The sequence below is a fragment of the Pleurodeles waltl genome, chromosome 8, assembly GCF_031143425.1.
Source record: "Pleurodeles waltl isolate 20211129_DDA chromosome 8, aPleWal1.hap1.20221129, whole genome shotgun sequence".
Lineage (NCBI taxonomy): Eukaryota > Metazoa > Chordata > Amphibia > Caudata > Salamandridae > Pleurodeles > Pleurodeles waltl.
Genome location: NC_090447.1, coordinates 98,186,296 through 98,330,474, shown reverse-complemented (window position 1 = coordinate 98,330,474; position 144,179 = coordinate 98,186,296).

Below are 144,179 nucleotides of genomic sequence, written 5' to 3'. Positions count from 1 at the left end.
ACAATGTATAGCCTATGCAAAACGTTTGCTATGCTCCACCATTGAGACCCAAAATTACAGGCTGTGACATCACTGCACAACGCTGCCAAAGCGATTGACTCTCTTGAGTGGGTATATTTGTTTAAAATTCTGGAAAGGGTGGAACTGGTTAATAGCTATCACACTTGGCAGAGATTGGGGCTAGCTTGCTGGTGAATTTCACACTGTCACAACCATTGGAAATACAACTAGACACCGGGCAGGGATCCCGGGTGTTTCCACTTATATTTGCTGTGAGAACGGAGCCACTGGTTGCTACTAGTAACTTCACTACTAGTAATTTTTCTTATGTCTAAATGTACTACTTTTTGGTGTTCCCAAAGGTAAGTCACTATTACTAACTTTACTACTATTAATTTTACTAGTAGTAACTTTACTGCTAGTAACTGCACTAGTGGCAACTTTGCTAGTTTTAAAGTTATTCAGAGTAGCTTACCCTTGCGAATCCCTAAACGTAGTATACTTTGACTTACTTCTAAGTTTGCTACTTTTTAGTATTCACAAAGGTAAGTTACTAATGGTAACTTTATTATTAGTAATTTTACTAGTAGTAACTTTATGACTGCTAATAACTTTACTAGTAGTAAAGTTATAAATTGTAACGTACCTTTGTGAATCCCTAAAAGTAGCATACTTAGACTAACATCTGTGTTTGCTACTTTTTGGTATTCACAAAGGTAAGTTACTAATAGTAACTATACTATTTGTAATTTTACTAGTAGTAACTTTATGACTACTAATAACTTTACTAGAAGTAAAGTTATAAGTAGTAACTTACCTTTGTGAATACCACAAGTAGCAAACTCAGCCTTATGTCTAAGCTTACGTTTGTAAATCAAGCCCTGAGATCGTCCTCAAGACATTGTATAAAGTTAAGAATTATCTTGGTTTAAAGTATATGTTATCTTTCCTCTGCCATGATGTGCTATACTGCATTTCACCAAGTGCTATATGATAAACATCCCTAGTTGATACTAAATGCTGCTTCACCTCCTTTGAAGAGACTACAATAGGGCCCCAGTTCTACATTTATGGCTGTTTCTCCCCTTGCCCCATGACCCTCTAAGGTCACTTTGCATGGGATTGCAGCATCTCACAAAATAAATAAATAAACTATTCTAGTATGATCTTTACCATGACTCCATGTTGCTAACATGCAGTTATATGTATTTTAATTCACTCTTTCTCATTTCATATTCTCCGTAGACTCTGCTCAGACCCGTGGCAGTCGTAATTTGAGTGGAGCGAGGGGAGGTTGTTGGGGCTCCACTCGGGAACACCTCAGAGTCGCTGTCACGAAGGTAAGAGCAGCAGACTAAGATGTAACAGACGTGGATTTTTCCCCATTGTCAGCCTGGGTGGGCAGTAACATACCCAGCAAGCGGGTAGAGAGCTCACAATGTGATGTGTGACTTTTCACAAAGGAAGCAAAGGCCACAGCCTTCAATGGGCTGTAGGGGCACTGACCAAGGTGAAAATGTGTTCTTTAATGAATAGAGGGCCAACTGTGTGTCATACTCTTACACTCTGATATACTGCTCTGTATTTCACTAGGGGCTTTATGATTGGCATCTGTCATTGTTGCTAAACGCAGCTCACGCTGCACTTTAGAGACTTCAGCAGTGCACATGTTCCGCATAGATGGATTGAATGCTTCTCTGCTTACCCCATTGTGCGCAGACATGAGTTGGCAGAGGGCGCAGCACCTTAAAAAACATTAAAAAAAATTAACTTAACTCAGACTTGCAACATGCAGATGTTTCAACCATGAATTTATATTTGTTTCCATTCGCTCATTCTCATTGTGTTTCCTCTGCAGGATCTAAACATCACTATTGTCAACTACAACACAAGTGGAGCGAGGGGAGGTTGATGGGGCTCCATTCGGGAACACCTCTGAGTCGCTGGCATACAAGTAATTTTCTATTTACCTTTTCTTGATAGTTTGCCTGAGCCATCATTGGTTGTATAATTTTCAATCTATTTTCTCTCAGTTGTTTGCTTCAGCCATCTCTCAATAATGTTCACTAGCATTGTGGATTTTGATCCTAAAATGTCTCCGTTCTACCTACAGCCATATCTGATAATTGTAGGTTATTTACCAAGTTTAACATGCCACCCCAAGGTATAATTGGTAAGTTGCTTCATGAATGCAAATCTGGGTCCCCGTTAGACCCCTGCCCTCTGGCTATTCTGCAACTAGTTCCGGAGTTGGTGGCATCTGCGCTGGTCTCCATATTCCAGGAAGTTCTTACTTCCAGCATCTATCCCTCTGGTTGGAAAGAAACTACTATTATTCCCCTAAAAAAAAGGAAACTGGGAAACATGATGATTTAACCAATCTTCGCCCCATAGCCTTGCTCCATTTTCTGGCCAAAATGTTTGAAAAATACATCAACAGAGAATTCGTCCATTTCTTGTCAGATTCAGAGGGTTTCAACATCTCTCAATATGGATTGCGGAAGTCCCATAGTTTGGAATCTGCTCTCATTTCCGCATCAGACACTATTCGGAGGCTGGTCGATGAGGGACAGGGTGTTTTCCTGGTCCTGTTGGACCTATCTGCAGCATTCGACACCATTGCCCCCCATATCTTGCTAGAACGTCTTCATCAAGTAGGTATCAGGGACCAGGCTTTGAAGCTCTTTGAGTCCTTTGTCACTAACAGGTGGTCTACGGTAAGCAGTGGAGATTTTAGATCCCCCTCTTACCTTCTGCCCTGTGGTGTTCCTCAGGGTTCATCACTTAGCCCTACTTTATTCAATGTCTATGTGGCCCCTCTGGCAGAATTAATACGCTTGTTTGGCTTCATCCCTACCTCATACGCAGATGATACTCAAATTATCATTCCTATTAATAAAGATGTGGAGGTAGTTGCGGCCCATTTTAACGCTTGCATGTTGGCGGTAAGCAGCTGGATGAAGGCCAACTGGCTAAAATTGAACTGTGACAAGACCGAGGTTTTCTACTTTGGAATAAGTAGGGCTCAGTGGTCTCCTATCTGGTGGCCCAAAGAGTGTGGCACCCTGCCTTTACCTGGTTCCATCTCAAGAAATCTAGGATTTCTTTTCGACGACCACTTTTCTTTTCAACCTCAGGTCAATCAGACCATTAAATCCTGTATGAGGATACTGAGGAAATTGAAGAAAATGTTCCCTTTTATTTTAAAAGAATGGAGAATTACTGCTATCTTGGCCCTGGACCTGTCCATATTGGATTATGGCAACTCCATCTTGCTTAACTTGGAAAAAGGATCACTCAAAAAACTACAGCTGATGCAGAACACAGCTGCTAAACTAATACTGAACTTACCACGATCCGCTTCAGCTAAGGAGAGCCTTAGGAATCTACAATGGCTTCCAATAGCCCAACGGATTTCTTTTAAGTCTCTCTGCATTTCTCATAAAGTCACGCACAGGATTGGTCCCAAGTATTTGACTAACAAACTACAGTGGCAGCGACCTATAAGACTGCTGCGTTCTGACAGCACTTTTCAAATTCAAGTTCCACCACCAAGAGGGTGAAGTGGGGAGATAAAGCTTTCACTATCGCTGCTGCTAGGATTTGGAATTCTCTCCCATTAGATCTCAGTTAGGAGCACAATTACCTTATCTTTAGGAAACGGGTTAAGACCTGGCTGTTCCCTTTATAGTCTGCATTTTTCTTTCCACAGACATTGATGCCTCACCCTAGTTAGCGCTTCGATGCCCCCGGGCCGGAATGCGCTTTATAAATACTCTATATATACATACATACATACTTACAGACTTAGAGCAATTGTGGATTAATGCTGTATCCTGAAATGTCATATGGCTGAACAATGCTCACAAACATAGACCAGTGCTTGAACATCTGGCCAGGCATCATATCTACATTGCCTTTACCCAAGAAAGTCACCTCACTGGCCAATTTGGAGCAACATTTTGCACAAACATGGGAAGCACTGTGTTATTTTGCATCATATATAATGGGAGTGGCTATTCTGATTAAGAGAGGGATACGCTTCACGGAATCCATATTTGATGCGAAGGAGGCCCACTATATAATGATAAAGGGCAAACTACTGAGAAGTCACATCATGCTATTGAATATTTACGGGCCAAATGTAGATTCACCAGCACTCCCTGATTTCCTTACAGTTAAACTGCCAACCAGGATAAAGGTGGAATGCTCTCGGGAGGGGATTTCAACCTGACATTAAACTGACTAGCAGACGGACTGGTAGTGAGATCTGCTGCAAGCAATATACTGAAGGAAGTGATGCAGGAACATACCTTAATAAACGCATGGTGACATAGATTCCCTGAAAGTTGAAAATATACATCACTCTACCAGACGGGATGCATATTCCAGATTGGATTTCTTGCTCACTTCACAGAGTACTAGCAAATGGGTGTCTAAAATGATACATTTAGCCCATACTGTCTCGCACCATACTCGTGTATAAATTGAATTGACGGTGCCAGACAGCAGTATACAGCATAAACTATGGTACTTTCCATCTTGCCATCACAAAATTGGTATCCAAGGATTGCCCATGTACTGAGTGTGATCCTTCTTGACAGATAGAACACAAGCTGTCGGCCTGGCTCCTTACTCCTCAGAATCCCTCAAGCACATCTGTGGAGCACCTCAAGGTTCGTCCCTCAGCTCAGCTCTCGAGCCTTCATAGTCCCTTTGCTCAGTGTCATCGACACACATGACATCAACATCCTCTCCCATACTGATGATATCCAACTCATACACTACCTCGTGGACAAGATCCCCCAATACGAGGATCAAGCTCACAGCCTGAATGTCTGAAGTACCCAACTGGAGGAAGTTCGACTAACTCACGCTCAACACCGACAAGACAGAAGTAGTGATCTTCAGCAAGAACAACTCACTGTGGAAATCCTCCTAGTGGCTAGCTAACCTGGGGCCGCCTCCCTCCCCTAGGATTCATGCCAGGCACCACAGGATAGTACACTGCACATGACCACACAAGTCAACACTGTCACCACATCCTATATTCACACACTGAAGATGCTGAGGAAAATCTTCAAATGGCTTGCTACCAATGCCAGAAAGACTTTCACACAAGACCTCGTCACCAGCAAGCTGGACTACAAGAACACCTTCTATGCTACAATCATCAAGCTACTCACTGAAAGACATCAAACAATTCAGAATGCAACAACCAGACTAACCGTCAACCTCCCTTGCCCATCGCAGGTCACACCATACCTCAGCGAGCTCCAGTGGTTCCTAATACACAAACATGCACAGTTCCGAGTCCTTATCCACACCTTCAAGGCACTGCACAAAACAGGCTTCGTCCACATGAACAGTCACATCTTTTTCCAACAATCAACCAGGGACCACAGCTCTGCTGCATTCCTACTCGCACTCATCTCATGCATACAAAGAAAAAGATCTGGAGGCTAGGCCTCTCACATCACTCCCAAAGTTTGGAATGACTGTATACTACACATCAAAGATTTTGCCTCTCTTCTTGATTCCAGCAAGAAGACCTGGCTTTTTGTATAATCTCCACTGGCCTTGGTGAGGCTAGACACATACCTGCTCAGCACCAGGATACCCTCCTGGGTGACAGCACACTTTACAACACTTAAAATAACGTAACATGCTAGGTAGGGTATTAAGGGAAGAGGTAGTTAAGGGTAATGTATAATATTTTTAACATAATGAAACACACAGTTACAAACATGGTATGGTGTGGGTGGCCTTTAAATCATATAAAAGAGGCATTTGCATTGCCAAGCGGGCTGGCATACTAAAATCACTTAGGTGCACTCTAGTACACCCATATAGATTCACTTGATTCAGAGAATGCTAGTGCATCAATGCAGGCACAAATACTTGAAATAAGTGGGGATATGTCGAAGTGGCAGAAAGAGAAATCCAGTATCTGGGTAAGTAAAGCACAGCTCACAAATATGGAGGGGATGGGAGACGTGGCAAGATTCTGGCATGAATGATTTGGGGTACTAGGTTGTTGGAGTTAGTTACTGGTGAAGGAGAGCAAATATACAATACAGAAAATATAGTGAGTCCGTTTACCGACTTTTATGTTGAACATTACTCCGGCACTCAAGATGTGAAAAAGAGCAGACTGATGATTATCTGAGACATATAGTGCTAGCCTGTTTGGGTAATGCCCACAGACACTACCTAGCAAAACCTATATGAGTTGGAGATTTCAAGCAGCTGCTCCGTAGACTCCCAAGAGGAAAAGCTTCTGATAATGATGGCTTCACAGGCAAATTATGTAAGGAGTACACCAATATACTTGCACCCGCCTATTGCAGACATGTGACAGAGCAGGAGAGGAGAAATACTACCACTTACAATGTGTGAGGCCTTCCAAACACACTCATATAGCCAAGTAAAGACCCTACACACTGGTCCTCATATTGGCATTTGTCCCTGATCAATCTGGATAATAAAATACTGGCAAATTTGTTTGGTGGGCGTCTGATACCTTTGATGCCACAGCTGGTGTTGCCAGAGCAAAATTGATTCCTACCTGGGGATCTACAATGTATAGCCTATGCAAAACGTTTGCTATGCTCCACCATTGAGACCCAAAATTACAGGCTGTGACATCACTGCACAACGCTGCCAAAGCGATTGACTCTCTTGAGTGGGTATATTTGTTTAAAATTCTGGAAAGGGTGGAACTGGTTAATAGCTATCACACTTGGCAGAGATTGGGGCTAGCTTGCTGGTGAATTTCACACTGTCACAACCATTGGAAATACAACTAGACACCGGGCAGGGATCCCGGGTGTTTCCACTTATATTTGCTGTGAGAACGGAGCCACTGGTTGCTACTAGTAACTTCACTACTAGTAATTTTTCTTATGTCTAAATTTACTACTTTTTGGTGTTCCCAAAGGTAAGTCACTATTACTAACTTTACTACTATTAATTTTACTAGTAGTAACTTTACTGCTAGTAACTGCACTATTGGCAACTTTGCTAGTTTTAAAGTTATTCAGAGTAGCTTACCCTTGCGAATCCCTAAACGTAGTATACTTTGACTTACTTCTAAGTTTGCTACTTTTTAGTATTCACAAAGGTAAGTTACTAATGGTAACTTTATTATTAGTAATTTTACTAGTAGTAACTTTATGACTGCTAATAACTTTACTAGTAGTAAAGTTATAAATTGTAACGTACCTTTGTGAATCCCTAAAAGTAGCATACTTACACTAACATCTGTGTTTGCTACTTTTTGGTATTCACAAAGGTAAGTTACTAATAGTAACTATACTATTTGTAATTTTACTAGTAGTAACTTTATGACTACTAATAACTTTACTAGAAGTAAAGTTATAAGTAGTAACTTACCTTTGTGAATACCACAAGTAGCAAACTCAGCCTTATGTCTAAGCTTACGTTTGTAAATCAATCCCTGAGATCGTCCTCAAGACATTGTATAAAGTTAAGAATTATCTTGGTTTAAAGTATATGTTATCTTTCCTCTGCCATGATGTGCTATACTGCATTTCACCAAGTGCTATATGATAAACATCCCTAGTTGATACTAAATGCTGCTCCACCTCCTTTGAAGAGACTACAATAGGGCCCAAGTTCTACATTTATGGCTGTTTCTCCCCTTGCCCCATGACCCTCTAAGGTCACTTTGCATGGGATTGCAGCATCTCACAAAATAAATAAATAAACTATTCTAGTATGATCTTTACCATGACTCCATGTTGCTAACATGCAGTTATATGTATTTTAATTCACTCTTTCTCATTTCATATTCTCCGGAGACTCTGCTCAGACTGGTGGCAGTCGCAATTTGAGTGGAGCGAGGGGAGGTTGTTGGGGCTCCACTCGGGAACACCTCAGAGTCGCTGTCACGAAGGTAAGAGCAGCAGACTAAGATGTAACAGACGTGGATTTTTTCCCATTGTCAGGCTGGGTGGGCAGTAACATACCCAGCAAGCGGGTAGAGAGCTCACAATGTGATGTGTGACTTTTCACAAAGGAAGCAAAGGCCACAGCCTTCAATGGGCTGTAGGGGCACTGACCAAGGTGAAAATGTGTTCTTTAATGAATAGAGGGCCAACTGTGTGTCATACTCTTACACTCTGATATACTGCTCTGTATTTCACTAGGGGCTTTATGATTGGCATCTGTCATTGTTGCTAAACGCAGCTCACGCTGCACTTTAGAGACTTCAGCAGTGCACATGTTCCGCATAGATGGATTGAATGCTTCTCCGCTTACCCCATTGTGCGCAGACATGAGTTGGCACAGGGCGCAGCACCTTAAAAAACATTAAAAAAAATAACTTAACTCAGACTTGCAACATGCAGATGTTTCAACCATGAATTTATATTTGTTTCCATTCGCTCATTCTCATTGTGCTTCCTCTGCAGGAACTAAACATCACTATTGTCAACTACAACACAAGTGGAGCGAGGGGAGGTTGATGGGGCTCCATTCGGGAACACCTCTGAGTCGCTGGCATACAAGTAATTTTCTATTGACCTTTTCTTGATAGTTTGCCTGAGCCATCATTGGTTGTATAATTTTCAATCTATTTTCTCTCAGTTGTTTGCTTCAGCCATCTCTCAATAATGTTCACTAGCATTGTGGATTTTGATCCTAAAATGTCTCCGTTCTACCTACAGCCATATCTGATAATTGTAGGTTATTTACCAAGTTTAACATGCCACCCCAAGGTATAATTGGTAAGTTGCTTCATGAATGCAAATCTGGGTCCCCGTTAGACCCCTGCCCTCCGGCTATTCTGCAACTAGTTCCGGAGTTGGTGGCATCTGCGCTGGTCTCCATATTCCAGGAAGTTCTTACTTCCAGCATCTATCCCTCTGGTTGGAAAGAAACTACTATTATTCCCCTAAAAAAAAGGAAACTGGGAAACATGATGATTTAACCAATCTTCGCCCCATAGCCTTGCTCCATTTTCTGGCCAAAATGTTTGAAAAATACATCAACAGAGAATTGGTCCATTTCTTGTCAGATTCAGAGGGTTTCAACATCTCTCAATATGGATTGCGGAAGTCCCATAGTTTGGAATCTGCTCTCATTTCCACATCAGACACTATTCGGAGGCTGGTCGATGAGGGACAGGGTGTTTTCCTGGTCCTGTTGGACCTATCTGCAGCATTCGACACCATTGCCCCCCATATCTTGCTAGAACGTCTTCATCAAGTAGGTATCAGGGACCAGGCTTTGAAGCTCTTTGAGTCCTTTGTCACTAACAGGTGGTCTACGGTAAGCAGTGGAGATTTTAGATCCCCCTCTTACCTTCTGCCCTGTGGTGTTCCTCAGGGTTCATCACTTAGCCCTACTTTATTCAATGTCTATGTGGCCCCTCTGGCAGAATTAATACGCTTGTTTGGCTTCATCCCTACCTCATACGCAGATGATACTCAAATTATCATTCCTATTAATAAAGATGTGGAGGTAGTTGCGGCCCATTTTAACGCTTGCATGTTGGCGGTAAGCAGCTGGATGAAGGCCAACTGGCTAAAATTGAACTGTGACAAGACCGAGGTTCTCTGCTTTAGAATAAGTAGGGCTCAGTGGTCTCCTATCTGGTGGCCCAAAGAGTGTGGCACCCTGCCTTTACCTGGTTCCATCTCAAGAAATCTAGGATTTCTTTTCGACGACCACTTATCTTTTCAACCTCAGGTCAATCAGACCATTAAATCCTGTATGAGGATACTGAGGAAATTGAAGAAAATGTTCCCTTTTATTTTAAAAGAATGGAGAATTACTGCTATCTTGGCCCTGGTCCTGTCCATATTGGATTATGGCAACGCCATCTTGCTTAACTTTGAAAAAGGATCACTCAAAAAACTACAGCTGATGCAGAACACAGCTGCTAAACTAATACTGAACTTACCACGATCAGCTTCAGCTAAGGAGAGCCTTAGGAATCTACAATGGCTTCCAATAGCCCAACGGATTTCTTTTAAGTCTCTCTGCATTTCTCATAAAGTCACGCACGGGATTGGTCCCAAGTATTTGACTACCAAACTACAGTGGCAGCGACCTATAAGACTGCTGCGTTCTGACAGCACTTTTCAAATTCAAGTTCCACCACCAAGAGGGTGAAGTGGGGAGATAAAGCTTTCACTATCGCTGCTGCTAGGATTTGGAATTCTCTCCCATTAGATCTCAGTTAGGAGCACAATTACCTTATCTTTAGGAAACGGGTTAAGACCTGGCTGTTCCCTTTATAGTCTGCATTTTTCTTTCCACAGACATTGATGCCTCACACTAGTTAGATCTTCGATGCCCCCGGGCCGGAATGCACTTTATAAATACTCTATATATACATACATACATACTTACAGACTTAGAGCAACTGTGGATTAATGCTGTATCCTGAAATGTCATATGGCTGAACAATGCTCACAAACATAGACCAGTGCTTGAACATCTGGCCAGGCATCATATCTACATTGCCTTTACCCAAGAAAGTCACCTCACTGGCCAATTTGGAGCAACATTTTCCACAAACATGGGAAGCACTGTGTTATTTTGCATCATATATAATGGGAGTGGCTATTCTGATTAAGAGAGGGATACGCTTCACGGAATCCATATTTGATGCGAAGGAGGCCCACTATATAATGATAAAGGGCAAACTACTGAGAAGTCACATCATGCTATTGAATATTTACGGGCCAAATGTAGATTCACCAGCACTCCCTGATTTCCTTACAGTTAAACTGCCAACCAGGATAAAGGTGGAATGCTCTCGGGAGGGGATTTCAACCTGACATTAAACTGACTAGCAGACGGACTGGTAGTGAGATCTGCTGCAAGCAATATACTGAAGGAAGTGATGCAGGAACATACCTTAATAAACGCATGATGACATAGATTCCCTGAAAGTTGAAAATATACATCACTCTACCAGACGGGATGCATATTCCAGATTGGATTTCTTGCTCACTTCACAGAGTACTAGCAAATGGGTGTCTAAAATGATACATTTAGCCCATACTGTCTCGCACCATACTCGTGTATAAATTGAATTGACGGTGCCAGACAGCAGTATACAGCATAAACTATGGTACTTTCCATCTTGCCATCACAAAATTGGTATCCAAGGATTCCCCATGTACTGAGTGTGATCCTTCTTGACAGATAGAACACAAGCTGTCGGCCTGGCTCCTTACTCCTCAGAATCCCTCAAGCACATCTGTGGAGCACCTCAAGGTTCGTCCCTCAGCTCAGCTCTCGAGCCTTCATAGTCCCTTTGCTCAGTGTCATCGACACACATGACATCAACATCCTCTCCCATACTGATGATATCCAACTCATACACTACCTCGTGGACAAGATCCCCCAATACAAGGATCAAGCTCACTGCCTGCATGTCTGAAGTACCCAACTGGAGGAAGTTCGACTAACTCACGCTCAACACCGACAAGACAGAAGTAGTGATCTTCAGCAAGAACAACTCACTGTGGAAATCCTCCTGGTGGCTAGCTAACCTGGGGCCGCCTCCCTCCCCTAGGATTCATGCCAGGCACCACAGGATAGTACACTGCACATGACCACACAAGTCAACACTGTCACCACATCCTATATTCACACACTGAAGATGCTGAGGAAAATCTTCAAATGGCTTGCTACCAATGCCAGAAAGACTTTCACACAAGACCTCGTCACCAGCAAGCTGGACTACAAGAACACCTTCTATGCTACAATCATCAAGCTACTCACTGAAAGACATCAAACAATTCAGAATGCAACAACCAGACTAACCGTCAACCTCCCTGGCCCATCGCAGGTCACACCATACCTCAGCGAGCTCCAGTGGTTCCTAATACACAAACATGCACAGTTCCGAGTCCTTATCCACACCTTCAAGGCACTGCACAAAACAGGCTTCGTCCACATGAAGAGTCACATCTTTTTCCAACAATCAACCAGGGACCACACCTCTGCTGCATTCCTACTCACACTCATCTCATGCATACAAAGAAAAAGATCTGGAGGCTACGCCTCTCACATCACTCCCAAAGTTTGGAATGACTGTATACTACACATCAAAGATTTTGCCTCTCTTCTTGATTCCAGCAAGAAGACCTGGCTTTTTGTATAATCTCCACTGGCCTTGGTGAGGCTAGACACATACCTGCTCAGCACCAGGATACCCTCCTGGGTGACAGCACACTTTACAACACTTAAAATAACGTAACATGCTAGGTAGGGTATTAAGGGAAGAGGTAGTTAAGGGTAATGTATAATATTTTTAACATAATGAAACACACAGTTACAAACATGGTATGGTGTGGGTGGCCTTTAAATCATATAAAGGAGGCATTTGCATTGCCAAGCGGGCTGGCATACTAAAATCAATTAGGTGCACTCTAGTACACCCATATAGATTCACTTGATTCAGAGAATCCTAGTGCATCAATGCAGGCACAAATACTTGAAATAAGTGGGGATATGTCGAAGTGGCAGAAAGAGAAATCCAGTATCTGGGTAAGTAAAGCACAGCTCACAAATATGGAGGGGATGGGAGACGTGGCAAGATTCTGGCATGAATGATTTGGGGTACTAAGTTGTTGGAGTTAGTTACTGGTGAAGGAGAGCAAATATACAATACAGAAAATATAGTGAGTCCGTTTACCGACTTTTATGTTGAACATTACTCCGGCACTCAAGATGTGAAAAAGAGCAGACTGATGATTATCTGAGACATATAGTGCTAGCCTGTTTGGGTAATACCCACAGACACTACCTAGCAAAACCTATATGAGTTGGAGATTTCAAGCAGCTGCTCTGTAGACTCCCAAGAGGAAAAGCTTCTGATAATGATGGCTTCACAGGCAAATTATGTAAGGAGTACACCAATATACTTGCACCCGCCTATTGCAGACATGTGACAGAGCAGGAGAGGAGAAATACTACCACTTACAATGTGTGAGGCCTTCCAAACACACTCATATAGCCAAGTAAAGACCCTACACACTGGTCCTCATATTGGCATTTGTCCCTGATCAATCTGGATAATAAAATACTGGCAAATTTGTTTGGTGGGTGTCTGATACCTTTGATGCCACAGCTGGTGTTGCCAGAGCAAAATTGATTCCTACCTGGGGATCTAGAATGTATAGCCTATGCAAAACGTTTGCTATGCTCCACCATTGAGACCCAAAATTACAGGCTGTGACATCACTGCACAACGCTGCCAAAGCGATTGACTCTCTTGAGTGGGTATATTTGTTTAAAATTCTGGAAAGGGTGGAACTGGTTAATAGCTATGTCACTTGGCAGAGATTGTGGCTAGCTTGCTGGTGAATTTCACACTGTCACAACCATTGGAAATACAACTAGACACCGGGCAGGGATCCCGGGTGTTTCCACTTATATTTGCTGTGAGAACGGAGCCACTGGTTGCTACTAGTAGCTTCACTACTAGTAATTTTTCTTATGTCTAAATTTACTACTTTTTGGTGTTCCCAAAGGTAAGTCACTATTACTAACTTTACTACTATTAATTTTACTAGTAGTAACTTTTCTGCTAGTAACTGCACTACTGGCAACTTTGCTAGTTTTAAAGTTATTCAGAGTAGCTTACCCTTGTGAATCCCTAAACGTAGTATACTTTGACTTACTTCTAAGTTTGCTACTTTTTAGTATTCACAAAGGTAAGTTACTAATGGTAACTTTATTATTAGTAATTTTACTAGTAGTAACTTTATGACTGCTAATAACTTTACTAGTTGTAAAGTTATAAATTGTAACGTACCTTTGTGAATCCCTAAAAGTAGCATACTTACACTAACATCTGTGTTTGCTACTTTTTGGTATTCACAAAGGTAAGTTACTAATAGTAACTATACTATTTGTAATTTTACTAGTAGTAACTTTATGACTACTAATAACTTTACTAGAAGTAAAGTTATAAGTAGTAACTTACCTTTGTGAATACCACAAGTAGCAAACTCAGCCTTATGTCTAAGCTTACGTTTGTAAATCAAGCCCTGAGATCGTCCTCAAGACATTGTATAAAGTTAAGAATTATCTTGGTTTAAAGTATATGTTATCTTTCCTCTGCCATGATGTGCTATACTGCATTTCACCAAGTGCTATATGATAAACATCCCTAGTTGATACTAAATGCTGCTCCACCTCCTTTGAAGAGACTACAATAGGGCCCCAGTTCTACATTTAAGGCTGTTTCTCCCTTTGCCCCATGACCCTCTAAGGTCACTTTGCATGGGATTTCAGCATCTCACAAAATAAATAAATAAACTATTCTAGTATGATCTTTACCATGACTCCATGTTGCTAACATGCAGTTATATGTATTTTAATTCACTCTTTCTCATTTCATATTCTCCGGAGACTCTGCTCAGACTGGTGGCAGTCGCAATTTGAGTGGAGCGAGGGGAGGTTGTTGGGGCTCCACTCGGGAACACCTCAGACTCGCTGTCACGAAGGTAAGAGCAGCAGACTAAGATGTAACAGACGTGGATTTTTCCCCATTGTCAGGCTGGGTGGGCAGTAACATACCCAGCAAGCGGGTAGAGAGCTCACAATGTGATGTGTGACTTTTCACAAAGGAAGCAAAGGCCACAGCCTTCATTGGGCTGTAGGGGCACTGACCAAGGTGAAAATGTGTTCTTTAATGAATAGAGGGCCAACTGTGTGTCATACTCTTACACTCTGATATACTGCTCTGTATTTCACTAGGGGCTTTATGATTGGCATCTGTCATTGTTGCTAAACGCAGCTCCCGCTGCACTTTAGAGACTTCAGCAGTGCACATGTTCCGCATAGATGGATTGAATGCTTCTCCGCTTACCCCATTGTGCGCAGACATGAGTTGGCACAGGGCGCAGCACCTTAAAAAACATTTAAAAAAATGAACTTAACTCAGACTTGCAACATGCAGATGTTTCAACCATGAATTTATATTTGTTTCCATTCGCTCATTCTCATTGTGCTTCCTCTGCAGGATCTAAACATCACTATTGTCAACTACAACACAAGTGGAGCGAGGGGAGGTTGATGGGGCTCCATTCGGGAACACCTCTGAGTCGCTGGCATACAAGTAATTTTCTATTTACCTTTTCTTGATAGTTTGCCTGAGCCATCATTGGTTGTATGATTTTCAATCTATTTTCTCTCAGTTGTTTGCTTCAGCCATCTCTCAATAATGTTCACTAGCATTGTGGATTTTGATCCTAAAATGTCTCCGTTCTACCTACAGCCATATCTGATAATTGTAGGTTATTTACCAAGTTTAACATGCCACCCCAAGGTATAATTGGTAAGTTGCTTCATGAATGCAAATCTGGGTCCACGTTAGACCCCTGCCCTCCGGCTATTCTGCAACTAGTTCCGGAGTTGGTGGCATCTGCGCTGGTCTCCATATTCCAGGAAGTTCTTACTTCCAGCATCTATCCCTCTGGTTGGAAAGAAACTACTATTATTCCCCTAAAAAAAAAGGAAACTGGGAAACATGATGATTTAACCAAGCTTCGCCCCATAGCCTTGCTCCATTTTCTGGCCAAAATGTTTGAAAAATACATCAACAGAGAATTGGTCCATTTCTTGTCAGATTCAGAGGGTTTCGACATCTCTCAATATGGATTGCGGAAGTCCCATAGTTCGGAATCTGCTCTCATTTCCGCATCAGACACTATTCGGAGGTTGGTTGATGAGGGACAGGGTGTTTTCCTGGTCCTGTTGGACCTATCTGCAGCATTCGACACCATTGCCCCCCATATCGTTCTAGAACGTCTTCATCAAGTAGGTACAGGGACCAGGCTTTGAAGCTCTTTGAGTCCTTTGTCACTAACAGGTGGTCTACGGTAAGCAGTGGAGATTTTAGATCCCCCTCTTGCCTTCTGCCCTGTGGTGTTTCTCAGGGTTCATCACTTAGCCCTACTTTATTCAATGTCTATGTGGCCCCTCTGGCAGAATTAATACGCTTGTTTGGCTTCATCCCTACCTCATACGCAGATGATACTCAAATTATCATTCCTATTAATAAAGACGTGGAGGTAGTTGCGGCCCATTTTAACGCTTGCATGTTGGCGGTAAGCAGCTGGATGAAGGCCAACTGGCTAAAATTGAACTGTGACTAGACCGAGGTTCTCTGCTTTGGAATAAGTAGGGCTCAGTGGTCTCCTATCTGGTGGCCCAAAGAGTGTGGCACCCTGCCTTTACCTGGTTCCACCTCAAGAAATCTAGGATTTCTTTTCGACGACCACTTATCTTTTCAACCTCAGGTCAATCAGACCATTAAATCCTGTATGAGGATACTGAGGAAATTGAAGAAAATGTTCCCTTTTATTTTAAAAGAATGGAGAATTACTGCTATCTTGGCCCTGGTCCTGTCCATATTGGATTATGGCAACGCCATCTTGCTTAACTTGGAAAAAGGATCACTCAAAAAACTACAGCTGATGCAGAACACAGCTGCTAAACTAATACTGAACTTACCACGATCAGCTTCAGCTAAGGAGAGCCTTAGGAATCTACAATGGCTTCCAATAGCCCAACGGATTTCTTTTAAGTCTCTCTGCATTTCTCATAAAGTCACGCACGGGATTGGTCCCAAGTATTTGACTACCAAACTACAGTGGCAGCGACCTATAAGACTGCTGCGTTCTGACAGCACTTTTCAAATTCAAGTTCCACCACCAAGAGGGTGAAGTGGGGAGATAAAGCTTTCACTATCGCTGCTGCTAGGATTTGGAATTCTCTCCCATTAGATCTCAGGAAGGAGCACAATTACCTTATCTTTAGGAAACGGGTTAAGACCTGGCTGTTCCCTTTATAGTCTGCATTTTTCTTTCCACAGACATTGATGCCTCACCCTAGTTAGCGCTTCGATGCCCCCGGGCCGGAATGCGCTTTATAAATACTCTATATATACATACATACATACTTACAGACTTAGAGCAATTGTGGATTAATGCTGTATCCTGAAATGTCATATGGCTGAACAATGCTCACAAACATAGACCAGTGCTTGAACATCTGGCCAGGCATCATATCTACATTGCCTTTACCCAAGAAAGTCACCTCACTGGCCAATTTGGAGCAACATTTTGCACAAACATGGGAAGCACTGTGTTATTTTGCATCATATATAATGGGAGTGGCTATTCTGATTAAGAGAGGGATACGCTTCACGGAATCCATATTTGATGCGAAGGAGGCCCACTATATAATGATAAAGGGCAAACTACTGAGAAGTCACATCATGCTATTGAATATTTACGGGCCAAATGTAGATTCACCAGCACTCCCTGATTTCCTTACATTTAAACTGCCAACCAGGATAAAGGTGGAATGCTCTCGGGAGGGGATTTTATCCTGACATTAAACTGACTAGCAGACGGACTGGTAGTGAGATCTGCTGCAACCAATATACTGAAGGAAGTGATGCAGGAACATACCTTAATAAACGCATGGTGACATAGATTCCCTGAAAGTTGAAAATATACATCACTCTACCAGACGGGATGCATATTCCAGATTGGATTTCTTGCTCACTTCACAGAGTACTAGCAAATGGCTGTCTAAAATGATACATTTAGCCCATACTGTCTCGCACCATACTCGTGTATAAATTGAATTAACGGTGCCAGACAGCAGTATACAGCATAAACTATGGTACTTTCCATCTTGCCATCACAAAATTGGTATCCAAGGATTCCCCATGTACTGAGTGTGATCCTTCTTGACAGATAGAACACAAGCTGTCGGCCTGGCTCCTTACTCCTCAGAATCCCTCAAGCACATCTGTGGAGCACCTCAAGGTTCGTCCCTCAGCTCTCGAGCCTTCATAATCCTTTTGCTCAGTGTCATCGACACACATGACATCAACATCCTCTCCCATACTGATGATATCCAACTCATACACTACCTCGTGGACAAGATCCCGCAATACAAGGATCAAGCTCACTGCCTGCATGTCTGAAGTACCCAACTGGAGGAAGTTTGACTATCTCACGCTCAACACTGGCAAGACAGAAGTAGTGATCTTCAGCAAGAACAACTCACTGTGGAAATCCTCCTGGTGGCTAGCTAACCTGGGGCCGCCTCTCTCCCCTAGGATTCATGCCAGGCACCACAGGATAGTACACTGCACATGACCACACAAGTCAACACTGTCACCACATCCTACAGTCACACACTGAAGATGCTGAGGAAAATCTTCAAATGGCTTGCTACCAATGCCAGAAAGACTTTCACACAAGACCTCGTCACCAGCAAGCTGGACTAGAAGAACACCTTCTATGCTACAATCATCAAGCTACTCACTGAAAGACATAAAAAATTCAGAATGCAACAACCAGACTAACCGTCAACCTCCCTTGCCTATCGCAGGTCACACCATACCTCAGCGAGCTCCAGTGGTTCCTAATACACAAACATGCACAGTTCTGATTCCTTATCCACACCTTCAAGGCACTGCACAAAACAGGCCTCGCCCACATGAACAGTCACATCTTTTTCCAACAATCAACTAGGGACCACAGCTCTGCTGCATTCCTACTCGCACTCATCTCATGCATACCTCATTTCCTTCCCTTTGAAGCCTCTCCGGGCCTCCTCCACATGATCGGAAGATAAATGCTTTGCATTTCTCTTTCGATCGCGCTGGAAGCTCAGCTTCCAGCGCAATGGAGGAGGCCTCTGTGAGAATCAGCGTGCGCTCGCGCGCTGACGTCACGGAGGGTGGGGGGGGGGGTCGGGGTGAAAGGGGAAGGTCTTCCCCTTCCATCCCTGCCTTGGAGGGGGTGGGGGGGAACCCCACAGAGGGAGCGCTAGCGCTCCCTCTGGGCTCTGTGCCCAGGACGTAATGGTTACGTCCTGGGCACATGAGCACTGTGCCTCAGGACGTAACCATTACGTCCTGGGCACAGAAGGGGTTAAATCCCAACTGGAAACAAGCATAAATAACTATAAAGTTTGGAAACTTTTGAAAAGTTTCAAAGAGGTCTGTTTGGCTACTCCAGCCTGACCAGGCAACCTAATCCAGCAGTGAAAAGTTCATCACCAAAGCATTCTCCAGTCCAGTTTTGAAATTTGTACCACAACCACCATATACTTTAACGGAGTGGGCCTGATGCGGGGTTACAGAAGTTGAAGGATGCTCAGGGCTGCTCTGGGTCCTGTGCAGTTAACAGCTGTGTCTTTGCATTTTCATGATCGGTCCACAGGTCAGGTGGGGTGAATTTGGCCACAGAAGATGAGGTCCCTTGAAGTCTTCTGTGAGCCAGTAGAAAGCCAGCTGCTGCTGGACTACCAGTCTCCGTCCACAGCAGGTCCAGCAGTATCCTGAGGAGTCTGGACTCAGATGACACTCCTGGGTCCGGTAGGCACGGGTGCAACTTTTGGCCATCGAGGATCGGTCTCTTGGGGCACCCAGCAGCAGTCAGAGGAAATTCTCCGGAAGGGGCTATTGACTTGCTGAGTTGGGCTACGTCAGCTCTGATGCAACTGGCGTGAGTTCAAGAAGGGTCAGCTGACTGACCCTTGGAGTCACTTCTTTGGTCTTGGATTTGGGAGTGACTTTCCTTCAAGGCAGAAGCCACAGGCACCATCCTTTCTTTGCTAGTCCAAGATGAGACAGGTGCAGTCCAGCAGAGGTGCTGCCTCTCTTTTCCAATTCCAGTGGTTAGCAAGTCCTTTTTGGTCCTTTCTCCAGTTCCCTCGTGATCTGAGTTTCAGGGTGACAGGGGTTCCATAGGCCACAGAAAGTGCCCTATGTGGATGATGCAGACAATTGCCAATGGGGTACCAGGGTCCGTCTCACCCTGCGATGACTTCCAGCTATGTGTGGCATCTTGCAATCCCAAAGTGCACGATTCTGCCCACTCCCAAGTTGTCTGATCTTTTCCTTGGATGTCAGGAGCTTGGTAGGCCACCCTAGAGGTGTGGCACCTGTGGGCTACATGCCCCTTGGAATACCGGTTTGGGCACTGATCTACCTTCTCTGCTTCGAAAGCCAGCCTGTGTACTTGAACAAAGGGGCAACCCTTCAGGAGTTTGATAACCATTTGCCCAACACCCTGAGTGGCTTCCTGCACGGGGGAGGTAACACCTCTTCCTCTAGCAGTCTTTTATTAGTCCTGAGTGTGGGTATTGTTCACACAACTCGAAATTAGGGCAGAAGGCTGTCTGGTGTTTAATAGCTGTGTGAGGCCACTGGACAAACTGGGTAACAAAGTGGCAAATTTCTAAAAGTAGCCTTTACTTGAAAGTGACAGTAAATTCGACCTGGACATCAAGTTGGGTTTAACGCCAAGATTCATTTAATACCTTAAAGTACCCATTTTAGTAGTCCCATTATGAAGTTAGCTGGGTTGAAGGGTCAGCCGGTAACTCTGTGTTGGCCATTGAGATGACTAACTTTTCCACAGCAAAAATGACAATTTAGGAGTTTTGTTGTTAGGGAATTTTAAAATATATGTCCTTCTTACTAATGTATCGCTCCCTGCCTTAACCTTGGTAGGCCTTTCCTAGGGGAGACATATATATTGTTAAGGGCAGTGGGGCTTTGCCATTGGTTTAAATGACAAGGTCAAACTAGAAGTCTTACATCTGCTCTTCCAGGCTACAGTGGCAGGCCGGAATCCATTTTGTACTCCGTCCCACACGGAGTGGCACAATTCAGTGCTGCAACACTGGGTGGGCACTTTGCCTTATGTGCCATGGGTATCATAAACTAGAGACTTATAAACAGGGACACTGGAATTATGCAGTGGTAGAGGGTCATATGATGCAGCAGGGCCGAGTAAGTTATGCGGGAAGGCAAGGCAAAATATGCATCATAATCCGGCACATTTTTTAACAGTATTACTTCATTAATTAAATCATTTTATAACTTGCGAACACTGTCTGGATATCAGCTGCACCTCAATAGTACCTGTTTAACGCCCAAATATAGCACTAAGCAGCAGAAAATTGACCAGTCCAGATTTGCTAAAGGGCCTTCCATCGCACAGCAGCACATGCAAATCAGTAATTATGCGAAAATCGCTGCACCATCGCATAATTAGAGTGGCCTTGCTTATAAGTAAGTCAGTCTGTGCCAACCGGGGTATCTAATTCAACATACCTTTTGTAACAGGTTAGAACACTGGCACTGAGGTCTGGTTAACAGGCCTCAGTGCCCTCTCAGAATTTAAAAAAAGCAGCATCATTGCAAAATTGTGGGGGTGATCATGCAAAAAGAGGCTTTTTCCTTTTACTATGTAATTCAATATAATGAAAATGCCAAAACATACTGGAGTGGAGGACTAAGCAAACACCGCCGTTGAACCATGTCCTACTCTAACCCTTCAAATGTTGGAAAATAGCAATACTCAGCGTCTCCTAACACTTTTTGTTTACGTAGTTTGGGTGTAAATGTAGATAGACCTGTGATACAAATATCATTTTGAACAAATGCAGTTTTAAAGCATCACAAAGGTGCCGTAAAGAGTCCTACATTGTTGTGTTATTGCTAAACAAGGAGTAGATGTTGGTATAATGTTTTTAATAGTTATGTGTCAGAATATGGTATGCAGAAACATCTTCTGACAAATAGCATGTCCTAATATCTTTTACACATTTATCATCCCACTTGGTGTAGATTTTCTGTCGTGAAGTCCAAAGCGGCTACTTTTTTAAAGTTACATTTAGGAGACAACATTTAGGTCAGATGCTATTCTGCCAGTGATCCACTGCTTAATTTGTGTCTGTAGTTTGCGGTGCTCAGCGTTGAAACGTATTTCACGAGGTGGGACTATACATTTATTATCCTGCAGTCAGAGTTTCTGATAAGATTTCAAAATAAGTATCCCTGGCTAGGTGACTGACTGATGTGACTTCCCACGCTGGCCCACCGTGGTCCAGTCCTGAAGAATGTATATTGCTCATCACGTTAGTGACGTCACCTGAACCGTGTATCACTGCGCATGCCTGATGCAGCCTGTCTGAACCTCCCATTGGATAACTGCAGCTCTTGGCTGAACTGAGGCGCATGTACAGGATAGACTTAGTAGGGAGGGTGTGCGAGATATAAATGAAAGCTCTTGTCTTTGCTGCCTATGACATAGCGCTGGACATAAAATGGCTGATAGCCCACTGGACCCGCCACTCCTCCTATGAGCAGTGTGCAAGGGCATGAGCTGCACGATTGTTGCGGCACCGAGGGGGCACCACGAGCCAGCAAGCAGGGCAAGCTAGTGGACTGATTACACAAGCAGCACCCAAGTGACCTGCTTTGACCGGCCATCGCTAGGAGTTTCCTAGATTCATTCTGAAGTCATCCCAAGCCGTCCTTAATTATGTGTGGAGGGCGAAATATTTACATGAGATGACTCGAGCCATCAGAGAAACTACTCCAGGATGGTAGTGTGATGACTTCCTTTGAAAATGTGTGATCATCTTTAACTCCTACAGGGTGACTCCATTGCAACAAAAGGATTGGAGAAAATGACTTCATGATGGCATGTGAAAACACCCCCTCTGTGTGACACACACACACACACACACACTACAATACTGCCCAAGACTCAAACACTGAGAGCGCCGAGGCCAGGAGATGCTTGTGCAGTTACCAAGAGTGACTGACAGTATCAGATGGTCTGGGACACGCCACCCAGTCATCGGGCCTTTTCTTTGTGTGACTGTGGCCATCGCTGCGGGTCCTTCTTCACAGGTCCCACGCACTCTCACTCTGGGGTCTGTGGAAACATCTACAGTAAAGGGTTGTGAAAAATGTGAAGGTCTCACCCAAAGCATGTTTTGTGGGACGCACTTAACCAGCAGTTCACGGTTAGTCATCTCTGGTTGATAAAGACTGGTTGCTCTAAAGATGTGTCCTCAGCTCGTGTAGGCGCCTGCCATCCTGCAGGACGTACACAGCCACCAACCAAGCAGGGCGCTCACCTTACTATCACAAGTCAAAGTGAAGTGTGGAAGGTGACCAACCCCGATGTCCCAAGCAGAACAGGCCCCGCTGCCCCTTTATTGTGCTTCCTACACTGTTTAAGCATTGCAGATCAAGGCGCGGGTTCCAAGGTATCAGTGCACAGTGTTATACCCACCCACCTGCTCACAGAGTGTGTAGATGCCTCTGGCAGTTCCGTCTGTGGTGATTGGCAGTACCTTCATTAGTTTGATGGACATGACGTGTCCACTTGGTAGTTGGGCCTCTGGGATGAAGGTAGTTTTGTATGGCACCTTTGTGAAGTCGAGAGAGCACCAGACTTTAGCTCATAGTAAAGGTGTTGGGTTACCGTTCAGCCCTTGTCAGTTTGGTAGAAATCTTACCTTTACCTCGTTCAAACATCATTTGTTTTAAGGTATGCTGTTGTCAAATAAGTGGACAGCTATATTGTATGCTATAATAGTCAAACAATAAAACTTGCTTGATTTTGGCCCCGTTCGCTGGGTGGGGAACTGAAAGCAGTTGTGCGGCCACCTGGGAAAAATTATGGGCACCGAGGCGTAGTTTTATACTTTGTTTTATGTATTATTATTTTTTTGTTGCACGTTAAGCAGTGTCTGGTGAATACATTTCAGTCGCCTTCTCCTTGCCCAGTCAACAAGGCAGGTGCATCAGAGGGACCAATACTTGGGGACACTGTGATACTGACAGCATAAATACAATGTACCACAAGAGTCTTGCTTTGGCATTTTGAACCCTCTTTATTAAAACTGCTGCTACCTACTTTGCCCTCTGGAGAGGCCATGAAAAGACAAGTTGGTTTGTCTTCCCTTGATGGTGGTACAAGCCAGTGTCATGTCAGTTTAGATGATGGTAACACCACACCTGCTAGAACACCTATCAATCCCTTGTCCTGAATACAAACTGATCACCTGTATCCTAAATTACAAAGCCAGGGACAGTCCCCCAGGTGACAAGGAAGAGGGTACTAAGCCAATGCTGCTAGAGCTAAATACAAGCTGCTCTTTCCCTTAAACAACAGAGGCAATGCTGTTTTTCACTACCTGTGACTGAGCACAAGACGGGGGTAAACCAGTGAATGTCGCGGATAGTGTGTTAATCAATCTAAGGGTCAGGTGTATAAAAAACTAAGTTTGCAGTTTTCAAATTGCAAATTTTGATGCTTTGCAAATAGGAAATCGTACACAGTAATGTATTAATGTGTCTTAAATGCATTTAGCAATTCTTAGTGGGTTGCAAATAAACCTACCTCATTGATATTCATGAGGTAGGTCGCAATTTGCGATCCATTGGGAATGGCCAAATATCACAGGGATGGTGGCCTGTTAAGGTGTGCAGACCACCATGTCTGTGATTGCTTTTTCAATAAAGCATTCTTTTTTTTTTTAAATGCAGCCCATTTTCCTTAAAGGAAAAGTGCAAATGTTTTGCAACTGCATTTTAGTCGCAAAACATTCTTACATCCCAATGCGAGTCACTATTAGGAAGGGATGACCTTAACATGCCCCTTCCTAATACTGAATCGCAGACCCTATTTGCAATTTGGTAATAGGTTACCAAATTGAGAATAGGGCTTTGTACATTTCAAATTGCTTTTTAGCGCTCGCAAACAGCCTGATTCTGTGAATTGGACTGTTTGTGACCGCTAAAACATTTCCTACATCTGTCCCAAAATTTGTCACTCAAGAGACAGGAGCACTCCTGCTCCTGTAAAAACAATGGACTCTGCAGGAACCTCTGTGTTTTTGGGGGGCTGGGAGGGGGCAGGGCAGGGGTGTGGGATGTGCCAGCATGGAGTTGGTACCTGACACAAAGACTGTGGGATATTGGTTGGATGTTTCCTGCGGACTGTGATCCAACTATGAAAATGGACAAGCGATTTTCCTGATTTTGTGGGGGTGAGACAGATTAAATTATAAGACAGGAACAGCTTTGTGAGGTGGAAAAGGCTTGCCGGTGATCCTCATGCTTGTACTATAGAGCTCAAAATCTAATGGGCAGATTTACGAAGATACCAGGCAACACACCAAAAGCTACTTCGTTGCATGACAAGGGGAGGGCATGACAGCGCCATATCTACAGAGACATGACACTCTCCTCCCCTCTCGCTAGCGCCGGCACACAATCCGGCAGCCGTGCGCCACCCACCCACCTTTGTGCCATAGTGTAAGGGTGTGTGCAACAGTCTAGCACAGGTTTTGTACTGGAAGGGTTCCCGTCCACTACAATATACAATGCCTACACTAACTTTAATACTTTTCTCAATTTTTGTATGTGCACTGTACAATGCAACAGACATTGAAAATCACAAAAGAAAAGAGAAATAAAAGTATTTTTGTTTTTAACGTCTGCTTTGAATTGGCTTTGTTTTCTGGTGCAAAACCCTGTCTAATATGGTTAGTATACAAAGAACCAGATTTTATAAAACTTTCATGCATTACAGCACAGCCCGCAAAGTTGCTGTGCTGCATTGGAAGAGAAGAAGACAGCACCATATCTACAGAGGTATGGAACTATCCTCCTCTCCCTCTAGCATTAGTGCAGAATTTTGTTGCCAAGAGCCACGCACACCTTTGTCCCATAATGCACAGGAGTCTGTGTGAGTCTTTGTACCGGAAGTGTAGCTATGCTTAGACTGACTTCACAACTTTTCCTGCTTTACTTGTGAGCTGTACAGTACAGCACACATGGAAAGTTGTAAAAGAAAGGAGAAATTATAACATTTCTCCTTCTAACACCTGATTTCAAATAGTGTTAACATTTGGTGCAAAACCCCGTCCATTACTCTTAGTAGATCAGGTTTTGCATCAGCTTCTGCATGAGGCCTGGCAAAACTAGGCCACAACACTCACTAAGTTAAGGCCTACAATTAATAAAGCTAGAGCATACCTCATAACCCTTAATATGACATATAACTACATTAATCCAATACATTTTAAATACTTCATAAGTATTAATCATTAATTAGTACATTTCGTGAAAACTGATGGCCATTCTTCGAGGCCACATTTTCAAATGTGTGTATTTTTCTACGTTATTCTTTTTCTACATAAACTCATTATTTAAAATACATAAACATTCATTAATGAATTCTAGTTATAACACCTGCTCTAGCAAGTGATGCTACTGGAGTCTTGGAAAATGTCTATTTTTTAGAGGGTGAGCAAGATTTGTAAGATGGGTGACCCCATTGAAGTCAATGGGAAGCATTTGGAATGTTGAAATGATGAACATGTTTCCAAGATTTGTGGCTCCCAATAAATGTGGGTCTGTGACACAAGGTGTGGAGCTGTGGCTCTAAGACGCCTCTCTGTATTAATGGGGTGGTGTCAATACCTCCCAGTGTGAGAAGAATCATCAGCACAAGCCCTGTGCATGGCTGGAGTATCCTGGGATCACTGGTGTTAGATTTATAGTCAACACAGGCCCTGTGCATGACCGTACTATCTTGGGATCACTGGTGTTAGGAGTACAATCAGCACAGGCCCTGTGTATGGCTGGACCACCCACATGATCACTGGTGTTAGGAATACAATCAGCACAGACTCTGTGCATGGCTGGACTTTCCTGGGATAACTTGTGTTAGGAGTGCAATCAGCACAAGCTGTGTGCAAGACCGGACTATCCTGGTATCACTGGTGTTAGGTACAATCAGCAGAAGCCCTGTGCATGGCCATACTATCCTGGGATCACTGGTGTTAGCAGTACGATCAGCACAAGCTGTGTGCATAGCTGAACTATGCTGGGATCTCTGGTGTTAGGAGTACAATCAGTTGAAGCCCTGTTCATGGCTAGACTATCCTGGAATCACTGGTGTTAGTACAATCAGCACAAGCCTTGTGCATGGCTGGACAACCCACAGGATCACTGGTGTTAGGTGTACAATCATCACAGACTCTGTGCATGACCGGACTATCCTGGGATAACTTGTGTTAGGAGTGCAATCACACAAGCTGTGTGCAAGACCGGACTATCCTGGTATCACTGGTGTTAGGTACAATCAGCAGAAGCCCTGTGCATGGCCATACTATCCTGGGATCACTGGTGTTAGCAGTACGATCAGCACAAGCCGTGTGCATAGCTGAACTATGCTGGGATCTCTGGTGTTAGGAGTACAATCAGTTGAAGCCCTGTTCATGGCTGGACTATCCTGGAATCACTGGTGTTAGTACAATCAGCACAAGCCTTGTGCATGGCTGGACAACCCACAGGATCACTGGTGTTAGGTGTACAATCAGCACAGACCCTGTGCATGGCTGGACAACCCACAGGATTGCTGGTGTTAGGAGTACAATCAGCACAGGCCCTGTGCATGGCTGAACAAATCCAAGAGATCACTGGTGTTAGGAGTACAATCAGCACACGCCCTGTGCATGATTGAATTATCCTGGAATCACTGGAGTTAGGTGTACAATCAGCACAGGCCCTGTGCATGGCTGGCCCACCCACAGGATCACTGGAGTTAGGAATACAGTCAGCACATGACCTGTGCATGGTCGGACTATGCTGAGATCACTGGTGTTAGGTGTACAATCAGCAAAAGCCCTGTGCAAGGCCATACTATCCAAGGGATCACTGGTGTTAGGAGTACAATCAGAATAAGCCCTGTGCATGACTGGACTATCTTGGGATCACTGGTGTTAGGAGTACAATCAGCACAGGCCCTATGCATGGCTGGACTATCCTGTGATCACTGGTGTTAGGAGTACAATCAGCACAGGCCCTGTGCATGAACAGACTATCCTGGAATCACTGGTGTTAGGAGTACAATCAGCACAAGCCCTGTGCATGTGTGGCCCACCCACAGGATCACTGGTGTTAGGAGTACAATCATCACAGGCCCTGTGCATGACCGGACTATCCTGGAATCACTGGTGTTAGGAGTACAATCAGCACAAGCCCTGTGCATGGCTGGCCCACCCACAGGATCACTGGTGTTATGTGTACAATCAGCACAGGCCCTGTGCATGACCGGACTATCCTAGTATCACTGGTGTTAGGAGTACAATCAGCACAGGCCCTATGCATGGATGGACCACCCACAGGACCACTGGTGTTAGGAGTACTATCAGCACAGGCCCTGTGCATGGCTGGACCACCCACAGGACCACTGGTGTTAGGAGTACAATCAGCACAGGCCCTGTATCACTTGTATGACTGGTGTTAGGAGTACAATCACCACAGGCCCTGTAACACTTGTATCACTGAGGTTAGGAGTACAATCAGCACAGGCCCTGTATCACTTGTATGACTGGTGTTAGGAGTACAATCATCACAGGCCCTGTAACACTTGTATCACTGAGGTTAGGAGTACAATCAGCACAGGCCCTGTATCACTTGTATGACTGGTGTTAGGAGTACAATCAGCACAGGCCCTGAATCACTTGTATCACTGGGGTTAGGAGTACAATCAGCACAGGCCCTGTATCACTGGCATCACTGGTGTTCGGAGTACAATCAGCACAAGCCATGTGCTGGGCTGCACTCTCCATAAATACAACTGACCTAAGGGCTCATAGTTTTTTAGACCTGCATTAAATTACTGGGGGCTGATCCCTGACTGGTTTTGGATGACTTCAATGCAGGTTTCTATAATCCTTCCTATTAGCATCTCTAAAGGTCTCACACATTCAGAAACTGGTCACTCAAGGCCCTTCTACAAACAGATACCTATGGATAGTCAAGAGCGTAGGGCCACATGAAGCCACCCCTGACCCTGCAGGATACTCTTGGTCTTATTTATATAATGAGCTGATATCTTCTAGAGCTTAGATAAGATGTGCCAGAGAGACAGCAACTGTGTGTTTATGAAAGAGAGAGAGACAGAGAAAGAGTCTTAAGTCCAGGTATACACATGGAGTGCATGACACTCAGGCCCTCATTCTAACCCCGGCGGTCTCAGACCGCCGGGGCCAGGGTCGGCGGGAGTACCGCCGACAGACCGGCAGTGCCCCGCAGGGCATTCTGACCGCGGCGGTTTGGCCGCGGTCAGAAAGGGTAAACCGGCGGTCTCCCGCCGGTTTACCGCTGCCCTTAGAATCCCCCATGGCGGCGCAGCTTGCTGCGCCGCCATGGGGGATTCTGACACCCCCTACCGCCATCCTGTTCCTGGCGGTTCGCCCGCCAGGAACAGGATGGCGGTAGGGGGTGCCGCGGGGCCCCTGGGGGCCCCACAAAGTATTTCAGTGTCTGCCTAGCAGACACTGAAATACGCGACGGGTGCAACTGCACCCGTCGCACCTTCCCACTCCGCCGGCTCAATTCTGAGCCGGCATCTTAGTGGGAAGGTTGATTTGCCCTGGGCTGGCGGGCGGCCTTTTGGCGGCCGCCCGCCAGCCCAGGGCAAATCCCAAAATACCCTCAGCGGTCTTTCGACCGCGGAGCGGTATTTTGGTGGGGGAACTTCGGCGGGCGGCCTCCGCCGCCCGCCGAAGTTAGAATCACCCCCTCAGTAAGAACGAGTTACTGTGAGGCAAGGTGAATGTAAGAGAGTAGGGAACAGCTTCTGCAGATGAATGTGTATGAGGAGATCATGTGTGAAGCTTTGTTCAATAAAGATATTGAGTGAAATTGAGAGTCCCAAGATATTTGCATGTGTAGGTTGTACTCACATGCACAGCTACCCCTTCAACAATGATAAAGCCCTATGCCCATTCATAGAACTTGCCTTAGGCCTCTAAACGATTTGCTGTTACTTGGTTTTTCATGTGAGTAAATACCCTGTTGGGGAGTAGAGTGCTTGTTTTAAGGCAACAATTTCATTATAATTTGGGATCCTTCAGAAGCCTACTTCCATATTACTTAACTTACCTGGATATTCACTAACTGCTGCTCAGCAATTTAAGCCTGTCAATGCCATTAGTAAATCTGTGAATGGGTTAGGAATGGGCTAGGCACACCACCAAAATTGGTGGGGATCAAGGGAAAAGCCTTTCTCCATTAGAAAAAATATTTTTCTTGAGGAGGAAACAAAATGGAATTGCACTCATGACACACATTTTTCACATGGGTGTATGGATATTTGCTCGGGTTTTCAAAGAGCTTTTCAAAGAGCACTGCTGGAAATTTTCAGCTGTCACAGCTTTCCTCGAGAACCTCTGGAAACCTTTGTGAATCCTTAAACTTTACAAGTCTACACCTAGAGATATGGGAGACAAGTCATATTCCTATAATAGACAAATAATACAGTGTGAAAATTGCATTCTGCAAAGTGCTTGAAATAATGCGTGATGCTACTCGCACCATGAGTGCATATCTGTTGTGAACACTAAAAGTGGCACTATTGCATTGAGTTATGACATTGTTATGATTTTACAGCAAACAAAGTGAAAACACTTAAAAGTAACTGCAGTGTAGGCACTGTTTGGTGCAAATGACCTAAAAAAGTTATTCACACCATACCTGGGAGAATGTTGTTAGACCTCAATCAAGGCAGACCTATTCTTTCCAATACTAAGCATGCACTTAGAAACAGCTTCAAGTCAGTCCCTTATATGAAAGGATAACTTTTTTGTCTATCTACGTTGCCTACTCTTGATTCAGTGGTGTTCCTCCCTATTCTTTTGTTTGTGTATTTTGTTCTCACAGTATTCTGATTGGGTGAGTTGTATCTTTCCACTGCTAAGTTCAAGGGGCTCTTTTTGTTTGTTACCATTTAGAAAAATATGTTTCCTTGCCCTCTTCCCTGCTTGTTTATTCTCTGCTCTCTTTATTTTCCCCTACCCATTCACCACTTCCTGATGCTCCCATCTCTCTTCCGGTCCCGTTCATCACCCAGCTCATCATTTATAGTTTTAAAAAAAAGGTTGTATTGATTTCTTAACAAGAGCCTGGTAGCTGCGAACTGCCACCCGGCTGCTCACTTCTGTTTTTTACTTATTTTTTAGCTTTGGTTAACAGATCTGACATGGCTGTCGGCCATGTTAGAACAATCTCAAAATGGCTGCCGTGAGTTGCAATACATAAGCACTCATGTATCATTAGGCAAGTGACCATGTTCCACAATACGCTTGTCATTTGTTTTAATTCAAATGTGCCTGGGTTTTGTGACACATGCAAGTGCATCATGGTAATGCAGCACTTAGCACTGTGCAAATGTTGATGCAAATTGAAGTTCAGACTACACTCACGTAGATGGATCTTCAGTTTCTACTGAGGCTTACATGACCATCAATGCATTTAAATAACAGGAAGCACATTAGGCTCTACGAAATGGACAGAAAGTATTAGAGTTCCAATCCATGAAGGTTTATTAAAAGATTAGAAAAGTTACAAGTCAAATCATCGAATAACTTGAAAATCTGTATCGAGCACATTAATCCATAACAGCAAAGTTACAAGTCAACTCACCAGCTAACTTTAAAGTATCAATTACATGAATCCATTTGTCATATATATACTTCAAAGCAATTCAAAATCATGCATCAAAGATAAACTATTATGAAGTTGTCTCAGAATAACACAAAGCAGACTCAACTTCCTAAGAAGGGAAAATCCTTCAAAGCAAAGCTACGGGAAAGTTGAGGAAAACTGAGGATAAGTCAAGATAAAGGTGGGGCATAAAAGACCTCTGAAAGACAGCAAGTATTAATTAAGCAAGGAATAAGGGTTATCTTTAAGAGTAAAGCAAAGCTCTTTTATGCAAGGAAGATAGGCATTTTTTTACTAACTGCAATAGTTTAAATCATTCCTTTTCTACATTTCACCACACCTTCACAGGGCTCCGACTAACCGGGAACTATCTTGTTACAGCACATGTCAATTATGCATGTCCATTAATTTCACAAGCTATAGACCAATGAAATCTCTCTCAGCATGTTTCAAGCTTCAGTTATTTGCAACATAAGAAGATGCGTTTGTTTCAAGATGTTTTTTCGCAGGTGCTTGCATCTGTATGGTCTGAGGATTGGGTAAAGTTTAACATTCACATGAGAAAAAATGACCAATGATACATCATTCGAAGTTGCTGGTACATCTTCTCTCCTGAAAATAAAAAAAATGATAAAAGACAAGAAAAAATATGGTAGACAAATATATGCCATTTTAATATGTGACCTATGTTAACTGCATTCAACTAAAATGTGAAAAGTACACAGTACATACATTTGCATGCTGTTAATATCCTTATGTACACATAACGTTTAATTGCAAAAAATGTCATTCAATTGCCATCAATTGCCATCTTGGAATGGGTTTTCTTTAATAGAATCTCTTTGGAAGATTGCAGGACGTACATGCACGGGTCATGATCCATGTGCTTGTCTGCTAACACCACCGGTAAAAGCATTGGCAGAGCCAATAACTCACCCTTTTGGAGCCCAGTCCTATTGACTTTACTGGGTTGTAGCTGACTTATGCATTTTTGTTGGAAGTATTGCAAAAGTAGTTGTAACAAGGGATAATGGTGTTTGAGGGGTCAGTACTCTGTTGCGAGATATGCCAGCAAGGGTATGACCAGATGCCTAAGTCTACTCATCTGTATAAATATAATTCTTAATATCATAAATCAAACACTTGTTTTGTCACAGCTGATAACCAGAATTGATATCACATTCTTGTTTCCCATTTGTTTTGGAAGACCAAGTGAAACTGAACGTATACCTTCTGTATCTAGGGTAAAAGAGAGACTCCACTGTCTTGTCTCACTGTTAAGGAATACCAAAGGACTCTTTCCATGAGCTTTGAATATGGACCTTTTTGTTCCTTTCCTGCTTCTCCTGATTTCTGATGTTGGGGGGTCCCTTCGATGTATGTGTAAACTCCCGTCCTGGAAGCAAGAGGTGTACACCAGGGAAGAAAATGTTATAATTGGAGGAGTGTTTGTGGTGCACTCAGGGTTCACAGTGCCCAAACTTACATTTGCAGAAGAACTCATTCCTGTATCCTGTGAGGAGTAAGATGCTGTAGCATGTACACCATCTGTAGAAGTGTCTCTCCCGTATCCTGTGAGGGGTGATATGCTGTAGCGCGTACACCACGTGTAGAAGTGTGTCTTCTGTAACCTTTGAAGGGTAAGATGCTGTAGCATGTACACCATGTGTAGAAGTGTCTGTCCTGTATCCTATGAAGGGTGAGAAAGGTTTGTAATATGATACATAGATGTGTTGTCTGTGAATGGTAGGAACAGTGTATATATACATTTATAAAAAGCTATTACACCATGCATAGAACTAACATTATTTCATGTGCTTTGTTTTTACTGTCGTCCATGGTATTATCTATACATTTTGAAATAAAACATGTCTACAAAGTATTTACATTGCACCCAGAGTTAGCAAGTACCAGTCAGCCTGTTTTTCAATACCATTAGAACAGACATGAACAAAACTTTCATATGACTATAGAATATTTTTCAAATACAATTTTGACATTCTTCTGGAACATCAGATGGTTATACTTGCTGCACTCATAGTATGCATATGTGTACACATACGCATTGCACACTGCATGAATAGTGTACTGTAAGATACTAAGGGCCTTATTTAGAGTTTGTTGGAGAGAGCAGTCCACCCAAAAAACAGACAAGTAGCTTGTCTGCCAACTTTCGATTTTTCTGTTCTATTTAGAGTCATGCAAACCTTCATTTTTGTACCATCAGGGTCTCCACTGTCTTTGCCATTGAAATCCGTAAACAATATCTCCACTTCCTTCAAGCCATCAGCCTAAGCACCACAGACCATCTACCCTATTGAGGGTAAATGTTGTGATGTAATTGTTTTCTGTTGGGTACTTCAAGAGGAAGCCTACATGTCCAGGAAAACCCAGAACTTACTCCCACCTGCTTGGAGAAAGGTTCCAGCATGTCAGGGTTAATTATCTTTTGTTTTACAAATATAAACTACTTTGTATCTTTAAAACTTTAAAAGTTTGTATCTTTAAAATAAAAAAAAGTTGTGTGGTGCGTTGCGCATAGTACATAGACAGCAAAGCTACAGTGCCCTCAGCAGAGCTGGCAGCGGATGTGGCTCCTTTGAAGGCGATGATATATCTTCCAGGCAAGTGGAGATCTCTAAATATGGTAGGCTCTAGTATGCCGGCTCATTGAAGTTCAACACTTTGATGGCCTGGCAGAACAAAGTACGGCCCACCAGCATTTAGACACCCACCCTCTGATTTGGTTTTGTGTAGGTCAGCGTTGGTCTGTTTGTGGTCCTGTTGAAGAATATTACATAATGAATCCCATGGTAAGGAACAGTTATGATTGTATATTACGACTGTGTAGTGGGTTACACAGTTCATTTTTTATTGTGCTATGTTGAACCGCACCAATTAATGTGAAATATCAGTGATACATAAAGGATCTTCTTCTGGCGGGAAATAAATGAGGATATGAAGAGAAACTTGAGTAACACCTGCATACTTTACTGGAACAGAACAGTTTAAAATATACCAGGTTAAAATAGTTTGAAGACAGACACAGCAATAAATATGAAGGTGCCATGATCTGATGACAAGTCAGACAATATCTAAGAGTAACCGACATTCCTTGCTAAATATCTACTTTTGATACCTAACTACCACACCTTTCACACCTGCACAGTATGACAAGTAAAGTCCTCTTCTGTAACCCATACAAGCACACATCTTCTGCTACAGAGTAAAGAAAAGTTGGGCTGAACAAAAGGATCCTAGGTTGAAAATACACAACTATTCTGAGATGTGTCCTTGCAGAAGAGCAGGGCCTTGTAGGAACGCCAGTGTACCCTCCTGAAAGAAGTCAATCAATCAATCAAAATTCTTTATTTGATAAAAAATGAGGAATCCACAGGTAGCTAGTGTATCCACCAGAAAAGGCATTACCGAAGGTAAGTAACTTGTTCTTCTGATGGATACAACTACCTGTGGATTCCTCACCTAATGAATAGAGTCCCAAAGCAGTACCGCACTCGGTGGTGGGTGCCTGAATGGTCAAACCAAAAAATCCTGCAGCATGGACCGTGCAAAATGGCCATCCCTCCTAACCTCTGAATCCAAACAATAATGCTTTGCAAAAGTATGGCGGGATGCCCAAGTTGTGGCCTTACAAATGTCAGCCAAAGGAACACCTCTAGCCAAGGCCGAAGAGGCCGACTTAGTCCTGGTGGAATGGGCTCTAATTTCCACAGGAGGAATCTTCCCTGCCAAGGAATAACACACTTTGATGCAAAGAACAACCCACCTGGATAGTGTTCTCTTGTGGACAGCCTTGCTTTTCCTCTTCCCCACATAACTGACGAAGAGCTGATCCTCCACCCGGAATTCTCTCCTCCTGTCGATGTAGAAACTCAACGCCCTTTTTGGGTCCAGCCGATGCAGTCTCTCCTCCTCCTTTGATGGATGGGGAGGAGGATAGAAGAACGAGAGAGTTATAGATTACCCTAAATGAAAGGGTGTAAAAACCTTCGGTAGGAAAGCCGCCTTGGTCCTCAACACCACCTTGTCCATGTGAAAGGAAGTGAAAGGGGGCTTAACGCTAAGCACCTGAAGCTCACTCACACGCCTAGCCGATGTAATAGCTATAAGAAAAACTGTTTTTAAAACCAAAAACCTTGAAGGACATGAATGCAAAGGCTCAAACGGTGAACCCATCAGGAATGTTAATACCAAATTTAAATCCCACGGAGGCATAACAAAAGGATTGGGAGGAAACCTGTTAGTAAGGCCCTTTAAGAACCTTAAAACTATAGGGGACTAAAATAAGGAAGTTTGATCAGACAGGCACAGAAAGGCTGACAGTGCCGACAAATAGCCTTTAACAGCTGCAACTGCACAACCCCTCTGTGCCAAGGATAACGCGAACGATAATACGTCCGACAAATGGGCACGTGAGGGATCAATTAGGCTCTATCCACACCAAGCCACAAATTTTACCCATCTGCCAGCATAGATAGATTTGGTGGAGTGTTGCCTGGTCGATAAAATAACGTCCACCACTTCTGGTGGGAGAGAAAAGGAACTCAGATTGCCCCGTTCAATCTCCAGGCATGTAGGTGCAGGCTCTGGAGGTGGGGGTGTAAAATCTGCCCCTGCTACTGCGAGAGGAGGTCTGCCCTGTGAGGGAGACAGAGCTATCAAGATAACTTGGGCCCGGTCTTGGCTAATCTTCCTCAGAACCCGAGGAATCAAGAGTATGGGGGGAAAGCGGAAAGCAACTGACCGAACTAGGACATCTGAAACGCGTCCCCCAATACTCCTTGCACCAGATACTGGAGGATGCAGAACGCCGGGCAGTGCGCGTTCTCCCGAGTGGCAAACAGGTCTACCTGTGGAAATCCCCACACCCGGAAGATATAAAGGATCAGGTCTGCATGGAGACGCCACTCGTGATCGGCCGAGATGTTCCGACTGAGACTGTTCGCACGTACGTTCAGAACTCCGACCAAATGGTTTGCTACTATGCAAATCCGATGGTCCTGTTCCCAGGACCAGAGCCGCAGAGCCTCTCTGCAGAGAAGGTAGGACCCTACTCCCCCCTGCTTGTTGATGTACCACATTGCGGTAGTGTTGTCCGTCAGGACCTGAACCGACTGACCGCAAAGGGAAGGGAGGAAGGCCTTGAGAGCTAGACGTATCGCCCGCAACTCCAACAGATTTATATGAAACATCTGTTCCACTGGAGACCAACGACCTTTGATCTCCAGGTCCCCCAGATGAGCTCCCCACCCTAGAGTGGAAGCATCCATTATGACCGTGGCCACTGGCGGTGGTAGTGAAAACGGCCTTCCTTGGGAAAGGTTGCTGTCCACAGCCCACCATTGCAGATCCGCCGTAGTGTAGTGTCTCTGGAGATCCTTATCGACTCCTCGAGATCCCCTCTGTGTTGAAACCACTGCCTGCGGAGGCACCACTGAAGAGCCCTCATGTGCCAGCGTGCATGAGTGACCAACAGAATGCATGAAGCGAACAGACCGAGCAGACGAAGGACCTTGAGGACTGGAACAACCGCTCCACTTCGAAACATTGGAATCAACGCCTGAATGTCCTGAATCCGCTGAGGCGGCGAAAAGGCCCGATTCAATGTTGTGTCCAGTACTGCCCCTATGAACAGGAGGCGTTGAGAGGGCTCCAGGTGAGATTTGGGCACGTTCACCGAAAATCCCAGGTCGAACAACAACTGGGTTGTCAACCGCGTGTGATGCAGCACAAGCTCTGGAGACTTGGCTTTGATCAACCAATCGTCCAGGTAAGGGAATACCGCTATTCCCTTCATCCTGAGATTTGCTGCAACCACCGCCATCACCTTTGTGAAGACTCGAGGTGCGGAAGTAAGACCAAAAGGAAGGACCACAACTGGTAGTGTTGCGATCCCACCACAAACCGTAGATACTTCCTGTGAGACGCCAGAATGGGGATATGAAAGTAAGCATCCTGCAAATCGACAGACACCATCCAATCTTTTTCGCTCAACGCCAAAAGCACCTGCGCTAGGGACAGCATTTTGAATTTCTCCTGTTTGAGGAACCAATTCAAAACCCCCAGGTCCAGGATAGGCCTCAACCGACCATCCTTCTTTGGGATCAGGAAATATCTTGAATAACAACCCTGACCCCTTTCCCGCTCAGGAAACAACTCCACTGCACCTTTTGACAAAAGGACTAGAACCTCCTGCTGCAACAACAGGAGATGGTCTTCCGTGCAGAAGGATGGGCGGGGAGGGATGGGGGGGCGAAATTCCCGAAAAGGAAGGGCATAACCTTTATCCACAATATTGATGACCCAGGAGTCCGATGTGATTGACTCCCACATAAGGAGAAAATGCAGTAGCCTTCCCCCTACAGGAGAAGTATGGGATGGAATGGATGGAGGACTAAGGCTGTTTTCCCTGTTGCACCCCTCCCTAGGGAGAGGCAAGGTGCTGCTGGGCGGTCCCTCTGGTCCTAACCCTATCCCGGCCCCTATATGACCTACAGGGAAGAGTAGTGGTAGGTTGCTGGCCTGCTGGCTGCAATCTCCCCCGAAAGGAAGAACCACACCCAAACCCCCTGAACCTCCTGAATGATCTAAAAGGGGTGGTGGTAGAAGCCTGCAAGCCCAGAGACTTAGCAGTAGCCTGCTCTCCATGAAACGTTCCAAGGTAGAATCAGCCTTAGTACCGAACAGTTTGTCCCTATCAAAAGGCAAGTCTAGGAGGGTCGATTGCACATCAGATGAAAACCCCGACAACCTTAACAAAGCATGACTCCTGGTTGCTATAGAGGTGCCCATCGCCCTGGCCACCGTATCAGATGTATCTAGTCCTGACTGAATGACCTCAGTCGCTGCTGCCTGCGCATCAGTCAGAAGGCTGAGAACATCCTGGGACAAATCAGGCTGCGCAGCCTTGGCCACATCCATCAAGGCATAGATATACCTGCCCAAAACACAGGTTGCATTGGTAGACTTCAGGGCCATACTGCAGGATGAGAAAGCTTTCTTTGCAGATTGTTCCATCTTTTTCCATTCTCTGTCCGACGGGCCCCAGGAAAAGGACCCAGGAGCTGTGCGTTAGGAACACGAGGCCTGTACCACCAGACTCTCCGGAGTCGGGTGCCTTGAAAGGAAACTTGGATCCCCAGGAGCCACTCAGTATCTCCTCGCCACAGATCTACTCACAGCAGGCGAAGATACTGGCTTTCTCCACACCTCCATGATCGGTTCCATGAGCGCCTCGTTAAAGGGGAGGAGCGGCTCTGCCGCAGCTGAAGCAGGATGCAATACCTCTGAAAGGATGTTAGTTTTGACCTCAGCTGCAGGAAGCGGAAGATCTAGAAAATCCACCGCCTTCCTCACCACTCAATGGAACAAGGCAGCCTCCTCAGTATACTCCCCAGGAGATGCCAAATCCCACTCCGGGGAAGTGTCAAGACCGCTAGCGAAGGTCTCCGAGGGGCTCCGCGATCTCTCCTTCCTCCAGGAGCTGCCTTCTATATTCCTGCTTGTAGGAAGTTGGCTCTGTATATACTATTTCAAAGTAAGAAATAGTGTGCACAGAGTCCAAGGGTTCCCCTTAGAGGTAAGATAGGGGCAAAAAGAGATAATTTTAATGCTCTATTTTGTGGTAGTGTGGTCGAGCAGTAGGCTTATCAGAGGGTAGTGTTAAGCATTTGTTGTACACACACAGGCAATACATGAGGAACACACACTCAAAGACAAATTTCAGGCCATTAGGTTTTTATATAGAAAAATATATTTTCTTAGTTTATTTTAAAAAACACAGGTTCAAGATTTACAAACAATACTTTAAATGAAAGGTATTTCACTCAGGTATTCTAGGAACTTTGAATTATCATAATAGCATGTACAGTGTTGACAAAAATGGCAATAAGCTATTTTAAGAGTGGACACAGTACAAAAATCAACAGTTCCTGGGGGAGGTAAGTAAATGTTAAGTTCACAGGTAAGTAAAACACTTACAGGGTTCAAAGTTGGGTCCAAGGTAACCCACCGTTGGGGGTTCAAGGCAATTCCAAAGTTACCACACCAGCAGCTCAGGACCGGTCAGGTGCAGAGGTCAAAGTGGTGCCCAAAACACATAGGCTTCAATGGAAATAGGGGTGCCCCGGTTCCAGTCTGCCAGCAGGTAAGTACCCGCGACTTCGGAGGGCAGACCAGGGGGGTTTTGTAGGGCACCGGGGGGGACACAAGCAGGCACAGAAAGTACATCCTCAGCGGCACAGGGGCGGCCGGGTGCAGAGTGCAGACAGGTGTCGGGTTTCTAATAGGAATCAATGGGGAGACCTGGGGGTCCCTTCAACGATGCAGGCAGGCACAGGGGGGGATCCTCTGGGTAGCCACCACCTGCGCTAGGCAGAGGGTTGCCTGGGGGTCGCTCCTGCACTGGAGTTCGGTTCCTTCAGGTCCTGGGTGCTGCGGGTGCAGTGTGGTTCCAGGCGTCGGGTTCCTTGAAGCAGGCAGTCGCGGTCAGGGGGAGCCTCTGGATTTCCTCTGCAGGCGTCGCTGTGGGGGTTCAGGGGGGTCAACTCTGGTTACTCACGGGCTCGCAGTCACCGGGGAGTCCTCCCTGTAGTGTTAGTTTTCCGCATGTCGAGCCGGGGGCATTGGGTGCAGAGTGGAAAGTCTCACGCTTCCGGCGGAAAACATGTGGTCTTTGAAAGTTGCTTCTTTGTTTCAAAAAGTTGCAGTTTCTTGAACAGGGCCGCTGTTCTTGGGAGCTTCTTGGTCCTTTAGATGCAGGGTAGTCCTCTGGGGCTTCAGAGGTTGCTGGACCCTGTTGGATGCGTCGCTGTTGCAGTTTTCTTCGAAGTAGGGAGACAGGCCGGTGGGGCTGGGGCCAAATCAGTTGTCATCTCCGTCTTCACTGCAGGGCTTCAGGTCAGCAGTCCTTCTTCTTCTTTAAGTTGCAGGAATCTATCTTCCTCGGTTCTGGGAGCCCCTAAATACTCAAATTATGGGTGTGTTTAGGTCTGGGAGGGCAGTAAACAATATCTACTGGCCCTGAGGGTAGCTACACCCTCTTTGTGCCTCCTTCCTGTGGGGAGGGGGGCACATCCCTAATCCTATTGGGGGAATCCTCCATCTGCAAGATGGAGGATTTCTAAAAGTAAGAGTCACCTCAGCTCAGGACACCTTAGGGGCTGTCCTGACTGGGGAGTGATTCCTCCTTGTTTTCCTCATTATCTCCTCCAGCCTTGCCGCCAAAAGTGGGGGCAGTGGCGAGATGGGCGGGCAACTCCACTAGCTGGGATTCCATGTGGCGCTCTAACAAAGGGGGTGAGCCTTTGAGGCTCACAGCCAGGTGTTACAGTTCCTGCAGGGGAGGTGAGAAGCACCTCCACCCAGTACAGGCTTTGTTCCTGGCCACAGAGTGACAAAGGCACTCTCCCCATGTGGCCAGCAACATGTCTGGTGTGTGGCAGGCTGGAAAAAACTAGGCAGCCCACACTGGAAGTCGGGTATGTTTTCAGGGGGCATCTCTAAGAGGCCCTCTGGGTGTATTTCACAATAAAGTGCACACTGGCATCAGTGTGCATTTATTGTGCTGAGAAGTTTGATACCAAACTTCCCAGTTTTCAGTGTAGCCATTATGGTGCTGTGGAGTTCGTGTATGACAGACTCCCAGACCATATACTCGTATGGCTACCCTGCACTTACAATGTCTAAGGTTTTGCTTAGACACTGCATGGCATAGTGCTCATGCACCTATACCCTCACCTGTGGTATAAACCACCCTGCCTTACGGCTGTAAAGCCTGCTAGAGGGGTGACTTATCTATGCCATAGGCAGTGTGAGGTTGGCATGGCATTCTGAGGGGAGTGCCATGTCGACTTAGTCATTTTCTCCCCACCAGCACACACAAGCTGGCAAGCAGAGTGTATGTGCTGAGTGAGGGGTCCCCTGGGTGGCATAAGACATGCTGCAGCCCTTGGAGACCTTCCCTGGCATCAGGGCCCTTGGTACCAGGGGTACCAGTTACAAGGGACTTACCTGGGTGCCAGGGTTGTGCCAATTGTGGAGACAAAGGTACAGTTTAGGGAAAGAACACTGGTGCTGGGGCCTGGTTAGCAGGGTCACAGCACCCTTTCAAATCATAACTTGGCATCAGCAAAGGCAAAAAGTCAGGGGGTAACCATGCCAAGGAGGCATTTCCTTACAGCCCCCCCCCCCCTAAATGAAAGAGGATGAGACTAACCTATCCCAAGAGAGTCTTCATTTTCTAAGTGGAAGAACCTGGAAAGGTCATCTGCATTGGCATGGGCAGTCCCAGGTCTGTGTTCCACTATAAAGTCCATTCCCTGTAGGGAGATGGACCACCTCAACAGTTTTGGATTTTCACCTTTCATTTCCATTAGCCATCTGAGAGGTCTGTGGTCAGTTTGAACGACAAAGTGAATACCAAAGAGGTATGGTCTCAGCTTCTTCAGGGACCAAACTACAGCAAAGGCCTCCCTCTCAATGGCACTCCAACGCTGCTCCCTGGGGAGTAACCTCCTGCTAATGAAAGCAACAGGCTCGTCAAGGCCATCATCATTTGTTTGGGACAGAACTGCCCCTATCCCATGCTCAGAGGCATCAGTCTGCACAATGAACTGCTTGGAGTAATCTGGAGCTTTGAGAACTGGTGCTATGAACATAGCTTGTTTCAGGGTGTCAAAGGCCTGTTGGCATTCTATAGTCCAATTTACCTTCTTGGGCATTTTCTTAGAGGTAAGTTCTGTGAGGGGTGTCTCTATGGATCCATATCCCTTCACAAACCTCCTATAGTAACCAGTCAAGCCAAGGAATGCCCTGACTTGAGTCTGGGTTTTTGGAGCTACCCAGTCCAGAATAGTCTGGATCTTGGGTTGGAGTGGCTGAACTTGGCCTCCACCTACAAGGTGTCACAAGTAAACCACAGTACCCTGCCCTATCTGATATGTGGATGCCTTGATAGAGAGGCCTGCTGCTTGCAGGGCCTGCAAAATCTTCTTCAGGTGGACCAGGTGATCCTGCCAGCTGGAGCTAGAGACAGCAATATCATCAAGATAAGCTGCACTGAAGGACTCCAAGCCAGTAAGGACTTGATTCACCAACCTTTGGAAGGTGGCAAGGGCATTCTTTAAGCCAAAGGACATCACAGTAAACTGATAGTGCCCATCAGGTGTAGAGAATGCTGTCTTTTCTTTTGCTACTGGTGCCATTTGTATTTGCCAGTACCCTGCTGCCAAGTCAAAGGTACTCAAGTATTTGGCAGCACCCAATTTATCAATCAACTCATCTGCCCTTGGAATGGGATGGGCGTCTGTCTTGGTGACAGAATTAAGTCCTCTGTAGTCCACACAAAACCTCATCTCTCTCTTGCCATCTTTGGTGTGAGGTTTGGGGACGAAGACCACTGGGCTAGCCCAGAGGCTGTCAGAGTGCTCAATGACTCCCAATTCCAGCATCTTCTGGACTTCCACTTTGATGCTTTCCTTAACTTGGTCAGATGTCTAAAAATTGTGTTTTTGACAGGCATGCCGTCTCCTGTGTCCACATCATGGGTACACAGGTGTATCTGACCAGGGGTTAGGGAAAAGAGCTCAGCAAACTGTTGTAGGACTTTGCTACAGTCAGCTTGCTATTGGCCTGAGAGGGTGCCTGAATAGATCACTCCATCTACTGAGCCATCTTTAGGGTCAGTGGAGAGGATATCAGGGAGAGGTTCACTCAGCTTCCTGGTCCTCATCTGTAACCATTAACATGTTTACATCTGCCCTGTCATGAAAGAGTTTGAGGCGGTTCACATGGATCACCCTTTTGGGGGTCCTGCTAGTGCCTAGGTCTACCAGGTAGGTGACCTGACTCTTTCTCTAAGGCACTGGGTAAGGGCCACTCCATCTGTCCTGAAGTGCCCTGGGAGCCGCAGGCTCCAGAACCCATACTTTCTGCCCTGGCTGAAACTCAACCATAGCAGCCTTTTGGTCATACCACATCTTCTGGAGTTGTTGGCTGGCATCAAGGTTTTTACTTGCCTTTTCCATGTACTCTGCCATCCTGGAACGTAGGCCTAGTACATAGTCCACTATATCTTGCTTAGGCTCATGAAGAGGTCTCTCCCAGCCTTCTTTAACAAGAGCTAGTGGTCCCCTTACAGGATGGCCAAACAGAAGCTCAAAGGGGGAAAACCCTACTCCCTTCTGAGGCACCTCTCTGTAGGCGAAAAGCAGACATGGCAAGAGGACATCCCATCTCCTTTGGAGCTTTTCAGGGAGCCCCATGATCATGCCCTTCAATGTCTTGTTGAATCTTTCCACAAGACCATTGGTTTGTGGATGGTATGGTGTGGTGAATTTGTAAGTCACCCCACACTCATTCCACATGTGTTTCAGGTATGCTGACATGAAGTTGGTACCTCTGTCAGATGCCACCTCCTTAGGAAACCCCCCGCTGGTAAAGATACCAATGAGTGTTTTGGCTACTGCAGGGGCAGTAGTGGACCTAAGGGGAATTGTTTCAGGGTACCTAGTAGCATGATCCACTACTACTAGGATATACTGATTCCCTGAGGCTGTGGGAGGTTCAAGTGGACCCACTATGCCCACTCCCACTCTTTCAAAGGGGACCCCCACCACTGGAAGTGGAATGAGGGGGGCCTTTGGATGGCCACCTGTCTTACCACTGGCTTGGCAGGTGGCACAGGAGGCACAAAACTCCTTTACTTTCTGGGACATGCTGGGCCAATAGAAATGGTTGACCAACCTCTCCCAAGTCTTGGTTTGTCCCAAATGCCCAGCAAGTAGAATATCATGGGCTTAGGTCAGGATGAACTCTCTAAACACCTGAGGCACTACCACTCTCCTAGTGGCACCAGGTTTGGGATCTCTTGCCTCAGTGTAAAGGAGTCCATCTTCCCAATAGTCCCTGTGTGTTCCACTGACTTTTCCTTTTGTTTCCTCAGCAGCTTGCTGCCTAAGGCCTTCAAGAGAGGGACAGGTTTCTTGCCCCTTACACAGCTGTTCCCTTGTGGGTCCCCCTGGGCCTAAGTGTTCAACCTGATAAGGTTCAAACTCCATGGGCTCAGTTCCCTCAGAGGGCAGAACGTCTTCCTGGGAAGAGATGTTATTTTTCCTTTCCTGTGTTGAAGCTGGTTCCCCAGCCTTCTTCCTTTTTCTCTTGGAGGGTTGGGCCATTGTTCCAGGCTCCAACACCTCTTTTTCACCCTGAGCCTTGTACTGTGTCCTTGTCTTGACACCCACTAGTTCAGGGAAACCCAGCATGGCTGCATGGGTTTTGAGTTCTACCTTAGCCCATGCTGAGGACTCCAGGTCATTTCCAAGCAAACAGTCTACTGGGATAGCAGAGGAGACTACCACCTGTTTCAGGCCAGTGACCCCTCCCCATTCTAAAGTTACCATAGCCATGGGATGTACTTTAGTCTGATTGTCAGCGTTGGTGACTGGATAAGTTTGTCCAGTCAAGTATTGTCCTGGGGAAACCAGTTTGTCTGTCACCATTGTGACACTGGCACCTGTATCCCTCAGGGCTTCTACACTAGTCCCATTAATTAAGAGTTGCTGCCTGTATTTTTGCATATTAAGGGGCCAGGCAGCCAGTGTGGCTAAGTCCACCCCACCCTCAGAAACTAATGTAGCTTCAGTGTGAAGCCTGATTTGCTCTGGGCACACTGTTGATCCCACCTGGAGACTGGCTATTCCAGTGCTAACTGGAGTAGTAGTGGAAGTGGAACCTTTCTTGGGACATGCCTTGTCTCCAGTTTAGTGTCCCTGCTGATTACAGCTACGACACCAGGCCTTTTTGGGATCAAAGTCTTTATCCTTGTACCCAAAATTGGATTGTGAAGAGGCTTTGGACCCTCCCTCCTGAGCAGGTTTTTGGGGCCCTGTAGAAGACTCTTTACTTTTACCCTTGGATGTCTCAACACTCTTCCCCTGGGGAGACTTTGTGACCCCTTTCTTTCGCTCACCCCCTGTGGAAGTCTTGGTCACCCTAGTCTTGACCCAATGGTCTGCATTCTTTCCCAATTCTTGGGTAGAAATTGGACCTAGGTCTACCAGATGCTGATGCAGTTTATGATTGAAACAATTACTTAAAAGGTGTTCTTTCATAAACAGATTGTACAGCCCATCATAATCATTTACACCACTGCCATTAATCCAACCATCCAGTGTTTTGACTGAGAAGTCAACAAAATCAATCCAGTTCTGGCTTGAGGATTTTTGAGCCCCCCCAAACAAAATCATGTACTCCTCAGTTGAGAATCCAAAGCCATCAATCAGGGTAGCCTTCATGAGGTCATAGGATTCTGCATCTTTTCCAGAGAGTGTAAGGAGTCTATCCCTACACTTTCCAGTGAACATTTCCCAAAGGATAACACCCCAGTGAGATTTGTTTACTTTTCTGGTTGCACAAGCCCTCTCAAAAGCTGTGAACCATTTGGTGATGTCTTCACCATCTTCATATTTTGTTACAATCCCTTTGGAGATTTGTAACATGTCAGGAGTATATCTGACCCTATTTAAGTTGCTGCCACCATTGATGGGAGCTAAGCCCATCTCTTGTCTTTCCCTTTCTATGGCTAGGAGCTGTCTCTCCAAAGCCAATCTTTTGGCCATCCTGGCTAACAGAAGGTCATCTTCATTGAGGCTGCCCTCAATGGTTCCAGAGTTGCTGGACTCCCCTGTGGGAGAAGCAGCATCTCTGACTATCACTTGTGGAGTCAGGGTTGGAGGAACCCAGGTCTCCCTAACTAGGAGTGGAGGGGGGAAACTGTCCTCCACTTCACTAGCATCATCCTCTGTAAGGGTATCTTCAGAGGGGTTGTCTCTAGCAAACTCTGCCAAGAGCTCCTGGAGCTGTACTTTGGTAGGGTTTGATCCAGTTTTTATCTTTTTGATTTTGCAGAGAGTCCTTAACTCTGACATCCTAAGATGCAGGTAAGGGGTGAGGTTGAGGTCCACCACCATCTCTTCTGCAGTAGACATTATTTCTCTAAAAGTTGGGATACTTTTTTAAGAATCTAAACTATCTCTAGAACTTAATCCAAACTTTTACAAAACTTTTTAAACTCTAAAAGAAATGCTAACAGGGACTAACACAAGGCCCTAGCAGGACGTTTAAAAATGTAGAAAAAAGCTCAAATTTAAAAAATCAGTTTCTAATGACAATTTTTGGAATTTAGTTGTGTGATCAGGTATTGGCTGAGTAGTCCAGCAAATGCAAAGTCTTGTACCCCACCGCTGATCCACCAATGTAGGAAGATGGCTCTGTGTATATACTATTTCAAAGTAAGAAATAGTGTGCACAGAGTCCAAGGGTTCCCCTTAGAGGTAAGATAGTGGCAAGAAGAGATATTCTAATGCTCTATTTTGTGGTAGTGTTGTCGAGCAGTAGGCTTATCAGAGGGTATTTCACTCAGGTTTTCTAGGAACTTTGAATTATCACAATAGCATGTACAGTGTTGACAAAAATGACAATAAGCTATTTTAAGAGTGGACAGTACAAAAATCAACAGTTCCTGGGGGAGGTAAGTAAATGTTAAGTTCACAGGTAAGTAAAACACTTACAGGGTTCAACGTTGGGTCCAAGTTAGCCCACCGTTGGGGGTTCAAGGCAACCCCAAAGTTACCACACCAGCAGCTCAGGACCGGTCAGGTGCAGAGGTCAAATTGGTGCCCAAAACACATAGGCTTCAATGGAAATAGAGGTGCCCTGGTTCCAGTCTGCCAGCAGGTAAGTACCCGCAACTTCGGAGGGCAGACCAGGGGGGGTTTTGTAGGGCACCGGGGGGGGACACAAGCAGGCACAGAAAGTACACCCTCAGCGGCACAGGGGCGGGCGGTTGCAGAGTGCAAACAGGCGTCGGGTTTCTAATAGGAATCAATGGGGAGACTCGGGGGTCTCTTCAACGATGCAGGCAGGCACAGGGACGGCTCCTCGGGGTAGCCACCACCTGGGCTAGGCAGAGCGTCGCCTGGGGGTCGCTCGTGCACTGGAGTTCGGTTCCTTCAGGTCCTGGGGGCTGCGGGTGCAGTGTGGTTTCCAGGCGTCGGGTTCCTTGAAGCAGGCAGTCGCGGTCAGGGGGAGCCTCTGGATTTCCTCTGCAGGCGTCGCTGTGGGGGCTCAACTCTGGCTACTCACGGGCTCGCAGTCGCCGGGGAGTCCTCCCTGTAGTGTTAGTTTTCCGTTGGTCGAGCCGGGGGCGTCGGGTGCAGAGTGGAAAGTCTCACGCTTCCAGCGGGAAACGTGTGGTCTTTAAAAGGTGCTTCTTTGTTTCAAAAGTTGCAGTTTCTTGAACAGGGCCGCTGTTCTCGGGAGCTTCTTGGTCCTTTAGATGCAGGGTAGTCCTCTGAGGCTTCAGAGGTTGCTGGACCCTGTTGGATGCGTCGCTGTTGTAGTTTTCTTCAAAGTAGGGAGACAGGCCAGTGGGGCTGGGGCCAAATCAGTTGTCGTCTCCGTCTTCACTGCAGGGCTTCAGGTCAGCAGTTCTTCTTCTTCCTTAGGTTGCAGGAATCTATCTTCCTCAGTTCTGGGAGCCCCTAAATACTAAATTTAGGGGTGTGTTTAGGTCTGGGAGGGCAGTAGCCAGTGGCTACTGGCCCTGAGGGTGGCTACACCCTCTTTGTGCCTCCTCCCTGTGGGGAACGGGGCACATCCCTAATCCTATTGGGGGAATCCTCCATCTGCAAGATGGAGGATTTCTAAAAGTAAGAGTCATCTCAGCTCAGGACACCTTAGGGGCTGTCCTGACTGGGGAGTGACTCCTCCTTGTTTTCCTCATTATCTCCTCCAGCCTTGCCGCCAAAAGTGGGGGCAGTGGCCGGAGGGGAGGGCATCTCCACTAGCTGGGATGCCCTGTGGCGCTGTAACAAAGGGGGTGAGCCTTTGATGCTCACCATCAGGTGTTACAGTTCCTGCAGGGGGAGGTGAGAAGCACCTCCACCCAGTACAGGCGTTGTTCCTGGCCACACGGTGACAAAGGCACTCTCCCCATGTGGCCAGCAACATGTCTGGTGTGTGGTAGGCTGGCAAAAACTAGTCAGCCCACACTGGAAGTTGGGTATGTTTTCAGGGGGCATCTCTAAGATGCTCTCTGGGTGTATTTCACAATAAAGTGCACACTGGCATCAGTGTGCATTTATTGTGCTGAGAAGTTTGATACCAAACTTCCCAGTTTTCAGTGTAGCCATTATGGTGCTGTGGAGTTCGTGTATGACAGACTCCCAGACCATATACTCATATGGCTACCCTGCACTTACAATGTCTAAGGTTTTGCTTAGACACTGTAGGGGCATAGTGCTCATGCACCCATACCCTCACCTGTGGTATAGAGCACCCTGCCTTAGGGCTGTAAGGCCTGCTAGAGGGGTGACTTATCTATGCCATAGGCAGTGTGAGGTTGGCATTGCACTCTGAGGGGAGTGCCATGTCGACTTAGTCATTTTCTCCCCACTAGCACACACAAGCTGGCAAGCAGTGTGTATATGCTGAGTGAGGGGTCCCCAGGGTGGCATAAGACATGCTGCAGCCCTTAGAGGCCTTCCCTGGCATCAGGGTCCTTGGTACCAGGGGTACCAGTTACAAGGGACTTACCTGGGTGCCAGGGTTGTGCGAACTGCGGAGACAAAGGTACAGTTTAGGGAAAGAACACTGGTGCTGGGGCCTGATCAAGCACCTCCGATTGCGCCGGCGAGAAGCCAGGGCTCTGTTGAGGGTCGACTTCAAAGACCGACAGCGCCGGAGAAGCCTGAGGGCTCTGCGTCTGAGGTGTCACTGTCGGGCTGATCTCCCACGTCGAACGACGCTGAGCCGATGGAGACCTTGAACAAGACCTGTCCCTCCCTGACCGACGTCGGGAGTCAAGAAGACGTCGCTTATGGGTTTTCAAAGATTTGGAAGACGACCTCCGATGTCGGTGCTTCTCCTTTTTCTTCTTCATGTTCTTTGAGCGCCTTCGGATTCATCTGCTGGCACGAACTGCACTCTTCCACATCGTGCTCAGAGCTATAAAAACCACAAGCAGTCATTGTGCGGGTCCGTCACTGACATACCGCCCCCGCACTCCCTAAAGGGCTTAAACCCTAATTTCCCAGGAGGAGACATAATACAAAGTATCACTTTCTGAGAAACAGTTGCTCCCTAGAGCCTGAAGAAAAAAATGTTACTCGAAGGCATGGAAAAAGGGAACTGACGTCAGAACGCAGGCGAGGACCTCTTATTGCCTCGATGGCGTCAGACGGCGTCGCCTGGGAGACGGGCAATTGTGACGTCCTCGTCGATGTGCAGAGCTTGGAAGAAAATTTCCGTTAAATGCTGGCGTATTGGGAGAATTCATTAGGTGAGGAATCCACAGGTAGTTGTATCCATCAGAAATAAAGTTTAGTTCAAATTTGTGCGAATATTACATCTCTACAATGTGGATCAAAGTTCCATAACCTCGTTGGGTTGGCTATGATGACTAAGTGAAGAAATTTTTATATGTATTGTGGAAAATTGGTCATCTATCTGCCCATGCAAATAATCTATTGACTAGAACCCATGCCTAATTGTTCTGAATGCATTGTCCTTGTGATTCAGAATGAGGCATCGAGGTTACAGTTTTGTTTAAGTGCTTTCTAACAATAAAATAGAGCATAAAAAATTTGCTAAAACATAACATATTTGAGTGGTCGGAAGCGACTGGAGATATTAATACGCAGGCCGACATTGACGTATATGAAGAGATCTTAAAAGAGGAATTATATATTGCTTCCTCAGCGTTTCATAGAACTTGCAAAATAAGACCACATGTATTGTACTTTGTGTTGAGACCAAGTCACAAGGGCAAGATTGTAATGCCACACTCCAGTCATTTGTAGAAGGGAAAGTTACCAATCAGTGGAAGATATCTAGTCTCAAACGAGTAAGAACGAAACGGTGCATCAAATTCATAACATGCATTAGGTTAGACTACATACCGTCCACAGTTAAGACTAGTTGGTTGTGCATGACACTATGTTTTTGGGCTTCTAGTGACCACCTCAGTTCCGCAAGGTGCTTAAGGCACAAGTTCATTAGGCCTTTCCTGCACGATCCAACCAGCAATTCTGTTTTTTTTTCATAATGTCAGTATGCCCCAGATCTTTATAAAAGCTATTAATGTACATCAACCACAGGATTTTTAAGGAAAGTTTAGAGGCCAGGCAGTCCAGCAGGACAGCCCGATTTAAGCCTGCATGTTCTGAGGTCCATACTTTTTGCCATAGTAAAATGGGTGGAACCTTGATTAAATCTGCTAGATAGGAGACACCCAGTTCTGCATGACAGACAAAGGTAGAAATACTCTTTGATACAGTTAACAAAATTCTTAGGAAGTTGTTTTCTGCTATTTGGAGCATATCGCATTTAGAGTGCCCCCAAATGCCTGCCCCATAGGTTGCAGTAGCAATACATTTTGCTCTGTATGCTTTTAGCATGTTGTGTGGAGTAATAGTCTCTAACCATTTTGAAAGGGTCTTCAGAGCCATATTGGACTTAGTAAACTGTACTTTCCTAGTGCTTACACACCGTAACCAGGTACCTTCCTTGTCGAACAGAATTCCCAAGCATGAGAATGTTGCTGTGGAATGAATTTTTTCACACTGCATAATAATATTGTGTATCTTTAGTGTTTTTCTCCGCATTTAAGAATGTAAGTTTGGGTGCGATTAACTTTGAGACCCAACTTGGTCATATAGCTGACACACATTGTCAAAAGTCGCTGGAGAGCTAGTGGAGTCCGTGCCATGAGGACGGCATCATCTGCATAGAGTAAGGCCGGGATCAGAAGATGTCTGATTTGGGGGAGATCTTTACACTTATTTACCAGTTCTGTCTCCAACTTGTTTATATATAGTGAAAATACGAAAGGGGCTAAAACACAAACTTGACGCACTCCTCCGTATATACCAAATGAACTAGAACATTCCCCTCTTAACCCATATCTCACCTTAGTTTTACTTCCTGAGTAAAGCTCCTTTATAAAGTAAATAATGGTCTGATCTACCCCTATATCGTTCAAAATTCTCCACAGGCTTTCATGAACCACGCAATCAAATGCCGAGGTCAGGTCAATGAAGGCAAGGTAAAGATCACCTTCCCTGATCTTGGTATATTTCCCTACAATGATACTCAGGTTCAGTGCCTGTTCCACCGTTACAATCCCTGGACAGAATCCGTATTGTAGTTCTGACAGGATGTTATTTGATTCTGCCCAGTCTTGTGATCTATTCAGGATAATTTGGCCAGCTATTTTAGCTAATGAGTCAAGAAGGGAGATAGGCCTATAAAATGCGGGATTAAGGCAGTCGCCTTTTTTAAATATTGGGATAATAATGGGCTCCGGCCAAGATGGTATAAATCCTGAGGTGCAGCAGCCCCTCAAGACCTGGGTCAACAGGGGACCCCATAACTGGATATTAGCCTTGTAGAGGTCCTCTGGGACGCCGACAGAGCCAGGAGCTTTTCTAGCTTTAGTAGCTTTAATGGCCCCTGCAACTTCCTCTATGCTAAATGGTGGGATTAGAGTCAAGCGGGCAACTGTTTGGATAGAATCGAGAGCCGGAGGATCATTCACATCTACCTCCCTTACAATGAAGTATATGTCAGAAAAGTGACCAATCCATTCTCCTTCCATAATTGCAATCTCCATACTGGGGTTCTCTTTTACCCTTGGCATTGGAAAGTTTATTATCTTCCAGAAGAGGATGTTATCATTTTTAAGACTGCCATTATAAAGTGATTTCCATGTTTCGTCTTTCAGGCAGCCTTTCCTTTTCTTGATTGCTACCTTATATTCATGCCTAAGTTTATGAACCTCATTCAGGCATCTATTTGGAGCACCCAAGGCCTTTTTTAGTCTATTATGTGCTTTGGTGCATGTAGAATCAAACCAACCATTATTTTTCCATTTCACCAGCTTCCCCCTGTTATTTGTAGGGGCTCTTTTTACGCCTCAGGAAATCATGGTAAAGGCGCTAATGCATTCCAGGGGATCCACATCATCACTGAGGCATAGCCCGAACTCTAAAGAGTGGTCGCTGATTAATTGGTTAAGAAGACCTTGGGGTTCTATTTGAGACCAGTGCAATGAATACCCATTACGTGAGGCTAATTTAATTTCCTTTACTAAATTTGCATTATCAGGTTGGCGTAGTTTACCTGATCGTATGTAAATCTGCAGACTCTGTGGGTAGTGGTCACTAATGGCTATGTCATGTAGTGAGTAATTTGTCAAACTGTGTGCTAAGTGACTTCACATTAGAACAAAATCAATCACTGTACCAGCGCACTGCCTTTAAAAGTAGGCTTAAATTGCAGCTCGTTATTATGGATCTCATGTAAAGCAAGCTGAATTTATACACCAGTTCATTCATGGCATCTCCTTTACAAATGTGCTTGAGGCCCTATTCATTCTTCTTTTAAGCCACATATCTTTTCTGAGGGTTCCTTATAAAGGTGGGTATTAAAATCGCCACCCTATATTATAACCCTTTCTCTTGTGTTTTTGCCACAGACTTTCTCTAAGTCAACTCCAAAGTGGTAGTGACCTTGCACAAAGGGGCGTTATTATAGAAGTTACCGACCACTAGTTGGCTCATCTTCTCTAGGTCACATACAATCATTTGGTAATATGACAAGACGGCCGATGTGTGATATGTTCTATATCCGTTAATATGGATAGGATCCAGAAGCCAGGTCTCCTGTAGACATAGGAAAGAAACATCTTCAATCATGGTCGCCCACTCTGGGTATTTAAGTTACTACATAGGCCTGCCACATTCTAAAATAATAAACTTATTCCTGTATGCATTGTACTCTGGTCCTGTGTGTTAGACGTTTACAGTATTCTCGTACTGCTGTGAACAATAGGTACATATGTCCTAAGTGACTGAACGTTCATAAAGTGCCCGTCGTTAGTGATTATCACTGATACCTCCTTTTTGTGTAGCTTTGCATTCTCTGTACACCGTCAGTCCAGTTCTTCAAGGTCTGAAAAAGGTTTAAATATACTGTAAGTAGGTATTGAACGGGACTTAGATGTTTCCCTTAGGCAATATGGCCGGGATCTGGGCACGTACCTTCTGGGAGCGGTTTGATAAAAAACTGATATAGCATTGGAAGTGATTTGCCCTGTACCAAGGTTACGGATGATGCTGTCCGCTAGGCCTGGTGATTTAAAAGAAAGGACCACACAGTCTCCCGAAACACATTTCTGGCTACTTCCTATCCATTTTACTCTCCTCACCATTTTTATGTCATCAAAAAGGAGGCCGACCCTGCCAAATTCCATTTGAGAGCCAATCCAATTCGGAGACTTGTTCCTCAATGATGTCCATGATTTCCGGCTTTGGTTCGCCATAACAGGGACATTAGCCAAGACCACTATGAAAGGGGTCACCTCAAGAGGCAGGTGCAAGAAGTCACTTGGGAGAGACAGTGATTCCACTAATGGATAAATTACGTTTTTCTTCTCAAATGAGTGTGTACTGATCCAAGGAAGCCTGCCTGGGGTGGACCTCTTTGGTGGAAGGTTCCGGCTGTGTTTGCCTTGTGAATGAAGATGATAAAGATGGAGGAGTGGTGGGAATAGGAGTGAGGTTTGACAGGGAAGTGGCAGTGACTTGGTTAGAGCCAATTGACCCCCCTTCTGAATGGATTTTATATAATCCAGACCTGTCTTGAGTTTGCTCCCACTTTTTGCAAACGATCCGTGAGAGAATCCAGTGATGACTTATCCGATAGCTTCAGAGCATTAATTAGATCATAAATGTTTGCCAGGAGATTTAAGGTCGTGGCTACAGGCTTTTTGGGGGTTCTGCTTGAACTCACTTTCTTCCGGTATGAGTTTTCCTTCATTAGGAGCCTTGTCCGCCCTATGATCCACAGGCTTTCTTGGACGCTTAGACGGGGGTAACGTATCATCAGTGGCTGATATATTGTCTATACTAAATTGGACGCACCCATGTTTATCATTGTGGCTAATTTGGTTTTCATTTGCTAACACACGGGTACCTGTATCCGAATTAGTGAGTCCGGTTGATGTTACAGGGGCCAAAGCAGGAGGCGCTTTGTTATCACCACATGACAGCAGTTTTTCTTCAATGCTTATGATTTGCTCGTCAAAATAAATTTTAATATAGAGCAACAGTCTTTTGTGGTGGAGAAAGAATTTGTGATGGTATGCTTTCTCTTCCCCATTTTAGCAGGGTTACTGTGAGTGGGGATAAAACACTCCCTGAAAATAATGGTTCCTACACCGCACTTTACCAATCCTGTCCGATACTCTTACCAGTGAGCTTGGAGGGCTGGTCCAGCCTCCTCCAGGCTCCTCCGGGCGTGGACAGGCCTGCCCTTGGCCCAGGCGCATCCCTCGCAGCGTGCTCTTTCAGTGTCTTTTATGGCTGCCTGGAATGGCTCCTCGCCGTCAGCCTTCGAGGATACTGGGAGCTGTAGTCACACACTTAGGCTAGCGCGTCCCACTCAGCATGCTAGTTCAGTGTTTTTTATGGCTGCCTGGAATGGCTCACCCCCGTCAGCCTCTGAGGATAATGGGAGCTGGAGTCCCACACTTAGGCTAGCGCGTCCCGCGCAGCGTGCTCTTCCAGTGTCTTTTATGGCTGCCTGGAATGGCTCCTCCCCATCAGCCTCTAAGGAGACTGGGAGATGGAGTCCCATACTTAGGCTAGTGCGTCCCCATTACAAGACACATTTGACCATCTATTGCTCGTTGTATAGCACCACACATGGTTCAAATGGACTACAGAAAGAAAAATCCTGCTGCAGACATGAATGAGTCAATGATGTGAAATTCACTACAAATGAGGACAATGAATGTCATTTTCTTAATATTGCATTTAACAAAATAACAGTTTAAAGTTGTTCAAGGAAGTAATCACAATCATTTGACAAGAAAAGTGTAGTTAAATGCTGATGTGATGCTACAACAAAAGTTTATTGACTTATAATGGAATCACACCGAGGCAAGAACTTGAGGCCAGGTTTAGAGTTGGGCAGTAGAGAAAAACATCCAAATTGTGGGAAAAGTGCTACATCTAGAGAGGACTCTACCAATAGAAGGCATTCATCATTGGGCCATGGTGTGGAGTAGTCTGCAGTGGACTTTTTAACTGAGCACAGGGAATCAAACCCTGGAACAAGGTGGATCTCATCCTGAGGGCAGAAGCCAATCACCATTCCAGAATTCCCCTGAAAATGAGACCAATCAAGTAGGTTTTTCTACTAAGTACCTTCATGAAATGGTGGCTTCTGAAGAAGGGGGTAACGTATCATCAGTGGCTGATATACTTTTACAGTACTTCAGGGAAAGTGACATTCTAGAACTTTAGCAAACTGATAAATAAATAACATGTTAAGTACAACTGACTTTATCACTGAAAGAGTGGCTTGCCATGGTAGAATGAAATTTGTAATCTTTTCTATCTGCTGTTAGCAGCATTTGTAAGTACTTCTGTTTATGTATGTATATTGTGGGTTCCAGCTATTTGCTTCCAGACTTTGTAGTGGAAGACACAATTACTTTGGAGGAGACCAGACATTTTGGGTGGTGACCAGTGTGGCTTCTCCGTTAGGGTGTCGCCCCACTGCTGAGAGCCAGCAGAGGCAAACCTGAAAAATAAAATGAAAATAAAACCATTCTATTATCATAGCTTTTTTCCAAGATACCAGCAAAGCATGTTAACTGTCAACTCTCCAGGTATCTGGAATCCGATAACTTGCTCCACTCTAGCCAGGAAGGGTATAGACCGCTACTATAGTAAAGACTGCTCTCCTGGATGATAGGGAATACATAAAAGACATGTTGGATAGAGGGGGAAAGTAAGTGCTGATAATGTTAGACTTCTCAGCAGCCTTTGACATGGTCCCACATTCCATCCTCCTTGAGCACTTGCAGTCAGTTGGAATAGTGGGTCAGGCAGAATTTCTGACGCATCTGAGGAAACATGTGCCATGGAGCTTTGTAGTGTAAATACAGCACATCCATTGTGTCTTTAGGGGGTCTCAGGGCAGCACAAGAAGCCTGATTCATCAGAGCCGATGTTTTATTCTTGTAAATGAGGCCCTTAGTTTTTTAGTTGACAAGTCTAGGTGTAAGTCATAAAACTGTGTTGTACGTTTTCCCAACAAATAGACCCATTCAGTATCCTTGCATTGTACCGTGCTATCATGGGAGCACTCCTTTTGGCACATGATATATATGATTTAGTCTATACACACCTTGAAAGTTCAAGCAACAAGCAGTAATGGATCACAGGTGGAGGCTGAGTCCTTTGAAATGTTACCTATCTGTCCTCTTTAAGTAAGTATCCAGTGATTGTGGATACCCATAAACTTACCCACAGAGTCAAACATTCTATCCTCACCATTAATGTGCATTTTTTCCACTGGAAAGTACCTTGAAAGTAACACAAGGCCATATGAAGCGCTGCTTTGCATTACTTAGAGCCAGGGGGCATTACATGGGTGGTATATGGGAAGTACCATGCAACCACGAATGCCTTTTGATGCAAAATCCTATCTACTAACAATAGTAGACAGAGTTTAGCGCCAAACGTTAGTGCCATTTGAGAGAAGGCTTTAAAAGGAGAAATGTTTTTATTTCTCCTTTCTTTTCCAACTTTGTATGCGTGCTGCATTGTGCAGAACACATACCACGTAGCAAAAGTTTTAAAGTGTGTGTAAGCATAGTATTTTTTTACTGGAAGGCTATCCTTCCAGTACAAAACCTATGCTAGAGTAATGCAGACACCCTAGCACTATGGTACAAGGTTGTATGTGTGGCGTTCTGCAGCAAAATCAGCACTGGCGCTAGGGAAAGGGGAGGATAGTGCCATATCTCTATAGATATGGTGCTCTCTTGCTCCCTTTCTGTCACTTGGTGTAGCAAGGCGTTTTTGACTGCGTTCTGTGACTGTTTTGTAAACCTGGGCCTTAGCCTCCATTTATAAAAAGAATTATGTGACCGCTTAACTGTAATAACTTTTTTCAGTTGAGTTCTAACTTCACAATGCCTGGTGCTAGAGCCAGCAGGCGAGAGTAAATGCATGTCAGATCACAGACCATAACTAAAGCAGTTGCTTAAAGAATTAAAATTAAAATGAAACATTGCTTTTCTTTCTTCTGCTCTGTTTATGGACGGTGACACTCATTAATGAAAGCTTATATCTTCACGCTGCAGGTTTCATATCCGGTACCACTGGGATTTGTTGGCCATGGTCTTTGCGATTGAAGAAATTAACCAAACTCCAGACCTGCTACCAAACATCACCCTGGGATTCTGGATCCTGGATTCCTGCATGTCACAGAGCCGGTCTCTCCGCGGAAACATTGACCTGCTCTCCGGTACGCGAGGCCTAGTGCCTGGTTACAGCTGCCGGCACTGTCTGTTTCCGGCCGGCATTGTAGGAGAATTGCTGTCCTCCATATCTGCCCCAATTGCCAGGATTCTGGGGCTGTATCATTTCCCACAGGTGGAGCACACACATTTGTATCACTGAAGAATGCAAGGATAGATTTATGGACACATTGTTAATGCATCACTGTTACTAATAGTTTGAATAATAAATTATGCAGTGGGACCCATTGGTTCTTAGGTTAGTGGGCAGAGGGGAGTGGTAAACACATCTTGAAAAGCATATCTTCTTGTCTACCTAAAATACACCATCTGCCAGAGGAAGTATGTTGTAAACTTCTCACATGGCAATAGACCACCACTAGAAACACTGGCACCCGCCACATATAATGACCATGTTTATATTAGCAAAATACTTGCCTTAAACTGGGCAGTTTTGGAATCCTCAGGATCATCACTAGGGCACCAAATTGGCATCTGGTTTGATTGTCAGGAGTGGGCCTTTTTCTGCATGGGGGCCTCACAATCTGAACATGTCTGGGAATGGCCACTGGTGACAACATGACATGAACTCTGGAGACTGGGCAAGGAGTTCCTGTCAATGCTGCAGTTTGTATGATGGATTGGTACCCCTCTGGGCAGGGGTGACAGCCACTGCTGAAGGACACAACTGTTCTTTATGGAATGGAGTCCTTTAGATATAGATGTCTCCATTCATTTAATAAATTAAATTTGATATCAATTTGACCTGCATTCTGTGTTCACAATATCAGTGGATTTGAGAAAAATCTGCAGTGGAGGATTTTATTTTTTATAAAATTTTCAATGACTTTTGTAGCAAAATAACTTTAACAAATAGAATGCACAGGAAATGTTGCTTGCATAGGAAATGTATCTACGACTCTTAGTACAGTGCAAACAAGCAGGAGAACGTAGGACAATTTGCTTTAACAGAGGATGGGGAAGATGCAATACCATGGATATCTGCAATATAGATTACACCACACATATTTATATTTTGCAGTGTATGGAGATAAAATAATTTATGAGGTGGACTCAAGCCTTCCGTTTCCAGGGCCTTATAGTTAACTACCTGGTCACATCTACCCCTAGCTGTTTATGTTGCTTTTGTTTGTATGTATATATGTATGTATGTATACATTTAAGTATGTGCTATTTATATATCACAAACCTAGCCAAAAAGCAGAAGAGCTCTGCACAGGGCCAAACTCAAGGATAAATTCAACAAGTGATAGGAGAGGCAGGTGGGTCTGGGACCATCAGTGACTGACTTCATTGTGATGTAGTGATTGATAAGGAGGTGTGTCTTAAACTCTTAGGAGCAGCTTTGGAGGTCCTGATGGATAAATAGATGTTTCTCCAGATCCTTCTTACGCTTCTAACTGTGCAGTCTGATGGTGACCTGGCTGCGGGTGTGCTGAGAACCACCAGAGATGGAGAGTTTCTATTCTAAATAAGCAGAGGTGCTGGTTGTGACAGCTCTGTAAATGATGCAGCTTGTTTTAAAGAGAGTGCGGGTCAGCAAGGGGAGCAAATAGAGATTCAACAAAATGGGGGTGATGAAATCATATTTCTTCAGATCCTTTCCGCATGTGGGAATTCGCAACCTGGAAATATGCACATAGTATTGTCATAATTTTTTGGCAGTGTTTCTAGTTTCAAATTTTTCCAAATTAAGATGAAAGAAGTAAATCAGTTTTTAGATGGATGCCTCGCGTGAGTGCAATAGAGGGCAGAAGGAGGGTAGCTTTGGCTAGGGCATGTCATTGTACAGCAGTCTGCGAGCACACGCTGTGTGTAATGCTACATTATATTTGGTGTGTAGAGTTTTTATGCATGAATGTGATTGCTGGAGGGTTATTATTTCTTACCAGCATGGTGTCTTTGCTCTTGTTGTCTATTTGATGTCACTCAGAACCATTCCATAATTCACTGTTACCCCTCTAAAATTCTACATGTAGTTGCACAATATACAAAGATCTCACCTGTTGTAGGGTGCAGTGTTCCAACAGATATGTTCTGAATCTGAATTTCTTTTGTATTGGCACGATGCAGGGTTTTGTACTCCACTATTATATCTTGTTATAAGCTAATACATTTGGGGGCAATTGATTTGGTGCTGCTGCCCCCCATTGACCCCACCAGATAGGCTCAGGACATTGAGGTTGGCTTCTCTCTGGATTCAGCAGCTCAATAATGGGGTTACTTAAAGTCTGCTAACTTCAGTGTCCACCACACAGGCTGAAGAAGTACTGTGTGCCCACAGCAAGAACATACAGTCATAGCATGAACATGTCTGCTGAGATTCACGTATAATAGACTCCTCAAGTGGGGCAATGAATAGACACTTCCTAAGAAAGTAAATTTTCCTCACTGTCATATATATCTTCTCAGATCAAGCTCAATGCACATAATCCGACAAAGTATACACAAATATGCACATCAAGCTGAATGCTCACAATCCGAATCAGAGACCGCTATGAGCTTGTTAATTTAAACTGAGGTTTTATTGTGAAAGAGTAGTAACTTTTCCCTGATTCCCAGGAATTTTATTGGATGTGATTCTTATGTGTTTTTTTCTGATCACTTGTGTTATTTATATGAATTTTTATGTTTTGTGATGTGTTATTTACTTGTCATGGCACGCTGCCGAAATGAAGTTGTGATTGACTGACTGATTAATTAAACAAGCTTCTAGTGATGTTACTAATTATTTTTCCAACATCAGGCTGCTCTACAGTCTAATCGTATTGTTATGTTACTTTATGTACTGTTTTCATATGGCACAGACACTGCCTTTGGGGCACATCAAAGCACCTTGCATGTGTGACCATCGTGTAAGCAGGATCTCCATCGAAGAGGATGCAAGTTTACAAACTAGCTGCTGCATTACCTTTAGAGTGATTTCTAGGATATGCTGATCAAGGGCATTGCTTTTTCAGGCCCTCCTGGAATTCCAGGAAGGGTGTTAAAGGCAAGGGGTTTAAGAAACAAGTTTACGAAGGGACACTCATGTAGGTGTGGTGTTTTGCCCTCAAAACATTTCTATTTCTTTCTGCCGGTGGACAAATAGTTATTATATGAAGCATCCCTGCTATGCCTTGCTCACCTGTTAGGTTTGAGCTGGTTAACGAGGTCAGGTGGTAAAATCTACATAGTCTCACAGGATTCTTTTCATATCTTTTTTTTTTTTAAATGTGCAGTCATTCCATCAAAGATTTCTGCCTGAAATTGTATTTAAATTGTTTTGTTATAGGCTCTTGGAGCAATTTGCAGGAGTAGTATCCCCTACAGTAACACAAAATGTTATCTTAAATGGGTGTGTTCATCTTCAATTTTTTTGTGAAGCTCAGCTATGGCTCCTCACTCTCGACAATCAGCGACAAGGTTCAGTTTCCTTTCTTCATGTGCACTGTTCCTGCCAACTCATTGCAAATAATTGCCCTGGCTTGGTTAATGAAACATTTTGATTGGACGTGGGTTGCAGTGGTCGCATCGGATGATGATGTTGGTGTGCAGAGAGGCCATGACATAAAGAAAGAAATTGTGAAAAATGGAGGCTGTGTAGCACTCATTGACAAAATACATCTGAGCTACTCCACAGAGAAGATTCACAGAGTGATTGAAATGATCCGTGGCTTCCAGGTTAAGGTAGTAAATATTGACAGCTCTGAAGTTCACACCAAGATGTTTCTGAAGACCCTTGCTTCTCAGAATGTAACAGACAAAGGCCCTCATTAGAACCCTGGCGGTCGGTGTTAAATTTGCGGTAATACTGCCAACAGGCCAGCGGTAAAACAAATGGAATCACGACCACGGCGGAAACCGCCAACACAGACAGCCACTTTAACACTCCGACCGCTTTGGCGGTAGCAACAAACACCGCGGCGGTAACTGCCAATAGACAGGCGGAAGACAGTGTACCGCCCACCACATTACAACCCACCCATCTGCCAGCTTTTCTATGGCGGTACCAATGCCATCAAAAGCACGGCGGAAACAGTACACAGAAGGGAAACCACTCACCTCTCGACACCCAAGGAAGAACTAGGACGCCATGGAGGCCAACCTACAGGTGTTACCCGTGTTGGTGTATCTTCTCATCTACCAGGAGTACGAACGGCGGCGGCGGCGATGACCACGGTGAGTACTGAACCTAGCACACAGGGTAGGGGGGAGGAAAAAGAGAGTGACACACACACGCAACACCCCCACCCTCACCCCCAACACCATACACACAAACACATGCATCAACATTACATATACACCCTGTAACCCTCTGGAATAACGCAAGGACAAAAGGAATTGAGTCAAATGAGTGTCATATTATAAACAGTCAGATATACGTTACAAATTCAAAAACAGTATTTACAATATATATAATATGTACATAAGGCGGTACATTGTCCACTCAAAATGTCCGTGGGCCACTGGTCCAAAACTCATAGGCCAAGCACACACTTGACTCCTGCCTCAATACGGACAGAACACTGCAGGGGCATCAGGTCGAAAAGAAACAGGCACCTCAGGGGGACGGGGAAGGGAGGGGCACAGTCTCTCAAGTGGGTGGTTTGCCCACTGCATGGTCCTGGGGAGTGCAAGGCCACAGTCTCTCAAGTGGGTGGTTTGCCCACTGCCTGGTCCTGGGGAGTGCAAAGCCACAGTCTCTCAAGTGGGTGGTTTGCCCACTGCTTGCTCCTGGGGAGTGCAAGGCCACAGTCTCTAAAGTCTCTCAAGTGGGTGGTTTGCCCACTGCTTGCTCCTTGGGAGTGCAAAGCCACAGTCTCTCAAGTGGGTGGTGTGTTCACTGCTTTCTTCCTGGGGAGTGCAAAACCACAGTCTCTCAAGTCTCTCAAGTGGGTGGTTTGCCCACTGACTGGTCCTGGGGAGTGCAAAGTCACAGTCTCTCAAGTGGATGCCTTTCTCCACTGGTTCTGGAGGGGGCTTTGTGCGCAGTATGCTTCATCCTGCCAAGGATAGGGTGAGTGAATGCATTTCTCCACTGGTTCTGGAGCGGGCTTTGTGCCCAGTGTGCTTCATCATGCCAAGCATAGGGTAAGTGGATGCATTTCTCCACAAGTTCTGGAGGGAGCTCTGTGCCCAGTGATGCAACACTTGGGGTGTGGCAGTTCACAGTCTCTCACCTGGGTGTCTGAGCCACCAGATGTGCAGTGACCAGGATGCATGATAGTCCATGAAGGCAGGGCTAAAGTCCATCCGGCGGCGGCTACGGCTGCACAGTAGTGGTAGTGGTAGTGTTGGTGCTGGTGGGGGTGCTGCCAGTGGTGGAGGGAGGCTTCAGCCCCTCTCCTGCAGCCTCGGATGGCTGCCTACTGGGGCTGTTGCTGATGGCAGTGGTGCTACTGGGCGGTGCAGGCGGCGGTGCAGGTGGTAGTGCTGCCAGTGGTGGGGGGAGGCTCCAGCCCTTCTCATGCAGCCTCGGACGGCTGCCCACTAGGGCTGCTGCTGCTGACAGTAGTGGTGCTTGTGGCAGTGCAGTTGGCAGTGCAGTTGGCAATGCTTGCGGCAGTGCTAGCGGCGGGGCTGCTGGCCACGGTGCAGGTGGCGGTTCTGGCGGTTATGCTGGTAGCCGCCAGGCTTTCCCCTGCAGCCTCTGACAGCTGAAGTGCCTTGCCTGGTGTTTTGTGCCCCTTCCTCACCTTGGCAGATGGTGGTGTCACCTTGGGTCTGGCAGCTGGATTCTTTGAGGTGGCCTTGCAGGGTGGTTGTGGCTCCTTCCCCTTGCTGGATGCTGTCCTCTTCTTCACCTTGCCAGGTGGCGGAATGGTTTTTGCTTTGGCAGGGGTTGGTGGCACACTGGCTGGGCTGACGGGTGCCCCCTTTGAGCCTCTGACAGCTGCAGGAACCACAGCAGACATGGACTTGGTGGCTGAGGTGCTGGGTTTGGTTTTGGCCACCCTGGCCGGAGGGGAAGGATGGGGAGGTGGGTAGGGGTAGGGGCAGGGGCAGGGAAGAGGTCAATGTTTGCCAGAAAAAGCTTCTTAGGGACACTGGAGCGGGAAGAGGGAGAAGGTCTGGGAGTGGAGGAAGAGGGAATGGTTGTAAGAGGTGTCTGTCTGCTGAGTTTGAGTGCAGGTGCATGAGCTGGATGCTGTTGTGAGGTGGATGGCTGTTGGGTGGGTGGGTGCTTGCGTTTGTGTACTTTGGGAGGAGGGGGTCACAGACACAGTGGGTGAGGATACAGGGGACGTGTGCATGGATGTGGGTGTGGTGACTGCCAGTGAGGGGTGTGTAGTGAATGGTGTGCTGGTGATGGAGGTAGTGGATGAGGATGTAGTGCATGCAGGTGTGAGTGGAGACACCACTGGGAGGGAGGTGGACGAGGAGGAGGAGGAGGAGGGGGACAAGGTGGAGGCAGTGGATGTTGGTGTGTCTGCATGGGGATGGTGCTTGTGTGAGTTCCTGAGATGAAGTGTGGTGCTTGTGTTTGCCTGAGCCACTTTTGTGTGTTGATTTGGGTGAATGATGGTCTGAAGGTGTGCTTGGGATAGGTTGAGGTTGAGGGGATTGGGACTGGGTAGAGGAAGTTGGAGGGGGGTGGCTAGAGACAGGGACAATGGCTGCCATCAGTGTGGAGGCCAGAGCCTGAAATGCTCTCTGTTGGCCTGCCACGCCAGAGTGAATGTCCTCCAGATTTGCATGTGTTTGTTGCAAATGCCTCTCGACACTCTGGATGGCATTCAGAATGGTTGACTGCCCAACAGTGAGGGATCTCGGGAGGTCAATAGCCTCCTCACTGAGGGCAGCAGGGCTGACTGGGGCAGGGCCCTGAGGTGCCTGGGGCAAAGGAGATGCCCACCCTCCTGGGTGAGCGGCCACGGGAAACACACTGAGGGGCTGCTGGGAGGGCGGTGTTGGCAGGGGGGATGGCGGCTGTACCTGTTGATGGGGTGGGCACAGAGGTGTCCGCCACCACCAGGGACCTTCCACCGGAGGAGGAGTCGCTGTCTGTGGTGTTCCCTCCTGTCCCCGTCGTAGTGCTCCCCTCGCCCTTCGTCCCACTGGTGCACTCACCATCGGTGAATTCGGCCTCCAGGCCCATGTGGAATGCAGCTCCCTCTGTCGCCGGTGCCTCAGCTCCTCCGCCAGATGATGCTAATGCACACAAGGACAGGGTGACAAAACAAAAAGGGGGGGAGAGACAGAGAATACAATTGGTTATTGCCAGCAACAACACTACCGTTGGCGTACCCAACTCACAGGGAACAGCCCTATGCACCATCCCATGCACTACCAGTTACAATGCTAGTCACCAGCCCATGGGGTACAATGCCTAAGGCCATCAGCTGTACACCTGAAACAAACAGGGCCCTGACCAGTAGTAGATGCCCTCTAACACTATTGTGGTTGGAGTGCTTCAGAGCCTGCCCAACAAGGGACCTACCCAGCCATGTTCGCCCTGGCCTAGGGGCACCCACAGTCCACATCCCCACCCAGGTAAAACCTTAACGTGTGCAAAGTAATGAATCTGAATTTGTACTCACCCCCTTGTGACTGCTGTGATGGCCTCAAGCGCCCATCCAAATCCGGATAGGCCACCGCCAGGATGCGGAACATCAGGGGGGCCAGGGTACGATGGGCACCCCTTCCTCATTGGGAGGCCAGCCCCAGCTGGGCCTCTGCCGTCTTCCTTGCCCAGTGGCACAGGACCTCCCACCGTTTGCAGCAGTGGGTGTTCCGCCTGTCAAGGATCCCCAGGGTCCGCACCTCCTTGGCGATGGCAAGCCAAATACCCTTTTTCTGATGGCTGCTGACCTGCAGGAAAAAGACAGCAGAAAAGGGAATTAGTTAACTGTCCGGAGCGTCACACTCATGGCCCACCATATCCCTCCCATCCCCTGACGCACATACATTGACCACCATACATGCAGCACTCTGGCCAGGACGCCTCAGCCCCCCCCTATATCTGGCTTACACACACAACACTCCATACATTCATGGTCCACCATCATACTCACCTGTTTGTCTGGAGGACCGTAGAGTAACGTATACTGGGGTAGGACACCATCCACCAGTCTCTCCAACTCCTCTGAAGTGAACGCAGAGGCCCTTTCCCCAGACACATGAGCCATTGTCACTTCCAGACACAGGTCACAGCAGCAGTTGCAGTGTAGGTCCTCTCCTGTTGAAGGTCAGGTAGCAAGTGAGTGAATAGATAGAAAATGTCGGTCACATCCACGGCGGTGTGTACCATCACCACCGGCGTACATCGCCATTAGCTCCTGAAACCCATAGGGCCCAATGATAACCAATGCGAAGTTGCGCAGCGGTCATCGACAGCCTACTGCAACGGTGTACAACGCCAGTGGAATTACCTCATTTCCACTTGTCCCTCCTCACACGTCAGGCAGCAGCCATTTCAGGGGGGCACAGGCCATGGCACCTAACTGTGTCACAGCAGACAGTGGCACAGCAACTGACTCTCAGATTCACATACTGGTTCTGTAAATGTAGAAATGCATCATTATTGCAATAGATGTGTGATTATCACCCTCTGCTGACCGTTTTCCTCTCTAGGCTTCAACCGCTGAGGATGAATATGATATGGAGACATCCTCCAGTGTACAGACCCCTGGTGGACCTTGCGACAATGGAGGACAGACACATAATACTAACATACAGACTTGATTGGGCCACAATCCAAGACCTGTGTGCCCAATTGGAGCCAGACCTGATGTCAGCTATCTGCCAGCCCACAGGTATCCCTCCTCTGGTGTAGGGCCTGTCAGTGCTCCATTTCCTGGCAAGTGGTTCCTCCCAAACAACAGTGGCCATAGCATCAGGGATGTCCCAGCCAGTGTTCTCCAACTTGTTGACCAGAGTGTTGTCAGCCCTGCTTAAACACATGTGCAGCTACATTGTATTCCCACAGGTGGAGGATTTAGCCACAGTGAAAGCTCATTTTTATGCCCTGGGACATATCCCCAACATCACTGGTGCCACTGATGGTACACATGTAACATTTGTCCCCCGCCCGGAGAAATTAACAAGTGTTCAGGAATAGAAAAAACTATCACTCTATGAATGTGCAGATGGGGTGTTTGGCAGACCAGTACACCTCCCATGTGAATGCCAGGTATCTTGGCTCTGTTCATGACGCCTTTATCTTGAGGAATAGCAGCATCCCATATGTGATGGGCCAACTCCAGAGGCACCGGGTGTGGCTAATAGGTGAGCCCAAGGTCCCCACCCAGTATATGTTGGTGTCTGGGTATGGCATTGTCCCTAAGGGTTAGTGTGTGTCTAACAGTTGTCCCTCAATGTTTTCAAGTGACTCTGGTCACCCCAACCTCTCATGGCTACTGACCCCAGTGAGGAATGCCAGGACAAGGCAGAGGAACGTTACACTGAGGCACATGGGCGAAGAAGGAGGATCATTGAAAGAACCTTTGGCCTCTTGAAGGCCAGGTTCCGGTGCCTCCATCTGACAGGGGGATCCCTGTACTACTCACCCAAGAATGTGTGCCAGATCACCGTTGTATGTTGCATGTTGCACAACCTGGCCTTCAGACGCCAGGTGCCTTTTCTGCAGGAGGATGAGACTGGAGATGGTCTTGTGGCAGCGGTGGAGCCTGTGGACAGTGAGGAAGAGGAGGCAGAGGAAGAAGATGTGGACAACAGAAGTAATATCATACAGCAGTACTTCCAGTGACACACAGTTAGACCCTGTAACTTCACTTTACTTTTCAGTTTTCTGTTGGACATTGTACATGGCAGCCTGTTTTTCCTATGTCTATGGCCACTTACTGTACCCTTTGGCATCTCTATTTTCAGATCTCTGTGGCCTACTCTGGCTTCTGGTATGTTTACTGGTGCCCACTAAAGGTCATACCAATGTATATATAACTGTACATATGACAATGTTTTCAGAATGTTGTACTAATACATATTTAAATCAATTGACAGACTCCATATTTGTATTTGTTCCAAGAGTGTTTATTTAAGTGCTCATAAGTAGAGGGGGACGTGCAATGGGCTGGGGTGATGCTGGAGGAATGTCCAGTTGGAGTCCACTCTCTTCGTATCACAGGTGCATTGTCCAACGGGACATAGGAAGGGGAGTAATGGCAATTCAAGGTGGACAGGGTAACAGAGTGGGACAGAAGGGTGACAATCAGGAGAGTCTTATTTCCTGGCGGGGGTTTTGGGAATGTTCTCTGGCTTCTGCCTGGATCGCAGGGACCGTTTGCGGGGTGGTTCTCCTTCTGCAGGGGGTGGGGTGCTGGTGGCCTGTTGTTCCTGTGGCGGGGCCTCCTGTCCACTAGCGCCGGCAGAGGTGGAGGGCTGTTCTTCGGTGTGGCTAGTGTCAGGGACCTGTTGGTGTGCCACTGCCTCCCTCATGGTGTTGGCCATGTCAGCCAGAACCCCTGCAATGGTGACCAGGATGGTGTAGATGTGTTTGAGGTCCTCCCTGATCCCCAGGTACTGTCCCTCCTGCAGCCGCTGGGTCTCCTGCAACTTGGCCAGTATCTGGCCCATCGTCTCCTGGGAATGGTGGTATGCTCCCAGGATGTTGGTGAGTGCCTCCTGGAGAGTGGGTTGCCTAGTCCTGTCCTCCCCCTGTCGCACAGCAGTCCTTCCAGCTTCCCTGTTGTCCTGTGCCTCTGTCCCCTGAACCATGTGCCCACTGCCACTGGCCCCAGGTCTCTGATCATCCTGTGTTTGTGGGGTTGCCTGGGGTCCCTGAAGTGGTGGACACACTGCTGTTTGACATGTCCTGGGGACAGTGGCATGGGCCCGCTGGGTGGGTGCTGTGGTGGTGTTTCCTGAGGGGGGAGGCTCTGTGGTGGTATGGGACTGTGGCAGGGTAACCGACTGTCCAGAGGTCCCTGATGGGCCAGGTTGGTCATCGTCATCCAGGCGTGCAGAGCTGCTGTCATCACTGTGGGCCTCCTCTGGGGGGGGACTGGATGTTGGTGGCACCTCCTCTCCGGTGACGGTGAGTAGGGGTCCTGTTGGGATGCAAATGCAGTGTTAGTGTATCTGCGTGTGCCATCTGGTGCATGGGTGTATTTCCCTGTATGGTTGTGATTGCCCTGTCAGCTTTGACTTGTGTGCGTGGTGATTTTGTGGGCTAGGTGATTCTCTCTAATGGGCATGCTGTGGTGATGGGTGTCCATGCAGGTCTGGGATGGGGGTCCATGGATTGTTGTGGCATGCAGGGTGTGGTATTGGGATAGGTGGGTTGTGATAGTGGGGTATATGTGAGGTGGTGGAAGGATGGGGGTGAGGGTAGAGGTAGGAGTTTGTGATGGCATGCAGTTAGGGTGGGGAATACAGTAGTAAAGATTTGACTTACCAGAGTCCAGTCCTCCTGCTACTCCTGCAAGGCCCTCAGGATGCATGATCGCCAAGACTTGCTCCTCCCATGTTGTTAGTTGTGGGGGAGGAGGTGGGAGTCAACCGCCAGTCCTCTGTACAGCTACCTTGTGTCTTGCAACCACGGGACGCACCTTCCCCCGTAGGTCGTTCCACCTGTTCCTGATGTTATCCTTTGTTCTGGGGTGCTGTCCCACAGCGTTGACCCTGTCCACGATTCTCTGCCATAGCTCCATCTTCCTAGCAATGGATGTCTAGTGCACCTTTGATCCGAATAGCTGTGGCTCTACCCGGATGATTTCCTCCACCATAACCTTTAGCTCCTCCTCTGAAAACCTGGGGTGTCTTTGTGGTGCCATGGATGTTGTGTGAGTGATATATGTGAGGATGTGTGGGGTGATGTGTTGTGGTGTGTGCTGTGAGGTGCGTAGATGGTGTATGAGTGATGGTGTTCTGTGGCTCAGATTGATTGGGTGCTCCTCGATTGTGTCTCTCTCTGTTGGCAATCTTTTTTTTTCGTTGAAAGGGTTGTGGGTAATGTGGGTGTGTGTTTTATATTGGATTGGGTGTGTGGGTGTGGTGTGTGTATGTGTGTCACGTGTGTGTTGTTTGAATTGTCCAATGCGGTGAAGTGTTGTTAGTGTGTGTGTATTTTGAGCGCGGCGGTGTGTACAGCCAATGGTTTACCGCGGTTGAAAGACCACCGAGGTGAATCGTGGGTCATGATACTATGGGCATATTCCTGTTGGCGTAACTGTGTGGGTTTTGGTACTGGCAATTTATCGCTGACCTTTGGTCTGGCGGACTTGTGTGGGTGTCTGTATAGTGGCGGATTTCTTTGTGTGGGTCATAATATCCGTAGCGGTATACCGCCACGGTCACGGTATGTTGACAGCCGTCAGCACGGCGGTAGGTGGCATTTACCACCAGGGTTGTAATGAGGGCCAAAGTGTTGGTGTTCTCAGAATCCTTCACACTTACCCCTAGCCTCTTCAGTAAGGAAGCATGGAAGATATTCAATGGATCCATTGCGCTTTCACCCCCATGCCATGGACATGCGAGGATGTGTTGGAACTCTCCACTTGCTCCGTCCCTCCAGGCTGCTAGATGATATTTCCATGAAGATCTTCTAGGAGGAGCCATTTAACTGCAGATGTCGAGGTATCAATGAGACCGGCCCCACCAACAGTGCAGATCCTACTAGGAAGACAGCATTTTGTGCAGAGAATCCGAACACAGGTGATCTTGACATGTACCTTTTTGAGCTGGATAATATGAGTGACACTTACCACACATACCTAGCAGTGCATGCCTTTGCTCATGCCTTACACACTCTAGTATTGTGCCAGACAGGACCTTTTATTAAGGTCACATGCGGAAACATTGAGAATCTTCAGCCATGGCAGGTGAGTGGGCTACTCTGTTCTTTCTGTGAATGTGACAAGTTAACTTATTGATGTTGGCTGATGTGAGATGAAGGAGATATGAAACAAACACATTATTAAATACAGTGTTTTTTGAAGTCTCAGGAAATGTCTACTCAGAAAGGAGAAAAAAAGATCTTATTCCTAAGTTAGAGATTAAAATAATCGAGGTTGGAATGCTAACCCTGAGATGAGAAACACATTCAATATCATGATCTCTTTGTCCCCAACACAAATCCAAATTCTGGGGTTTAGGATAAATTAGTTTAGGGAAGGAAAATGAGGTGAATAAAGTGTTTCAAAATAGTGACCACAACTCAAAACTGATGATGTCCTATGTTATTCCCAACAATCTTCAAATAAATTGGGCTGTCTTAAACCTAACTGTGAGGTGGCAAATACATGCCAGGGAAGTCTTGTGTTCTTTGACAGGTTCCTTCCTTCAGGGTTCGGAAGCAACGCCAGGAAGGATATTTGAAATACATTGACCATACAAAGTTCAGCACCATAATTCTGGAAGTTTCCATCTTGCAGCTTTGTTTTTTATGTAAATGAAAACAAATACATTGAATTAACTGTAGCACTCCTGGAAAACTAATGACCAAACACAACTATAGACTTTTTTTTAAAGTGCTATGCGTTCTGCAGAATGGCTGGAAGTCGACTATGCCTTTGTGCAGCTGAACCCTATTGGGACCTGTAAATGATACGTGAGTTATTTTCTTGAACACAGGTAACCATATTACACCTTCATGCTCCACCAAGAAGATATGCCTGGATCCTTGCAGAATTTGGACAAGACATCAACCAGTATCTGTCTTGTTGGACAAAATAAGGAACCTCATGCATATTCACTACATCAAATTCAGAAGATCAGGTAAAACAGAGGGATGCTTTCCTCTCAAAACCAATTATACGGCAGTCTACTTTCTGAAATCAGCAATGAAGGTGCTGAGGTGGCAGCAGGGCCAGGATAAGTGCTTGTGCTGCTCGGTGTGACAATACTTGTTGGTGCCCGTCCAATGACTTACTTCTCTGCATAGTCACTCACAATCCCCTCCAACAGCCCTGTCAAGCCTCCATAACCACTCTCTCTAACATGTATTTAATTTGTTTTATAGCACTACTCAATCAGTGTAGGGGGGGGCAGAGACCTTAACATTACACACTCATTATACTGAGGCAATCAATCATACGGGTGTAAATCAGTGCATAGGAAATGTTCCATAAGACAAAGAGGACCAAAAGGTATAAGCATCACATGTCATCCATACTTGTAGGCAGTATAGTTTAAGAGTGTTTAGTATGGAGAAGCACAAACTCTAAATTTTAAAACATAACACAGTGGTTGGGGTACAGTTTTACTATTAAGAGTTGATTTCTATCCAAATCAAGCCTTTTAACAAGATTAGGTAAATGAAAGATAAGGTAAAAAATAATAATGCTTTAGCCTACACCTAGGGACACCGAAATGATCTGATTGTGCGGCCACAGCGTTTTTCACTTTATTATGGATGTGCAGCATTTGCCACATAATTCATTAATTACTGCGTAATCTGCAGATTGTACCAAAAAGATTTTTACTAGCTCAAACAAGTCAAACGTTACCGGAAACGTAGCAGCACGTATTGCCGCACCGTGGAAGCCCCTTTGCAAATGTTGTGGTCACCTTTCTGTTGCTTATTGCTATATTAGGGTGCTATACTGGTACTACTGAGGTGCAGACAGTGGCCAGACCATGTTTACAAGTGCAGAATGACAGAGTAATGAAATAATAACCACAATGTGTGCTGAATTATGCCACGATTGCTGCATAATTTACTCAACCCTGATGCATAATTCGTCGCTCCTCTGCCGCATAGTTCCAGTGGCCCTGCCTGTACCCTGAAGTTTACATGCAGTTCTTTGATGAAATACTACAAGCTAACTATGATATTATAGAATTGAAACTTATAAACTGGAAGTAACAAAAGCATCTCTCTGACAAAAGCAATAATCCACCGACTTAGCCCCATAAAATACAGTTCTGTGATCTGCATTGTACAAGTTCTTTACAGCAGGCACATTAACCCTCTGCACTTCTTGATGATAAGTCAAAACTGCAACTAGAAATCTTGACATTTTCATTCTTGCCTGAAGATTGTTTAAGGCAAAACATTCTGCAGCAGGTGATTTTAAATCCTATATATATTTGAAAACTCGGCGCCCCCTGCATTTAGCGTCGTGGCACGGTCACACCAGACTAAAGCTGGCCCTGGGTGGCAGATCAAGGATTGCCATTGCTTCTGTTTGCAGTGACATGTGTACTAACCAAATAAGCAGCTAAAGTCAACAGTTAATGTAACTGTTAAAAATGGATTGTAATAGAAACAAAATTACAAAAAAATAAAACTAAGTTGAGTCTTGGTCTCTGTCCCACTGACAAGAGGCAAAAACAGATTCACTAAAAATCAGAATGCTGCAAAAAGGAGGAAGGTTGTGTGAATCTCTCCTTATCCTGAAACTTCAATGTACATTAGAACATAAATTAGAATGTACAGATCAAACTTCAGTCCAAGGATTTAAACGATATGCCCACAAGATTTCAAGTCCTGCAATGCTTCAGGACATGACAACACATTTTATGAACATTTTGAGTGCAAGAATGGCATACATCCTTCTGTGTGGTACAATAATTTATGGACAAATGAACTGACTAGTGTAGGGATCCCAGACCTTGAACCAAAATCAGTCAAAACAATCAATCCACCGATCTAAGGATGTGGAATAATGCCTTCAGAAATCTCTAGTGTAGGAAAGTAGCCTCTTTCTAGTTTGGTTACCCCCACTTTTTGTACTGTTTGTCAGTGTGTTTGACTGTGTTCACTGAGACCCTGCTAACCAGGACCCCAGTAATTATGCTTTCTCCTTTAAATCTGGTTGTTGGTAACATTTCATCCCACAATTGGTACACTGGTGCCCCACTGTAAGTTCCCAGTACATGGTACCTAAGTACCCAGGGCATTGGGGTTCCAGCGGATCCCTAAGGGCTGCAGCATATATTTTGTCACCTATAGGGAGCCCAAGCAAAGGGTTCTGCAGGGCTGACATTGCAGCCTGCGCGAGCAGGTGCAAGCACCCTTTCACTGCCACTTTTCACTGCACAAGGTCATTTATAAGTCACTTCTATGGCAGGCCTTCTAGATCAGAGGGCAGGGTGCAAAGTACCTGTGTGTGAGGGCACCTCTGCACTAGCAGAGGTGCCCCACGACCTCCAGGACCATTTTCCCGTACTTCGTGAGTACGGGGACATCATTTTACATGTGTACTGAACATAGGTCAATACCTATGTCCAGCCACATAATGGTAACTCCGAACATAGGCATGTTTGGTATCAAACATGTTGGAATCATACCCCAATGCTTTTGCAAGCATTGGTTGTATGATTCCATGCACTCTGGTGGCTCCTTAGAGGCCCCCCAGCATTGCTCCTACGGCCTTCTGAGGTTTTCCAGGCAGCCCAAACTTCTGCCACCTCACAGACAGGTTTCTGCCCTCCTGTTGCTTGAGCAGCTCAAGCTCAGGAAGACAGAACAAAGGATTTCCTTTGGGAGTGGGGTGTTACCCCCTCTCCCTTTGGAAATAGGTGTTACAGGCTTGGGAGGGGTAGCCTCCAAAAGCCACTGGTAATGCTTTGAAGGACACATTTGGTGCCCTCCTTGCATAAACCAGTGTACACCGGTTCAGGGACCCCCAGTCCCTGCTCTGGCATGAAAAGGAACAAAGGAAAGGGGAGTGACCACTCCCCTGTCCATCACCACCTCAGGGGTGGTGCTCACAGCTCCTCCATAGGGTCTCTGGGTTTTGCCATCTTGGATTCAAGGTTGGCAGGAAACTCTGGGAGCATCTGAGTGGCCAGTGCAGGCAGGTGACCTCAGAGCCCCCTCCTGATAGGTGGTTACCCAGCTAGGCGACCAATCTCCCTTTCAGGGCTATTTAGGCTCTCTCCCTAGGTTGGCTCCTCAGATTCAGCTTGCAAGATTCCAGCAGGATTCCTCTGCAACCTCCCCTTCGACTGCTGACTGAAGAAACTGCATCCGGATGCTCCAGGACACAACAAGCTGCAACAAAGAAGCAAGACTCTTCCTGCAACATAGTATCCATGGCTTATTCCACCAATTGCAACATTTCCCCGGTTATGCATCCTCTGAGGACAGCCTGTCTTCAGCTTGCACAAGAAAGTAGAAGGAATCTCCCGTTGAGTGAAGGAGTCACTCCCCTGCAGGGGCGATGTCGAAGGCAGTAACCAAACTGCCCCAAGGTAGAGACAAATATAAAGCATTTATTGGTGATAATAAAGGAATTTTTAAGGGCAAGCCAATGAATAAGTGATAGTTATGGGCGTGAGGTGGGTGTGGCTAAGAGCTCAAAAAGATAACAACACGCCGGAAAAGCAGAGCTTGCGCACAAACAAACTCGACCTAAAAAATGGGCAGTGTATGTGTTAGTGCGTGTCTCAGTCAATGCTAGTCCTAGCTCTCCCACCAGAATACACCATGCAGCCCTAGGCAAAACAGTATACATCCGGTATCGCCTCAAAATAAACTAGTTATCAGCGTTACGTGTCATACAATATAAATATCAAGTGGGAAACAGCTCAGAACATAAAAACTACATATTTTACACTGAAACAGTAAATGCCCTGCCTGTAATAAGAAAAACTACATCCACCTTTCCATGTAAATTGCTAAAACATGACGCGCCTGGGTGCAAGGGAATCAGCAGGCCACAGTGATGACAGTGTTATGTGCACTAGACAAGTCCACTCTTCTTTCTGCACTGATTTACAGCAGCGGTCATGTGACATTGACAGTGATAAATTCCCTGTAATTCGTTATATATTATTTTGTCTAAAATGTGCTAAGTGTTGCTTTTACCATAATGAAATTTATCCCAGACGGTTACTGATAGTGCGAATACTTAACTAGACATCAAATGCATCCGTTTTAGCTGAGAGGTAACCAGATACGGCTCGAAACAAGATAGGATAGAGAAAAAAACAATTCAACTAAGCCCATTTTGAAATAATCAAGAGATGATTTTAGAAATGTAAACAATTTCTTGATACCATGTGCAGAAAAACAACAATTTACACCCTTGCGACAGAATGGCTATTTTGAGGAACATCACCAAACAAGGTTACAAGCCCGCAGAACCTTGATCATTTCAATACGATGCAGGGCAGGATGCAGTTTTGGATTTAGCACGTTCCACAAAAAATGATGGCATTGAGAACGAACATTCCGAAATGAGAGAAAGCACTTCGGGCGGGTGTGTTCGTAATTCAGAAGCTAGATTTGGAACTAGAACAATAGCGAAATGCGATTGCACTTTTATAAGCAAGAACTGTTGATGGATATTTCAGCTTAACCACTTTGACACTCCACCCCACCACCAGCATCTGCTGTCTACCAAAGTTCCAAAAGACCATGCTAAATAAAGCAGCAAACAGATAGGGATATCCTCCAATTATAGAGGCAAGGAGACCCAAATGGAAAACAGCAATCACAGACCTTCTTCAGGCCCCGCAAGCAAAAAGGGAAAGATGGGTACTAAATTCTTCAAATAAACAGAGTGGTCAAGAGTATAGATCACCCCTCCCCAGACACTAACAAGACAATCACAAAAAACTTGATGCTGCAATTTTATGCAGACTGGGCAGATGGGACAGAGGACCTAGGGCACAGGGTCGATTTCCAAGATGAACGGTCTCTGAAACTGGAGGAATATCACTCAGATCTTTCAACAATGACACTCATCAAACTCTAGGCATTTCGATATGTCACCTCCTTCTTTAATTACAATAAGATCGAATACAGATGGGGTCATCCCTTTCAGCTTCTTTTTGAGTGACAGGCAAAATATTGGCCTGTCAAATTGATACAGAAGACGTGTCAGGTGCTAAAATTGCCCCACCCCGAACACAGACACCAAGCTGCACCCCGATCTGCTGAGACCAAAGTGCCCCAAATTGAAGAAGACTAGGGGCCAAATAAGACAGAATTCTCCAAAACAAGAGGAGAAAATATTGGGATGCTCTGAAACAGGTCCAGCAGGTGAGCGATGTGCTGGACTCTGATCCAGCTGGATGACTATCCCAAGTCCCCACATCGGAGAATTCAGGGGACTGAAATTCCTGGCATTAGGGTAGGCAAAGTGGTGAAATGGACTAATACAATCAGACACAATGCTTCCTTGTCCACCCTATATTGTTTGCGGGGTTGTGAAGAATGTAGGTAGGGTTACCTGCTGCTTAATTCCTACTTATACAAAAAGAACAGTTGATGGATGGAATGTAGACCAAATCAAACATTCTCCCCCAGTCCCAGATCTGGGTTTAATCCATCAGTTTTTTTGCTCACCATGCCAGTCCAGTTTGGACCCAGCCATAAGCAAATCAGTCTTGACCCTGTTCCCAATGGGAACAGTCCAGCCCGAACTGCCATGCCAGGTCCTCCCTTGACCAGAAACAAGCATCCTGGAACTGGTTTTGGGATATCACTCCTCTTCAAACAGGCTAGCTTGAATCTGGTGGCATAATGAGCATGGGACCCACGTCGGGGCATACCCTTCCCACTTGGGGTGACAAATGCAAAAAGAACAGTTGATGGACGGAATGAAGATCAAATCAAACATTCTCCCCGAGTCACAGATATGGGTTTAATCCATCAGTTTTTTTGCTTCCCATGCCATTCCAGTTTGGACCCAGCCATAAGCAAATCAGTCTTGACCCTGTTCCCCATGGGAACAGTCCAGCCCGTACTGACAGGCCAGGTCCGAAGCATCCTGGGACCAGTTTCAGGGTATCACCCTTCATCACCCAGGCAAGCTTGAATCCTAGGACACAGTGAGCCCTGGACCCACATCTGGGCATACCCAGTGCACTTATGGCGACAAAAGCAAATAAGCACAAATAATGGACGGAATGTGGAACCAATCAAACATTAACCCCCAGTCACAGATCCAGGTTCAATCGATCAATTATTTTGCTCACCATGCTACCCAAGTTTGGACCCAGCCATATGCAAATGAGTCTTGACTCTGTTCCCCATGGGAACAGTCCAGCCCGAATTGCCAGGCCAGGTCCTCCCTGGACCGTAAACAAGCATCCTGGGACGGGTTTCAGGGTATTACCTTTCATCAGCCGGGTTAGCTTGAATCCAGTGGCACAGTGAGCCCGGGACCCACGTCTGGGCATACCTGGTGCACTTATGGCGACAAAAGCAAATAAACACAAATGATGGACAGAATGTGCAACCAATCAAACATTCACCCCCCAGTCACAGATCTCGGTTTAATCCATCAATTCTTTTGGTCACCATGCCTCCCCAGTTTGGACCCAGCCATATGCAAATCATTCTTGACCCTGTTCCCCATCTGAACAGCCCAGCCCGAACTGCCAGGCCAAGTCCTCCCTGGACCAGAAACAAGCATCCTGGAACCGGTTTCAGGGTATCACCCTTCATTCTAGCATGGTTAAAATAGCTATACAACAACCCATGATATTGAGAAGGTTTGATGCACCATTAAAGAAACCACAAACCAGGAAGCCTGAGCCACCTACTTAGCGGGAGCTACAATACCCAGGGTACAACAAGACAATATGGAATACCTTGTTGAGCCCACAACGAAAAAAGAGAGCCTTATGGCTATATCAATATCCATATTTTGCACTTCCAGAGCCCCAGGGCCAGATGGCTTTACAGCTGTCTTCCATAAATTTTATGCACCATTTCTGCTCCCGTTTCTTCACAGGGTCTATCATGGCCATCATGTAATGATCTAGGAGGGCCAGATGACCCCCACTATCACTGAATCAACCATCTCCCTGATCCTCAAGCCAGGCAAGGAACCCAGTGAATGCGGATCATTCCGCCTGATATTCCTCCTTGATGTCGATGTTAAGATCTTTACCAAAGTAGCAAAACAGCTTAAAGATGTTGATGGGGGAGTCGGTGCATCCCAACCATTCAAGCATCATTCTGGAGAGACAGGTGGGGACAATATTAAAAAAGTCCCTACATCTTCTAGATACAGGGACCAAAGAGCCCAAAAAATCTATCCTGCTCACCCTGGATGCTGGAAAAGCACTTCATGAGACTTCATGACAGACATGTTGGGGACAGTGGAGATGTAGGAGGGATTTGTGAACTGGCTTTTGCCAGCATACTATAGCTCCAGAGCTTGGATATAGGTTAAAGGGTTCCAGTCACAATGGTTGACGGAGGCATGAGGCGGGGGGGGACCACTCCTCCTCATTGCCCTTACCCTGGAGCCCTTGTCCCAGCACAACCAGATTAATGCCCAAGTTAAGGGATCAAAGTTGGCACCCAGGATATCAAATTTACCATGCTTGCAGACAACATCTTACTTTTAGTGACAGAACCAGTCGGCTCACTCCCTGTGCTCATTCCATGGTCATTCACAGGTGACCAAGAATAATTCACGGATATACACTGATGTTCCATGAAAATAAACACAGGGAATTTTTAGGGAAAATTACAGCCATCTTCTCTATGCAGACAAAGCCATACTTCTGGATAACAACATATAAATATGGGCAATGAATAGCGGAGCTTTAAGTAAAGTGTAAAGTTAATTATGGGTTTGGGAGGCTGATGGATCCCTGCCCCCAGAAAATGTTCAGAGGGGCCCTTTCCCCTGGCAGTGGCCGGTGTGCAAAAAAGGTAGCCAACGCCTGTGTGGTGTAGGTGCAGTGTCTGTGTATTTTTCTCCACAAGTGGGGAGTTTATGGCAAGTCACATCACAGAGAAGCTGAGAAGCAGGAGGGTTGTGTGCACACACTACAGGAATATAGTTGGCACATAAACCTCAGAATGCATCTTAACTAATGACTGATGGAGAAGAGAAGCAGCCAGATTAGGATTTGCAGAGCCAGTCAGGGAAGGTAAGTCAAAAATAGATCTTGAATGCTCAATGTGCGTGTTAATGGATTTCTGACTGTATGGTGTGTGTGCTTGTTAATGTCAGTGTATATATGTGGCTAAGTGTTTATGTGCAGGCATGTTTGTGTGTGTGCCTGTATGTTGGTGGTAATTCTTGGCATATTTGGAAAATCTACAATCCTTACGTCTTGGTGCTCACTCACTAGCCAAATTCTGAGCATGGCATATGGGAGATCATTCTTAATCTACTGAGACTATCCAGAGTATGGTAGTGCCCACCCCTTCTCAAAATGCTTTGGCTGGTATACCTGTGGCACTTTGTGACCTGTTAAGGCCACCCATGACATGGTATTGCCCATCCTTTAGCAAAACTCTGGGCCAGGGATACTGGTGTGGATTGTGTGCCTTCTGAGCAATTCATGACATCATGGTTCCCACCAAGACATGATGGTAATATTTCATGGCTAATTAAGGCCATCTCTGACATGATGTTGTATTGCTCACCAATTGGTAAAACAATGTCTTTGGCATAATATTAATATTTCTGGCATAATGTGGGTGTTGGACCTGGCTTTTTGACAGGGACATCCCCAAACTTTTTGCCTCCTTCCTCCTATTTTTTCTGACCTGTTGTTGTTGGCTTTTGACCTCTGAGCACTTTACCACTGCTAACCAGTGCTGAAGTGCATATGCTCTCTGTGTAAATTGTACTATTGATTGGTTTATCCATGATTGACTATTTAATTTACCTGTAAGTCCCTATTAGAGTGCGCTACATGTGCCTAGGGCATGTAGATTAAATGCTACTAGTGGGCCTGCAGCACTGGTTGTGCCACCCACCTCAGTAGCCCCTTAACCTTGTCTCAGGCCTGCCATTGCAAGGCCTGTGTGTGCAGTTTCACTGCCACTTCGACTTGGCATTTAAAAGTACTTGCCAAGCCTAGAACTCCCCTTTTTTCTACATATAAGTCATCCCTAATGTGTGCCCTAGGTATCCCCTAGAGCAGGGTGCTGTGTAGGTAAAAGGCAGGACATGTACCTGTGTAGTTATGTGTCCTGGTAGTGTAAAACTCCTAAATTCGTTTTTACACTACTGTGAGGCCTGCTCCCTTCATAGGCTAACATTGGGGCTGCCCTCATACACTGTTGAAGTGGCAGCTGCTGATCTGAAAGGAGCAGGAAGGTCATATTTAGTATGGCCAGAATGGTAATACAAAATCCTGCTGACTGGTGAAGTCGGATTTAATATTACTATTCTAGAAATGCCACTTTTAGAAAGTGAGCATTTCTTTGCACTAAAATCTTGTTGTGCCCTTCAATCCACGTCTGGCTAGGTTTAGTTGACAGCTCCTTGTGCATTCACTCAGACACACCCCAAACACAGGGTACTCAGCCTCACTTGCATACATCTGCATTTTGAATGGGTCTTCCTGGGCTGGGAGGGTGGAGGGCCTGCCCTCACACAAAGGACTGCCACACCCCCTACTGGGACTCTGGCAGACAGGATTGAGCTGAAAGGGAACTTGGTGCATTTCTTAGAGACTCTTTGAAGTCACCCCCACTTCAAAGGCACAACTTAGTATAAAACAGGGCCTCTGCCCTACCTCATCAGACACTTGCTGGAGAAGAAACCTGAACCAGAAACTACATCCTGCCAAGAAGAACTGCCTGGCTGCTCAAAGGACTCACCTGTCTGCTTTCTCCAAAGGACTGCTGTCTTGCTGTTGCCCTGCTGCCTTGCTGAACTCTTGTCTGGCTGTGAAAGTGCTCTCCAAGGGCTTGGATAGAGCTTGCCTCCTGTTCCTTGAAGTCTCAGGACCAAAAAGACTTCTTCCTTTCACGTGGACGCTCCGTGCGCCGAAAATTTCGACGCACAGCTTGTTTCGCGGCGAGAAAAACGCCGCACACCGACGCTGATCAACGCGACGCCCTCGGGACGATCGAGACTTCGACGCACAACCTCGCAAGGACAAAGCCGCCCGACTTCCAAGGAGAAATCGACGCGACGCCTACCGTGAGTGCGAAACTTTGACGCACGGCCTCGCAAGGACAACGCCGCCCGACTTCCAAGGAGAAATCGACGCGACGCCTGCCGTGAGACCAAAATTTTGACGCACGGCCTCGCAAGGACCACGCCGCCCGACTTCCAAGGAGAAATCGACGCGACGCCTACCGTACGATCGAAACTTCGACGCGCAGCCCCGCAGAACGACGCGCAGCCGGAAAATAAGCAGGAGAATCCACGCACAGACCCGGGACATCTGGTAATCCCCGCGATCCACAAAAAGAGACTGTCTGCGCGCCGGAAAACGACGCCCGACTTCCCCGCGTGGAAAAGAACGACGCAAGTCTGTGTGTGCTGAGGAGAAATCGACGCACACACCCCTTTTTCCACGCATCTCTTCTCCTGTGGCCCTCTGAGGAGATTTCCCACCAGAAACCAGGTACTCTGTGCTTGAAAGACACTTTATTGCTTTTTAAAAGACTTAAAGACACTTAATATCACTTTTCAGTGATATCTTTACAAATTCGTATTGCAACTTTGATCGTTTTGACCTACAAGTACCCAGATAAATATTCTATATTTTTCTAAACACTGTGTGGTGTATTTTTGTGGTGTTATGCTATGGTGTTGTATGATTTATTGCACAAATGCTTTACACATTGCCTTCTAAGTTAAGCCTGACTGCTCGTGCCAAGCTACCGGAGGGTGAGCACAGGCTGATTTTGGATTGTGTGTGACTTACCCTGACTAGAGTGAGGGTTCTTGCTTGGACAGAGGGCAACCTAACTGCCAACCAAAAACCCCATTTCTAACATTGGTGATCAGCGGTGAGGATAGGACTTGTGTTTGTGCAGTGACATACAGTAGCTAAGTATTTCACTACCTACCCACAGTTGAAGGTCAACTTGATTTTTTATCTCTTTTTTGACTTTTGGTCTCTGATGTCCTCCTGGATATACTATTGATATTTTGGACTTTGGATTTTGGTTTTTGCGGGTAAGATCCTATCAGAATGGGATCGCTTACCTACTTATTCTTTTTGCCTACTGACCACCTCACTAAGGCTGACCTAAGGAAGCTTTGCAGAGAATGTGGCCTTCCTGTAGCAAAGAGATCTACTAAAGCAGAGATGCTACATGCCTACATAGTCTGGGAGGAAGACAGATGGGCAGAGAGAGAGGCAGCAAGAAACCAAATGACTAAGTACCCCTCAGAGGAGGAGGAGGACGACTCAGATGAGGAAAGAGACCCAGTGAAAAAAGAATGGCTCATGGCTCAAGCACGGTGGATGGAAGAGCTAGATGAGTTTATTGAAAGGGCTGAGGCAGCAAGTCTCTTAGCCCTGGAAGAAGAAAAGATTGCAGCTCAAGAGCTGAGCTGTAAAGAGCTGAAACTGGAGGCCGGAAGGGCTGAGTCCAGTTCAGATGGTGGCAGCAAAAATCTTGCATCTAGTACTGCTGAAGAAGGGCACAAGCCCAGAGATGTGGTGCCCAACTTGAAGAAGGGAGTTGACACACCCCAGGCAGTTCAAGGGTATGAGGTAGTTCCCGTTATGCACAGGGTCCCTGAGAAGAATTGGGGAACTGGCACAGGGAGTCATATTCCTACTGGGGGGAGGGACACTTTACTGACTCTAGCAGAGAGTGACAGAGAAAAGGGTTCCCCCCTGGTGGACGTCCTGGATATAGAGTGTAGAGACATCCCAGAAGAGTTTGGGTTGAGTGTCAGGGACAGACAGAAACTGTCTCACCAGTCTCAAGAGGGTGATGTAGAGTGCTTTTCCAAGGCTGAGTTACTAGGTGGTTGGGTGAAGGGTACTGTGGTTAATACATGTGAAGGGCAGAGTGATGTAATTGCTGGAGAGCATATGTCTGGTCCTTATTTTCCAGAGCTACGCCAACACCAGGTGGAGTGTGAGTTCTCTGACCCCAGGGAACTTACAGTGGAGGCAGACTTTTGGGTGAGTACCAGAGAGTCTGAAGAGGCATTTGGGGGTGCTCCTGAAGGGAGTGGTCTAGGTGGTTCCCGACCAAGTGAGGTGGGAGAGGATTGTAGTGTCCCAGGTAGGTCTCAGAGCCTAACCTGTACCGTAGGGCCACCGTTTGAGGGAAGCCCCGCAGTGTCAGAAGAACTTGGGGGGATGACTGTAGACAGCATCCCAACAGTTCTGGTGTCTGGCAGTACCACTCCTAGTGAGGGGGTGCAGAAGTCCAGACATAGGGTTGAGAGGGGGTGGCAGACCCCAGTGGAGGATCTTGAAAGTCAGGGGTCAGCTCTGAGAGCAGAGCCCCCCAGGAATGACCCAGGTGAGACCGTTTCTGGTTTGGGGGAAACCCAGACTCTGCCGGATGGGCAGAGGTCGGGAGACCTGCGCCAACCAGACTCTTGTGTGGCCCTTGGGGACGGCGTGTCCCTTGTGGGGGGTGAGAGTGCCCCCCAGGAAGTCCTGGCATGCCAGGCAAAGATTCAACCTCAGGGTGGTGACTCTGGGTTGGATAACCGGGTTCAGAGGTTAAACTTTGACCTGGTGGGGGGTAGATGTGCCCCCCAGAAAGTCCTGGAATGCCAGGCAATGGCTCAACCTCAGGGTGGTGACTCTGGGTTGGCTTACCAGGTGAAGAGGTCAAACTCTGACCTGGTGGGGGGTAGGTGTGCCCCCCAGAAAGTCCTGGCGTGCCAGGCAGTTGTCCAACCTCAGGGTGTCGACTCTGGGTTGGATGGCCAGGTTCAGAGGTTAAACTCTGACCTGGTGGGAGGTAGGTGTGCCTCCCAGAAAGTCCTGGGGTGCCAGGCAATTGCCCAACCTCAGGGTGGTGACTCTGGGTTGGCTAACCCGGTTCAGAGGTCAAACTCTGACCTGGTGGGGGGTAGGTGTGCCCCCCAGAAAGTCCTGGTATACCAGGCAATGGTTCAACCTCAGGGTGGTGACCCTGGGTTGGAGAACCAGGCTCAGAGGTTAAACTCTGACCTGGTGGGAGGTAGGTGTGCCTCCCTGAAAGTCCTGGCCTGCCAGGCAATGGTTCAACCTCAGGGTGGTGACTCTGGGTTGGATATCCAGGTTCAGAGGTTAACCTCTGACCTGGTGGGGGTAGAGGTGCCCCCCAGAAAGCCCTGGGGTACCAGGCAGTTGTCCAACCTCAGGATGGTGACCCTAGGTTGGAGAACCAGGTTCAGAGGTTAAACTCTGACCTGGTGGAGGGTCAGTGTGCCCTCCAGGAAGTCCTGGCGTGCCAGGCGATTGTTCTACTTCAGGGTGGTAACTCTGAGTTGAATGGCCCAGTTCAGAGGTTAAACTCTGACCTGGTGGAGGGTCAGTGTGCCCTCCAGAAAGGCCTGGCGTGCCAGGCAATTGTTCAACCTCAGAGTGCTGACTCTGGGTTGGATACCCAGGGTCAGAGGTTAAACTCTGACCTGGTGGGAGGTAGGTGTGCCTCCCAAGAAGCCCTGCTGTGCCAGGCAATTGTCCAACCTCAGGGTGTTGACTCTGGGTTGGATGACCAGGTTCAGAGGTTAAACTCTGACCTGGTGGGGGGTAGGTGTGCCCCCCAGAAAGTCCTGGCGTGCCAGGCAATTGCCCAACCTCAGGGTGGTGACCCTGGGTTGGGGAACCAGGCTCAGAGGTTAAACTCTGACCTGGTGGGAGGTAGGTGTGCCTCCCAGAAAGTCCTGGTGCGCCAGGCAATTGTTCAACTTCAGGGTGGTGACTCTGAGTTGAATGGTCAGGTGCAGAGGTTAAACTCTGACCTGGTGGAGGGTCAGTGTGCCCTCCAGGAAGTCCTGGTGTGCCAGGCAATTGTTCAACTTCAGGGTGGTGACTCTGAGTTGAATGGTCAGGTGCAGAGGTTAAACTCTGACCTGGTGGAGGGTCAGTGTGCCCTCCAGGAAGTCCTGGCGTGCCAGGCAATTGTTCAACTTCAGGGTGGTGACTCTGAGTTGAATGGGCAGGTGCAGAGGTTAAACTCTGACCTGGTGGGGGGTAGGTGTGCCTCCCAGGAAGTCCTGGTTTGCCAGGCGGTGATCCAGTCTGAGGGTACAGACCCTGGGCTGGAAGACCAGGTTCAGGGTGTCCCCCCGGACCTGGAGGGAGGGGCTACTGATAACAGTGCCCCTACCATGTTGTCTTCTGAGGAGGCCACTCCTAGTTGGAGGGTGCTGGACCCCAGAAGGGAGGGCAGGGGGAGGGAAGCCTCACCCCGGGCCCTAGTCCAACCTGAAGGTACAGACCCCAGGTTGGAGGGCCAGTGGCAGGTTAACAGCCCTGCACTGGTGGAGGAATGGTACAGGGCGACTTCTGTAAGCCCCCTGGCCATGTTGGACTCTGGGGGTACCGCTCCAGGAGGGAGGGTACAAAGCCCCAGAGGGGAGGACCAGGTTCAGGCTGTCATCCCTGACCTGGTGGAAGGGAGAGTGGTTAAAGGGTGCCCAGCACCTGGGGCTACCGCCCCCCACTCTCCACAGCCACAGTGGTTGGAGAGCTTTGAGAGGCCTGGGGCCTGGCTCTCATCCCTGGCAGCTGTCAGTAATCACTGTGGCTTGCTGTCCGGGTGGACAGAGTTATCCCTGGGGAGGGGACAAGTGTCCCACCCCGGGGATAGAATGGGCAACACCACTGTGTTGGTCCTGGTGGTACTATCCTGCTCCTGGGATACATCTGTGAGCAATGTAAGGTTAGGTGCTGCACAGATGGGATCCGCAGGAAAGGAGAAAGGTTCCCCATGGATGGGCTTAGTGGGCCCTGAGAGTATGGACAGAGGGATCCAATTGGAGTCAGGAAGGCGAAGAACTGGAGCATGCCCCTGCTGTTGTGGGCCTGGGTCCTTGTTCTGTCGCCTCAAACAGGGAAGTACATCAGGCTAGTGATTGTTCTCCCCTGGCTTTAGGCTGGTGGGGGGTCATGTTGGACCTGGCTTTTTGACAGGGACATCCCCAAACTTTTTGCCTCCTTCCTCCTATTTTTTCTGACCTGTTGTTGTTGGCTTTTGACCTCTGAGCACTTTACCACTGCTAACCAGTGCTGAAGTGCATATGCTCTCTGTGTAAATTGTACTATTGATTGGTTTATCCATGATTGACTATTTAATTTACCTGTAAGTCCCTATTAGAGTGCGCTACATGTGCCTAGGGCATGTAGATTAAATGCTACTAGTGGGCCTGCAGCACTGGTTGTGCCACCCACCTCAGTAGCCCCTTAACCTTGTCTCAGGCCTGCCATTGCAAGGCCTGTGTGTGCAGTTTCACTGCCACTTCGACTTGGCATTTAAAAGTACTTGCCAAGCCTAGAACTCCCCTTTTTTCTACATATAAGTCATCCCTAATGTGTGCCCTAGGTATCCCCTAGAGCAGGGTGCTGTGTAGGTAAAAGGCAGGACATGTACCTGTGTAGTTATGTGTCCTGGTAGTGTAAAACTCCTAAATTCGTTTTTACACTACTGTGAGGCCTGCTCCCTTCATAGGCTAACATTGGGGCTGCCCTCATACACTGTTGAAGTGGCAGCTGCTGATCTGAAAGGAGCAGGAAGGTCATATTTAGTATGGCCAGAATGGTAATACAAAATCCTGCTGACTGGTGAAGTCGGATTTAATATTACTATTCTAGAAATGCCACTTTTAGAAAGTGAGCATTTCTTTGCACTAAAATCTTGTTGTGCCCTTCAATCCACGTCTGGCTAGGTTTAGTTGACAGCTCCTTGTGCATTCACTCAGACACACCCCAAACACAGGGTACTCAGCCTCACTTGCATACATCTGCATTTTGAATGGGTCTTCCTGGGCTGGGAGGGTGGAGGGCCTGCCCTCACACAAAGGACTGCCACACCCCCTACTGGGACTCTGGCAGACAGGATTGAGCTGAAAGGGAACTTGGTGCATTTCTTAGAGACTCTTTGAAGTCACCCCCACTTCAAAGGCACAACTTAGTATAAAACAGGGCCTCTGCCCTACCTCATCAGACACTTGCTGGAGAAGAAACCTGAACCAGAAACTACATCCTGCCAAGAAGAACTGCCTGGCTGCTCAAAGGACTCACCTGTCTGCTTTCTCCAAAGGACTGCTGTCTTGCTGTTGCCCTGCTGCCTTGCTGAACTCTTGTCTGGCTGTGAAAGTGCTCTCCAAGGGCTTGGATAGAGCTTGCCTCCTGTTCCTTGAAGTCTCAGGACCAAAAAGACTTCTTCCTTTCACGTGGACGCTCCTTGCGCCGAAAATTTCGACGCACAGCTTGTTTCGCGGCGAGAAAAACGCCGCACACCGACGCTGATCAACGCGACGCCCTCGGGACGATCGAGACTTCGACGCACAACCTCGCAAGGACAAAGCCGCCCGACTTCCAAGGAGAAATCGACGCGACGCCTACCGTGAGTGCGAAACTTTGACGCACGGCCTCGCAAGGACAACGCCGCCCGACTTCCAAGGAGAAATCGACGCGACGCCTGCCGTGAGACCAAAATTTTGACGCACGGCCTCGCAAGGACAACGCCGCCCGACTTCCAAGGAGAAATCGACGCGACGCCTACCGTACGATCGAAACTTCGACGCGCAGCCCCGCAGAACGACGCGCAGCCGGAAAATAAGCAGGAGAATCCACGCACAGACCCGGGACATCTGGTAATCCCCGCGATCCACAAAAAGAGACTGTCTGCGCGCCGGAAAACGACGCCCGACTTCCCCGCGTGGAAAAGAACGACGCAAGTCTGTGTGTGCTGAGGAGAAATCGACGCACACACCCCTTTTTCCACGCATCTCTTCTCCTGTGGCCCTCTGAGGAGATTTCCCACCAGAAACCAGGTACTCTGTGCTTGAAAGACACTTTATTGCTTTTTAAAAGACTTAAAGACACTTAATATCACTTTTCAGTGATATCTTTACAAATTCGTATTGCAACTTTGATCGTTTTGACCTACAAGTACCCAGATAAATATTCTATATTTTTCTAAACACTGTGTGGTGTATTTTTGTGGTGTTATGCTATGGTGTTGTATGATTTATTGCACAAATGCTTTACACATTGCCTTCTAAGTTAAGCCTGACTGCTCGTGCCAAGCTACCGGAGGGTGAGCACAGGCTGATTTTGGATTGTGTGTGACTTACCCTGACTAGAGTGAGGGTTCTTGCTTGGACAGAGGGCAACCTAACTGCCAACCAAAAACCCCATTTCTAACAGTGGGCATGCTTGGTATGATGGTGCACATCTCAAGTATATTCCTGGTCCCTTCATAATGTTGGAAATTCCAGACCTCTTTTGGTTATCCATGGCAATGGGTGCCATCATTTGGTGCGCACCCTTGATGTACTGTTAGGTGGAGCATAATGGTGGCAATTCCTGGCATAATTTGAGTAGCCATGGAATTAAATTATTATATAGGGAAATGTGTATTAGTAGTACATGTGAATATTGCTAGACTTTGCATAATGGTGGAGTTCCTAGCATACTGTGTGTATCCTTGTATCAGGATCCCTTTCAGAGGGCCTCGGGGCACGCCATGGTTAATGGGCCCAACCGTGGAGGTTGAGGCCTTTCACACCTTGTTAGAAATAGGGTCTCTAGTTGGCAGTCAGTTCACACCCTGTCCAAGTAGGGACCCTCACTCTAGCCAGTGTAAGGGAGTAACACACCTAAAATAACCCCTGCTCACCCCTCTTGGTAGATTGGCACAAACAGTCAGGCTTATCTCAGAGGCAATTTGTTAAGAATTTGTACCCACACATAGTAACACAGTGAAAACACCACAAATGGACACCACACCAGCTTTGAAAAATAGCAACTATTTATCTTAGTAAAACAAGAACAAAACAACAAAAATCCAATATACACGAGCAAAGATATGAATTTAAAAAGATTCAATCCCAATAAAAATACTTAGAAACACAAAAACTTTAACTGGGGCTATCGCAACTTTGTTGACGGAGTCTTTCCCAACAGTCCAACACCACTCAAAAGGGAGTACGGTGCCAGTCACAGAGTCGCACGGACCACAGGTACAGTACTTTTTGTAAACAAAGAAACAAGCTGGTGCACAGAGTCGGGAAGGTGAGGCGTTGCTGGATCCAGGCAGCATCAGTTCCTTACTGTCACCGGGGAGAAGAGGCATCGGTTCCTTACTACAGAGCAGTGGAGGTGAGGCATTGGTTCCTTATGGTTGCAGGGGAAATGATGTGCCACTTTTCTTGTATCCCATTGCACCCTCCTGACGACACTATGGCCTCATTATGACTTCGGCAGTCTTACTAAAAGACCGCTGAAGCCGCGGGCACCACTATACCACCAGTGCTGGCGGTATATGTGGCTCCCTATTATGACGTTTCCGCTGGGCCAGCGGACGGAAACAGTGTTTCCTTCCGCTAGCCCAGCGGAAAAGTCACATCAACATTGCAGCCGGCTCATAATAGGGCTTCGGCCAGTGAAATGTGTGATGGAGCTGTACCTGGGGCCCCCTGAACTGCCCATGCCAAGTGCATGGGCAGTGCAGGGGCCCCCAGAGGCATCCCGAGTCCCCCTTACCACCAGCCTTTCGATGGCGGGGTTTACCGCCATGGAAAGGCAGGCGGTTGGGGATTATAACCGCCTGGCGGAAGCCTGGCGGTCAGTTGGAGGGGCCGGCGGTATGGCCGTGGCTAATGCGCCACGGTCACAATACACTGCCGGTTGGCGGTGTTACTGCTGGTGTACCGCCGGCCTCCAGTGCCATAATGAGGCCCTATGTGTTTGCCGTAATTACAATACAGCCCACCATGGTGCACGTTAGGCCAATAGCATAAAAAATGTGACGCTATTGTGATGTTTTGAGGGATTAGCGCCAAAAGTTATGACGCTAGCCCACCAAAGTCAAGGGAGGCCCACTGAATAAAATGGAAGTATTACTTTAAGGCCTGGCTAAGGCAGGCATTAAAAATAATGCTAAAAATGGAACAGTGAAATCTTGCAGATTTCACTGTTCCATTTTTCTGAGCCACCTAGCGAGGAATGCCCCCCTTGCATATATCATGCATGATGCAGGCATAATGCAGCACAAGGGGTTATAAAGTGGAGCAATGCTTGCACTTTGTAAATATGGCTCAATGAAAATGCCACCTTAACGTCACATTGTTGTAAAACAAATGATGCTAATGTGGCACATGGGGCTTGTAACTATGCCCCTAAGTATTTAATTTCTAACTCTGCACATGCAAAGTTATACAACATTCAGAAGTAACAACACAATCCCCCTTGAGGTCAGGGCCGTAGTAGTTGTTAAGCAATTTCCTGCCTCATCCTCCTTCCTGTAACATGTTTTTGGTTATACCCATTCACTGGCTGAATCCAGAGAATGCAAACTATTAGGCCATTCTTAAGTGTTTCCCGGTGACTATTCAGGATTTAGATAAAAGTGTCTATGATACCCAACATTGGCCCAGTTCAAGTCTTACCCATTCGCGTAGCATGGAAGAGTTCAGAGATGCAGCAGGTGCCCTCTGTACGAGTATCCGCAAGTCCTGCTCGGTTTGGAGAAGTCAGGTTGCTTGTGGCCCACACAGAAGCACCTGGCGGCGCAGGGTCTCTCTTTTGAGGGCCACTGCTGAAATCCTTCTCAATTGTCAGAGCAGCTCCCAGCGCACAAAGAATCTGGAAGGTAGCTTTACGAAGGTGGGGGGAAACTATCTTCTCTCCACCTCCTATCTGAACTGCAGTGAGGATGCAATGTCATCCACAACATCCTTGGCAATCCTCAATGGTCAGGCATCTTCCTCAGAGAATCCTCTTGCAGGGCTTCCCCCAGACCTCACTACCTCCAATGCTCTCCCCTTATTTACAGAGCTCACTGGTCTTGGCAAGAAGACAGGCGCTAGTGCTCCACAGGGCAGGTGATCTTGGTGTTCCCCCACCCAGCAGGAAGACTAGCAGGCCTTTTCCCTTGCTGTGCCTCCCTGAGCCACAGGTTTTGTAAATGAGGCCCAGGGTGTTTTAACCACTGACCAGCCATATGCAGAACAGCTTTGGTCTTGCTATAATGGGGACAGTTCAGGTCGCCTCTGTTAGAAATGGGGTTTCTGGTTGGCTGGGCTATGCACCTAAGCCAGGTGGAACCCAACCGCCCTAGTCAGGGCAAGGGAGTTACACGTCCAAGATAACCCCTGCTCACCCCCTTGGTAGCTTGGCACGAGCGGTTAGGCCTAACCCGGAGGCAACGTGTAAAGCGTTTCCACAACACACACAACACAGGTGATGCAATATGTATACCACAAAGTAAACACAACACTGAGCTATGTAAAAGTAAACTGTATTGCATAAAGCATAGTCAGACCAAACATTACATGTCAGAAATACCCTGCTACCCTAGCAGTTGTCAGAAAGTTACCCAGGTTACTAATACTCTTTAAGAATAGCGGTAGTCACATTGGAACACGTAAGTACTCAGGATTCTGCAACATAAGCAGTGGTCAGGAATCACAGTAAATAAATAAATGCACTTGTCATAAAAGTATCATACATGCCTACATCAGGAACATTATGAAACCATATGGCAAGTAATCAACACAAAACAGCATGTCCGGACCCTAAAAGGCACAACAGCAAGTATATGGTGCAAAAAGACACAGGTTAACATAATCCATTCACCACGTCCATACTAGGAATATTTGAAGTCTTATGAGCTTTTGAAAGTACCTGTTTTATGCTGCCTAGGCACCTCTAGTGCTGCGATGTGGACAGGCAGGGCCCCCGGCGCTCCTTGCGCAAGGCGGGGGCCGTGTGTTGATCCTGGGGCAGGGGGGCAGGGGGGCACACGCACCCCCTCCAATTCTTATAATGGGCCCCTCCTGGGACCCGTGATTTCTGAGGGCTCCCCCAGGCCTCCACTGGCCCTCCAACCAAGGGGGAGGGCAAAACAATGCCCCAAAACAACAAGTGCCACCAAGGAATGGGTCCACAGGTGCTCTCCCCAAGCCAGAGGAACACCCCAACCCCCACCAGAGGGACACCGGAGGATGGGGGACCCCATCCCAGGTAAGTCCAGGTAAGTATTGTTTTCTATAATTTTTTGCCATCGGGCCCCCAACTTGCACAGAGTGCAATGGCCATGCCTAGGGGACACTTGTCCCCTGTGCTGGCCATTGGCGTGGTGGACATGACTCCTGTCTTTCAAGGAGTCAAGTTTGTGGTGGTTGTGCATCAGGAAATGGCGCTAGTCTGATTAGAGGCATTTTTTTGCCTCTAACCAGGCTAGAGTAATTATTTGGTGCACAACCCCTCCTGCCCTACCGCCACCTCCACCCGGCTAGCATCTTTTTTTAAGACTATAGCCCAAGTTTAGCGGCAGCTTGCACCATTCAATAAATACGGCGCCCGGCTGGCGTTATGAAATTATGCAAGCTGGCGCTAAACTTTTTGCCGCAAAACTGCGTTAGCGCAGTTTTGCAGCAAATAGCATAAATATGGGCCCTAGTGTGCAGGCAGGGTATTGATAGCTATAATTATGTCAGGGATTTTATTAAAAAGGATGGGTGGAAGAAATGGGTGAATATGAAACCTGCCATTAGATTGACCAGAGGTTTCCTTCAATTGTCGTTTTTTCAGCTTTCACAGTTTTTGAAAAATCTGGACTCAAAAGTTGTAATGGCTAACTCTGACCTCACAGAGGACCGTATGGAGACAAGCATGTATAGTTTGATAAAATACTGGAAACTGAGGTTTACAGAGGTTAATGAAGTAGACATAACTAATTGAGTGAGTAAAAAATGGCTAAAGCAGGAGTGGCTGGCGATTACGGCAGAGACCTAGAAAATTAAAAATAAATTTAAAAAAATATATTTTGAAGAGCAAACTATAGCAGAATGCAATTCTACACTAAATGGTTATTATATAGGACACCTGCCTTTCTAAACAAAGTTGGCCTACATGTGTCAGCAAAGTATTTTAGTTGCAATAAAGGTGTAGAAGGCAACTGGACACATATGATTGAGGGATGTCCCACGTTAGTGGAATACTAGGACTCAATTTGCAGTTATTGTTATATGATACTCCATTTTGATATCCCAGATGGTTTGTAACTAATATTGTTAAAGTATTCACCAAGCATAGGATTGTGTGCTAGTCATAGGAAAAAATAATTTACAGTCACATCAGTGGCAAGGTCACTGATTCTTCAAAACTGGAAAACTAAATTAATAGCAAGAGTCGATCAATGGAGGATGCAGTTGATGAAAGTAAAAGAATGTGAGGAACGACATGCATTGAGTGGTGCTTATAAAAAATTCCAGACACTTTGGGAAAATATTGTATAAGTGGTATATAAGTTATTCTAATAGTTGGAAAATCAAGGTCTATTTTTATAGAAATTATAATGATGAAGTATAAACAGAAACCAGCAGAATGACTTGCTGAAAGTACTGACAATAATAGTTATTGATATGAAAGGTAGAAAGGATTTTTAGTTGAATTTTAATTTTCCCTGAGGGAAGTGACACTCAGAGTTGAAGTATGATGGAAAGGCCCACTGGTCTGACAACATAGTGAAGATAAAGCCTCAGGTCTGCTAGTCCTCTTTGTCTAGATGATGGTGGTCAAAACAGATTTAAATGGCTTTGATTTTCTGGATCCCTGTAAACAACAATTTTTGCCTTCCCTGTCTGTTAGTCAACACAGCTATTGGCTTACCGATCATAAATGACACCATCAATAATCACTCAGAAGAAGTACCACATTTTTCCATGATTAGAAATAAACAAAAAGAGAAACATAAGGGTTTATGTTATATTATGTTGATTTGTTAAGTGCACAAGTGCACAGGGTGAGATTAGCAGATTTCGCTCCAGTTTTGTTTTCAGGATGCCCCAATGGCTCCAGCTGTAGTGTTGGTGACCAGCCGACTGGACATGGGCCAGTGAGGGTGTGGGCTGAGCTGAGCTGATCCTTAGGATCTTTCGAAGATCTGGATATTGCAGCCAGGGTTTGAGGTTTGGTCAGGCCAGCAGGAGCAGATTGCCAAGATAGCAGGCTTCCACTGATGTTGCTAAGGAAGCAGCCAGGGTACTTTTGGCACACCCAGTAACACTATAGTCCCAGTGGCCTACATTCCCAAACAGCTGTCCTTGCCTCTCTCCTGGGCCACCCTCCCCATAGTGGACTTGGCCAGCAGTGAAGGCTACTGTTGAGTCTATGGGGAACAGCAGTGAGAGGCAGTAGTTTGAGTCAGGTGAGCAGGGGGGCTGGCGCTTTCAATGCCGCTTCTGCCACGTCACAGGAAAGTGAAGCTTGTGGCACAACACAGGAAAGTGAAGCTTGTGGCAAAACACAGGAAAGTGCAGGTTGTGGCACAACACAGGCAAGTGAAGCTTGTGGCACAACACAGGAAAGTGAACTTGTGGCACAACATAGGAATTTGAAGCTTCTGGCACAACACAGGAAAGTGCAGTTTATAGCACAAAACAAGAAAGTGACGCTTGTCGCACAATACTGGACAGTGAAGCTTGTGGCACAACACAGGAAAGTGCAGCTTGGGGCATAACACAGCAACATGCAGCTAGTGGCACAATACAGGAAAGTGAAGCTTGTTACACAGTACAGTAATGAGAAGCTTGTGGCACAACACAGGAAAGTGAGGCTTGAGGCGCAACACAGGAAAGTGAAGCTTGGGGCACCATCACAGGAAAGTGCAGCTTGGGGCACCATCACAGGAAAGTGCAGCTTGTGGCACAACACAGGAAAGTGCAGCTTGTAGCACAACAGAAAAAAGTAAAGCTTGTGCCATAATACAGGAACTCTTGAATTAAAACATGACAATTCTCAATACAAGTTAATTGGGTTTTCAGTTGAGTATTGAAAATAATAAAACTACTGTCAAGCCCAATCGGAGGATATTAGGATATTGCATCAGCCACCGCTGAGGTGTATGGTACCCGTCAGCCTTGTTTTAAGGAAAAAGTAGTGTATTAACCAGTAAAAACAACTTTAAGGTGAGAAGCATACATCAACGGATCAGGGCAATTTTGCCCTCTACATGCTTCATGGTACATCACAGGTTTGCTGTGATGCTTTCAAGCCAAATTGATTGGCATGGATCAGAGTTGGCCGGGAGCACTGTTTCCAGTCTATCTACTGATATATTCTTTTCAGAGCTGTTACTGATTGCTGGATCTATTTTTAGCCTCTGGAGCATATAAAATCTCCCTTTGGCTATTTGTAAGTTTAGGAATAGAGATTTTCGTGAGGGAGTTGTTTTTTGGAAGTGCGCATGATCTGACTTTGTACTACAGTTGTGTAATTCTGACCCGAATGCTTCTAATATCCCCGGGTCTTGCACAGGTGTACCTGCCTCCCTTCTCCCTCTGTTCCCTCAGCCAACAGGGCTAAAGGCCCTGGGTAGCATTCTTCAGGTTGATGCATGGGAGCAGTTTATTGTTTTTTATTTAGAGGACCGCATCATCCATCTCCTTTTCAGTATTTTAAGTCCTCTTTTTCTCCCTGACAACCTCTCCCTTTGCTCCTGACCATAAATGCAGTGTGCTTTACTGGAGCCGATAGGCTTCGGTTGCCATCTTGGGGCCCAATTCACAAAGGTAAACTTGGAACAACAGTCTAAGTTTAGACCTGAAGTCCAAGTTTATACCTTCAGTCTAACTTTACTAGCAGTAAAGTTAGACTATTGGTCTAAGATAAGACTAAAGTCTTATTTTACTAGTACCAAAAGTGTAACTTTACTACTAATAAAGTTAGACTTCAGGTCTAAACCTAGACTTTGGACTACGTTTACCTTTGTGAATCGGGCTCTGTGATCGGGTCTGCTCGAGGACAGCCTGGATGGCATCTAACTGCATCGGATGCATGGTTGCCCTGATATGTCTGCTTGTAGTCCCTGCATGTCTTTGGAGTTTGTCCCAAGCTTCATTTTGCTTTTTAAAGGTGATAGATGTCAGCAGCTCACAGGTGGTAGAAGGAGAGTGAAGAGGGTGCACGTCTACTCAGTCCGCCTTTTGGCTCCTCCCTCGTGTAGATTTTTAAATATAGAGATTAGTGCGTATGACTTTAAAAAACGTAAAAAAGATGTCCTCTTCCTTGCTTTGCCTATTTAATTGAGGCAGGCTGTTTTGGGTGAATTGCACAGCTTCTCAGGCTTTGTAATAAGCTAGTTCCAAGAGACAAATAATGTACAAAAGACATAAGGTTAGATTAAAATTAGTTTAAAAAAACCCTTAAACCTATAATGGGATGGGAGCTCAGTTTGACTAATACATTTAGAGTTGCTTTTCATTACAAATTAGGAAATTCACAATTTAAGATGCTAGCTCTGTCTGAGTATAACTTTACAGTCTGCCCGAGTATAATTTCACTACCCCTTCCGTGAAGCCAGTTAGCATCTCTTATAGCTTCTGATACATAGAAGAGGGAAATATTCATTTGTGAAATCTTACCCCTGAGTCCATAGCCTTCGACGCCTCTTTCAGGTCAGCCTGTACCTGCAAATAAAAATATGAAATTAATAATTTAAGAGTATGTATACCCTTCTACAGGTGTGTGGTCCATGACTTACATAAAGGTGAGTATGACCTCATCTTGTATAATGTATTGCTTTGCAGTTCTTAATAGAAGTTCTTGCTCATGGGAAGGGCTGAGGTTGTGCATTGTGCTACGGGCTTACAGCTCATCTTCAATTGTACAAATCTGTCTACCTTCCTCTTACTTACTGATGTGGATCAGCAGCTCTTCACAGACCTAGCATCATTTACAGACATTAGGCTGTGATGAGCATGACACACCCAGCATCAGGTGCAGACATTACGCCATATTGAGCATCAGTTGCACCTCACTTATCTACCATCATTTACAGACCTGGCATCAGGTGCAGACTTCAGGCTGTGATGAGCACCACAGACCCAGCATCAGGTGGGGACATTACGCTGCGATGAGCACCACAGACCTAGCATCAGGTGGAGACACTACGGTGTGATGAGCACCACAGTCCTAGCATCAGGTGGATACATTAGGCTGTGATGAGCATCACAGACCTAGGATCGAGTGCAAACATTCGGCCGTGCTGAGTGTCAGTGGCTCCTCACACACCTAGCATCAGGTTTGGATATTAGCTAGCGTCGGGACGTGCAGTTTTACTGATAAAGCTATAGTGCGCAAATTATAATGTGTAGGTCTCGTTGAATATTTATCACTAGTGCATCACCAAGAAAAGTGTCTAGATTTGTTTTGGTCCTATTAAAATCCATCACACTGCAGAATTACAAAAAATGTGCTTCATTTGCGTGTTCCTAATTGCTGATATATTTTGGAACAGTTCATTCACAGGTATTTAAATTTTGTTGTTTTTGAAAAAACTGACATCTTAAAACTTTTCCTTTTACTTTGTCACTTTTAGAAAATCTTCTCACTTTGCAGTCAGAGATAGAAAAGTAAAAACAAGTTTTCTAGTTAAATTAAACTGCAATTTGTCAGGAGGCAAAGCCTGACCTTTGTCTATTACCACACAACAAATATGATAACATACATTAAAAGTCAAATGCATCTTTATTGCTCATTCACCTTTTGAACTCCAGCATGGGTTTGTCGGGGGCCCTGCAGCTCCCCTACTTCCAGCGCCCATGCCTCAACATGTTGCCTCTGCCCACTCTGGCTCTCCATACTGAATTCCAGGAAGAGTGATTCTTAGTTGTTTTCATGTCCTCACTCCCACCCTAAAATAATCTTGCAGGAGTAGGAGCAGCATCCGTGACTGCTAAAGGGGAGTGACCTAGGAAGCCTTCATGGCGGTGTTAATGAAAGTGCATCTTGCCCAGATGCTGCTGTCAGACGTGTTAGGTTGTATAATCACCCAGAGGCAGCGGAGTGAGTTAATGAGTGGCTGATGTCACATGTGTGTTAGGCTGTTTAATCACCCGGAAGCAGGGGATGAGCCAATGAGTGGCTGCGCTCATTCTTGCGTTAGATTGTATAATCACCCGGAGGCAGGGGCTGATACAATGGGGTGGCTGAGTTCGTTTAATTGTATATTCACCCGAAGGCAGCGGGGTGAGTTGAGTGGCTGATGTCACGCATGTGTTAGGTTGTATAATCACCCGGTGGCAGCGGGGTGAGTTAATGAGTGGCTGAATTCACATGTGTGTTAGGTTGTATAATCACCCGGAGCCAGCGGGGTGAGCCAATGTGTGGCTGAGCTCACACATGAGTTAGTTTGTATTTTTCCTCAGAGATATAGGCCCTCATAATAAACACGGCGGTCGAAACCGCAGTGTTCATGCTGGCGGTCAAACCACTGACCGCCAGCGTCCCTGGATCCCCGCCATTGTTTCCGTCTGCCGACCCACATGAATGCCTGGACGGGATATTGACGGCAGCTCCACATGGAGCTGCCGCCAATGCCTCTGTGCAGCGGGTGCAGTGACCTGCGCGATGGGGCTCTGCACTGATCATGCCAAGTGCATGGGCAGTGCAGGGGCCCCCGTGCCCCGGTGCAACCCTTCCGCCAGCTTTCCCTGGCGTGGAAACTGGCCAGGGAAAGGCTGGAGGCTGAGGAATCATTATCCGAGGGGCAGCGCCTGACGGAGGCAACCTGGCAGTGAGTGAGGGCTGCCAATGGCAGCCCTCATGGTGTTCTTTATGTGGCGGTGTGGCCCGCCATGCCACGTTTATATAAACCACCATAATTTGTCAGTTTTATTTACCTAGACTCAGCTTTCTTCCGCTTCCTCTACATGCGATTGCAAGAAGTGTCACATTAGTATGATGACACAAAAATACTGATGAAATTAGCTCTCGGGAAATTGAATCGATCTGACACAGCTTTGCCTACTTTCCACCGTCCCGTGAGGACAACTTAGTGACTAACATCACTCTTCCTTATTGGGGTTGTTAGACTTGGAAAAAAGATAGGTTGTCTCAGAAGTGGTGTTTGCAAAAATAAAACAACTGGAAAGAGCACAGGCTGCTGCTAGAAAATGGCAAACAACTGCTTTCAAACAAATTTCATTGATGTTGGAATACGTATTAAAGATGAACTTCAAGCGCAAGCCAATCATCACTACTAGGTCCTAGTAGCATCAAGTACATCTTTAGTGACTTCTAAGGGACGGAGATGAGCCCAGGGTGTTTCTGCAAAACATTATCACCTGCTTACAGCAGACTAAGTGAAAGACAACACTAGCACCGCTCTACCTGGCTGTAGGGTCCACCACACCTAGAAGTGCAAGAGTTTTTAATATTGTTCTCGTGGTTCGATTGGTGCAGAGATCAGTAGTGTTACCGACACAATACAAGGACGTGCAGAGCAGAAGAATGCATCAAATCACCTCACCGCCAAGTCATCCAACATCCTAGTAAGAGTTGTAGGGTAAACTCTGAGCTGTATCCCTCAGTTAATAAATATTATGAATGTCATCATTGGGTGTCTAACCTTCAAATCACCTTCCTGGGCCTGGTTCCTCAAACATGATGTTTCCATATGTAGATACAGCCTTAAAGTAGGGTTTCGTTACAACATTTTCTATCTCGTCCCACATTTGGCCTCTGTCTGCATTTCTCAGGCCTTTCTTTTCTTCGATATGCTATATCACACTCTCCATCTCAAAGCCCTGGATCCCCCATTGGTTCCCAGTTCAGTGTGATTAGTTTATTTGTTGCAACAAAACGAAATCTCTGAGCCTGCTGCTGGGCTTCTAATTCTTGAGGTCAGGAGCGTCACTTCCATTAGTGCATCAGGTGCAGCGGCACCAGGGACTGCAGCCTTGAGCGGCCCATTGTACACCAATAAGGCTGTGTTTTACCACCCAACAGCGGTCAATGGGGCCATTGTCCTTGCTTGCACCAGGGCCTGTGGTATTCTTGGTGCATTACTGCTTCAAGTTAAGTCATGTGAATAGCATCAATCAATCAATCAATTAGGATTTATGAAGCGCAGCAAATCACCCGTGAGGGTCTCAAGGTGCTGGAGTTGCCAGCTGCTCCACGATACTCTGTTGATTCAAACAGCCATGTCTTGAGTCTTTTTCTGAATTCCTGGAGCGATAAAATGTTCCTGAGGTGCAGGGGATGGTTGCTCAGGCTTTGGCCGTCTGGTGTGAGGAGCATCCTCCGCAGTTGGATCGTGGATCAGGGGTGTGTCAGCGAGGCAGAGGGAGGGAGATTTCAGGTGTCTGGTTGATTGGTGGTAGGTCAGGCGTTTGATGTAGGCTGGTCCTTCGTTGTGCAGGGCTTTGTATGCATGGGTCAACATCTTGAACTGCACCTCTTCAGGATGGGGAGTGAGCTACAGGCTGACCAGAAGAGCAGTGAAAATAGGAGTAAAAGGGGATAAACTGAGAAGAAGAGGGCAGACTGAAGGGGAAACGTGGGAGATTGGGGAAACTGAAGAGAATGGGAGACAGACAGAACTGTCTACAGGAGACATGGGAAGAGCAGCGATGCTGTGGCAGAGCAGAGCGTCTAGGGGTCAGAAGACACTGGATGACTGAGGGGACACACTGAGGAGAGAGGGCAAGCCAGACAGGAGAGGAGAGAAGAGACTGGGACAGAGAGAGGACAGATTGAGAAGTGCGAGGGGAAGGGGTTGGAGAACAGATAATCCAGGGGAGAGCACGGAAATGGAAACAGCAGAGAGACTGGTGTGGAGGGTGAATATCCTAATGAAGAGAGGACAACTGGATGCAGTGAAGCTGGGGGAAGAGCAGCAAGGTGAGGGAGGAGAGGGCAAGGCAGGGGAGGGACTAAGGGTGAAAGGAAGCACAATAGGGGGCAGAAATGACAGCCTGGGTGGGTGTTAGACATGACAGTGTTTGGTCTTCCCCCAAACTTTTTGCCTTCACACCTCCTGTTTCCTGAATTTAGTTTTTGTTGGCTTTAGGGCTCTGTGCATTGTACTATTGCTAACCAGTGCTAAAGGGCTTGTGGTCACTCCCTAAAGCATGGCAACATTTGCTAACTTATTTTCAAGTCCCTAGCAAAATAGTACTGTATGTACCCAGCACCTATATATTAAATACTACGAGTGGGCCTGCAGCACTAATAGTGCCACCCAATTAAGTAGCCCTTTCAAACCTGTCTCAGGCCTGCCATTGCAGCCTGTGTATGCAGTTTTAAACTGCCTATTCGACCTGGCAAAATAACACTTTTGCGAGGCCTAAACCTTCCTTTTTAATACATATGTCACTCTTAAGGAAGGCTCTAAACAAACTCTAAGGCAGAGTGCACACAATTTAAAAAGCAGGATATGAGTTTTTCATCTTCAGTAGTGAACAACTCCTAAATTCATTTTTCACTACATTAAGGCCTATTTCTCCCAAAGGATTGCATTGGGTTACCTTACTGCATGTGGGAACAGGTGGAAATGTCATGTTTGGTCTCAAAAGAAATGTAATTTTAAAGCCTCTTTATGGGTAAAATCCAAATTTAAGTCACAATTCTGAAAATGCTACTTTTAGAAAGCTGCCATTTTCTTATCCTAACCATTTGGTGCTTTCTGCCAAAGCCCTGGGTCACATGATTGTGAAGAGCTTAGCTGTTGGGCTTTGCATACTCCCCCCAGACAGCTAAACAAAGGGGGACTAGAAATTGGTAGGATCGGCCATTCTGCCACAATTGCTGTAGGCAAAGCTGTTGCCTGCCCCTCCTACACTTCAATGGGCTGCCTTCAGCATACTAACAAAGGAACTTGACAGTAGCCTTCTGTCACCCCAGAATTCTTGGAGCTTTGGCAGGGGACGGGAAGAACTTTCCAGAGCCATATGCTGGGGTAGCCTAGAAGATTCCTCCACTGCAAAGGCTGGCACCTGGTATAAATATTGGACCCTCAGAAAACTAAGTGTTAGATTTACAAGGCCCTAGCCCCTCTTAGCTTCACACTAGCGTAATTTTTTTTTACGCTAATGTGGCGTTACGGAGGCCATTCTCCTTCGCCATATGTCCAAAGTGGTATAATACTGAAATTGCACCACTTTGTAACCCAGTGTGCCACATTATGCCTGAGCCAGGCATAATGTATGCAAGTGGGCGTTCCGGCACAGGGAGGCTTGGAAAAATGGCAGTGAAATTTACAACATTTCACTGCGCCATTGTTACATCCCCCTCAACCAATAACCCAATGTCTTACATTAAAATATTTTAGGGAACAATAGATTTGATATGTGGCAGTGGTGGCTTTGCATAAACATTAGTTACTTGTGACACTGAGTTTCTTGATGCACTCGATTTTGGAACCCACAAATCACTGTCTGACTTGTATACAAAATGGCAAGTCCCAGAAAGAGCAATTCCACTTATTTGTTTGTTTTGTAAGTGACAGTTGTTCAAACTAAACAACAGTAATATGAACTTATTCTCAATTAAGGAGCTGCATACAAATATTTATTGGCCCTCTTTCAAAATGATATTAATAAACACCATTTACCAGCAGTCTACTCAATGCAGCATCTCACAAATTTAGATTTGGAAGCCAATTATCGTAATTATTATACATACTCCAAACACTGTGTTCTGTAAACCAATTTTCATTATCCTCCCTTTCTTCTTTATCATGAGCACAGGTGGTGGTCATTTTGTTATGCTTTTGCTTAATGCAAAATTAAAGAATAAACATTCCAAGGTGGCTGCTGTTCATGCACATGACTGCATGGTGGCCAAGTTAGAATGGTTTTCTGTCATGGAAAGGAAAAAACATTCCAAGATGGCAACCGTGCCTCTATGGGGCGGCCATTTGAAAGCATGTTTGCGTAATGTTCTTAATGCAAAAGCATTGAAGATGGGTGCTTTGCATGTGGACCATACGCAACAGCCACTTTAGTACAATTTCTCTTTCCCTTCTTTCCACCTTGCATTTATGTACACACATGGTGGCCATAAGGGAACACCATCATTGACAAAGGCAAAAGGTTTGTGTCCATCTTGGAAGAGGCCTATTGAGTTTGCCAATGGTTGTTTAAAGCTAGGGCCCAATAGCTCAAACTATTCGAAGCTGTGGGAGCAAATGCTGAAACGAGCAGTTGCCTTAAAACAGTTATAAATGTCAATACCCACCATTTAGGAGATATATAAAAAATGCTTGCCCAACCTTTGGAACCTGATGACATACATATGTCATAGAGTTAAACATTTCTTAGAGGTCCAATATAAAGGGAAAGACTGTTTTATTTGGAATATTCAACTAGCGCGCTCCATCAGTTATTCAGATTCCACCCTCCTTCCATTTCACACTCATCATGAATACCATCAGTGGCAGAGCATTCAGTCAAAGAAACATGATACCATTTTAAAGACTTAGGGGGTCATTTTGACCTCGGCGGTCTTTTGCCAAGACCGCCGAGGGACCTCCGTGTGGAAGACCGCCTGTGGTGGCGGTTTGCCGCTCGGCGTATTATGACCGTTGGCAGCTCTCCGTCCTTTTTCGGACAGAGAACCGCCAACAGCCATACTGGCGGGCGGCGGGGAAGTGGAGGTTGCTCCACCTCCACTGCCACGTCAACAGAACACCCCCCACTGAATCACATCCTGTGGTTCGGCGTGGCGGTGTTCTGTTGATGGTGTGGTGTCGGCAGAGCAGCCCCCATGGATCCTGTCCCCTCCCGGAGGATCGACGGACCAGGTAAGTCGATCGTCCGTTAGGGGAGTTGGGTGCGGGGTGTTGTGTGGGTACATGGGGGTGTGCATGTGTGTATGTAGTGGGGGGGGTGAGTGCGTGTATGCTTGCGGTGGTGTTGTGAGGTTGGGAATGAGTGCGTGTATGACTGTAGGTATGTCTATATGGTTGTGTGCTTGTATGTTTGAATGTGGGTGTGCATGTCTGACTGTGTGTGTGGATGTTGGCATGTATGTCGGTGTGTGTGCGTGTATGCGTGTTGGTGGTGCCTGCGTGCGTGTCATGTGTGTATAAGTGATGTGATGTTGAGGATCGGGGTGGGGAGGGGGGTCCTGCCACCTTTGGGGGTGGCAGGGGTAGTGGGGGGTGTAGGGGAGGGGGTTGGGGTGGGGGAGACCCCTATCAGTGCCAGGAAAGGAATTCCCTGGCACTGATAGTGCTTACCACCATGGATTTCATGGCGGTTCCAAACCGCATGAAATCCATGGCGGTCAGCCGGCTCAAAATACCGCCGGCGGTATAGCGACGACCGCCTTGCTGGAGACCCCGGTCTCCAGCCCAGCGGTCGTCTCCGCCCTGGCGGGCAGAACGGGGAAGCGGCGGATGACCATGGCGGTAACCGCCATGGTCATAATAAAAAAAAAAAGACTGCCAGCCTGTTGGCGGTCTTACAGCCGCTTCTCCGCCTTCCGCCAGGGTCGTAATGACCCCCTTAATGTGAAACCCTGCTTTATTGTAGATATTCTTAAATAGGCAACTTACTCTTTTTCTTTTTGTAGGAAATCTGCAGGAATAAATTAAGATTGCAAAAGATTACATTTCATACAATTACAAAAAAAGGAAGACGAGAGGCTAAGTCATTAACCACTTCGCTGCCAGGCCTTTTCCCCCTCCTGTGCCAGGCCTTTTTTTGCCTATTTGGGGCAGTTCGCGCTTAGGCCCGCATAACTTTTTGTCCACATAAGCTAACCAAGCCAAATTTGCGTCCTTTTTTTCCAACATCCTAGGGATTCTGGAGGTACCCAGACTTTGTGGGTTCCCCTGAAAGAGGCCAAGAAATTGGCCAAAATACAGGGAAAATTTTGTTTTTTTCAAAAAAATTGGAAAAAGTGGCTGCAGAAGAAGGCTTGTGGTTTTTCCCCTAAAAATGGCATCAACAAAGGGTTTGCGGTGCTAAACTCAGCAGCTTCCCAGCTTTCAGGAACAGGCAGACTTGAATCCGAAAACCCAATTTTTCAACACAATTTTGGCATTTTACTGGGGCATACCCCATTTGTGCAATTTTTTGTGCTTTCAGCCTCCTTCCAGTCAGTGACAGGAATGGTCATGAAACCAATGCTGGATCCCAGAAACCTAAACATTTCTGAAAAGTAGACAAAATTCTGAATTCAGCAAGGGGTCATTTGTGTAGATCCTACAAGGGTTTCCTACAGAAAATAACAGCTGAAAAAGAAAAATATTGAAATTGAGGTGAAAAAAACATAAATTTTTCTCTACTTTTTACTCTGTAACTTTTCCCTGCAATGTCAGATTATCGAAAGCAATATACCGTTACGTCTGCTGGACTCCTCTGGTTGCGGGGATATATAGGGTTTGTAGGTTCATCAAGAACCCGAGGAACCCAGAGCCAATAAATGAGCTGCACCCTGCAGTGCGTTTTCATTCTATACCGGGTATACAGTAATTCATTTGCTGAAATATAAGGAGTAAAAAATAGCTATCAAGAAAACCTTTGCATTTCCAAAAAGGGCACAAGATAAGGTGTTGAGGAGCAGTGGTTATTTGCACATCTCTGAATTCCGGGGTGACCATAGTAGCACGTGAATTACATGGAATTTCTCAAATAGATGTCTTTTTTACACACACCCCTATATTTGGAAGGAATAAATGTAGAGAAAGACAAGGGGCAATAACACTTGTTTTGCTATTCTATGTTCCCCCAAGTCTCCCGATAAAAATGATACCTCACTTGTTTGGGTAGGCCTAGCGCCCGCGACAGGATATGCCCCAAAACACAACGTGGACACATCACAGAAAACAGAGCTGTTTTTAGCAAAGTGACTACCTGTAGATTTTGGCCTCTAGCTCAGCCGCCACCTAGGGAAACCTACCAAACCTGTGCATTTCTGAAAACTAGAGACCTAGGGGAATCCAAGGAGGGGTGACTTGTGTGGCTCGGACCAGGTTCTGTTACCCAGAATCCTTTGCAAACCTCAAAATTTGGCTAAAAAAACACATGTTCCTCACATTTCTGTGGCAGAAAGTTCTGGAATCTGAGAGGAGCGACAAATTTCCTTCCACCCAGCATTCCCCCACGTCTCCCGATAAAAATGATACCTCACTTGTGTGGGTAGGCCTAGCGCCCGCGACAGGATATGCCCCAAAACACAACCTGGACACATCACAGAAAACAGAGCTGTTTTTAGCAAAGTGACTACCTGTAGATTTTGGCCTCTAGCTCAGCCGCCACCTAGGGAAACCTACCAAACCTGTGCATTTCTGAAAACTAGAGACCTAGGGGAATCCAAGGAGGGGTGACTTGTGTGGCTCGGACCAGGTTCGGTTACCCAGAATCCTTTGCAAACCTCAAAATTTGGCTAAAAAAACACATGTTCCTCACATTTCTGTGGCAGAAAGTTCTGGAATCTGAGAGGAGCCACAAATTTCCTTCCACCTAGCGTTCCCCCATGTCTCCCGATAAAAATGATACCTCACTTGTGTGGGTAGGCCTAGCGCCCGCGACAGGATATGCCCCAAAACACAACGTGGACATATCACAGAAAACAGAGCTGTTTTTAGCAAAGTGACTACCTGTAGATTTTGGCCTCTAGCTCAGCCGCCACCTAGGGAAACCTACCAAACCTGTGCATTTCTGAAAACTAGAGACATAGGGGGATCCAAGGAGGGGTGACTTGCGGGGCTCGGACCAGGTTCTGTTACCCAGAATCCTTTGCAAACCTCAAAATTTGGCTAAAAAAACACATGTTCCTCAAATTTCTGTGGCAGAAAGTTCTGGAATCTGAGAGGAGCCACAAATTTCCTTCCACCCAGCGTTCCCCCACGTCTCCCGATAAAAATGATACCTCACTTGTGTGGGTAGGCCTAGCGCCCGCGACAGGATATGCCCCAAAACACAACGTGGACATATCACAGAAAACAGAGCTGTTTTTAGCAAAGTGACTACCTGTAGATTTTGGCCTCTAGCTCAGCCGCCACCTAGGGAAACCTACCAAACCTATGCATTTCTGAAAACTAGAGACCTAGGGGAATCCAAGGAGGGGTGACTTGTGTGGCTCGGACCAGGTTCTGTTACCCAGAATCCTTTGCAAACCTCAAAATTTGGCTAAAAAAACACATGTTCCTCACATTTCTGTGGCAGAAAGTTCTGGAATCTGAGAGGAGCCACAAATTTCCTTCCACCCAGCGTTCCCCCACGTCTCCCGATAAAAATGATACCTCACTTGTGTGGGTAGGCCTAGCGCCCGCGACAGGATATGCCCCAAAACACAACGTGGACATATCACAGAAAACAGAGCTGTTTTTAGCAAAGTGACTACCTGTAGATTTTGGCCTCTAGCTCAGCCACCACCTAGGGAAACCTACCAAACCTGTGCATTTCTGAAAACTAGAGACCTAGGGGAATCCAAGGAGGGGTGACTTGCGGGGCTCGGACCAGGTTCTGTTACCCAGAATCCTTTGCAAACCTCAAAATTTGGCTAAAAAAACACATGTCCCTCACATTTCTGTGGCAGAAAGTTCTGGAATCTGAGAGGAGCTACAAATTTCCTTCCACCCAGCGTTCCCCCAAGTCTCCCGATAAAAATGATACCTCACTTGCGTGGGTAGGCCTAGCGCCGGCGACAGGAAACACCCCAAAGCGCAACGTGGACACATCCTAAATTTTGGAAAAAAACAGAGGTGTTTTTTGCGAAGTGCCTACCTGTAGATTTTGGCCTCTAGCTCAGCCGGCACCTAGGGAAACCTACCAAACCTGTGCATTTCTGAAAACTAGACACCTAGGGGAATCCAAGGAGGGGTGACTTGCAGGGCTCGGACCAGGTTCTGTTACCCAGAATCCTTTGCAAACCTCAAAATGTGGCTAAAAAAACACATGTCCCTCACATTTCTGTGGCAGAAAGTTCTGAAATCTGAGAGAAGCTACAAATTTCCTTCCACCCAGCGTTCCCCCAAGTCTCCCGATAAAAATGATACCTCACTTGCGTGGGTAGGCCTAGCGCCGGCGACAGGAAACACCCCAAAGCGCAACGTGGACACATCCTAAATTTTGGAAAAAAACAGAGGTGTTTTTTGCGAAGTGCCTACCTGTAGATTTTGGCCTCTAGCTCAGCCGGCACCTAGGGAAAGCTACCAAACCTGTGCATTTCTGAAAACTAGAGACCTAGGGGAATCCAAGGAGGGGTGACTTGCGGGGCTCGGACCAGGTTCTGTTACCCAGAATCCTTTGCAAACCTCAAAATTTGGCTAAAAATACACATGTTACTCACATTTCTGTGGCAGAAAGTTCTGGAATCTGAGAGGAGCCACAAATTTCCTTCCACCTAGCGTTCCCCCACGTCTCCCGATAAAAATGATACCTCACTTGTGTGGGTAGGCCTAGCGCCCGCGACAGGATATGCCCCAAAACACAACGTGGACATATCACAGAAAACAGAGCTGTTTTTAGCAAAGTGACTACCTGTAGATTTTGGCCTCTAGCTCAGCCGCCACCTAGGGAAACCTACCAAACCTATGCATTTCTGAAAACTAGAGACCTAGGGGGATCCAAGGAGGGGTGACTTGCGGGGCTCGGACCAGGTTCTGTTACCCAGAATCCTTTGCAAACCTCAAAATTTGGCTAAAAAAACACATGTTCCTCAAATTTCTGTGGCAGAAAGTTCTGGAATCTGAGAGGAGCCACAAATTTCCTTCCACCCAGCGTTCCCCCACGTCTCCCGATAAAAATGATACCTCACTTGTGTGGGTAGGCCTAGCGCCCGCGACAGGATATGCCCCAAAACACAACGTGGACATATCACAGAAAACAGAGCTGTTTTTAGCAAAGTGACTACCTGTAGATTTTGGCCTCTAGCTCAGCCGCCACCTAGGGAAACCTACCAAACCTATGCATTTCTGAAAACTAGAGACCTAGGGGAATCCAAGGAGGGGTGACTTGTGTGGCTCGGACCAGGTTCTGTTACCCAGAATCCTTTGCAAACCTCAAAATTTGGCTAAAAAAACACATGTTCCTCACATTTCTGTGGCAGAAAGTTCTGGAATCTGAGAGGAGCCACAAATTTCCTTCCACCCAGCGTTCCCCCACGTCTCCCGATAAAAATGATACCTCACTTGTGTGGGTAGGCCTAGCGCCCGCGACAGGATATGCCCCAAAACACAACGTGGACATATCACAGAAAACAGAGCTGTTTTTAGCAAAGTGACTACCTGTAGATTTTGGCCTCTAGCTCAGCCACCACCTAGGGAAACCTACCAAACCTGTGCATTTCTGAAAACTAGAGACCTAGGGGAATCCAAGGAGGGGTGACTTGCGGGGCTCGGACCAGGTTCTGTTACCCAGAATCCTTTGCAAACCTCAAAAGTTGGCTAAAAATACACATGTTACTCACATTTCTGTGGCAGAAAGTTCTGGAATCTGAGAGGAGCCACAAATTTCCTTCTACCCAGCGTTCCCCCAAGTCTCCCGATAAAAATGATACATCACTTGTGTGGGTAGGACTAGCGCCCACGAAAGGAAAGGGCCCAAAACACAACGTGGACACATCACATTTTTTTATAAAAAGCAGTGCCTACCTGTGGATTTTGGCCTGTAGCTCAGCCGACACCTGAGGAAACCTAGCAAACCAGTGCATTTTTGAAAACTAGAAACCCAGGGGAATCCAAGATGGGGTGACTTGCGGGGCTCAGACCAGGTTATGTTACCCAGAATCCTTTGCAAACATCAAAATTTGGCCCAAAAAACACTTTTTCCTCTCATTTCGGTGACAGAAAGTTCTGGAATCTGAGAGGAGCCACAAATTTCCTTCCACCCAGCGTTCCCCTAAGTCTCTCGATAAAAATGGTACATCACTTCTGTGGGTAGGCCTAGCGCCCACAAAAGGAAATGGCCCAAAACACAACGTGGACACAACATATTTTTTCACAGAAAACAGAGGTGTTTTTTGCAAGGTGCCTACCTGTGGTGTTTGGCCTGTAGCTCAGCCGGCCCCAGGGGGGGGGGCAGAAATGGCCTAAAATAAATTTGCCCCCCCAACCCCCACCCTCCCCCGCCGGGAGCGACCCTTGCCTACGGGGTCGCTCCCCCTGCGTGACATTGGCACCAAAAAACAAATCCCCGGTGCCTAGTGGTTTCTGCCCCCTTGGGGGCAGGTTGACCTAAACTCAGCCAATCTGCCCCCAAGGGGGGCAGAAATGGCCTAAATACAATTTGTCCCCCAGGGGAGCGACTTTTGCCTGATGGGTCGCTCCCCATCTCTAAAAAAAGAAACAACAAAAAAAAACCACACAAAAAAAAAATTGCCCTGGCGCCTAGAGTGTTCTGCCCCCCCCCCGGGGGCAGTTCGGCCTAATAATAGGCCGATCTGTCCCCCGGGGGGGCAGAAATGGCCTAAAATAAATTTGCCCCCCCAACCCCCCCACCCCCCCCCCGGGAGCGACCCTTGCCTACGGGGTCGCCCCCCCTGCGTGACATTGGCGCCAAAAAACAAATCCCCGGTGCCTAGTGGTTTCTGCCCCCTTGGGGGCAGATTGACCTAAAATTGGCCAATCTGCCCCCAGGGGGGCAGAAATGGTCTAAATACAATTTGCCCCCCCAGGGGAGCGACCCTTGCCTGATGGGTCACTCCCCATCTCTAAAAAAGAAACAACAAAAAAAAAACACACAAAAAAAAAATTGCCCTGGCGCCTAGAGTGTTCTGCCCCCCCCCGGGGGCAGTTCGGCCTAATAATAGGCCGATCTGTCCCCCGGGGGGGCAGAAATGGCCTAAAATAAATTTGCCCCCCCAACCCCCACCCCCCCCCCGGGAGCGACCCTTGCCTACGGGGTCGCTCCCCCTGCGTGACATTGGTGCCAAAAAACAAATCCCCGGTGCCTAGTGGTTTCTGCCCCCTTGGGGGCAGATTGACCTAAAATTGGCCAATCTGCCCCCAGGGGGGCAGAAATGGTCTAAATACAATTTGCCCCCCCAGGGGAGCGACCCTTGCCTGATGGGTCGCTCCCCATCTCTAAAAAAAGAAACAACAAAAAAAAAACACACAAAAAAAAAATTGCCCTGGCGCCTAGAGTGTTCTGCCCCCCCCCCGGGGGCAGTTCGGCCTAATAATAGGCCGATCTGTCCCCCGGGGGGGCAGAAATGGCCCAAAATAAATTTGCCCCCCCAACCCCCGCCCCCCGGGAGCGACCCTTGCCTACGGGGTCGCTCCCCCTGCGTGACATTGGCGCCAAAAAACAAATCCCCGGTGCCTAGTGGTTTCTGCCCCCTTGGGGGCAGATTGACCTAAAATCGGCCAATCTGCCCCCAGGGGGGCAGAAATGGTCTAAATACAATTTGCCCCCCAGGGGAGCGACCCTTGCCTGATGGGTCGCTCCCCATCTCTAAAAAAAAGAAAGAACAAAAAAAAAATAAAAAAAATAAAATTGCCCTGGCGCCTAGAGGTTTCTTCCCCCCCTGGGGGCAGATCGGCCTAATAATAGGCCGATCTGCCCCCAGGGGGGGCAGAAATGGCCTAAAATAAATTGCCCTCCCCCCCAGGGAGCGACCCTTGCCTAAGGGGTCGCTCCCTTTGCGTGAAATTCACGCAAAGAAAAAACTCCCTGGTGTCTAGTGGTTTCTACCCCCCTTGGGGGCAGATTGGCCTCATCAAAATAGGCCAATCTGCCCCCAAGGGAGGCAGAAATGGCCAAAACATAATTTTCCCCCAAGGGGAGCGACCCTTGCCTAAGGGGTCGCTCCCCACCAAAAAAAAAAAAAATGAAAAAAAAAAAAAAAAAAGGTCCCTGGTGCCTAGAGGTTTCTGCCCCCCCTGGGGGCAGATCGGCCTAATAGTAGGCCGATCTGCCCCCAGGGGGGGCAGAAAAGGCCTTCCCGAAAATATGCCCCCCCTGGGAGCGACCCTTGCCCAAGGGGTCGCTCCCTTTTGTCAATAACAATAATAAAAATAAAAAAAACCCTGGTGTCTAGTGGTTTCTACCCCCCTTGGGGGCAGATTGGCCTCATCAAAATAGGCCAATCTGCCCCCAAGGGGGGCAGAAATGGCCAAAATATAATTTTCCCCCAAGGGGAGCGACCCTTGCCTAAGGGGTCGCTCCCCACCTCAATGAAAAAAAATTAACCAAAAAAAAAAAAAAAAAAAAAAATGGTCCCTGGTGCCTAGAGGTTTCTGCCCCCCCTGGGGGCAGAAAAAGCCTTTTAAAAAAAATGCCCCCCCTGGGGTCGCTCCCTTTTGTCAATTTCAATGAAGAAAAAAAAAAATCCCTGGTGTCTAGTGGGGTTTCAAAAGCCGGATTGCAAGCAATCCGGCTTTTGAAACCCTCGGAGGGACTTCAAAGGGAAGGAAATACTTTTCCTTCCCTTTGAAGCCCCTCCGGGCCTCCCAAGTGATTGAAAAAGAAATGCTTTTGCATTTCTTTTTCAATCGCGCTGGAAGCAGAGCTTCCAGCGCGACTAGGGAGGCCCCTGTGACAAATCAGCGCGCACTCGCGCGCTGACGTCACAGGGGGGGGGTGGGGGGGGGGTCGGGGGTGGAAGGGGAAGGGATTCCCAGGTCAGCCCTGACCTGGGGGGGTGGGGGGGCGTCCCTCGGGAGGAGCGCTAGCGCTTCTCCCGAGGGAAGCATTCAGGACGTAATGGTTACGTCCATGGCGCCACACGGGCGCTGCCATGGACGTAACCATTACGTCCGTGGCGGGGAAGGGGTTAACACTGACAATATTTACCAATAATATGTTTTTTCTACTGCATACCGGTCTTGGGCTCTCTGTGTTTCCATCATGAGGGTATGTGCCATGGCCATTCGGGCTGGGGTGCTATTATTCGAGTTAAATAAGGAGTTTTTAAAGTTTGGCAGGAGGCTTCTCCCCAGTCATCCCCTCAAACCCCTCCCACCACCATATTTAGAGAAGGTGGAGCAGTGGCATAATGAAACTTGAGGGGGTCCCGTGCAAAGTACATGGAAGGGGGCACCGACCCAGTCAGGAGCTGTCAGGCCAGAGGCCCACCACCCATGCACAGTGTACTTTGCTGATGGGGACCCCTACAGCTAAGCCCCCCTTGCAACGTGGGGGCTGCAAGGGCTATTGTTACACCACTGAGGTGGAGATATCTGTGTCTTCAAAGGACTGTGTCAGCTACACACTAAAACACTCTTGGGGCCTGATTAGATCTTGGCAGAGGGAATACTCCATTCCAAAAGTGACAGATATCCCATCAGTCGTATAAGGATATAATGGGATTGTAATATAGATAAGATATTTGTCATGTTGGTGACAGAATTATTCCCCTCTGCTGCGATCTAATCAGGCCCTTAGTCTGATCTGCATATGACTAGTGTCCGTCTATAGTGACTGAGAGGGCAACAGAGTATGGCCTGATATCCATTCCTTGTGCAGCTGCCAGTGGCAGAGACCTGTGTAAGCACTCCTGCCATCACATTGGTGTTCTCTCTAATGCACAGTTCCCAGATGGAACAAACTGCAACTGTCAACTTTCGATACAAACAACTAATTCCAAATCTTAGATAGCAACAGAGAAACATGGTGAAAATCAGCAATGCCCAGGGGCTCCATTTACGTAGTAAAGTGAGGATGTTCTAAAACTAGTGTAATCTCCAGGTGCCTCAAACATTCCTGCTGGCTGGTGAAGTAAGAATATTTATGTTCTCCCTCTTAGTTATCTAAACTGCAAATATGAATGGCCATGTAAGGCCCCAATTTAGGGATCACTGCTCAAACTATTGTTTTAATTTTCTAAAAGTTTGCAGAGCACTATATGATCCTTGTTTGAGGGTGTGATCATGCTGCATGGTACAAAGGACTGGGTATTGTTTGTTCCCAATGGTCATTTATCCCCTATATGGTGCACTAATGAGTTGCAGGCCTGGAACTGTGGACTAATATTTGGGTAATGTAATGACTGGGACCTTTCCTGCATATGGTTCCTGGATTCAAGTCTCATTTCCACACACACTTTCCAACTGCTATTTGCAAGTTGAACTTGTAAGTGGAACCACAAGTGAAGCTACAGGGTGCAAGACCACACCCTGTCAATTTGTCATTGTCTGGGGGAGGCTTCTCCAACAAAGAGTTCATGAGCAACTGGTAGCTCTCTAGCAACCTGCAAGTAGTTCTCCTGTGTGTAGTCCAGCCCAATACATTTGAAGAGTTTGCTTGCTTCAAGGGAAAGACAAAATAAAGGACGGAAACTATAAAGCCAAGACTTTGACAAAAGCAATGGAGACCAACTAGGAGACGGTATTATTCCTATCTCTATAGGGCAGATCTAGGGAATTTCCATGGCAAAAAGTGGTCATCAATTGCAAATGAAAAGAGATTTGTGAACCATACCATTAACTAATAGGTTGAATAGGTTGGTTGACAAAATTCTGAATCATAGTGGGTTGGAATTCAAACTATCTAATCAGTATTCATGAGGCAGGGCTCAAATTGCAAAATCAGTATGGGTTGGAATTCAAACTATCTAATCAGTATTCATGAGGTAGGGCTCAAATTGCAAAATCAGTATGAGTGGATGCCATCACAAAGATGGTGGCATGCTAGGGTCAGCAGATTAACAAATCTGTGATTGCAGTATAATTTGTTTTTTTAATGTAGTCTCTTTGCCTTAGGGAAATGGGGCTTAGTTTAAAAAGAAAAGTGTACAAATTTTGGGAAATTGAAGTTATCCTCCAGAGCACTGCCTACTCTGCAATGAAGGAAAGGTTACCTGCAGCCCTACTCCTCTTACAAGGGAATCCTCATCAGTTATAACCATATATGGAGATTGTTAATCGTGAGAAATTTGACAATACCTGCTGTCTATCTTTCAGAAGATCAAAACGTAGAAGCAAACTTTTTCAATTGTGCATTTCAAGAAAACTACAAAAGGTTCTAAGCAGCAGAGTCTTGCAAGAAATGTTTCAGTATTGTGTTATCCACAAATAGACTTGCTTGCAGATGCAAGCAACAAAAGATGCCAAGGTTATGAAGGTCATTATGAACATGGCGGTCCAGACCGCCATGCCGGTGGTGGCGGAAATTACCGCAACCGGCATGGTGGTCTAGACCACTATATATTGTTCACACAGGAAACCGCCACAGGCGGAACTCTGCCACCGCCAGGCTACCGCCATCAGGCAGCCTGACGATAGCAGAGTTCCTTATCCAACAGGGCATATAAAAAACCTGTGTTCCCCCAGCCTTTCCGTGGCGGTTTCCCCCGCCGGGGAAAGGCTGGCGGAAGGGGTGCTCAGGGTCCCCCGTGCACAATCCTGTTGCGCATCTCACTGCCCAATTTACAGGCAGTGATATGCGCAACGGCTGCTGCTGCACCCGCCACACTGCAACATTGGCGACGGCTCCATGTGGAGCCGTCGGCAATGTCCAGGCCCAGCATTCCGCTGGGCCGGCTGGCGGAAACACTGTTTCCGCCCGCCAGCCTAGTGGAATGTTCTTTATTGGGCCGGCGGGGTCTTCAACGGGCTGGTGGGCTGTGTTTAGACCGCCAGCATGAACACAGCGGGAAATCCTGCCGTGTTCATAATGACCCCCTGTATCGCCAGATTCTACAAACCAGAGTCGAAGGGGAATGCCCTTTTAATGGATTGGTCAAAAAAAGATCTTTATGCATTTCCCCCAATCTCCCTCATACCGACAGTTCTTATGGAATTTTACCAGTTCATGACCAGAATGATAATTATATCACCAGATTGGCCCTACCAATGATGGTTCATGGACATTCTTCACCTTTCAGAGCAATCAAACAAGACACTACTGTGAAGACAATATCCCCTGTACAATTTGGGAGGCTGTGTCCTATAGGCCAACCTTTCAGCACTGAGCAATCTGGATCCTAAAGCAGTCACTATTGCCACTATGATCAGAGTTAGTGAAATGTAGGTTTTATGCACTACTGACCCATGCACAGTATTCAATAGTAATAGAGTGGTCATGAGGACCCACCCCAGTTTTCTTCCCAATGTGAAGTAATGTTTTCCCATTAACCAGACAATCTCTTTATCTACATTCTTTCTTAATTAATCTGCTCCTGCTGAAAGAGCATTGCATCCCCTACATGAAAAGAGATCTTTCTTTCTTTGAAATTTTATATAGACAAAATCTGAACATCTTTTTGTAAATTGTGGCTGAGTAAGAACAGGTTTATCTTCAAAAAAGCAACCTATTTCTAGATAGATAGTCTCTTGTATACTTTTTTCACACCAACTACCAAAAAATAAACATTGTCTGGTAGACCCAAAGCACATTCCACACCATGCAAAGCTGCTGCTTTCCTAGAAATGTGTCCATTTCAGAAATGTGTAAGGCTGCTACCTGAGATCTGTTCACACGTTTACCAGACAGTATTTTCTGGATTTAGACTCGAGTGCAGATATTCATTTACGGCAAGCATCTTTGAGAGACATATTTTGGTGATTCCTGGAGCTGTTTTCTTCTTCTTGTCCACTTATTTATGAGATGCACAAGCTATTCCATTCAGTGTTTATGATTATTGATGAGGATATCCTGGAGGAGAAGAAAAGGTTACTCACCTGTAATCCTATTTTTTTAAAATAGGAGAACCCTTATCACAATAACAAGCAAGACATCCGCTGCCTCAGACAAGACGAAAGAGGAAATGCAGCTCTCTTTCATTTTTATCCAGGATGCCCGTAACCTCTCATCCTCCATGAAAATTATCTGCAGTTTTACCTGTGGAGGGCATGGGATATAGGGTGTACTATGAAGTTCATAAAGGCACAGTGCTAGTTTCCTTTCCCAATGTTTTGCATTGCAGATGACTGGCTAACACTGTTCTTCATTCCCTTTTCCTTTATATAGGTTTGTGAAAGATTTTCTATGCTAACTGTTCAAATGTGGCCACTGATTTTAAGTAATTGGATTCTTTTTTAAAATGAAAAATAAATAGCATTGGCCACTTTTAGCCCTTTTCACAGGCTGCAAACATATATGTAAATGTACTATCATCCAATATTGTACATACATATTTATATGTTTTAAATGTACTCTGGGATCCTCGTGCGTGGAGATGACTATTCAGTGCTATTGATGAGGATGCCATTCAAGTGAATTGTTTTTTACATTCTCGAAGGGGAAGTGACCGAAAAGGACCCCTTCTCTTTTGCAAATGTGTTACCACCGCAACTTGAGACAATCTTTCCATGTTTGCGTACCAATTGTGATCACAAACCATTGATACATACCATAACAAATTGTGATTTAAAAGGAATGGATAAACATGCCCCTTTCTAATAGTGATTTGTTAAGAAATGTAAAACCTATTTTGTAATTCAGTAACTTTTTACTGAATCTTAAGGTTGGTTTAGTACATTAAAACATTTTTACAGTTGGAAACCCTGTGATTTAGCAAATTGCAGGCTTTGCAACTGCAAAATTACTTTGCACGTCTGGCCCTAGCTCCATCTTCTGCCCAGGAACATAGAGGAGCAGAGAAAAAGGGAGTCAGGATGTGGTAATTACCTCTCTTAACTCTTAGTCTTTGTTTGTCCCAGGTAGAAAGCATTAGATACCAATAAGAGGTGGGGTGGTACCAGTATTTAGAAGTGAGAAAGTAGCACTTTCACTTCTGAGTGGCTGGTATAGATGGGACAAATTCAGCCATGTCTTGTAGGGGTTTCTGACAGGCTATCCATTCTATATCTGAGATGGCTTTACAGGTCGAGGTCTCTGCGAGACCCAGTCTTTTCAGTCGGATCTCATATAATTCTCTCTGGCTCATTGAAGACCGTCAGGGTTGGGGTGGAATCGGTCAAGTTCGATCAGCTCCTCTGAAAGGTCTGGAGGGCTGGGGCAGAATCTGTTGTAACCTTGTTGCACCTGTGAATTCCCACATCAAGAACATCTGTGTGTGATATGGTGTTAAAGGCACTGTGAAGAAAAGTAATACAAATATGGCTGGGGTAGAGTCAGTCACCTTGTAGAGCTCAGATATATTTAATTATATGATTAGTCAGTGCCCCCGTAGATTGTGGGAAGATTTGGGATGCAGTTGGTGACATGCTATGCCAGTGTTACAGAAAGAAGGGTGGAGCGTAGTCAGAGCCATTAATATGTTAGGTAGATGCCTCAAAGAGGTCAGTCAGTATAGGCATAGTTAGCCATTGTCTTTGCCTTTGATTACTTTAGGTTGATGTGGCTGAGGTGGGGTCAGTTGTGCTTGAAGCCAAAATGTGAGCAGCTTGGTGGAACTGGTAAACATTCACTGTGATTGTCCCTTGAGATTCTAACTCCAAGGTAGCGGGGTTGTACCTAGTACAATAATTCATTATAGCTTTCCATTCCAATGTATTGGAAACACCTGAGGTTGAGTAATGTTATGTATGTGCTTGAAATACCACAGGCGAAGTTCAATTTGTTTACTGAAAACAACATACATTCCTGGAGGTAAATTGAACCCCAAACTCTAAAATATTTTCCATCTAGACCCATTTACAATTTAATGCTTATAAAGGATTTTTTTCAGGATCATCAGAAAAACTAACTTGGTAGTATTATCAACATACTGATAACACCCAAGCCTGATTTTCTGTGATATTGGTGGTTGGCGAGCGGGACTATCTTTAGTTCCAAGAATACTGACTGAGTAAAAAGTAACTGGTTGACAGGAAATTTAGACAGCACATGTTTTGAGAGAAAGCAGGAGGGACCTGGAAAATTCTATGATGTGTGTATTAGTACATAACGACTTGGATTCCGAAGGAGTGGTAAAATAGTTTTCTAACTCTTGTATGTGACCTACCACTAGGAGTAGGGAAGTGCAGAGTTGTAGTGTAGCATTGATCTACACGTTTCATTACAGTAATAAAATGAGAGCACTGACACTTTTCTCACATGAAGGTTCTCTAAAACGAATTCATGATGTGGGTGACAGCCTACGTTTTTGTTCCATAGTATGCTTCAAAAATCTATAAAATTTACTTCTACCTACCAAGAACGAAAAGGATTGATGATACAAGCACTAAAAGGTTCAGGCATTTTTTTGTGGTTATCACTGGTACAGCATGACAACCAAATGAACCACACAAAATGCCTGATTTATGGGCAGAATGGGCAGTATATTAGGCTCACCCGTCCTCCTTTTGCCCTGGAGAACCACGCTAAATCAATCTATCTCCCACTTTTTATCTTGGGTATTTCCTATCCATCCTTGGGTTTCTTTTTTGAAAATGTATGCTTCTACGATCACATTCAAGCTATGCCTAGATTTAAATTGGTTAATTTCAAATACTTAAAGCACATACATACCCTTACAGGACAGTAAACTTGTAGCTGAGGCCATGGCAATCTCCCAACTTGAGGCCGTTTATTGGGGTATGTTGCTCCAAGAGAGCTGCATGCTTCACAAAGACTTAAGCCTTCACACTCCTAATTTGTCTTATCCCCTTGCTATCTTCATTGTGACAATTGTGTAGCCTGGACCCTGCATTGCAAAGGGAAAAGCTGTCTTCCCACTCCTTTATCAAAAAGAAGACTCCATTTTGTATATTCTTCTTTGGTAAAGTGCTTAAAAGTTGGAATACTCTGATGTATAAGGAGGGATTGCCATAGTCTACAGGAACACCCTCTGCCTGTTGACCAGCACCAAGATGCAGAACCAGCCAACCACCACGAAACACCTACAATTCCAAATTCAGACCAACCAGAACACCTCCTTTCGTGGCACACTCATCTACAGATCTCACAGACCCAGGCCCCAGTTCAGCGAATCCATTGCCAACCTCATTGACGTCCTCACCTCCAACGACTACATCCTATTGGGTGACCTTAACTTTCACCTTGAGAACCAGGACGACACAAACATCACAACCCTCCTGGACAACCTTGCCACCCTCGGTCTCAAGCAACTAGTCAACCTCCCCATTCACTCAGCAGGTCACTCCCTCTACCCTGTCTTCTTGGCAGGAAACAACATCACCATCTCTCACACCTCCAAACAGCATTGGACCAACCACTAATGCGTCCATTTCACCTTCACAAAGTTCACTGCATGCCACCGTACTCTGGACCCGCCCTCCCCCGGCAGAAACTGGATCAAATTCACTGAAACCTAGCGCACTGATGCACTCAGCCACTCCCCCCACTGGATGCCACAAACGTGAACAACTCAGCACGCAACTTGTACCACTGGATCATAGAATGCACTAATACTATAGCCCCCTTCTGAAAACCTGCTGGAAAACAGCACCATAAGAAACCCCACTGGTTCATATCAGAACTCCAAGAGTCAAAACGCACCTACAGACACCAGGAACGAAAATGGAGAAACACCTAAACAACCGTAGACCACACAGCTTACAAAGACACAGTCATCACGCACCACCAGCTGACATTCAAGAACGCATCAACACCAGGGCACACAACAGCACGAACCTCGGAACAGACACCTCAGACAACCCCGCTCTCAAGACCTCTGCGACCTAGCCATCTTTTTCCACCAGAAAATTCAGGACATATATGGAGGAATAAAAAAACAAAACCCACTCCCACCACTCACCAGCATCAGCACGGACCCCACGCCACACCAGATCCTGAACCATAGGACCCCTATCTCCACAAAAGATACCCCGGCCCTCATGAACTCCATCCATTCAGGGGCACCCTTGAACCTGTGCCCACATCACATTTGCAACGTGGCCAGCGCCACCACCACAACAGAGTTCCACTGAACTACCAACTGCTCCATCGTAACCGTCACCTTCCCATTCGATTGGAAGCATACAGAGATCAACCTGTTCCTAAAGAAACCCTCCTCCGACCCAAAAAATATGAAGAATTTCAGACCCATCTCTCTGTTCCCCTTCCCAGCCAAGGTAACAGAAAAGGCCAGTAACATACAACTCACTGAGTTTCTTGAGTCAAATCACATCCTCGACCCCTCCCAGTCCAGATTCAGGAGCAATCACAGCACCGGAACAGGCTTCCTTGCAGCTACCGAAGATATCCGTGCCATATTGGACCACGGAGACATGGCCGTCCCCATCCTCCGCAACCTCCCACTCCACCCTTTGCACCAGACTCCACGATGCTGGCATCCACGGCAGAGCACTGGAATGGATTTAATCCTTCCTCACTGGAAGAACCCAGAGTGCGAGACTCCTGCCATTCATGTCAGCACCCAAAAAAACCTGCTGCGGAGTACCCCAGGGATCCTAACTAAGACCTACCCTCTTTAACTTCTACATGGCCCCAATCACTAAAATTGTTAGACAGCACGGCCTAGACACCATCTCCTATTCTGACGATACCTAACTGATCCTCTGCCTGACTGATGACCCATCAACAGCCAAGAGAAATTTCCAAAATGGAATGAGAGCAGCCACCACCTGGGTGGAAACCAGCTGTCTCAAACTCAACTCGCACAAGACAGAGGTCCTCATTGTTAGAAATGGGGTCTCTAGTTGATAGTCAGTTTGCACCCTGTCTAAGTAGGGACCCTCACACTAGTCAGGATAAGGGAGATACCCAGCTCAGATAACCCCTGCTCACCCCCATGGTAGCTTGGCATGAGCTGTCAGGCTTATCTCAAAAGCAATGTGTAAAGCACACGGTAATACAATGAAAACACTACAAACGGACACCACACCACTGTTAGAAAAATAGACAATATTTATCTATGTAAAACAAGACCAAAACTCTGAAAATCCAACATACAATAATAAAGATATGAATTTTTCAAGAATTAACTGAAAAATATAGTTGCTTGAAGTCAATAGCTCTGTCCGGGGCTATCATGGCATCGTGAACAACAAATCTATCAGTTCGGGACAGCCGCAGCATCGCAGTCCTACTACGGTGTCGGGAAGACCCACAAACAGTACCTTGGAAATGTAGGGCAACGTGATCCTCGCAATTACATCCAGAGTGTGGCATCTGTGGCATTGCAGGCATTGGTTTCGGAGGTTGGTGCGAGGGTTGTCAGGCCCTTGAAGTCACACGTGTTGCAGATCGAACTCCGGACTGATGAAGAAGTCAGGAGCGCTGGCATTGATGGAGTCGGGGTTGCGGTGCGAAGCGGGATGATGCGACGTACGGTGCCCACAGATCACAGTGCAAGCAGCGGCTCGGTGATGGCATCCTGTGGCGTCGGTGAGACCAGGGCTGCAGTGTGGAGTGGCGCAACGACCAGTGTCTCCAGGTCACGGTGCAGGCAGCATCGTCGTTGTTGCTGAAGCGATATCGTTGATATGCCCAAGGCGCCGGTGTGGCGCAGGGCTGGCTCCGTCTGGCACCCAGGGGTCGCGGTGCAGACAGGGGCATCTGTTGACGACACTTGAGTTGATGGCACCGGCGTTGGTGTACCGTGGCTGTGGTGCAGGACGGTGCGCTGTGTACCTCATGAGCGGTGTCCTCAGGCCACGGTACAAACAATGGTGTCGGTGTCAGCATGGAGCAGCATCATCGGTGATGCGAAGGCTGCAGTGTGAGCAAGACTATGCGGGGCCCACAGGTCAAGGTGCAAGTAGCGGCTCAGTGACGCCGCCAGGTGGTGGCGGCGATGAGACCAGGGTTGAGGTGCGATGTGGGGCACGGCTCCGTGCGGCATCATGAGGTCAAGGTACAGGCAGCTGCATCATTGACTGCATCAAGGTGGTTTTTCTTCTGTTGCAGCACAAAACACACAGTTCCCAGTGTTGTAGGCAGATGAAGCTGAAGTCTTTGATATCCCTGAGACTTCCAACAGGAGGCAAGCTCTACTCCAAGCCCAACCCATGGAGAAACTTCACAAGCAGGATACACAGCAAACTCCAGTCTTTGCCTTCTTTAAGGCAGAAGAAGCAACTGCAGGCCAACTCAGCAAAGCACACACAGCAAACGGGCAGTAATCCTTCTCCAGCTCTTCACCTCTTCTCCTTGGCAGAGGTTCCTCTTGATCCAGAAGTGTTCTCAAAGTCTGGGGTTTTGGGTCCATTACTCATTTCTGCCTTTGAATTAGGCAAACTTCAAAGGAAAGTCTCTTGTTCACAAGATCTTGCCTTAACCATGCATGGTCCCAGACATACTCCAGGGGGTCAGAGACTGCATTGTGAGTACAGGCAAAGCCCTTTCAGGTGCTGGTGTCAGCTTCTCCCTCCCCACTCTAGCCCAGGAGACTCATAAGGATATGCAGGACACATCTCAGCTCCCTATTGTGTCACTGTCTAGAAAGAATTAACAAACAGCCCACCTGTCAGTCTGACCCAGTTGTGGATTCCAGAGTCACAGAATGGTTAAGCAAGAAAATGCCCACTTTCTAAAAGTGACATTTTTAAACAGACAATCTAAACACCAACTCTACCAAAAGATGTATTTTTAAATTGTGGGTTCAGAGACCCCAAACTCTAAACCTTTATTTGCTCCCAATGGGAAACTGCACTTAAAAAATCTTTGAAGGCAGTCCCAATGTTAACCTATGGGAGAGATAGGCCTTGCAATAGTGAAAAACAAATTTGGCAGTATTTCACTATCAGGACATGTAAATCACAGCAGTACATGTCCTGCCTTTTAAATACACTGCACCCTGCCCATGGGACTACCTACGGCCTACCTTAGTGGTGACTTATATGTAGTAAAAGGGAAGGTTTGGGCCTGGCAAGTGGGTCGAATTGGCAGTGCAAAACTACACCCACGGACACTGCATTGGCAGGTCTTATCCATGTTTCCAGGCTACTCATGTGGGTGGCACAATCAGTGTTGCAGGCCCACTAGTAGCATTTGATTTACAGGCCCAGGGCACACATAGTGCACTTTACTAGGGACTTTCTAGTAAATCAAATATGCCAATCATGGATAAACCAACCGCCAATACAATTTACACAGGAAGCACTTGTACTTTAGCACTGATCAGCAGTGGTAAAGTGTTGAGAGATAATATACCAGCGAAACAGATCTGAAAAAATAGGAAGAAAAAGGCTTGGGGATAACCCAGCAAAAAAGGCATTTCCAGCACTTGTACTCAGACCCATCCCCTCCGGTTGGGATGACTCCTGGTGGCCTACAACCCTAGGAAATGCCCCCTCCCCCACCAACCATGCATGCAACCTGGGCATCATCATGGACTCCACACTTTCTATGACCCAAGTCATCTCCATCTCATCGCCATGCTTCCACACACTGCGTCTCTTGTGGAGATTTTCAAGTGGAACCCCACGGAGACAAGAAAGACTGTCACTCACGCTCTTGTCAGCAGCAAACTGGACTGCAGCAACGCACTCTACACCGGCACCACAAAGAAACTACTAGCAGGACTACAGACAATCCAGAACGCAGCAGCCAGACTCATCCTGGATATCCCCTGCCACAGCCACATCACTGCCAACCTCAGAGGCCTTCACTGGCTCCCAGTAGACAAACACATCACTTTCAAGCTACTGACACACACCTACAAGGCACTTCACAACATTGGACCAGACTATTTCAACCACGCCTGGCCTTCTACACCCCCGCCAGGCAACTCCGGTCCTCCCAACTCGTCCTCGCTGCCATCCCCAGAATCGGGAAGAGCACAGCCAGGGGCAGATCCTTCTCTTACCTCACACCCTGGACATGGAACACACTCCCTCTCAAACTCAGACAGGCCACCTCACTGAAGCAGTTCAGGAAGGATCTCAAGACCTGGCACTTTGAGTGCTCAACACGCCCACAACAGCTCCTTCAGACCCCATGGGGGATAAGCCACGCTTTACAAGTGGCTGATTGACTGATGTATGTTAGATACAATACAAACCTAGTCCTCTTCTAGCATGTCTATTGTTTGTGCATTTAAAATGAATGCAATATGTGGTACAAGTGCAGGGCCTAGAAAGCAGGCTAACTGTTAGCTAACACATCTGTGCTTGGATTGCCACCATCTTCTTAAGTTTATGCTACTAAAGCATGGAAGTAACATTTTCATTCTCTGGTACATGCACTGTCAATGAAAGTGACAAATGAAATATAGCCACAATGGACGATGACCTATTGTGGTCTTTTTTGCAGACAGAAGGAAGAAACGTAGCAGTGAGTTTGCATGGATGTTCTGAAGAAGCAATGCAGTAATACAGATGAGCCAATCTCACTCCATAGCACACCATGCATATAAAAAATACATATGAAACAGGTGTTAGACATGTCACAGTTGCTCCAGGGAACGCTGAAAGAGTTTCGCCTTTATGTTTGATTGCACAATAAGGTAAGTGGGAAGCCTTTACATGACATATTTTGAAGGACTAATATAACCATGCTGTTTAATGGCTGGTTACAACTTAGGTAGATTTTTAAACTCATAGGACGGAGATGTACAATTAAATATGACTGAGGCATTTTTAACCGTTGCTCTACTTTGTATAACAACTGTTGAGTTGTTGGTAAAATTTACAGTCATAGTAATTGTTGGAAAGGACGTTCTTTTTGCATGGTGCAGCCCCAGTTTTTTGCCTTTACTGGATTTGTTGGAAATAGATCTCTACACACTTCACTTCTGCAAATATTAATGTGCTTGTGCCCCCCTACAAACATGAGGAATTGGTTTACTTCTGATTGGCGTATTTAATATACCTATAGGTCCCTAGTAGATTGAACCAAGTGTACCAAGGGCATGCAATTTAAATGCTACTGGTGGGTGGAATGCAGCACTCATTCTGCCAAGCAGTACACTGGCACTACAAAGTATGTTTATTGTTGCAGGGCCCAAGATTACTGTAGCTCCCGTACTTAGCTTTTACGCAGCCAAGGGGAGCATTAAGCAGCTTTCACTGCCCCTTACCACCAGGGTTTCTGAAAACTGACCTCTAATTTTGACATCTTAGTTAGGTGGGTGTAATTAAAGGTCTGCCTCTGATGGCCCATTACTCCAAAAGGCCATCAGAGATGTTTAATCAAAGCAGAGATAGAGTAATCGCCAATGTGATTAAACCTTAGATCTGACCGCTAATAAGTTTGGCGGGCAGATCAAAGTGTTGCTGCTATGTATATTCTGTTGCCGTTGCTATGGAGTATACAGACCGGCAAGATATAAATCAAGCCCTAAGTCAGGAAGAAAAATGTCGATGTTTTTTAATGTATTTTATCACATTTCAAAACAACATAACAGCCTATTTTGGTCTGTGCAACATCTCGGTCGGCAACAAAATGGGGCGAGGTATCAGTCAAGCCCAACTAGATATTCATATTTGGCAATTAATGCTTTTTGGCACTGTTTTTAAACTTGAAAAATACATTTCTCCAGTACCATTTATTGGATTTTTGTCCTTTCGGTGTCCTTTTATGTATTACAATATTCTATATTCTTCTACATTGGTTTTGGGTTTTTCTTGTGCTGTTTTTTGTCATTATCACTGTGCTGATACTGCCCACAAACTTTACACATTGCTTCCAAGATAAGACTGCCTGCTTTGTGCCATAGCCACAAGGGGGTTGAGCTCAGGTTTATATAGTGGCTTTACTGGTTCATCCTGACAAGGATTGTGAATATTACTTGAGGTTGGTACATAGCCCCTTTCACTAATACTTCAGAATCTTACACTGGTGTTCAGCAGTTGGACCCAAGACATATGCTTTGCAGTACCACTCACTGATTTGTGTTAAAAATACAAATCCCTTTTTTTAATTGAGATGGATCAAACAGCATTGAAATCCTGAGCATGGCAGATCTGAAAAAGCTGTGAAACAAGAGGAGCTTCAAGATTGCCCTCAGAGCATGAGAGGAGGTCTCTCTGCTACAGTCTACTCCACAGGATCAAGATGGTGATGAAAAATAAGAGGAAATTGTGGTAGGAATGAAGGAGGAAGAAGAAAATTACCTTCTGATGAAGAAATGGTGATACCATGGAACCTAAACGACCAGAGATTGCTGCCCTAGGAGACATGCCTGAGCTAGCCAGGTAGCAAGCTGCAGGAGGACAATTATAGACAGATTTCTGAAAGCTGAGTGAAATTGAATTTATAACCCCTTTTAATACCTTTTAGGCTCCTCTTGTGCACTTCTGCACTTACCAAATCAACAGAAACCCTTATGTTTAACTTTTTGTTTATTTCTAATCATGGAAAAATGAGGAACTTCTTCTGAGTGATCTCTGATGGTATCATATGATTGGTAAGCAAATAGCTGTGTTGACTAACAGGCAGGGAAGGTAAAAATTCAGGCCTCAGTTTTTCAAATGAGGTTTTAAACAGTTTCAGACATGCCATGAGTTTTAAACAGTTTCTACATGACTTCTTAAAAAACTAAACCCAGTAGGCATCCAATTGTGGGTAATGTTTATAGAATAAAACCATAAAACTGTCAGCCCTAATAATAGGTTATTCTTAAGGTTCAGGAAATAGCAACATTAATGATGCATTGGTCATTGTTCCGATGGAAGGGTATGTGAGGCATGGCATCCTGAAATTCCACATCTCGCATTTCTAAATACTCTTGGATAATAGGAAGTAAACTTATGTTAAAAACCAGTCCTTCATGACATTCTTCAGATCCACTGTTACTGGCCAAATCCAACCAGAAATACATTCTGCCGGACCTTCTCTCCTTAGTCTTGAGTCTCTGCCCCTTCTACCTCTCAGTTCTCACTGCTCACTGATGTTATCAAAAGACGGTTTTGACAAATCAGACTTCAAAACAGCATTTTGAGAGCATGACCTGTTTCCAGGGATCCAGAAAGCCAAAGACATTTAAATCTGTTTTGACCACCATCACCTAGACACAGATGTCTAGCACACCTGAGGCTTTATCTTCATTATGTGGTCAGACCAGTGGGCCTTTCCATCGTACTTCAACTCTGAGTGTCACTTCCTTCAGGAAAAATTAAACTTTTAAAAATGTTTTATTTATTGAGAGAAATCACATCACAAATATGTCACAGTGTCTTAATTTACAATCAGTCTAAAATACAACTACAAATCCTTTCTGCCTTTCATATCAATAACTATCATTGTCAGTACTTTCAGCAAGTCATTCTGCTGGTTCCTGTTTATACTTTATCATCATAATTTCTATAAAAATAGACCTTGATTTTTCAACCATTAGAATAACTTACATACCACTTATACAATATTTTCCCAAAGGGTCTGAAATTTTTTATAAGAACCACTCAATATATATTGTTTCTCACATTCTTTTACTTTCATCAACTTTGTCCTCCATTGATCGGCTCTTTGTATTCATTTAGTTTTCCAGTTTTGAAGAATCAGTGACCTTGCTACTGATGTGACTGTAAATTATTTTTTCCTATGACTAGCACACAATCCTATGCTTGGTGAATACTTTAACAATATTAGTTACAAACCATCTGGAATATCAAAATGGAGTATAATATAACAATAACTGCAAATTGAGTCCTAGTATTCTACTAACGTGGGACATCCCTCAATCATATGTGTCCAGTTGCCTTCTACACCTTTACCGCACCTAAAACACTTTGCTGACACATGTATGCCAATTTTGTTTAGAAAGGCAGGTGTCCTATATAATAACCATTTAGCGTAGAATTGCATTTTGCAATAGTTTTCTCCTTTCAAAATACAATTTTTTTATTTATTTTCCATTTTCCAGGTATCTGCCGTAATTTCCAACCCCTCCTGCTTTAGCCTATTTTGAGACACTCTATTAGTTATGTCTACTCCATTAAACTGTAAACCTCAGTTTCCAATATTTTATCAGACTATACATGCTTGCCTCCATAAGGTCCTCTGTGAGGTCAGAGTTAGCCATAACAACTTTTGAGTCCAGATTTTTCAAAAAGTGTGAAAGCTGAAAAAAGACCATTGAAGGAGACCTCTGGTTAATCTAATGACAGGTTCAATATCCACCCATTATTTTTAATAAAATCCCTGAGATAATCATAGCCATTAATACTCTGCCTGCACACTGTGGCCCATATTTATACTATTTGCCGCAAAACTATGTTAACGCAGTTTTGCGGCAAAAAGTTTAGCGTTGGCTTGCGTCATTTCACAACGCCAGCCGGGTGTCATATTTATTGAATGGTGCAAGCTGGCGCTAACTTGGGCTACCGCCTTAAAAAAATCCTTTTATATCTTTAAAAAAATGTATGTGCAAAAAAACAAGGGAGTGTAGTATATAGAGTATTAAATAATGGTAAAACAGACATAGAAACTAGTGCAACTCTTCCTATTATAGACAGGTGCAAATGATTTCATTTTAAAAAGGAGGGACTTGATTTTACATATAAGTGGTTAATAATTCAGTTCATACAAATTATCTATATTTCCTGTAGTGTAAATGCCTAGATATGACTTTGGAATCTGATTTACTAATGGCCATTGCTCAGAGACTCAGGCGGTCATTACAACATTGGCGGTAAAAGCCGCTTACCGCCGTGCAGAAGACCGCCAACACACCGCCGCGGCTGCGGAATTCCGCCACAGCTATTATGACCCACATCTTGGAACCTGTCAAAATTCAGACACCCACACAAGACCGCCACACCAAAGGTCAGTGATAAACTGGCGAAGACAAAACCGACACGTCACGCCAACAGAAATACGCCACACTATCACGACACAGGAATACACGCGGCGGTCTTTGAACCACGGTATTCCATTGGCGGTACATACCGCCGCGCTCAAAATACACATACTCTTACAAAACACAGCCACATTGGACAATTCAAAATACACACACCTGATACACATACACACACCACTCCCACACACCCAATACAATATAAAACACACACCCACATCACCCACAAACCCCTACTACCAAAAATTGAGAACGAAGCACAGAGACACCACCAGCAAGTACAACAGCATCCACAGGCACATAACACCATCACCCACACAACTTCCACGCACCTCACACAACACACCACTACATATCACCACACTTATCACCACACACACCACCCCGTACATCACCTACAACACCCCATGGCACGGCAAAGACAGCCCAGGTTCTCGGAGGAGGAGCTCAGGGTCATGGTGGAGGAAATCGTCCCGGTAGAGCCACAGCTATTTGGATCACAAGTGCAGCACACCTCAATTGCAAGGAAAATGGAGCTATGGCGAAGAATAGTCGACAGGGTCAACGCAGTAGGACAACACCCAAGAAATCGGGAGGACATCAGGAAAAGGTGGAACGAATGGGGGAAGGTGGGTTCTGTGGTCTCAAGACACCACCTGGCCGTTCAGCGGACTGGCAGAGGCCCCTCACCTCCTCACCCACAACTAACAACATGGGAGGAGCAGGTCTTGGTGATTCTGCATCCTGAGGGCCTCGCAGGAGTAGCAGGAGGAATGGACTCTGGTAAGTCAAATCTTAACTATTACATCCCCCACCCTACCTGCATGCTATCACATACCCCTACCCTCGCCCTCACCCCTATCACTCCAACTCCTCACAAATGTACCAATATCACAAACCACACATCCCAACACCAAGCCCTGCATGCAACAACAAAGCATGGACACCCATCACTAAAGCATGCCCACTGCACATACCCATACACCCCCCTAAACCATCATCACACAAGCTCCCACACAGGAATGCCAGCACTGGGGTACACGGTCACCCACCCATTGCACACCATGCCACACACAGATGCAATAATCATGCCTTTCCACCCCTGCAGGACCACTACCCAAAGTCACCAGACAGGAGGGTCCAGACATGTCCACTCCACCCACAGAAGAGGCCCACAGTGATGACAGCACCTCTGTCCAACTGGATCTAGATGACCAGCCTGGACCATCTGGGGCCTCGGGACAGTCGGTTCCCCTCACACAGGCACAGGCCACCACAGACCTTCCCCCCCCTCTGGAAACACCAGCACAGCACCCACCCAGCGGGCCCATACCTCTGTCCCCAGGACACGTCAATCAGCTGTGTGTCCACCACTACAGGGAACCCAGGATAACCCACCACTCCAACAACAACAGGGAACTGGGGGCAGTGGCAGTGGGCACACGGTCCAGGGGACGGAGGCCCAGGAACACAGGGGAACTGGGAGGGGCTGCTGTGCGACAGAGGGCGGACAGACTAAGGGAACCCACTCTCCACGAGGCCCTCTCCTCCACCATGGGAGCATACCACCACTCCCAGGAGACAATGGCAACGGTACTGGGCAAGTTTCAGGAGACCCAGTGCATGCAGGAGGAACAGTATATGGGCTTCAGGGAGGAACTCAGAACCATCAGCTCTACCCTGGGCACCATCGTAGGGGTGCTGAAGGAACTACTTAACACCAGGAGGGACACTGTGGCACTCCAAGGGGCCCCTGACACTAGCATGGACGATGAACTGCCCACCACCTTCGCCGGCGCTAGTGGACAGGACGCCCCGCCACAGGACCACCACACCCCCTGCAGACGGAGAACCACCCCACAAACGGTCCCTGAGATCCAGGAACAAGACAGAGCACGATGCCAAGACCCCGCCAAGAAATGAGACCACCCTGATTGTCATCCCAATATCCCACTTTGTCACCCTGTCCATAATTAAACTGCCCCAGATCCACTTCCTATGCCCATATGGGCAATGCACCTGTGAGACTAATAGACTGGACTCTGCCATGGACACTCCTCCGCCATCACCCCTCACCATTTAACTTCCCCCTCCAATATTTTGCACTTAAATACGCACACCTAAAGCACAAAATGATCTGGAGTCTGTCTGTGATTTCGAAATAGTGTATTTGCAATTACAGTGACAAAGTGTTCTTGAAATAGTAATGTCAACATACCTATGTCACACAGCTCTAGTCCATGAGGAATCTAAGCAGATGACACACGTTGGGACCCACATCTGTGAAACCGTAAGGGAAAGTGACAACTCAGTGTCCCTACACTGGGTGAAAACAACAGACAGTAGAGAGGTAGTAGTGTTAAAGTACATCTAGTAGGCAGGGATGTATTCTCACCCTAGCTGGATCGCTGAGTCCCTGTTCTGCATGTCTTCTTCCTCTGCTTCATCCTCATCACTATCCACAGACTCCACAGCTGCCACAACACTGCCATCTGGACCATCCTCCTGCAGAAAAGGCACCTGTCGTCGCAAAGCCAAGTTGTGAAGCATACAGCAGGCCACGATGATCTGGCACACCGTCTTTGGTGAGTAGAATAGGGATCCACCTGTCATGTGGAGGCACCTGAACCTGGCCTTCAGGAGGCCGAAGGTCCGCTCGATCTCCCTCCTAGTTCGCCTATGGGCCTCATTGTAGCATTCCTCTGCCCTGGTCCTGGGATTCCTCACTGGGGTCAGTAGCCATCACAGGTTCGGGTACCCAGAGTCACCTGCAAATGGCGAGGGACAACTGTTAGACACACACTAACCTGTAGGAATAACCCCAGACAACCATTCCCACTGTCTTGCTTCCAGGGGCTCACCTAATAGCCACACACAGTGCCTCTGGAGTTGACCCATCACATAAGGGATGCTGCTATTCCGCAGGATGTAGGCGTCATGCACTGAGCCAGGGAACATGGCATTCACATGGGAGATGTACTGGTCTGCCAAACATACCATCTGTACATTCATGAAATGATAACTCTTCCGGTTTCTGTACACCTGTTCACTCCTGTGGGGGGGGACTAAAGCCACATGGGTCCCATCAATGGCACCTATGATGCTGGGGATATGTCCAAGGGCATAGAAGTCACCTTTCACTGTAGGCAAATCCTCCACCTGAGGGAAAACGATGTAGCTCTGCATGTGTTTCAGCAGGGCAGACAACAGTCTGGACAATACGTTGGAAAACATAGGCTGGGACATCCCTGATCCCATGGCCACAGTTGTTTGAAAAGACCCACTTGCAAGGAAATGGAGCACTGATAGCACCTGCACTTGAGGGGGGATTCCTGTGGGATGGCGGATTGCTGACATCAGGTCTGGCTCCAACTGGGTACACAGTTCCTGGATTGTGGCACGGTCAAACCTGTAGGTGATTATCAAATGTTGCTCCTCCATTGTCGACAGGTCCACCAGCGGTCGGTACACCGGAGGATTCTGCCATCTCCTCACATGTCACAGCGGACGGTGCCTATGAAGGACAACAGCGACCACAGAGTCAAACAACTCAGAGGTACATACCCACAGTTTACCCAGAACACCAATCATACACAATAGGTGGCTTGTATGTGTGTTGAGACTAGGCCTAGGTATGTGTGACGCAGTTGGAAATTAGGCCATGTGGGCCCCTGAAATGGCGGCTTCCTGACCTCTAAAGTGGGACAATGGGATGTGAGGTAACTGCGCTGGCGTTGTACACCGTCGCGGTAGGCGGTCCGAGACCGCGGCGCAATGCTGTATTGGTTATCATTGGACCCTATGGATCCCAGGAGCCAATGACAATGTACGCCGGCGGTGATGGTATGCACCGCTGCGGACGTGACCGCCATTTTCTATCTGTTCAATCACTCGATACCTGATCTTCCACAGGAGAGGACCTACACTGCAAGTGCTGCTGTGACCTCAGTCTGGAAGAGACAATGGCTCGTGCGTCTGGGGAAAGGGCCCCTACCTTCACATCGGAGGAGTTGGAGAAGCTCGTTGATGGGGTCCTACCCCAGTACACGCTACTCTACGGTCCTCCAGACAAACAGGTAAGTACACAGGGAGCATGTTATATGGGCTATGCCTGTGTGGAGAGGGCTGGATGTAAGAAGGAAGGGGGCAGAGTTATGCATGCATGAAAGACGGTGGGTGCATGTGCCAAATGGCAAGGGTAGGGATGGGGGCCACTCACTTTGAAGGTGCAGTTGGTAATGACTTCTCTTCTTCCCCTGTACATTTCATGTAGGTCAGCGCCCACCAGAAGAAAGATATTTGGCGTGCCATCGCCAAGGACGTCCGGACCCTGGGGGTCTACCACAGACGGAGCACCCACTGCCGGAAAAGATGGGAGGACATTCGCCGCTGGAGCAAGATGATGGCGGAGGCTCAGCTGGGGATGGCCTCCCAACGTGGGAGGGGTGCCCGTCGAACCATGACCCCCCTGATGTTCAGGATCCTGGCGGTGGCATACCCGGAGTTGGATGGGCACTTGAGGGCATCACAGCAGACACAAGGGGGTGAGTACACTCTCATTCAGATGACTTTACGCGCAGTGGAGTTGTCTGGGTGGGGGAGGAGGGCTGTGGGTTTCCCTAGGCCAGGGCGAGTTCCGTAGGCTAGGCCCCTCCGTAAGGCATGGCCCTGTGGCCCCCCACCCCACCTCTGTAGAGTGCCAAGTACAGCTATTCATGCCCCTATGTCATCTATGTGTGCAGATGTCGTCCATAGCCTTGTTGGCCATTTCCCAGGAATTGCACTGTAGAGCCCAAGAGCGCGGCATAGTGCAGGGGGCTTCTGTGTCTGTCTTGTCATCCAAAGGTAGCGGTAATCCATGCACTCAACATGTCTTTATTCTGTCCCCCCCCCCCCCTTTTTGTGGTTTCCCTGTTCTTGTGTGCATTAGCATCATCAGGCGGAGGAGCAGTGGCACCGGAGCACGAGGGAGCTGCATCCCACATGGCCATGGTGGGCCACACTAAGGACTCTGAATTCACCAGTGGGACGGAGGAAGAGGGGAGCTCCACGGCGGGGACAGGAGCTGACACCAGCAACATGTACTCTTCCGCTGATGGGAGCTCCCTTGTGGTGGCGGCAACACCTGTGCCCCCCGCACCTACAGGTACAGCCGCCACCCCCCCCTACCAGCACCGCCCTCCGAGCAGCCCCTCAGCCTTCGCCTCGTGCCCGCTCACCCAGGAGGGTGGGCATCACCTTCGCCTCAGGCACCTCAGGCCCTGCCCCAGTCACCCCTGCTGCCCTCAGTGAGGAGGCCATTGACCTCCTCAGGTCACTCACTGTTGGGCAGTCTACCATTTTGAATGCCATCCAGGGTGTAGAAAGGCAGTTGCAACAAACAAATGCATTCCTGGAGGGCATTCATTCTGGTCTGGTGGCCCTTCACCGAGCATTTCAAAATCTGGCCTCAGCACTGATGGCAGCAATTGTCCCTGTGTCTAGCCTCCCCCTCCAACTTCCTCCACACAGACCCAATCCCCTGTACCTCTGCCTATCCCAAGCACACCATCAGACCAGCCTGCACACACCTCACCACACAAGGGAAGCTCAGGCAAACATAAGCACCACACATCCTACAAGCACTCATGCATCACACACATGCAGACACACCAACATCCACTGCCTCCACTCTGTCCCCCTCCTCGTCGTCTCCCTCCTCCCTCCCAGTCTCGTCTACACACACACCTGCATGCACTACCTCTACAGCCACTACGTCCCTCACCAGCACACCCACCAGCACACCCCGCTCATGTGCAGTCACCACCCCCACTACCATTAACATGTCCCCTGTGTCCTCTCCCAGTGTGTCTGTGACGCCCCCTCCCAAGATACACAAACGCAGGCACACACCCACCCAACAGCCATCCACCTCACGACAGCCTCCAGCGCATGCACCTGCACCCAAAGTCACCAAACGTACACCTCCTACTACCACCACCTCTTCCTCCACTCCCAAACCCCCTCCAGCTACCCGTCCCAGTGTGTCCCAAAAACTTTTCTTGTCCAGCCTTGACCTTTTTCCCACACCTCCCCCACCCCGTCCATCTCATAGGTCCCGAACTAGCAACTCAGCCACAACATCTCCGGGACCAGTGGTGCCTATAGTCACAGGTATGTGGAGTGCACCGGCCACCAGGACAGCCAGTGTGGCACGGAGCCACAGCACAGCCAGTCCCCCCCCTGTGAAGCATCAGAAGTTGGCCAGTGCCCGGCGGGAGAGGGGGAAGACTCCAGCCACCAAAGCCGCTCCCAGGGGTCCCGGTGGGAGTGTGGACTCAGCTGTGACACCTCCCAAGGAAACCCAGCAAGTCTGGGAAGAGCAGCACGGCGGAGAAGACCGCCATCATCCCCGCTGCCCAGGAGGCCACCGCCAGCCCCATCCCCGGTGCCCAGGAGACCAACAACAGCCCCAGCCCAGCTGTCCAGGAGGCCACCGCCAGCCCCATCCCCGCTGCCCAGGAGGCCACCGCCAGCCCCATCCCAGCTGCCCAGGAGGGCCCCGCCAGCCCCAGCCCAGCTGCCCAGCAGGGCCCCCCCAGCCCCAGCCCAGCTGCCCAGGAGGGCCCAGCCAGCCCCAGCCCAGCTGGGCCATGAAGGACTGCCAGCACAAGACCCGCTGGGCCATGAAGGAACGCCAACTCAAGCACCGCTGAACAGGGCACCGCCAAATCAAGCACTGCTGAACAGGGCACTGCCAAATCAAGCACCGCTGAACAGGGCATCGCCAAATCAACCACCGCTGAACAGGGCACTGCCAAATCAAGCACCGCTGAACAGGGCACCACCAAATCAAGCACCGCTGAACAGGGCACCGCCAAATCAAGCACTGCTAGCCCATGAGCGGCAGGGGCACTGACGGAACTGGGACCGTCACGGGGTGAGTGATGCACTCTGGGCACCAGTCCCCCTCCAGAACCAGTGGAGAGATCCATCCACTACCTCTGTCCTTCACAGGATGAAGCACTCTGTCCTTCACAGGATGAAGCACTCTGGGCACCAGTCCCCCTCCAGAACCAGTGGAGACATGCATCCACTACCTCTGTCCTTCACAGGATGAAGCACTCTGGGCACCAGTCCCCTTCCAGAACCAGTGGAGACATGCATCCACTACCTCTGTCCTTCACAGGATGAAGCACTCTGGGTACCAGTCCCCCTCCAGAACCAGTGGAGAGATCCATCCACTACCTCTGTCCTTCACAGGATGAAGCACTCTGGGCACCAGTCCCCCTCCAGAACCAGTGGAGACATGCATCCACTACCTCTGTCCTTCACAGGATGAAGCACTCTGGGCACCAGTCCTCCTCCAGAACCAGTGGAGACTGTTATCCACTTGAGAGACTGTGGCTTTGCACTCCCCAGTATTGAACAGTGGGCAAGCCACCCACTGTAGAGACTTGAAAGACTGTGGCTTTGCACTCCCCAGGATTGAACAGTGGGCAACCCACCCACTGTAGAGACTTGAGAGACTGTGGCTTTGCACTCCCCAGGATTGAACAGTGGGCATTGAGCCCCCTCATGGATCTGGCGTCGTGCACTCATCCGGCTGAGGTGCCCCCCCTTCCATTCCCCCTGAGGTGCCTGTTGTATTTCTATCTGATGCCCCTGCAGTGTTCTCTCTGTTTTGATCTGGTATTGAGTGTGGGCCTCGCCCAGGCATTTTGGGCCCAGTGGTCCACGGTCTATAAATGGTGCAATACCTGGACTACTATTCTTGGTGTATATTTTGTTAATAGTGTATATATGTATATTTTTGCGTACTGCATTTTAATATATTACAATGGTTACACTCATTTCCTTTTGTCATTGCATTCTTCCGGGGGGCTGTAACTATAATGTATAGATATGTATTAGTGTGTGTGTTGTAGTGGGTGAGGGTGGGGGTGTTGCGTGTGTGTGTCCCTGTATTTTGCCTCCCCCTCCCCTGTGTCGTAGGTGCAGTACTCACCGTGGTCTTCGCTGCCGGCGTTCGTGCTCCTGGTAGAGGAGCAGGAAGACTATCGCAGGTAGAATTTGGAGTTCCGGGTCCATGGTGTCCTCGTTCCTCGTGGAGTGTGTAGAGGTGAGCGTTTTCCCTTCGAAATTCCTGTTTCCGCCATGTTTTTATCCGCGGTGAATCCGCCCCGGAAAAGGTGGCGGATTGGCCTGTCATAATAGTGTGGGCGGTACATTGTCTTCCGCCTGTCTGTTGGCGGTGACCGCCGCGCTGTTTGTTTGTACCGCTGTGGAGGTCGGAGTGTTAAAGTGGCTGTCTTTGTTGGCGGTTTCCGCCACAGTCGTAATTGCAAAAAAAATTCTGCCGGCCTGTTGGCGGTCTTACCGCCGCTTTAACACCATCCGCCAGGGTTGTAATGAGGGCCTAAGTTGTCTATCGTGCAGTTAAATAATTAAACCTCTTTTTTGATTTGTTGATTTTATGCCCCCTCAATTGTTGAAATTCATAAAAAATGCTAAAAACCTATTGTTGTATTGCATAACCAGGTTTTAAAAAGGTGCCATATCGTCTGCATATAGTTAATTTTAGACATCACGTTCATTGGCGTCTCTATCATCATGTCTTCCTTCTTGGCAACAGCGAGGGATTCAATAAAAAACACAAATAAAATAGGCGAGAGCGGCCACCCTGCCTTGTACCGCGTGTGACCTGGACAATTCCAGTATCCATAAAATTCACTGTTAGACATGCTTTAGCTCCTTTACATACTTTGGACATTATCTTAATAAGTGAAGCCAGCAGGCCAAATTTCTCCAGGATGCAGAAAAGGCTCTCCCAATCAACAAGGTCAAAAGCCTTCTCTGCAACCAGGAGAAATATCTGCACTGGGATCTTTTTAACACCAAATAGATTTAAGGCCTGCAGTTAAAATGTAGAGTTAGAAGAAAGTAGTCTACTAGATATAAAACCACACTGACCCCTGTTTATCAGCTGTCCCACCACTTGATTGAATCTATTCACCAAATATGCAGATTTATTTTGTAATCTGTTTTAAGCAGGTTAAGGGGTCTATAAGAGTTTATATTCTGAGGGTTCTTATCTTTTTTAAGACAACTGACTACTGCAGCTGTTTCAAATGAGGGCAGAATATTCCCTCCTTGTACTATGTTATTTGCTAATCTGAGAATATATTGATTTAAAATGTTAAAACTACTTAAAAAAACTCAGCTTGAAAACCATCCGCACCACAATTTTCCCTCCTGCTGGAGACTTTACCTCTAAATCTACTTCTTCCAGCTTAAATGGGGATAAATAATGCACCGGGTGTCATCCGGTCCAATTGTGGTGTTGAGAAGTGGGTACTGTAAACTGTATTCAATCTATGGAGAGAGATTATTTTGCACCACACCGTGTGCAGACACTGAAAATATAGTGAGAAATACACTACAAAAAAGTATTTACTAGGAACAGTGTACACCATATGCAGCACTTGGCAAAAGAGACATAATTCACTTAAAATGAGCAACATCTGAATGTGCTAAAGATTACACTACCCGCAACCTTCATACTGTGGCGAAAACCTTTGCAGAATAACCCATCTTCTGAAGCAAAACAAGCACACATACATTGCTTAATACCTGGTGCACACAGTTGTCTATGTTACATAGAGATTGTCCTGCTGAGACTATTCTGTCTAATTACTCAAGGCTGCTTGCTTACAATGCTTAATATGCTGTATGTATAATCTTTGCCCTGCTGCAAACCTTTTCTGCAGAGCCTAAAAACGTGTGTGGAAGATGCTGGACACAAATTGTCAACAGTCACCTGCACACAGGGTTACTCTTCAATGCAAACATTTATAATGTGTTCAATACCTCTACACATCTATGATGTATTAGGAGCACATGCATTTTGTAAACACACCCATCAGCTGGACACAGGCTGTATACAATTAGGTAGAAAGGTAATATGGTAGCGGCCTGTCTCTATGTAAACTGTAAAACACTCATTGTATGATGGCATCAGTGATGTCTATTCACATTAATTTTTTTTAGTTCCACCTACCTCCCTGTTCTGTTTCCCAGATTGAAATGGGAGATAGTGTGTTGTCCTAATATAACCAGTCTGTAACGCCACATGCTCTTTCCAAGTTATTGTCTTCACAAAACTTCCCTGCTTTCTCACACCCCATGAAGTCTCTTGTGACCTCTGTTCTGCTATTTGTTCTTCTTTATAATGGTTGCTTTTCTGATATGTTACCCATTAAACACACCATTATCTGTTCTGTGTAAAATACTCTGTAAACCATGTTGCTGGATGTGTTCTCTGCAAATACCAAGAAATAACAATTCGAGGTCAAGGCACAATTCACACCTGACTCACAATGTGGCATGTGGCTTAAATGCAATCTGCACCCAATTTCACATTCCCTGTAGGATACGACAAGCCTAATAATATTTCAAAAGAAAAGTAAACAAATATAGACACGTTTAACTTGCCTCTTTTGCGATATTATTGCAGACCTTGGGAACATTTGAGTCACATGCTTCCAGAAAGGTGCTGATGGTGAAATCATTCTCTCACTAACAGGAAGCTCTGAAAATTATTATGTATAAATATGTTAGCGAATAGTAACTTTAACTTTCATTGCCTTCCCACTTCCTACACCCATAGTCAATGTCTAACATGCATGACAAAACAAAGAAAAACTCATAGGCAAAAGCATCTGTAGCTCACTAAGCAATATTAAGTCCCATTGCAATGTGGTACCAGATTTGCGTAACTTGGTGTTATGAGTGAACCCATGTTTGTTCGTGGGATGCATTACAAATGTGGCTATGTATTTACTCTTGTGCAGAATCCTGATTCTATCTGAGCTTTATTGCATGAATACGTACTGTTACAGATACATGTAGCATTAAAGTCTTACTGTAAGTGTTGTAACAACCCCCTAAAAGCTATCTCTTGCTCTTGTTCTGGATGTTTAAATGTAATAAGATTCTTCTTTATTTTTTAGAAGCAAATTGCTAAATTCAATGAAGAATGCTGTAAGTTTTATCCTTTTCGTAGCAGAAACAAGTTAAGGCATGATATTTGTGGGCTTGAACATTTAACACTTATATATACATTTTAGTTAAAGAATAAACAATTGATCTGAAACATTTCATGTGAAAGAAACATTACACAGAATGCAGTCAAGATGAAAAACGAACCATAAATAAGTGAAAGTGAGATTTAAAATGAGCATAAGGTCATAGGAGGTGAAAAAACACAGTCAGGTGCAAAAAACTTTTAATACTGGATAATTTTCACACAAAGTACTCAGTTTGGGGGGCTTCCTGTCTGAAAATAGGAATAAATGTCATTTGCAAAGGGGGCAATTTACTAACATGGACCCACATGCTATTTGCCCTGATTTTAGCACTTACTCACACGTCTAAATGGAAATGTAAGGAAGACTGTATGGCATTGCATTTTTAAGAAGGTAAATCTCTAGTAGTCTGTCTTCATAGAGGCAAGTTTTTAAAAAAATGCCCCCAAACTCTTCTAGAAACTTCTGAAATCTGTTTACTATGCTAATATTTTGCTTTTATTTCAGAGGCATTCTTTTGCTCGATCTTTAAATTGTAATGTCTCTGGTTTTCATCACTACATGTTATGTTATTTTACCATCCTGCTACAAAGTAAACATATTTTCCATATGTTGGGCCCAGAAATGAACAAGTCACTACTAAAGCAGCATGTTCAGGAAAAAACGATTGATTCTCAAACATGTAGTTTTGCCTTGTTTACACCCAAATGCAGCGGGTCAGGCCACAAGGAAGGGACTGAGTATGAATTGGTAGAAATGGTAGTCTTAGACCCTCAAGCACGTAGGTTACATAACCTCCTTGTGCCTAAATGCAAGAATTGTTCCCATTGTCTAAGTGGATCTAATCGAATCTTACAACTAAAATTTTTCAGATTTTGAGAAATATTTCTTCATATATTTGTGTTTTCATGTAGAGAAGACTAACCCTTAGATGGGATAGATAAGCAGTGAAGAGAAGTGCCTGGGACCTGAGCTAGGATAGACAATTGTAGCCTGTTAGTTATCTTTGTTGGAAAAAAATAGAAACAATAAGAGAAGCTTGTGCTGCCAAAACCTGGTAGAGCCAAATAAACTGTCTTCAGTGCTGCCTCATAGGAAAAAAGGTAGGCTGTGCAAAATTATAATTATGGGTCATTTATCACGCCTACACCGGTTCCAGAGGGCAGCATTACATTGTCTTGAATGTCCCTCTCTTGCTCAGTGTGTATGGAATATAAGAATGGGTAGTGCTCCAGTCTGCCCTGTGAGAGGATCCCTGGACCTGGGATCCGAGTGCCAGCCACTGTCTCAAAATGCCCAGATATGGGTCCTGCAGGAGGATTCCCTTGCTTCGCTGGTTGAAGACAGTTTGACCGGGCTCCCTACATCAACTGCCCTAGATTTGAAATTCCAGTTATTGAGGCACATATCTTCTTATATGATACCTTTAAGGTATACAATGGCTGATAGAATAACAACTTCACCATTAGTTAGGCCCATCACTTTGTGCACAATTGATTTGCAAAAGGCCAAAACCCCACTTATCCCCACTTATGTTTGCAATTAAATCTTGTAAGATGCTTGCCATTAGAGAAGCAAGCTCCAACTATAAATGTGTGATTGATGTCTGTAAAAGAAACTGGGATGATGCAAACTAGGCGACTCTCTTAGAAGTATTTAGAAGGAAAGATCACACTGCTTCGAGCATAATATCTAAGATATATTTTTAATGGGAACAATCCTACAAATCGTTACATCCAACCTCAAGTCAGGATTGAAGACTTCACTAATTTAACATCAAAAGATAATGTTGCAGGCACGCTAGTACGCATTGATTCAGGGCCCCATTCATCTACATTGACCTCTGTCAGTGATATTCCCCTTTTCTCACTGACACCATGAGTCCTTTAAAGGCAGTCCAACAGGAAAAGCACCAAGTCCAGGCACAGTCCTGGGGGCCCTTCATCGCTCCAAGATGGAAGCATGGGGTTCTTATATAAACTTGCTTTCAAAAAGAATAATTGCTACAGCAAGCTTCTCTGACTTCTGGAATGTGGCATATCTTCAATCAGTATTTGCAGACACCTTTTAGATAAGATTCCTGAATAGATGAGTGAGACAACGGATTTATCACCAATTTAAGCTGGGTCTAGAGAGAGAAACAGCACTAGTAATCAAGCCTTTTGGCTCGGTCTTATTCGCTGAAAGTATTTTAATTTGAATACATAGGCGGTCATTATGAACACAGCGGGAAACACCGCCGACCGCTGTGGCGGCGGTGAACAGATTGCTGCCGTTGGCGGTGAATGGAAACACACCATATAATGAACCAAAATCCCAACCCTGCCAAAAATCACCAGATCACCACTCCCCGTCATGACCCTGTTGGTGGGAATCCCGGACCTCCCCACCCCGCCACCGCCAAGCACACCCAGATCCCGCCCTCCAAATAATGATGCACAAATCACCTTGGCGAACAGTGGAGGCCGAACAACCATTGGTGGCTCCGACCACCACGGGCAGCAAGTGGACTTAACAGCAAGAAGTGCACACATTGGATAAGCGTGTAACCCACACACCTGACACACATCAATATACCCATAAAACACCCCCAGCCATACCCCACAATCCTTTGCAACAAAACCAGGCCAACAAGACGGAGAGCACCAGAGGCAGACATGGAACGCCAGCATACAGGAAACGCACACCGAAGAGTACCCTCACCACGTTCCCAGCCCCAACACTATTCACCACACTCACCATGCCACCCCCAAACATCCACGCTTAACCGAAAGGGAGTTAAGGACCATGGTGGATGAGATCCTGAAGGTGGAGCCACAAATATTCGGGGCTGGAGTGCAGCACTCACCCATCGCAAGGAAGATGGAGCTATGGCAGACCATTGTGAACATGGTCAATGCAGTGGGACACCATCCACGCACCAGGGACGACATCTGGAAGCGATGGAACGACCTGCGGGGGAAGGTCAGGGCCATTGCATCAAGGCACCACATTGCAATGCAGAAGACTGGGGGAGGACCGCCACCAACACCACCAGAATACACTGACTGGGAGGAAAAGGTACTGGCCATCCTGCACCCTGAGGGACTCACTGGAGGAATGGACTCGGGTAAGTCATCAACATATACCCTATATACACCATACCTGTAATGCATGCACCACCCCACCCCACCCACACCCACCAGGACCAACACCCCACCCAGGCATCAGCCACTAAATCCACCCCCGCCCCCCCATGACCACAAACCCACTAACAGGCCCACATCCCTCCCCCTGTGCACAGTCACCTACCCCTGCAAGTACCCACAATGGAACGATATCCCCCACCACAATGCAACCCCACGGTCGATGCTAAATGCAGTGTCAACCACACAAA